A 109344-nucleotide genomic window follows, 5' to 3' on the forward strand; every position below is an offset into this window, starting at 1 on the left:
TTGAGGGAAACAAGTCCTTCCTCTCTTTTGTTCATTCCTGGGCTGCCCTGTTGACATACCCCTCCCGTGCGGTAACAGTAATCATACGGTCTCATTCCTGATCTCCCCCAGCTACACTTATGTGGTCACTGCAGCAAGGTTTGCACTTGTCCCAGGCTGCTCCACTTGTCACCGAGAATAACACGAGATGGAAGAGAGAGGGTAGGAAACTTTTTTCTATGGAGAGCTGCATTCTCCTTTAAGCCTGCTTGTTCTCTGGTGTAATCGACTGTCTCTTCATCTTAAGGAGAGTAAGAAAACCAAACTGTGTGACCTAAATTCAGCACTGGGACAAAATCAAGATTTGGGAAATACAGTGACACTACTGAAGAAAAGAAAAAAAATCCATGAGAACTAACTTCTTCCTGCATTTAGGTAATTCAGACTTTGATAAAACCTTCAAAATATGATTTGTAGTGCTAGAAAAATGAACTTTAAGTAGAAAGTTTTCCTCACCTTTTTACTCCATTCTCAATTGCAGAATGTTATGTCTGAAATTGTGTGAATATTTAAACTCTGAAACTCGAAGTATGCAAAATTACTGTAGAGGTCCACATTTAAAGACAAAATTCAGAGATACATATTTTCTGTCAAAGATAAATCTGACAAGGATAATAAAAACTGTTTTATTAAATAAGTATAATATAAATCTTTAAAATCATTACACTCGCTTATATCGATACATGTTATGTCACTTCCAATGTATTTCAGTACCTTGGTGCTATGAACTGGTACCCCGAAAAGGAAAAATACAGCAGCTTCCCATAGAGGTTACAGACATCAGCAGTGGGTAACACAGCTTGAACCCTAAGGACTACGGTGAGAAATTCAGAGGAAAGCCTCGGATAAACAATGACAGCAATTTCCCCTAACAGAGGTCAGAAAGAGCACTGCAATTTCTTCACAATATAGACAGGTAATTCTAGCTGGTGGCTTTGCTCAAGAGAACTTTGCTTGAAATTGGATGTTTTATGCAGGAATAACAGCTCTTTGCTGACATTACTGCAAATGTAAATATCAAAGGCAAAAATCTATTTTTCAGTGGGTCCCTTGGACCACATACTGGTATCTCCATTTCCCTTCAGGACTCGATGGTTTGCCATGAAACAAAAACAGAAACAGCTTTTGCATAATTAATGAAACACGGGGTCTGAAAATAGTCTTTTTTCTTCCCTTTCCTGCCTACCCCTATTAAAAAAAGCAAACAAAATCCTCACAATAGAGCCTGAAGGTTAAAGGGCCCTCACGAACAGCTACCAGCCAGCTGGTTGAAGAACAGTATGAAGAAAAATGTACCACCCCTAACACCCAGAACCCTCTTTGAATGGCAAGATCTACACAATAAGGAACAAACAGCAAAAGATAACAGAAAGGAGAAAAAAAATCAAGGAACCCAAGTGGTCAGAGAAGGGAGGACAGTACCAGCATGTACCCATCCAAGGTATACTATGTTTTTAGCTATTTACACTGTGACCACCAACAGAGGTATGTAAGTTGCCTTGAAATGGCTTTGGCTGGTTTTATTAAATTAAAAAAAAAACACCACCAAAATACCAAGTGTCTTGTAAAGTGCTTCCATGTGTTTTATCTTTTTACATACATTTTCAACGAGCGAAATGCTGCCAATATTCTTTAGCTAAAATATTTCCCCTTCCACTAAAATATGCACATACTTACAGAAGAAAGGAATGAAAACTGAAGAACCCAGGATTGCTGAAAACTACTTTGCAAGCAAAGGCCCCAGCCACTTCAGCGAGATCTGCAGATTGAGGAGTCCTACATATGCATGTATTTTAAATTCTTTTTCTGCTGGAAGCTCAGGATTTTCCACAATATTCTCCCTTACACTTTTGGACACAGTTACAGGCTCTTAAGTACAGGGAAAAGGGCCTATAAGCAGAGCAGAAGGGGTTGCCATCTGTTCCTGCCTGATCTTTTGGAAGATGTGAAGAGAAGTCAGTGCAGCTTTGTACAAAGACTAGTGTTCACATGTTTTCCTCCTGTGCTTCTCTAGTTCCTTTCCGCCTGTGCTTCTTCAGTTCTTTCCTACAACACAAAGTAAATCACCACGGGGGGGGGGGGGGGTTGCTTTAGCACCTTCCAGATGGACAATGAATTTATCAGAAGATGCGAAGCCAACACATTCTTCACCTAAAAACGCTGAGAAAACTAGCAAGGTGCTCACTTTGACATCTGGTTTACACCTTTGCACATGAGAAGCACGAGCATGTCTTTCGTGCAGCTGAAAGCCAGGCTGAGCATAAGGCAGCCGTGCTCTGGGTCTTCAGGCTTTGAAAGGTCTTCAACCTCCATCCCACTGCCGTCACACGGAGAGAAGCAGGGGGAAGAGAAATCTAGCAGACAAAGGCTGCTGATCGCATACGTGCTTCCTCCTCAGCCGCTGACCCCCAAGAGCCTGAAGCACCCACTACCATTTTTCGGTATTTCACCTCAGAGTGTAGCAGCCTGCGTCAGGCAGGGTGATGGCGGACGCCCCCTCCTGCCGCCCTGCGCACAGCCGGCCCGTCGTGCCCCCCGCACGGCCAGCGCCCCGTGAACCACCCGCCCCACGCAACGTGGCGGCCCGGCCATTCGTACGGCACACCACGGAGAAACACTTTCGTGTCTGTCACAGAAGGCGAGGAAGATTTTCGAGTTACCGATTAAGTCAGGTTTCACTGAAAATTTCAGGGTGTCCAGCACACCCTCGTTGCCCGTCCCCACGGCGAGAGGCCCGGCCACCCCGCGCACTCGCTCGGGGGCGAGCCTCCCTTCAGCCGACGTTGCCCCTTCACGGATTTCGGGACCTGTCGGCGCCCCGGGCGACCCCCCGCCGCCGACCCGGCCTCCCCCCCCCCCCCACAGGGCCGGCACGGCCTCACGGCCCCTCGCCCGCGCTCCCCCTCCCTCACGCCCTGCCCCGGCGGCTCCCACGGCCCCCGGGACAGGGCCGCGCCGGGCCCCATCCTGGGCTACGCGGCGGCGGGGACGGCGACGGCGACCGCTCCTTCCTCTTCTTCTTCCTCTTTTTCTTCCGCCTCCGCCCAGCAGCGGCCAGCCCGGCCTGGCAGGTATTGAGGGGGCGGGGGCGGGCGGCGGCGCTGGCCAGCGGGTTGCCGCGGCGCGGCGGGAGCGGAAGGCGGCGCACCCCCCCCCGCACGGCGCATGGTCGCGGCGGCAGCGCGCTCGCCGGCCTCCCCCCTGGCTGCCGCGCGCTGTGGTCTCGCCCGCCCCCGCTGCCATGTTGGATCGTGCGGCCGCCGGAGCCGGGCCGGAGTTGGAAGTTTAGCGCCTCTCGGAGGGGCGGGCGCGATCGGTCGCCGGCGCGGAGCGGCACCGGCGCGGCTGTTCCCCTCCGCCGGCCGAGGCCCCGCCGCCCCTCTCCGCCTCCCTCCTTCCCCGGCCCCGAGAGGGAGGCTCCGCGATGCGGCTGCTGTGAGGCCGCGGCGGCAGCAGCAGCGGAGGAGGAGGAGGAGGAGGAGGAGGGGGCCGCGGGCGCCAACGGTCGCAGGGCGGCGAGGGCAGCGCCGGGCCGGCCCCGGCCATGAGCGGCAACCCGCAGCAGCAGCCCCCGCAGCCGCGGCGGGTCACCAATGTGGGCTCCCTGCTGCTCACCCCGCAGGAGAACGAGAGCCTCTTCAGCTTCCTCGGCAAGAAATGCGTGGTGAGTCCCGGCCCGCGGCGGCGGGGAGGGAGGGGGCGGCCCGCGGCGCTCCCGGGCCGGGGACCCCGAGCCCGTCCCCAGCCCGGTCGCGGAGGACCGGGGGCCGGGGCGGGCAGGGGGCGTGTGAGGACAGGCCGGCCGGGGCGCCGGGAAGTTGAGGGCTGCGGAAGTTTCAGCCGGCTCGGCTCGGCCCGGCCCGGCCCGCTCCGCTGCCCCGTCCCGGCGCCCGGGAGGGGGGCGGCCCCCGCAGGCCTCGCTCCCTGCCCGCCTCGCCCGCAGCACCCCGGGCGGTGGGAGCGGAGCGGGGGGTGCCGGGGGCAGTGAATGGCGACGGCCGCGGCCCGCAAAGCGGGTGGCGGAGCCCCTCGCCCGGCCCGGCCTCGCTCCCTCCGCCGGGCCGGCTCCGGCTGGAGCCGAGCGCGCCGGGGCGGCTCCGAGACCGCCTCGAGGGCCGGCATGGGCTCCGTCCGTCCGCCGTACCCTGCTCTTCGGCGCTGAGTTGCCGGGGGCGGCCGGCGGGGCTCACCCCTGCCCCGCAGCTGACCCGTGCTCTGCAGGGGCAGCTGGCCAGCAAGGGAGCAGCCGTGGGACTCGGTGGCAAAAGTTCAGTTGCTCGACGAGGCTGGGGAGAGCCCCAGGTGCACCTGCGTTACAACAAAGCAGTGTTGACGAAGTTGTGGGAAGGCTCCTATCAGTTCTAGGCCTGCCTTGGATTTAGTCTGTACTTTTTCCTAGCCTAAACAACAGGTTCGTGCGTTCAAATGCGGCAGAAGTACCGCATCTTTTCCTGTTTGTATCTATCTATAAGGCAACGTAGTGGTTGAAGGAAGCTGTAGTAAATGCATTGCAAATATATCAGTAAGTTCTTTGATTCCGGAACACCTTCTTGCATGTTAATATAAAACTGTATTAAAACTATACTTATGTGTATTAAAGAACTACTTGAAGGCTCAAAAGGTTAACCACTTCCTTTAGAAAAGAACTGGCTTTATGAAAAATCATATTGGGGGGGGAGGGGGGGGGGGAGAAAAATTACTTCTTTTTAAAAAATGATTACTATTTGGAAGCCACTGAAAATTATGTCACCTAGCTATCTTATGATGCTGTGTTCCAGTGCCTAGTTTACTAATGTTAGGTGCTGTGCATCTTGCTGTAACGCTAAGAAGGGTATTTCATTAACTTAATATTGTGATTTAAAGCAGGATATCTGTGCACTCATAATGGTTCCACATAACTCTTTGGACTTTGAAATAGTATTGTTGATCAAACTTACTGTTGCAAGAAAAGAATAAGATGCAGTACCTGAACAGGAAGCAGATGATATTTACACTGGGGTGGGTTAAATAAGATGCTGTCACAGTGACTAAGTTAAATGGGTCAGAAGGTGTGACCATAAAGCATGTCATTTCAAAAGTAATAGATTTATTAAAAACACCTTCAATTAACTGAACTACTTTCAGGAGCACATTTCATATGTTTAGCTACTTTGTAAAAAAAAAAAACAAAAACAAAAAAACCTTTTCTCTAAATTTAAAAAACAGTGCATGAATTTGTGTGTGTAAGTTGATTTTCAGTTTGTTTTTCTACAACTTGGATTTTCTTGTCAAGTGAACACGCTTTTTGTTTTTGTTACGCTCAGCTGTAACACTCACCTACTCAAGTTCTCAACTTTTCCTCATAAATAGCGTGTTGAAAGCAGACTTTGGAGGTAAATATCCTCACAGTATCTGGGTGTCATGCAATTTATGACAGGTTGGTAGCTTCATAGACGTGACTTGCTTTGTGTTTTTCCTGAAACTCCACGTTCTTGTGATTTACACTGAATTTTGGGTGACTTTCCCATTGAGGTTCTTCTAATTGTGGGTCATTTTCTTTCCCTTTTCCCCCAGCCCTATATGCTCTCTAGGTTAAGCAAAGGCTAATCTTACTGTAATTGAGGGTCTCTGCTCAATCTTGAGGACTTGGGTGTTGAAGCTCTAGAGGTATTTGACCAGGCTTTTTTTGCTTACTGTGTGTGGCATGAACCAACAATGGTGACAATTCAGAAACTTAATTCATGAACAGATTGAACATCTCTGTCCCTGGGAGGGCAGTGTCTATCAGAGAAGTGGAATGGGCACCTGGAGATGGTAATAGCCTCGGCTGTCTAACTTGAGTCCACGGTGTCTATCTGTCAGAGCCTGATAGTACTCTTGATGCTCTTGACCTTATAGCCTGACTCAGTGTTGGCATGCTATGCTGATAAATGCCTTTTTGCTGTCATGTATGTGATATTTGATCTCTTAATATCCATGTTTGAATTATTAATTAGTGAAACTTCAGACTGTAGGTGCTGCTTTTTAAGAAAGGAAAATCTTGTGAGTTTTGTAGGATGCTACAAGCTTGCTTTCCCATCAGCTGAACTGTCTGTGCTACCTGGCTGCCACAGGTGGTGTTTCTGTCAGTGTGGTGCATGGATATGCTACTGGATGTGATGTGCATCTGCCACGTTGACATAATTTTAGGCTATGTTTGACTTGACCTTGTGTTTAGATCACTAGTGAAATGAATGCCAGAGGAACAGTTGAGACATTAAGCTATGATCCTAGACACTCTTTTTGTAGTAATAACTTATAGTGCTCTTATTGAGGGCATAGTGCTGGTATCAGTCCTGAGGGGCTTAGTTAAGAAAGCATGTGGCGCTCTGGACCTGATTTATTTCAACAATCTTTCCTTTGACTCTGTTTTTGACTGATAACAAGGCAGTTACTTTGAAATAACACTGAGGATTCAACTACTCGATTTTTGTTCTATGGAAGAGCAAAGGAATTTATCAAGTAGCTTAATTTTGATTGAGTACTCACAACCTATGAACTCCAATACTGACGTAATTTCAATGGCATCTGAAGTAATGATGACTGGTAAACACAAAAATTACCTGGGAGTAGGGGAAGTGGTGAAGACCCATCACTGTGTGCGTGTTGCTGAGGCTGATATAATTTTCTGGACTACTACTGGCACTTTGGGAATCTCACTGATTAGTAGGCAAATGTACATACAGAAGGTTACTGATTCTTTTGCTCCCTTTTTTTTCCCTGCTTGCTGAGCTGTAAAATGCTTATCTGAATCTATAAGCAATTAAAATACCTTTGTCCATGACAGATCAGTTTTTCAGAACCAAGCCACTGGCTTATAGTCAAAGCTGCAGCTATAGTTAGTTTGGCTGAAATATGATCCAAATGTAGAACTACTTGCAGTAGGTATCCAGCGTAAGGTGGTAGGTCTTTAGGATTTTCATTGTAGCTTAGGTGTGTAACTAATTTCATTCAGGTACATGACGTTTGTTATCTAGGTTCGGTGTAAAATTTACTAGCTGCAGAAATTTTTCAGTAACTATTTTTTATCATAATGTAGAAATAAAAGTCTATGTAAACTTATGCTAAGGTGAGCTATGAGATGGTACAAATACTTTTGTGCATATTAATGAAATATTTTTGTGGTTATGCCGAACTTGGAAGTTTTTGCTTAAGTCTGCTTGGTTATAAATCAGTCACTTCAGTTTTAGCCTAAGGAATAAGAATGCTTTTTTTAAGGAAAAGCAAATGCTGGCTGTCCCATTAATAATTTTTAATAAATAAGGTACTCTTATAATTTGCACAATTAATATTGGTCAGTAATGTCACTGATGAAAAACTAGTTTATTCTGTAGAAATAATTTTATATGTGTGGGAGGCCTTAGGAAATAAAACATGAGAAGTGTGTACTTGATAACATTAGAAGTGGGTAATGGAGTATGGATATTTTGTACTGCCTGGAAGTGGGACTCGGCACTTGGATAACGCGTAACGAGTAAGGCTCGGACTAGGTTGTTATTTGTAAGATCTTGCCATGGTTGATATGGTAAACAGAAACTGGTAAAGAATGCTAGAAGAAAAGTGAACTAAGAAAACTGTATTGGCTGCTTTTAAAGTCCATGAGACCAGAATAACATTGTATGTCAGAGCCAAAGAAAAAATTACAGTAATAGTTGAGATAAAACAAAATAAAAACCTGAGTGGCAGTTACAACTCTTAATTGATAAGAATTAAAGGTATTACCAAGAAAGGACTTGTAAGATTACTTGTGCATATGAAAACAGCATGAACTAAGAGTTGAAGGTGGACTACAGGTCTGAGTAATGGCCAACTTCATGTGGTTTAGAAGTGTTTGGACTCTTCAGTTTGAGTTTATGCTGCAGGCTGTACATCCAAAAAAGGTTGAGATTCTAGTTTGAAAAGCAGTTATCTCTTCAACAGATAGGAAGAACTGAGTCATCAGTTCAATGGTGGTTATCTCATCTTTGCATGTGTTTTTAAGTGAGATGCAGAGGGAGAAGACAAAGTGTAAAGGATAGGGTCTTGTAGAACAGAAGAATATTGAGTGTTATGCCTAGATTTCTTTTGAGGTCTGTCCTGGTCTATCAAAAGACATATAACAACTTCAGATGCCTCACTAGTATCCACTGGAGTCACTTCCCTAAACTGGTCAGCAATGATCTTCCCTTCTAGAGGGAATTACATTGGGTTTTGACTTCTGAACCAAACCTGTGCCTGCAAAACTGATTTTTACAGGAATGGATCAGATCAGACTCTTCAGAGCAAGTGACTTAGCTATCATCTTCAAACTGCCTCAATATATCTACAGTAGGGTTATTTATCATAAAAGTGTTTCTCATGTTTGTTTTCCTCACAGCTTCCTATTAAGCTAAGGTAGTGAACTATGCTGTAAACAGATTATTCACCCGTGGATGAGAAATGTTTTGACGCCCCATGTGAACACTCTACAAGGCATTGCATCTCATAGCTGTATGGATTTGAGACAAAGCATCAATTGATGAAGTGTGGAATTCGGTTCAGGAGTAAGAGACAGAAATTTAGGTGTTAAAATCCCATCATTGTCAGAAGACATCACTGGTTGTTACCAAAATCTGCTATTCAACTTGCCTGAAGATAGAAACTTAAAATTATCAGCTGAATTTCTGTCTCTGCTTCAGTGACTGTAGTGGTTACGTTTCTCCTGACCATGCTTGTAGCTCATGGGCTAGGCACATAAATTTGTGTCTTGACATGCAAAGTGAGTTGTGCTACGAATTTCAGTCACTGTATGTCTGTGTTACGAAGTGTTATGTGTTGCTAAACAGAAGATGGTCTAGTTATGTAGTCCTGGAACAAGTACCTCAATCTATTAAGGCTTCAGTGCTCTTACATTATCTTCTGAGTTACTTTGTGGATCTTTTATCTGTTTTAGAGGTAGTCAAGTCCCAAATATCTCTTAGCATCTCTGTGGTTAATCAGCTGGCCAGGTATACCACTCATGCTCTTGATAATGTGCTCTGGAATCCTATAGGGTACAGACGCAACAGGATGAAAACAATTTGTAGTCACAAGCTGTTGTGTTGTAACTTACCAGGTCTTCACAGCTAAGAATCAGGTGGAGGAATTTAGAAGAGCACAAAGTTTTAATGTAGGATTCAGGTGAACAGTCAAGTTTTGACTACAAGATTTCCACCAAGATGTCCAGATACCACTTGTTTAGAACAGCTAAGAAGGAGGTGGTTTCTTGTTAGAAGATAAAGATTGAGTTTACTATTTCATGCAAATATGTAAATGGAAAGACTCTACTTTATTCTTCCTTTAATGGACAATTGATGTGATTTCTCTCTATTATCTGATCATAAATATTGATTTGAATCTGTTATCACTGGAATGTTTCCTCTGTGAATATTTCTTCTGGGGTTCTCAAGGGTTTAGTATAAGCCTAATTTGTAGCAAGTAGAGTGTATAAGATCCATCACATACCATGCAATTTCAGGGTAAAAAGGTGATAATGGAGAATGTTCTAACTTTAGATATCCAATCTCTTCTTTCAGAGGAGTTTTGGTACTTTTGCCTGAAAAAACTTCCTTGTCTTTTCTATAGAGTTTCTTATGACCCTTATTGCTCTACTGTTGGTGTCTCTAGTAGTGCTAGAATTAAGAACTCATTTACTGCTGTCATTGGCGGGTGGTGGCTGCAGGTGCCAGCAACAGCAGCAATTGCCACTGGCAGCTCCTGGCTCAGTGCTGGAACGGGTGAAGCATTGAAGTGGTTTGTATACGATGAGTGTGTGTCATCTAGGAACTTTGCAGTAGTTCATTAACCAACATGACAAAAGGTTTGATTCTTTCATTGATCTTTTATAGGCAGAGCTGTCTGCGCTAGAGATGGGGTTTGGTGAGCTTTTAAGTGCTCGGTTTGTCAGAGAAAGTTTGCTGTTCACTTAAAGCGATGTGGTAAGATTTATGGTGTCCTCTCTTCCAGTGAGTGTGTTTCATAGGCTTGTCTCTTGAGGAATCTTTGTAGTACAGAAATGAAACTTAGTATAGTGCAGGAGACTTAACAGTTTCATGACCTAATACCTCGATAATAAAATATAGAAAGTAAACAAAAATGTGTTATGGGCACTAGACAGAGTTGCATATTGGTAGGTTAGAGTACAATTTCCTCACAAAAGGTTGGCATTACGTGTTACTTGGGCACAGAGGGATTTTTTTTGATTGGCCAGTTTGTTTTACCTGTGACAGTAAAACATACAAAGTGGCTTTAGTGGAACTAGAAGTATATCTTCATGGGTGGTTTTAAACAGCCTGCTCTACTGGGACATGACTCGGATGCTGTACAAGGCAGTTTTGTTTCTCAAGGTATTTGCTTGGGTACACTGCCACACTAACTTCTGTGGCTTCCAGACATGTTGTTTATGCCTGGATAACCAATAAAATGGGCACAGCAGGTGTGCAGTTACCTTCAGGGACCGTTGCAGTTAAATTTGAAGATCCTGAAGTGTGCTGTGATCTCCACGTGACAGGAGCAGTGAACTAGAAGGGCCAAATGGAAGAAGAAGAGATGTAATGCAAACAATCATAGGGACACTTTCCAAGAAAGTTGCTTGCTTGCTTAATTCTTGAAATTCAGTAGTGTATTTTCAGCTACCCATGAGTTAAAGGTAGACAATTTTCCTGACATCAGTTCGTGCTTATGCAGTGCATGACACTTTAGGCATCTCAAATTAGAATGTGTGTGTTAAGAATATATGATTCTGGAAGAAGTTCATTAAATTAATTACTCAGTTCCTGTAGACTTAATGCTCAGTGGAGATCATTGCTGGCAAGGTAACTGTTGCTGCAGAGCTCCACAACATACTGGCAGATTTGCAGATTGCAGCTCACCTTAGGCACTTGCTTTCATACATGCATCCCCACCTTGATGAGACTGTTTTCCCTGTACTGTTTATTTGGCTTTCCTTAAAATCTTCATTCTAAAGCAGCTTTTTTTCTTTGAAGTTTTCTGAGAAACAGTGTTAATGCATTTTCCAGTTCTCCAGTGTGTCTAGGTTAAAGCTGCAAGATCACATTAAGGCTTGCTAATGAAGGTTGTGTTCCCATTTCTGTAAGATGGTTTCACACACCATTTTCCCCTTCAGAACTTCATGTAATTCAGAATTTCCCTGCATTCATCTCATTTCCCTTTAAAGTGAATGTGTTATTTTGCCTTTACCTCCCTTAGTTAATTAGCCACTATGCAGGATCAGAGTGGTATAGTTATATGGGAAGATACCTGTGGTCGCAAAGCATATTTTTGTATGTGAGGGTACTGTGCCTGCAATTCGAGAAACACTGACCTAATGAAAGAAAATGTGGCTTTCTCCTCTTTGAAAAGCTAAGAAAACTGTATTTAATTATTTGAACTTTTAATTATGGAAAGGTAATTCTAAGTTTGCAAACATTTTTAAAAAATGCATTTACTTCGGGCGTTATTGATAATGGTTTTGACAAAAGTTAGCCAGCACTTGGTGAGATTATTTTTACAAGAAAGGTTAAAATATGGGTTTCTAAATAACATTCTCTTGAGTATTAAGTAACAAGGCCTAGTACTTGTTTTGCTCTCTAGGCTGAAGAACAAGAATATTTGAATATGGGAATTTGGCACTAAATTGTAAATGTTTTCTCCCTCCTCAAGGTGACAGCCTGGAGATTTATCAGTATGTGATTTGTGGATAAGAAGAGAAATTAGTATTGATTTGTTGTATTAATATCGTTCTTGGTTAGGTATAAAGAAAAGAGGTGTTTTACAACCTTCTTAGTACATTTTATAACAGCAGCAGTAATTCATTGACTTAAAAAGAATCTTAGTTTCTATGTAGAAAACAAAGCTTTAAGATTTTTATACAGCAGATTACTGTAAAGTTGGTAATGATATTTTAGGAATCAATTTAACCACTATTTCTTTTGTAAGCCGCATCCTGCTGATTTGCTTTAAAGTCCTGCACAGTGATCTCTGTCCTCTGAATCTTCTGTCTCAGCTTTCATCAGGGTCTCCTTGCACTTTCTTGTCACACATGCTCTTTTTTTTTTTAACAAGTTTTCTGGCCTACTGTCCCAGCAAAAGGGTTTCCTCCCCTTATTTCTTCTTTCCCCCCTTGTACCTCAAGTGCTTCCAGGATCGTCTTTTTCCCTTCAGCCCCTGCATCCATAATCTGCACAAAGATCTCCATGTAGAAATGTCTCCTCCTCACCATTCTTCCCACTCCCCCCCCCCCAGATCCAGAAGTGCTTTGTTCTTGCTGATGAACTTTGTGTCTCATCAGATATGTAGTCCTACCAATACCCAGTGCTGGGATAGACATGGCTTGTATTCTTCTAACTCAGCAGAGCATTGCAAGAGGAAAGATGGGAGGAGAGGAGACAGTCTCTATGCCAGCCAGCTGCTTGCTGCTGCATACATAGAGTGCACTTCAGCTTGAGATACAGCCATTGGACATTTCTTTCCTATTTCATCTTTACTGGTCTGAAATCATTGTTAATGTTGCTATAGAAAAGAGAACTTTTGGTGGATAAGAGATGGGGAAGCAAAAAACAGAGTATGATATTCCCCAGGCTTCTTGCACAGCTCCACCCTCTACTGCTGCTTCTCCAGGGAGGACCAGACTCTCCAGTTTGTAAGCTGCTATATTAAGAAACTGTATACTGGAAGATACAGCTTCAGCAACTCTACAGGCTCAGATTTGAAACCACAGAATTGCTTAGTCCTGCTTTGAGTGAACTGTAAGTTATTTCCTGCTCCTCTAACCATGTGACAGCTTGCTCTGAGCACAGCTAAGATGTGGTCATTCTTTGTAAGTAGATATTTTTTTCCTTTACTCCCCCTCAGTCAGCCAAAGCAAATAGAAACATCACTTGGCTTATGACACTAAATATACACAAAGGCATCCAAATAGGCTCCTCTCTGTAAAACTGTGCTTGATTTTTGTGGTTAACTGAAAGGAGGAAGAAACTATGAACATCCTGTAGTGGTATGTGTTCTGTGCAATACCACAGGCAAAAGCTTCCCCTTGCGTTTGCAAAGAAGGAAGCAGTAGTTTCTAATGAATAAAATGCAGGGCCGTTTTTTCTTTATTTGCCTTTAGTCTGTAGTTAAGAGTTTCTTAGGTATGAAATTCATTTTATAACTGGGTGTGCAGAATTCTTAGCGTTTTTTATTTTTAGTAACCTGGCAATTAACAGTTTCAAAAAAATACAGGTTTGGGGGTTAATTTTGTGCAATTTTATATCAACCAGTATTTTTTAGCCATACAATAGTTGTTGTTATTTTGACCTTTCTTAAACAATGTTGGCCTCTTTAAGTGTTATACTGCACTGTAAGCACTGTTCTCAGTTTGTGTAGCTGGAACTTTACATTCAAAACTATATGAGGTTTTAAAGTGTCATTGCAACAGAAAATGCTGGTTGGACTTGATCTCTAGAACTTGGTAGTGATTCAACAAACCACTTATCTATTTAAAAAAATAATTTATTTTAGTTTTGTCTTTGAGAGATTTATCCATATCATAGTCAGGTGCCAATATTTATATACTTGAGAGACTGTTACTGTGTCTATATGTCTGCACAGAGCATGCCCTTCCTTGCCCTAGTTAAAGTGTGTACAAGATACAGCACACCTAGTTGCATTATGGTTTTGTGTGATAGGATGAATGGAGATGGACTCCGTGCTAAATGTTTCTCTAGGAGATGTAGATCTTACCTATTCCATGACATGGTTTTTACTTCATCTTTTTATGTTGTTTAGAAGGTCTCTCTTTCAGTCCTTCAGTTCTTCATTGAGACTTTTCCTTAACAGTTTCTTTGAACATTTCTGGCTTTTGCTGCCTGTAAACAACAAATCCTGTCTGTTCCTCTGCCCTCTGTTCATGTTGTTTAGATGAGGGTTGCTTATTGAACAAGTGTTCCTGCTGCTGCTCCAAGCTTCAAACTGTGTAACCAAGGGGTCTATCTCTCACACTGGCCATACCTGTCTGGACCATACCTGTGTCCCCAATAAACAGAACCGAAAGGCTCAAAATACGAGATACCCACCCAGGGTATATTGAGGCTTAGTGGCAGAAGGATGCACCTGGTCCTTTCTCTCACCTCTGGTCTGTCAGCCAGCTGTGCTAACATATTAATGCTAACAAACTTAAGTAGGGCAGTAGCATTAACTCAGGCACTGTTCTGTGACTGTCTATGGTGTTTAATTTGTTGGCACACTTCCTGGCACAGGTTTGGGTAATGCTAGCTAGTACTCGCCCAAATTAATGAGCATGGTTTTGGGAATAGAATGGTGTAAACACAGTTCCTAATAGACAGTATGAGTAGGGCCATCCTTACCCAATTTGTGTTGAGAGGAGAGAGAGTTCCTCTGTGCGTATGTGCATTCTTCTGTACCACTTGCCATCAGATCCAGAAAGTGCCCCTGGTCATAGTTACTAATACTTATGCAACCAGTGAAAGCTACCAGGAGACAAAAGCAACTGTAGTGCTGGGGATGGGGAGACAGAAGTGAGCTGTCTGTTGTAGCATTGTCAGTAGCATGTACATCACAGAGTAAGGGTCAACTCTGCTGCTGTTCTCGTAACTGTCCTTTTTGACATCAAGCCAGAGTCAAACCTGGTTTTCCTCCCAACAACAAAATACAATCTTGTCTCTCTGCTTCCAAAAGCTAGAAGTTGCTTTTGGAAGCCTGAGAAAATGTAGGTGAGTAGAAGTTTCCAGCAGACGAAAGTGTGCCTGTGCATGTAACAACCTACTACAGTGGACAAATTATCAAGTGCATCTGACATATTGTGAATGCAAGCTCATAAGGTTCCTGATCCTCTTCAATTTCAGGAGGAAAAATATTTTGCCTTCTGGTAAGGAGATCCGGCTACCTTGTAGCCATGCTTCTATAGACTGCATTAGGTACAGCAGGGGTGACCTTAAGGACTGCTGCATTTCACTTACTGTACCTCTTGATTACAGAGCACTGGCCTACCAAGAAAATGAATTCCTGTCTAGAGCTTTCTTTTCTGATGAGTAGTTTGTAAGTAATTTAAGAAAATTTCTGTGCATCTTCAGAGACTCCAGGGATGTGCTGATGTCTCTTGGAATCCTCCCTGCAGCTGCATTTTGGAGTGTTTTAGCAGTTTTCTGTCGGTTCACATGCAACAATTTGTTTCCCACTTGAGCTCCAGAGACAGTTCTAGGGTATGAAGTAGCGTAATTAATGATAGCTTGATCATCACATACTCTGTCTGTTCTGGTGTCTCACCTTAATCATTGGTTCTGTCTGGGATGTAAAGGTGTGAGCTCAGGAGCCTTTTCAGTTCTGTCTTCTACATCCACTAGATCTGTTAGATAGTGTTTAGGTGCCTCAGTTTTGTGGACACTTATCTGAAGAGTTTTGTTTGGTTGGTTTTGCTTGGGTTGGGGGGGGGTGTTTTGGGGGGTTTTGTGATTTTTGTTGGTTTTTTTCTTTTCTTCCCTCTAGTGTCCTGTGATCTCCTCTTCCCCCTCAAGCCACGTTTTTTTTCCAATGTCTGCTGTTATAAGTCAGCACTGGCAGGAACTGGACCTGTGGTGATGCTTGATGCTGTACAAGCAGTTCTCCCACAGCAGGTAGCCTTTGCTTCAGAGCAGAAGGGAGATAACAATCCATCATGGATTTAGAAGCTTTTAGTCTGAGTACTTTTAGTCTTAATTTCAGGATAGTGACTTGCATGTCAATTCTGGCTGCAATAGTTGTTCTAGTGATGAAATGACGCAGTGCCAATATCTGTATCACTGAAAATAACTTCTCCAAGGTCGTCGCATACAGACAATATCACTATGATGCAAGTCTGAATTAGCAAAGTGTGTTACATACTTGGCTTATTCCAAATAAACAAACCAGCTGTAAATAAGGATGTCTGCCATGCATCATGAAGGCTCTTTTTTCACTTCAGATGCTTTGGGCACTTTGTTGAAGTGCAGCATGGTGCCCTGGTTTGTGAAAGTAACCTGGTCCTGAAGTGAGGTGACGTAACATGTCACTTTGACTCTGGGATTCTTCAGAGGACTGTAGGGTTTGTTGCAGAGCTGAAGCTTTTACATGGGGATTGACAGATTTAGAGATCTTAGTTCCACATCAGCTAATATAAAACTCTCAAGTTCTGTATCATATTGCATATCATGTGGTGAATGGCAGAGGCCTTCTTTTGAAGTATGCACTTCTGAAAAACAAATGTTTTATGGGACACTTTTATTGGTGAAGTTGGCTAGCCTTTCAATTTACTCTGTAAATCTGCTTCATCTTCTGTAAATAGTCCATGTACTCAGGAGCGGATTCTGGGCTGCCAAGAAATCAAGATTTTTCTCCCCCATTCTCAAGGTCTAGGTGTGTTACTGGCACACCCCCATCACCATCTTCCTGGAAGATCATCATCAGTGTTTGTACCACAGTGTCGAAGTTTCTGGCAAACAATTTCATTCCTAAATCTTTTGAGGACCCAGTTTTACAGACTTTAATCTGATGTTCATAAAATTTACCATGCTGAACATCTAGCAACCTTTTACTGCATTGCTATTACGTAGGTCCCACTCCTGTGATAATTTCTTCCAGGAGACTGGAAAAGATACCCTATTTCTGTAGTCATATAAAGTCTTTTGAGTAGGGTGTCATTTTTTTGAACTCTTGTCTTAATCAGGTAATCAGCTTATTTTCTCTACACTGTATACTCCTGGGACTGATACTGTCTTTCATATACTCAACATTAAGAGCTTTCTGTTTCTATGCTAACAGATTGAGGCTGTTCAGGTGCTTGGAGCAATTTATGTAGTTAGTTGATCACAAAGGAAGGGAATACCCATATAAAAACTGGAAACCCAGTGTCTGCTTTGGCAAGGAGTACCTTCTTTCAGTCATCGGGGTTTAAGTTGTGCCAGTGCCTTTATGGAGGAATATCTCTTTTCCAAAGGTGTTGCACATCTGAAAAAATTAAATCAGTATGCCATTAATAACCTTTTTATTTTCTGTTTAATGGTTACAGCCACTATTAATGAACATTTTTATTCTGTTAGTGTGGTATAACAATATACCTGCTGTCTTTATACTGTCATAAAAGCACTGCAACTTGTCACTGCGTAAGTGGAGGTTTTCAGAAAAGTGACAAACACTTGACCTAACACTAAGGCTGTTGCCAGTTCTCCTAAGCAGCAAGAACCAGTGACATTGAGCATGTTAGCCTCACTGTCAGCTCCAGAACAGACTCAGGGACTTGCAGAATAGTAGTTCAGAAACTGAAGCATGTAACGCTTCAAATCTAATGCTTGATTAGGGTAATGACACTGGCTGATTGGACTGCCAGTGCAATACAGATTTATTGTTTTCAGTATTTCATTTTCACTGGGATCAAAAGCAAAGCTATCTTAAGATCTTTTTCACTATTATTTTGGCTCAACTAGCTGTATTTCATTCATTCAGACAATACTCACCAAAAAGAGTAAAGGTCAGTTACAGACCTAATCTTTCTTCTAAATGTTCTTTGAAATAGATATTTTCTGGTCCTAAGACTTTTTAAAATATCTTAAACTACTGTGTTCATGTTAAAATTATATTGTGGATTCTAAACTCTTGTATTGATCTAATAAATACTGATTTTCTTTATTGTAAGCTTTGTTTCCTACGCAAGACCTGGTGTTACTTCAGTACTGTTGTAAGTAGAGTGAAATAATTTTTATATTATGTGTAAATTCAGGCTGTTATATACTATTAACTTTTCATGTAGCATATTTGTTATTGCTGCTGAATAATGTTCACAAGTTATGAAAAGGAACACAGCAGTACTGGAGAGCTGATTATCTTCATTTTTTTTGTGGGGATACTTTTGTTCTGACCTATCCAAACATATGAATATTTAAGAATGCGAACATCACTGTCTCTGTTCCTCAATTCTGCCTGTGGTTGCTCATTAGAACTTCTATGTGTAGTACCAGCTCTGCACTTAAGGAAAAAATAAGTATTGTGTGATTTAAACTGGTGACTGGACATAGACACCAAAGGGTTGAGTACAGAGGAAAAATACTTCCCACTGCCCTCTTTCTATGTTTTTGTTGTATAAATAAACACTTTATCATTAACGGTGAGTATATTCTTTACAGTTTTTGCTGTTCTGGTTATGTCCAGCAGAGCGGGCAACCTCATGATAAGTAACATTCTGGCATGTTAGGGAGATACAGAGGAAGAATTTTGACTTCAGGGAAGGAGTTTTCTCATTCAGCAGGCCTCTGCATTTATTTTCAAGTAGTGGGTATTAAGTTCAGAAACTAAATTGTCAACTCTGTTGTTAATGTCTGAGTTTCAAAAGTGTTCTTCATCTGAACTTCTTTAAGTCCTAACTTGGCAGAGGTCAGTTGTATCCATTTCTTTTTGCACCTTGAAAATTGAGTATTGCAAACTCAACAATTCCTTTCCTTAAGGTGTTTTTTTATCAATAAGCTACACTCAAATATTACTTTTGTACTATTCATTTAGATAATCCACGGGGAGGGTGTAACAGAAACACAAATTGTACAGGGGAGTTTTTCTTATGTGGTAGAAATTGAGGGTTTGTAATACCTGGCCTGAGAATTTAAACACAAATCTTGAGGTGCAGAGCCCATGCTACAGGATATTGTTCAGAGCGAGCTCTTAATGCAGTTTCTAAGAGGCATAAGTAGTAACGCCAAAAGCTAAACTAAAATATCTCTAGCATTTTTTATTATGTAGCCTTAATCCTTTGTAAAAGAACGTAGATGTATGGGGTGATGATTCTATGTCAGAACTAGGATAGAGTTCCTAGTTTTCAAAACTACTTTTGTCAGGTGATTATCTAGTTCCTCTGGTACTGCCAATGTCAGATTTTTATTTTTTTTTTTTCCCCTTCCTCTTTTGGTGCACGGTCTTGTGATTTTCTCAATCCTTATGTACTAAGATTTCAGGGGGTTTTGTTGCTCAGGGGTCAGGGTTATCGTGGAAGAGGCCACTGAGAAATGCCAGGTAGGTGGGAAATTACTTTTGTTTCATAAAAATAATTTTCCTTTTGCCATTAAGTTTTGAGTCATGTGCCTTGTGCTCTTTATTCTTCCATCTTAAGAATCAAGTGTTAAATATGTAAAAAGTAAGTGTGATAATGAAGTGTGATAAACTTACAAAAGCATTAGTAAGTTTCTTACAAAAAATTTACAGCTGTCATTTGTGTAAAATGGGAATAGGTGATTTACCTGAAGCCCGAGATTTGCACAGAATGAGCCATGTAAAACCACCATTCTGTGACACTGCTTCCAATACTAAAATTTGTTTACACATGGGTGAATGAATCTAAGTGGCTTTTGGCCTCCACAGTGCACTGGCAGATGCAGTGCTTTGGACCTACAAAGAAGCAGCCTAGCTGTAATATATGTTGCTTTACTCGAGGGGGCATCCCTCATGGTGAAAGAATCTCTCCATTTCCTTATGTAAAACAGTAAAGGGTGACCAGGCTATCGGTTATTAATTAGTGTTCATGCATTGGGGAGAAAACTAACACCAGTGAAGGGGAAATTAAGCTGTCTTAACCTTTGCTATTAGCAGAGAATATAATGTAGACACCCCACCCCTCCACCCCCAAAAATAATGGATTTCTGTCTGTGGCAGCATAATAATTTTTTTTTCTTTTCCCTTCATCAGTAGTTCTCGAGGCACTTTACAGAGGTAGAGGTCTCTATCTCCACGTTACAGATGAGGAAACTGAGGCATGGGGGAGAAATAAATGCAAACAGCGTGCAACAGGCTGTTGTCAGAACTAAATGAAAAATAGCAGTCTCCCAAACATTCAGCTGATGCTTTCACTGTTAGGTACCTCTTCTACTGCGAAAGATCTTTTAGCGTTGTACCCCTGCAATGATCTTTGAATATGGCCAGGGATCATATAACTACTACATCTTCATGATAATTTTTTCCCATAGCATATCTACTTTTTAAGACTTATAACTGGGAATAACTTTATTCATAGCAGACTCAGTTGTTGGTATTAAAAAAATAATCTTATGTACAATTATGAGTTTCCTTATATCTGAATTGAATTATCCTAACTGTTCTGTTCAAACATGAACTGCTGAAGGAGGAATTAAAACATGTTGAGTTGTGGCACAGCGAAAGTGTGAGGGGGCGTTGCATCTCTAAGTACCTTTATGTAAGTGGATTGAGTCTGCTTTACGGGACAGGACAGAAGTTGTACACACAATTGCGAGACCAGTTGCTGGCTATTATTCAAAGAGGTTTTTCTTTTAAGAGCCTTTTCTCAAATTTGTTAATATTTTGAAGGGGGTTCTTTGTTTTATGTTGGCATGAAGTTAATGTTTTCTTATAAAAGAGTATTTGTTTTCTTTTAAAACAATTTAAGCTGTTTTATTTCAGTGTTCTCTAAGTATCTGAAGTCAAAATTCCTTATTATTTTCTGTCCTCAAGTGTAAAGATGATATGAAAAGTTCACCTAAACCTCACCTTTGCAAAGCAAATACTCATTTTTTTTATTTTTATTTTTTTAAATCTGGACCTGGGAGTACCAGTAGATGCTAAATAGCATTTTCAGGGGCTTGTTAATGAGTGTTCCAGAGCTGGGATAATTCAGGAATTCCTGAGGCTTATGCTTCACATCCTTTCTTTAATCAATTTAACTATTGTTCTGAAGACTTTTACTTGTGAATGTCATGACACATATACCATGAAATGGGCCTAGAAACAACTACGGTGGGTCTAACTCTTAAAAAAACCAACCAAACAAACAAAACCCCCACCACCCCCAACCCAAAACCAAACAAATCTGGTTTGGTTTTTATGGATGATAAGGGTCTGAATTCTAATACACTTTCTCAAAGCACTCTCATATGTTCAAAGTGGGTGTGAGGATCTGCTTGTTAATAACCTGCATTAAATATGGAACTAGGGTGTAGAATCTGGAAAAAAGTTATTGCGTAGAAAATGGAATGGTTGGTGAAGGCTGAAGAAAGAGGACCTTAGTGCATGGAGGCAATGGGTGGCTGGTAGAAGAGAAGAGAATGTTGAGTCAAAGGAGCTGGTTTGCCTTAGAGCTGAGTAGGCGGTGGAACAGGACAAAACAGTCGAGCTCCAATTCTGTCCCATGGGTTGTGTGAAACTCATGATTCTTACCTTGAATCTGTATGGCTTGAAACGCCAATCTGCAACTTCTGTGTATAGCCATGAAAGCTAGCTTTGAGAACCAGTTAATCTACATACCTTTACAGTGCTCTATTTGTGTAAGGATCATCCTAGTCTTGGGAGTCTCGATTAATTTAAAATGGCTCAAAATCGAAAGGTAGACTTTAACATTTCATCCAAAAATTCCCTGAGCTTAGAAAAGGAACAGTCCTGTATGCCTTGATTCTGAGTGTCTTGGGAGGCTGGGAGTGGAACTGCAAGACAAAATGTCTGTCTTCTGCAGTGAGAATTTTTGCTCCATGGCGGTAGGAAAGCGACGAAGTTGTGGACGGCCTGTGCGCAGCACGCTTCCTGTTGCTCTGGAAGTAACTAAACGTGTAACTTTAACAACAGAACACAAATAACCACATTTCATCATGTGTCTGCTGCTTTCTGGCCAGCCAAGATTTCAGCAGCGTTAAGCAGTGAGAGACACGCAGCTGAGTAAGCTACTAATGATGCTGCGCAGGTAAACAGGAAGTGACAGTGTTCAGCTTGCTCATCACTGAAAACCCCAGGTTGTGTATGTCATCTGGTAAATGATCTGCTGAGCTGAGATAGCTTGGAATGTTATAATCTGGAGTGTGCTTGTGGTTATGTCGTATCTCTGAAAAGCTGAAGTCTTGCGTGTGTTGTCTGAACTGAGGTTATAGGATTTAAAAATATCTTGATTCTGTGCATGATAAAAGCAGGTCTCTCTTAATTAATCATGTGCCGTTTGATTTGGTTTTATATGCTGTGCTGTTCACCCACATCTTAATTGTTGGTCTCCTGTGATCCACAGTTGAGCAACAAGTGTTTGAAAAGGAGTTGGCCAGCCTTAGCTGAACTGGGCAGGTTCTGGGAGGTACTGGAAACATACATGAACTTGTATCTGAAGACACTCAGAAAAATGTGAGCTGTCTGTAACTGACTGAGGATTAGGAGTGAGGGATCGCTTTGCTAGACGACTGCAGACGTAAGTCTGGACAAGCACTTTTTATAGTTTAGATTTGTTAAACAGCAGTCCCTTGTTTCATCCCTTTTTTGTTGTAACATCACTTAGCGATCACTGGTACCTTCTCCACATCTGTAAAAGATCTTCAGTAAGGGTATTGCAGTTGACTTGTGTGCTGATCAGAACAACGCAGGGAATCTGTTCTTAGGTGTTAATGTTTTTTTTTTTTGTTTGTTTGTTTTATAAATTGGATTTGGTCTCCTGATCTATTAAATGTTTTGGGCTGTGTTGTGTGGAACTGTCTTTAAACTTGGGTTAAGATCCTCATGTTTCAGAAGTGATAGGAAATACCTGAAGTGGCTTTTTGCTATTTCGAGAGAAACTTCTCTTCCTTCTCCCTTCAAATAAGAAAAAGGCAGCATCTCTTATGCAGGGCTTTATTTTTAACATAGCCTAACTTTGTGTATAGGTGGGAAAAAATACTAATTTATTAGCCTCTGTGTATAGTGCATTTTTAAATTCGTGGGCTATGATGGGAAATTAAGAAATGAAAAGCAAGCTTTAAGCTTAAAATTGAACACTGTTGGTGATTGTAGCAAATGATTTCACAAGTGGTAGAACGAGTGAGGCCTCAGTGTCTTCAGCTGAGTAATTTTTCAACTTGCACCAAATAAAGCTTTTCTCTTGTGATTGGGTATTTACAAAAGGCTCTCTTATGTCAGTTCTGTCAGATACTGTGAAATCTTGCTTTAGTTTTCCTGTCTGTGGAGCAATCAGTCTGTCTTCTGAAAATAATGTCCTGTAAATTGCATTAAACTTAGAAGATTGTTTCCAGCTGCTTAACTTGTTGAAATCTGCCATCAAACTTTGGAACTTTTTTATTTCTTTCTATGGGAAACCAGTTTAAAATCCTGTCTGTAGCATCTGAAGGTAACTTTTTTTGCAATACACAACTGTCTTTAAAGATAAGATTATTAGTAATTTGTTAAATATATCTTTAACAGCTATAATAGCTTTAAAGATTGAAGTAATCACGGTTTACCCAAATTGCAGATAAAGAAATATCTAAATCCCCAGTGGATGGACACTGTCACGTCAGACTCATCTGTGAAGATTCTGGAAGCAACCTGGTGCGAAGACATAAGTTATAAGCTAGTTTGAGAGTTGCAAAATCTAATTCACTAAAATCTAATTTTGTAGTCAAAATATCATGGAGTCCTTGTGTCGTGGTTTAACTCCAGCCAGCAACTAAGTACCACACAGCTGCTCACTCACTTCCCCCATCCAGTGGGATGGGGGAGGAAATCGGGGAAAAAAGGTAAAACTTCTGGGTTGAGATAAGAACGGTTTAATAGAGCAGAAAAGAAGAAACTATAATGATAATGATAACACTAATAAAATGACAACAGTAGTAATAAAAGGATTGGAATGTACAAATGATGCGCAGGGCAATAGCTCACCACCCGCCGACCGACACCCCGCCAGTCCCCGAGCAGCGATTCCCTGCACCCCCCCACTTCCCAGTTCCTAAACTAGATGGGACGTCCCATGGTATGGAATACACCGTTGGCCAGTTTGGGTCAGGTGCCTTGGTTGTGTCCTGTGCCAACTTCTTGTGCCCTGGCTGGCCATGAGAAGCTGAAAAATCCTTGACTTTAGTCTAAACACTACTGAGCAACAACTGAAAACATCAGTGTTATCAACATTCTTCGCATGCTGAACTCAAAACATAGCACTGTACCAGCTACTAGGAAGACAGTTAGCTCTATCCCAGCTGAAACCAGGACACCTTGAAAAGTAATTATCTACAGAAAAGTGTGTGTGTGTACTACTAAGATAGTGTCATCACACTCTTTTTGTACAAGATGTGGTAACCTTAAATAGCCTGATCCACTGTTCTTAAGGGGAAAAAAGCTAAAAAGACAGTCGGATGCATCTATTTTACTTACTCTTCTGTTGTCTGGGGCTATAATTCCTGTGGTCCTTCAGGTGAAGGTCTCAGCAGGAAGCAACAGCAGTCTGCCTTTAGTGTCACTAGTTTTTTCTCTCTCCTTGTGCTGTTCCTTCCTATCTCAATCCCTTCCTGTCTGAAACTGCAAAAGTAAGTAATTACAAGTTGACACTTGTGAATACTTATTGAGACGTTTAAAATTTGGTGAAAGTGTTTATTTGTGTTTGTATTTCTTGCTGTTATGCCTCAGTTGCACCTAAACCATCATACTAGACATGCTTAAGAGGGTTGGATTACCTACTGTCTGGGGCTAATAAATATTGTAGGATTCTGAACCTAATTAAACTCAAGTTTTCTAAGTTTCTGTGAAAGTGCTAGGAAATACTTTTGTCTACTCTAGCAAATGCCTTTGCTACTTAGAATGTGGAAATTGTTAGGGAAGCATACTTGCGTGTTGTTTATGTGGCCTAATTATTTAGGGATCATCTGAATAGTGGTAGGCTTATTCAGTTCATTTAAAAGCACTGTTGGAGGAGATTGCAGTGCATGCCTTCTGTAGGATTGCATGGTGATGAGAACATTCACCCTGGAAGTGGGTTATCAGCCCTTCCTAGCAGGAAGGGAACACACTGTTCCCACATGGCAGGAGACATCCTCAATGCCAAGAAAATAGCTACATTTTCTCTTAAAACAGGACTGCTGTGCAGAGGGGAAATGAAATGGCCAGAAAGAGTGAGCAGAGCTTGGTTGTGTAGGCACTGAAGGCCTTCCCTTGAGAAGGGGAAGAGGTTCCAGTGCCTGGTCCCTGCAGCAGGTTTTGTTTATGTTTCTGTATTAAGAGTGAAGAGATAAAATGCACAGCTGTGTTGAGCAGTGCAGAAACATTTTTGGAAGCTCCATATATTTGACGCTGAAGATAAGGTAATTGCAGAACAAGAGGAAGGTATTATCACTGTCTAACTCCAATTTTGTTTGCTTTGAATAACATGAATTTATTAAAGTATTGACATTTAAACATGTAATTGCTTAAACGTAACCTTATTTTTGAGGTTGGTTTCAAGAAATATTTCTGCTTGATTGGTCAGTGCTACATTTTGGGTTTTTTTCCAAAGGGTACTTGTAATCTAGAGAAAGAAATTTCAACTGTGTTCTGTCTAATTGCCTAATTTTCTGTGGATTAGTCTTGATTTCTTATAGAGTTGGCTACCCTGCATTCTCACTTCTGCTTCTTGTCTTTCTTATTCATGAGTCTTAATGAGTTTCCATATCTTCTTCCATGACTCAGATAATGTTAGGCTATTAGAGATTGCCTTGGTACTGAAGCTTCCTGTCCTTCTTGTGGTCAGGTTTAGAGTTACACCTCACTAAGTGTTTTCCACAGTGAAGTGGTACCTGATGTTAGCATGTCTCTGTTCCTGAACCCTGCTGTCTGAGGAAAACTTACTTCCTCAGCACTCTTTTAATGTCAATAAATAGCAACAGCCCTTTATTCTTGGACAGTCGCCCTAAAAGCAAACTGCGGTCTATCGTCCTGGTCTTATATCAAAGAAGAAATGACTGACCTAGGAGCACCCAGCATCACCTGGTCAGGCTTCAGTGTGTTGTCTTAGCCATAATAAGGATTTCCACCACAGTAGGTCTTAAAAAATGCCTTCCACAGATACCTTCTAGCCAGCTGTAGTATTGATCAGGACAACTTTTTCAGATACCTCCTTTAAGGAAAAGATAATAGAAATATTGATTTCTATTTTTTACAGTGTTTGGATTGCACACAACTATTCACCATAGCTTTTTTCATGGAAATCTTAAAATAGCTAATTGTGTTCACTGTGACTTTCAGGCTGAAGGTCTTCAGGCTGACTTTGTGAAGAAGCTACAGACAATGATTATATCAGCATGTTTTTTTCCCAAGAGGTTACTCTGCTTGGAAACAACTGCTACTACTTGCACTCTTACATTACAGAGCAAGGTCTCCCCCCTCAACCCCCCAGTTTTATTTGTAAGATACTTCCAGGGACTGGGAAGGATAACTAAGAAAAGCAAGCCTGTCACGTGCATTTAAATTACGTACATATGCAGGGTTCTGCACCTTTATTGGAAAAAACATAACTCTTAAAATTGGAAAAAGATTGAAAGTTGCTGCTAGTGTGTCTTCAACAGTACCATCAACATGTAACACATAACAATACTGAACCCTTAGAAGAATAAATTAAACTTAGTTGCATTTTTACAAGCACTAAAATGGGAGTGATTAACCACTGGAGCAGGTTCCCCAGAGGTGATTTTGCAGCCTTTAAAGTTAACTGGGCAGGACCTTGAGCAGCTTGAACTCTAGGCTTTTAATTACCCTTGCTGTGAGCAGGAGGTTGGACTGGAAGACTTACAGAGGTCACATCCAACCAAAGTCATTTTATGAGTCTTTGATCTTTGCACCACAAGCAGTTGTCAGCTGTACGTGAACACTACAAAACCCATCCCAATGGGTCTTGAAATGCTTTCTGTTCTGGTGTATACAGAGGTGGCTGAACATCCTCTTACAGCCTTAATCTTGCTGCTGCTCTTTGTTGTGACTTTCGGCTCACTCTGTTTTAATGTCTGTAGTTCTCTAATTTCTCAGCTTTTCAAAATCTATGTCAACCATAAGCAATCTAGTGTGATGGCTCTTGTAATGAGATGTGCCACTGTCTGTTGGCTTGCTTTACTGTTTTTGAGAAACACTGAGTTACAGCAAGTCATTAACTTGACAGGCTACTGCAGCACATGTTCACATCAGAAGCTGATCAATGTACACAGCTACCTGCTGCCCAGTTGGAAATTATCAGTGGCTGCTGTGATCACATTCTACGAATGTGCGATGACTAGTTGTGGGCTACCTTTTGCAGGCAGTAGGTGTTTTCATGAGCCTTTTGTTGGTACCACATATCCTGCAGTGCTTGTGTCCGAGGGCGAGACCAGCTCTGCCAGTGAGGCAGCCAGCATACAGCTGACAACACCAGACTTAAACTGCTTCACAGCTCATCAGTGTGAGGGGTGTGACAAGTCCCTGGAGTCAATGGCATGTCCTCCAGCTGGAGGTTGACTGTGGAAAAAATAAAGGGGGCTGGGGGGGGGGCTTGATTCTCATCTCCATGGCCCATCAGTTTTGGTGGGCTACATTATTTCTTTCCCCTATGTACCTTTTCCATACATAAAAAGGACAATGTCCTTGCCAAAACTGTTTAGCAAAGCAGTTGTGCCAACTTAAAAATCCTTCTCCTGAAAATACAGCAATAACTTTCAGTATTAAGTAACAAATCAACTTACTGTAACTCAGAAAAAAATGCACTAATTACGTTGAGTATTTAATGGCAATCCTGTTCAATTCTGTCTGTAACTTCAGTGGCGTGACCTCTTGTGAAGAAATATTTACATATGGTTTTAAAGAACCCATACTTTTAAGTGCAATGTTTTCTTAAAGAATGCTGTGAGAAACTGAGCTGGGTATATTAACTGTCTTCAAAGTAGACAAAGTGAATGCTCATTCAGAAAATGCAGTAGAATACTCAAATTGACATTTGCGTAAATGTTCTCAGATGCTGCAATTCTGCAATTAAAGTTCAATTTTTTTTTAGTTGAATTTATGTGGCTAGGATTCATAATGAATAGTAGTAGATGAAGTTTATGGTTCATATATTTTCTCAAGTTTTAAATTTTGCTGATAAGTTTGTAAGTTTCCAAAAGCTGTGGATGATTAAATATTTTTGCCACCTGTCTTCCAGAAGCTGAATAGCATAAAGCATGGCACCACTGCTCTGCATGATGAAAATTAACAGTGACTGAAGTAAAAGGAGTTGGATTTTTATTGTCCATCTCCCCCCAAAAATACACCTTATATTTTTTCCTGTATTGTGCTTTTAGTAAAAAAAAATGATAGTGGTGTAACAGTGGAATTTGTAGCTATATGTTCTAACACGTGAAAGCCTCGTTGCAGTTTGTCAACACTAGGAATTTGCACAATGCTAATGAATAAGTTAAAATTTAATTGAACTCTAAGCATGGTAGGCCTCAAAACAACACCTACTTTAGATTCAGTGAAATTGTTCTCTAACTTGTAAATTAAGCTTTACTCATAGGGTATCCAAGTGTACATTACATCTATAATAATTATGCAGAATGAGGACACGCTCGTGTAATATTCTTCTGTCTACTTACGGGGTAGGTGTTGGTTCAAGGTTTTATATGCAATCATCGAGTTACAACAGTTACTGGTTTACCCAGATAATGCAGTTGGTGCTTTTGCTGCTAGATATGATAGGAGGCAATGCATAGGGAGCCCTTTCTTGACACAGAACACTGTCTTCTGTGCCTTGAATTTAAGTTGCATAATTCCTGCCAAGACCAGCCATTTCTGTGGGTAGTCTTGTTGGGGGGAGGTTAGTGGAGCTGGACTTGGTTTGGAGGGTTGAGAAGTTTTCTTGCACAGGCAGTGGCATAGTTGCTGTGGTTATGTGTGATGCCTTCATTATTTATGACTGTAGCATGACCCACCTGTGCTTCTCATTGTTGTCTTGTGTCTACAATTATTATCAGATTAACAATGAGATGATATTGGAGAAATGAGAGAAAAGGCTGTTAGCAGAAGTGTTGAACAAAACATGGCCATCTGTGCCCCAAATTAAGTCTTTGCCTGTTGCAACATAAAGAGAAAAATGGCATCTCCTATACCTGCAACTTAATGTCAGCTAACTGTTTCATTCTGGTAATATGGCTAATACAAGGGTCCCTTTTTACTCATCAGACAAATCCAGTTATGATTAAATTATTCATATTACTCCTTAGGTTATAGGGAAAGAAGTTTTACTCTACACTTAGGTGTCGAGCAATTGAGGAGGCAACTGCAAAGGTTTCTTTTCATCAATCAGTCATGCTTTTTCTGTAGGTTACCAGAAAGATTAGTAGTCAATCTGACAACTTGCAAAGAGGTGGTTGCAGAGAGGAACAGAATTATATCTTGACTGGCAAAAGTTACATCACAGTTCTTGGGCAAAGGTTATAAAGCTTCTCCAAGGAGTAGCTGTCAGTCTGGCTATATTACTTTTACTCTAATTTAACAAAATCAGAAGGTTTTTTGATTAAAAAAAAAAATTCCCCTGAAACTTAGGTTACTCTTTTGGTTATTTTAAAGCAGTTGACAAGTGTGACATGGGTGATATTGATACTTAGTAGATAACTTTACAATGCAACAAGACATGCCTGCATTCTTAGATGTCAACTGTTTTGGCAAGTAGTCAGTGTTGATGAAGGCAAAGTAAAGCTTGTAGAGTGGGTGGGGAAAACCTAATATGGAGCCAATTGCTCAGACTAGATATGATCCCTCCAGACAGGGCTTGGAACTGTAACAGATAGATGAAAACATCTGCTTAATGTTCCATAGTGAAAAGGGAAATAAAACTCTTTGGCTTACAGGGAAAGAAACAGAGAACAAAACAGAAAACAGTATTATTGTGACCTGTGTTCCAAAGGCTAACAAACTCTCTTCATACAGCATAAGTCTCATCCCCAATCAAAGAAGGATGTAGTAGGACTAGGTAAGATCCATGTGAGAGTGACAAGGCTAAAGCGTATAACAATATTTTTGTTTCTTGGTACAAGAATGACTTAAAACTAGTATCACTTCCTAAACAGCAGAGAACTTACAGGACAAAGAAGTGTGATGAATATCTATAAAAGCATGTGCAGCATGGAGAGGCAACTATGAAACCATTAACACCATCTCCTAGTGTGAGGACAGGAGGAACAGTCAACTGAAACTGGCAGGTGGCAAACTTTTAGATAGAAGTAGCTAACTATTCACACAGTGCATAAGTGAACTGTGAAATACAGTCCTGCCCAGTGTTGTAATGCCCAGAAGTTCACAAGGGTCTGAAGAGTGATTAGATAAATTCACAAAGGAAAAAACCCACATGTGCTGTAAAAAAACGTATGGTGGCTCAGGGGAGCTTTGAGCTCCAACCTGCCAGTTGCTGGCGGTTATACTCCCATAGTGTAATGGAGTACTCCTGTATTCTTACCTAGGCATCTGGTGCTGTTGGAGAGTAGATCCTGGGCTAGATAGCCTCTGGTTTGTCCCATTATGGAGCCTTTAAACTTTATGTGCTTATGACTTGGCTGCTAAATATTCCTTAAAGGCTCCAATTTTCATTCCCTCATAGGACTCTTAAGGTAGGACACTTACATACTACAAAATATGCTGAGGAACGTTGCCAGTGACTGAAACAATGTGGTGTGGAATAATCATCATCTCTTATTAAAATCTCTTAATTTGAGAACGGGACAATTTCAAGCTGCCAACTGGGAACAAGCCTAGCTCATGTGAATTCTCAAACCATGCCCAAGAATTTTAGGAGTTTGTTAGTTGGCATAGGCTAAAATCATGCCAGAGACCATTTGAACAATTAAGCAATGTGGACAGTTGCATTCCAGTACCCGGGAGTGTTTCCAGGCACTGTGTAATTTACAGTTTTAGCCTGAGTATTGTATTTCTGTGCAGTTTGAAGTGCTGAACAGGAAGAAATTTAGTTGCACGGTAGGGCTTCTCTGTGTGACCACCATAGTTACTGGTCTGCCTCTTACAGGCAAAGTCTCATTGCTGATTTTTATGAGCAAGAACAAAAAGTTCAATTGGGTTCTTAAGCTGTCTAAATCTTGCATAGAAGTGAAAATCTAAAGTGTAGGAGTGATTTGGGGTCATTTGAATTTTACTGTGTTACCACCAGGGAAATTATCAAAGTCGCTGCCTAGAACAAGGAACAAAATTAAGAGATGCTTTGATAAAAGATGAAATGTAAATTTGTGATTTTTACCTTAAAAGTAATAGCTACCTTTTCTTTTTAGACGATGTCTTCAGCAGTTGTTCAAATATATGCAGCAGATCGCAATGCTATGTGGTCAAAGAAATGCTGTGGTGTAGCTTGCCTTGTAAAGGACAATCCGCAGAGGTCATACTTTATCAGAATATTTGACATTAAGGTAAGCATGTTTTTTTTCTTTTTCAGACTCTTTAAGCTTGGCTATGTTCATTCTCCATTTTTAATTGAATGAACGTAGTTTGTTGTAGATACAAACCCATAGAAATTCTCAAGTAAATGGTTGTGCTTTAAGTGGTGCAATTACAGCGCTTATTAATAAGCAAGTGCAACTTTCTCAGATATACTAAATTTAAATTATTTCATAGATGTCTGCTTTTGTGGATGAAAAAAATATCATACAATTTTCTTACAGCTCACAGAAGCTGTCTTCCACAGATCTGTGTAGTCAAACTAGTGAAAGTTAGTATACTGTCACTGATACGGATAGCTGTCAAAATTGTAGTGGATGTCATTACTTTGGATTGTATTAACAAAATAGATGCTGTCTTCTGTATGGGTGGAAACAATCTTTTTGATTAGTGTGTTGATGCATGTGAAAACTGCAGGACAAAGAAGTTGTTTGGGTTTTTTTTTCCCCTCCATAACATATATATATATTCATACTGAAGATCTTTGTCTAAGATAGATGATATAATATTTCATTCAAGACAGGGAACTAAGAAATGATGTGTCCAAGATGTGTTTTCATAACAAAAATGATACTGAGAAGCGCAAGTCCTACTGACTTTGCTGAGGCTTTGGAAAGCTTCCCATTATCTCTGCAGTCAGGAACAGCTCATTATCTGTCAGTGTTCAGTGCTTGAAGTCTCTCAGATTTGTTCAGGATTGCCAGCTGGCACTTGCATTTGACTTTGTGATTTGGTCCCTTGACTATTAGACTTAGAGAGAAACCTGTTCCTTGGGTGCTGAACTGTAATGCCATTTAAATATATAAAACTTCTTAAAAAGGTGAGATTTTTGTTCCCTTTAAGTTAACTGTTTTCAAGTCAAACCTGAGATAATAACAGGAGACTGGAAGTCTCCTTTATTGCTATTGCTGTTATCACTGTATTCCTATCACTGGTCACTATTACTGCTCCTAGTATCACTATTGCAGGATTGTAGAACTTGAAGGATGTTTTTTGAAAACATCCAGGAACTTGAACAGAACGCAGTGACCTGATGGAATAGTCTTCCACAGCTCTTCTGTGAGTTCCAATATATTTTGATTTTGATTGAGCTCATTTGTTGGGTTAATAGCAAGGTAGATGCTTAACACCATGTAGCCTCTGATTCTTAATAGGTTCTACTGTGAAAGAATTTAAACTCTGCAATTTGTCTCAGTTTTTCAAAATATTTTTTTTTTCTTCTTTCTTCTTTTCAGGATGGGAAATTATTGTGGGAGCAGGAGCTGTACAATAACTTTGTATATAATAGTCCTAGAGGATATTTTCATACCTTTGCTGGAGATGTGAGTCTCAACATCTTTGAATACCAATTTTAAAATGCCTTTTATTTGAACAGTAGCTTCTTTCAATATAACTGAGGTTTTTATTTAATTCAGTAAATTATTTATAAAAGTACAATATTATCTGTTTTCCTTGAAGCTTTTTAAGCTTATTTATAAAAGGGGTTTTTGTATTTCAACTAGAAGACTTGATCAATAGGACAGAAGCATAAAATGCAGTTCTTTTTCAAGTCCCTTTAATGAAATTACGTTTTGGCTTGCAGATAATGTTTGTCAAGTATCATATATTCTTAAAGCACAGATTTTCCTCTCCCCCATTTGATTTCAAGCTACAAGATTTTGCTCGAATTTGTTGGCCATGTTCCCTAGAAACTTGAATAGTAGACAGATATTCCTAAGATAGAATGTTTCACTAAGACTTGGTTCTAAATTTGCAGTGATGATTTTTTCTGATTATACCTTCAGAAGGTGTGAGAAGACATTTAAGAAAGCCTTTGAAACATTTTCTTAGTCATGGGTGGGGGAATATTAATGTTTTTCAGACATGTCAAGTTGGTCTTAATTTTGCTAATGAAGAAGAAGCTAAACTATTCCGCAAAACAGTAACAGATTTACTTGGACGACGGCAGAGAAAATCTGGTAAATATTCAAATTAATCTTAAATTCAGGCTTGTTTATATTGTTTCGGGGGGAGCAGGAAGCTACTTCTATGTCTGAAAGCTACTGGAGGCACTACTGCCATATTTATACTTAGAAGTAATTGTGTTATTAAAGAGTGCTTCTCTTTTGTATTGTGCAAAAATAATATTTTTCTGAAATAACTTAACATGGTGCTCCTTGCTGTAAGTTTCCTTGTAAGCTGAGACTACAAGGTTGTGCTGCTTGAAAATATAGATCAGGAGGAAGCAAAAATGGTAAGCTGTCAGTGGGAAAACTAGAAATCTTTCTGTAAGCTGTTTTCACATTTGACTAAACCCTCTTTTAGCTCTGGGCTGTTTATAACTGATTTGTTTAAATTCAGCCCAAGTGGGTTGTAACAAAGATTTTACCATCTGGTATGTTCAGTAGTTCATGTGAATGAATTTTTGGCATTGATCCAGCATTTAGTAGAGAAATATCTTTTATTCAAAACTAGTGAAGACATAATGTGCCTATACTGTCCTTAGCAGCACAGGACAGTCTGAAGCACAGCATGCTTTTTGCTAGCTGCAAGATGTCTTAGGAACATGGTCAGTGTTTTAAAGGGAGCTCAGGCTTCCTACAGATTTTGTCTTGGTCCTTTTCCAGGGAGCCCATAAACAACTTGCTTGTCTGACAGCCATATGTCTATGAAGAATAAAGTGACATAAAACACAGGCTGGGAACACATGGATGTGCTCAGGCTTGCTGTAAGCCATAGTGCAGACTTGTGTCCAAGCTGCAGGATGCATTATTGTAGTCCGTTCTGGAATTGAATTGCACTAGTAATGCAGTGTAGACTAATGTAAAGGGAGGAAGCCCTCATCTTGGAGTGCCATCCCTGCAAGTGTTCTTGGCAACCTACATAATCTATATGTATTCACTTGGATTTCATTCAGGTATGGTGACTCAGGTGCAGAGCATTTGTTCAAGAACCTTAAATGCCTTCTTTTAAGATTCCCTCTGCTCAGAATTAGAGTACGTTCATAGGGCTTCATGAGAAGAAATGAGGTCATTAAGAAGTGGCATTAATAATATTTCTCATACTTGTGTAGAAGTAATCTTGCATCAGCTTGCATAGCTTGAATGTTATCAGACATACATTGCAGTTGGATTTGATGATCTTAGAGGTCTTTTCCAACCTAAATGATTCTATCTCCTGTTCTGAAGTTTCACTCTACTATGTGTCTAAAACACAGTGCTACAGTGCACAGATATGATTTAGGAGGAAATATGTTTGCATAATTGGCCATAGTAAACTTTAACTGAACCACTGTTTTCAAACAAACCTCCTGTTCACAGGACAGAGCTTCACCTCTGTCCTTTCATATAGAGTTTTTCTTCACAGGACCATGTAAGTTTTTTCTTGTTTACTCTTTGAGCTAGTATCTTGGTTTGGGTGCTCAAACTCATGTTGTAGGATGAGCTTACATCATACATTGGCTTTTTACAAACAACTCCCCCTCCCCAAACACTTACAACTTGAAGACTACTTCAATTAAAAAAAAAAAACCACCACCAAACAAAACAAGCCCAAAAAACTCCTAAGCTTTTTTAAGAGCTGCAAAACAAGAATTGAAAACAATCCTGAGATTCCTTAGTCAAGCCACTAGATGGAGTTCTGTATGTCATTGATGCAACTGTATCTAAATGTGTTTCAAAAATAACAGGCTTTGCACTTGCCCAGGTCAAAGCTGACTTACTTATATATATAAAAATAAATATATTAAAAATGCTTATATAAAACATATTAATTTATACATAGATTTATATATAAATTATATAATATACAAAAGTTGTTTATATACAAATTGTGTGTGTGTACTCTAATGCATCTTCTCAAACACAGAGGTAGTAGTCTGGCAGTTTTGATGCTTTTCTGGTTTAATGTGTTTTTTACTCCCATGCTTTCCAAAATGTTTCATTTCATAGCAGTGCCACCTGACATGCTTTCAACTGAAATGAGTACTCTATGGGATCACTTAGCAGCCTATTATACCATTCAGGGCTTGCTAGGAGACTTTTCCAGGAGTCTTATGGAAAGCTTATGTTGTTGGAAGGTAGCAAGAACAGCAGTTCTGGCTCACAAAACTATGTCTTGGTGCCGAGACTAGTACGCAAAACATTGTCTCACATGTGCAAGAAGAGGAAACAGCATTCTGCTCTTCCTCACTTGGCATGAAATGCACTCCATTACACAGACCACTCCTGAGTAAGTGCATCTGGAATTCCAGAGAGGTGAAAGTTTGGCTCCAAATAGAGAATCTACAAAAGCTTGCAAATGTACAAAATATCTAACAAAGAAGAGAATGAGGGAGAAAGGTAGAGAAAGAATTATCGATGTGTTGTCTAAATCTTTTTAATATCAGGCTGGTTTTCATCTAGCTAAATTCTGATTATTTTTTTTTTTCTTAAGTCAATTAAGCCCTTAAACTTAGGTTAGGAACAAATTACTATAATTAGTTATTTTCTCTGGACTTATTTAAATAATCTCTCCATTTACTTCTTAAATGGATCCCAAATAATTCCCCTGTGAAGCAGGGTGAAAACTGTTTCTCCTCTCAGTGCTCGTCAGTGTAGTACATTCTCACTTGGGGTGTTCTTGCATGTAGGTACCATTAGTTTTTATTATCTTACCTCAGAAATGTTAATGCGTGTACACACACGAGTGTCCTCTCCACATGCTGAGCACTCAGCTATAAAAGGGCAGCAGAGCCGTGTAGAACAGAGCCTTGTTCTTAACTGCCTTTCTGAAGTAGGAGGCTTCTTGACCAATTTTTATTGGACAGCTTGTAGCTCATGGGTGGGAGCTCTGTTAGTCCTCTCTGAAGCTGTCTTTTGCCTCCACAAGCTTTTGGCTCCTCATGCCGTTCCTAACACACTTCATAAGCTTCAAGCTGGATACTTAATATGGAGAGCATTCTTTTTTTTTTTTTTTTGCATCTTTGGTCACAGCTTTTGTTTTTGCTGCCTGGGAGACAAGGGCATCTCTGAAGTGCTCAGCTTGCATTGGATTCAAGTCTCAGCAGAGATCATTCTTGTTTCCAGGAATACTTATTGAAGGGAGCTGTGTTTCTTGGACACAGGCAGCTGGTGAAGTTGATCTCTTTTGGATCTTTGGGCATCTTGCATCTTCAAAAAAGGAGAAATATGTCACTCTCCAGTCAGGTCATCTGCACTTCAGAACAGGAGTTCATATTTCCTAGTCAGCAGTGGGAACCACAGAAGAACAGCTAGTGTCTTTGGACCGCAAATTAATCTTTTATTTACCCAGCAAAAATTATAGGAAGTGTTTAAAATGTCTTGCTTTGTGTTCCACTATCTTATCTCTTGAACTGTTTCTTCTAATGAAAATTTTAATGGATTCCCATGATTTGGCACAAGGCCACTTCACACTTCCTGTGAATACCTCCTGCTTTTGCCGGCTTCCCATCCTGTGCCAAATGACTTGCTATCAGTCCTGCACTCTCCTTTGCTGTCTCTGAGTTGTTGGATAAAACTTAATTATGTTCCAAAAGTTGAGTTTGGTGTCTTGGTTTGGGCGGGGGGGGGGGGGGGGGGGGGGAGGTGTGTGTTGGTTTTTTTCTTTCTTTTTCAGTACAACATGAGTGGTTTCTTAAACTGAATATTCTAGGAAGAGAAAGCACAGTATTTGGGGAAAAAGGCCCCCCCCCCCCCTCCCCTCCTCAGATCTGATACCTTTCGCTGAGGCACCCTTGCAGAGGTTCTCCACCTCTGTGCCTAAAACTAACCTGCTGTGAGCTAAGAGGCAACTGTCTGTCTTTAGAAGGCTTGCTCAGCAAAGGTTGATCCTTAAGGGGTTTTGGTCACCTTCCTCTGAAGGTTTGATGACCTTGACAGCTTCTTTATTCCTACCTGAAGATCAGCTGACTAATATGAGGCTGACTTGCCTTGCACACTTAGGATTGTAGATTTTTTTAAAATATTGCTAGGACAAGGTTAACACCATCTGTGGAGGTACCTTCTCTCTTCCCCTTATGTCTGTGTCTGGAGAAAATGTAATAGGTTAGCAGTTTTTCTGGGACTTGCTGAAAAGTGAAATGTCTGTTACAGATTTTTAATACAAAAGTCTTGGGAGCCCCTGTTAGATTTCAGATACTCCAGATCTGAAAGGGAGGGATGTTTTTAGGTGCGGTGAGATGACAGACTGCTTGCCCATATGGGTACTGCTAAATCCAAAATTCTTAAGTGTGTGTGTAGGTATACAAATAGTGTAGCTGTGTACTGGGGGTTTTGAAGGACGATTGCAGGGGAGGTAAATGTTATTTGTGGTGGGTAGGAATTAATAGTAAGTGAGGGAAACCACCTTTAAAGGAGAATTTACTATTATAGGCTGAGAGTACTGAGGTCTGAAATGTTTACAACTACATTTTAAATCATGAAACCAAATTCTTCATGTTTTGTGAAACAGTTTAGCTTTGTGAATAGAATATGAGATTACTACTAAGGAGATTCTGGTTCTTTCCATATTGTTCATTTACCTGTTGGATAACATAGATGAAGTGTCTTGCCCCTGTGTCCTATTTTCTTTGTATAAAACCAAAAATAATTATTACACATTTTGGGTTCTGTGAGAGAACAATACTGTATAAAAGTGCTACTTATATTTCAGATAAAAATGAAAGAACAGCCTCATTCAATGGAAACCAGAAAGCATAATGTGTCAAAAATCTTTCTGTACCAAAACAGCTGCTTTTTGAATATTTCACCTTACTTTGGAGTCAAAATGTCTGAAACCAACTCAGTAGCTATTTCTTTATGCTCCTACTTGGTTTGCTCACTTGAAATCAGTGCTTATTATCCAAGATTGGGGTGTTATTGTTCTGTCATGCTTTGTTTCAACTGCACAACAAGTAGGCTTCAAGGATATTAATAAATTCTTAAGTTTGGTTCAAGGTCATTGAAAGCTTCACTAGAAACTAAAATTTAGAATGAATTTTTCCTGTGATACCTATGAATAAATAGCTCTTTTTCTTTTTCAACAGAAAAAAGACGAGACCCACCAAATGGTAAGCTCTTTGCATGAATCACTGCCTTTTATTTTCTCCTACTGCTGTCATTTACTGTGTATGTATACCTTTTGTTTTGGACTTATTCAGGCTAGTCATGTGGTGGCAAAAGCAGTAAACTCTTATTCTGGAGGTTGGTATACTTATTTTGTTTCTGTTCTTTGGTATTTGTTTAGTTGTAGCCTGAATGATATGTGGCTTAGCTGGCATTTATAAAGAATGTTTTTGGAGGAGCATGTTTTGTTGCAAATAGGACAGAGGCCCTTCAGCTTAAACTGAGAAGAAAACTTTGTACCTTGCATTTGCTGCTTGATCTTCAGAATATGCATATATAGATAGGATCACTATACAGAACCTTGCTGAAATTAAAAGTTAGCCTATTTGTCTACAGGCAGGCATAATGATGACTGATTTCCTAAAACATCCATAAAGTATCTGGCTAACTTTGTAATGTAGCCTTTTGGTCATATGTTTGTCAATATTAAACTTATGTTTGCATGAAGAAGGATTATTTGAATCAGTTTGCCCCTCGGAAATACATCTCACTGCCATGAAGATCCATGTTCTTCAGGAGATCATCTCATTAAATTGGTGGAAGGAGTCAAAACTGTTTCCATTTGATCCAAAAACTTTTTGCCATCTGTTCTAAAAGCAAGTGAAAAATGCACATCAAAGAATATGAAGTTTTGACTCTGTAGTTCTGAATTCACACAAGTTAAAAAGTGATTTCTCCTGTGATATTTCTGTTGGTAATCCAGATCATAGGTCGTATCACTGTGTGTGTTAGTTTGCTGCTTGAGCAAGTGTATAGGCAACTGATCATCTGAGGTCCCCTTATGGCCTGAGGAGGTAGTCTTAAATTTGTACTGAACAAGACATCCAAGTGTCTCGGTAGCTTACCAAAATAAATAATCCTTAAGTAATCCTGAATTATGGGAATTACTGATGTCTTTTATATCCAAATAAAGCCTCTCTCGTGTGGCATACTTCTCAAGTAATTACTCTTCCTTTTTCATAAATGTTAAGTTTTGAGGAAGTTCAAGCAATCAGCAGTTTAGGCCAGGCATTTTGAGTATTGATTCCTTCAACTGGGACTGGGTTGTTTAGTTTTCAGTCATAGTAATACCATCCATGATGATGTTACCAGCTTTTCTGAGCTTTCAGAAGATTTTAACTGTTCTGCCTCTTGAGTGACATTTGCTTCTGCTCACCTAAGCATTGCATCCCTAATGTCTGCAGAGTAGTTGGGAATTAAAAGTGGTGACTGTGTAGTGCCACCTACCACAAAAAAATTTAGCCTTTGTCTCTACTGTAAATGTTACCAACAGTAACACAAACAATTTGTTTGTCTAGTTCACTATCTGTGATTGGAATAAGATTTAAGAGAACTATGCTAAAACTTCTGTGCTTAAAATACTCTCATAATTAATCCTCTAATACCTCAGGCAACAACATTTTTTTGAGAAAAATACCACATACTAAACTTGTGTTCATTGATCCTATGCCTTTATGTTGAATATTCTGTGGAATACATAGCTTTGCCCAATGTTTTAGGTTTATAATCACTAGTCAAAGCTCTGAGCATCTCTGCTTTTTTAGTAAACTGTTTCACTGGAAGTCCATGTATTCTTTCGCGACCTGTCTGTCTACCTTTTCTGATTCTGTCAAATTCTGTAAAGTCTGGCTTCTCTGCTGGCAAAAAGTTAGGTGTGTTCGTGCCTTCTGGAGTCACAGGTGAGACATACTCAGGGCATGGGTTGTAGCCTCTGCATTTCAGCATTTGGAACTCAGACCAGAGCAGATACATACTATCAGCAGGTAACTGGGAAACAACTGTTGTAATATCAGCTGGTTTTTGTTTTACTCTCCATATGCAGTGAAAGTCTATTGGGGAAAAAAAGGAACACCTGTTTTTTTGTACTGAGTATCAATGCATAATTACCTTTAAAATTGAAAAACAAGAACAGTCACACTTCTGTACTCACATGATCCATGTTTGAAATACTGTGGGGAATTTTGTTTTAGTGGGGCTTGTTTGTCTGGATTTTCTGCATATATTGAAGCTGCATGGAAAAAGCATTCTGTCTTTTCATATGACGTTTTCAATGGTACAGATTAAAGATTTTTTTTTTTGTAGAATTGCAGGATTAAAATCAAATTGGCATTAACAGTTATGTAAAATGTATTAGTCTGTAATTTCCTGGGATTTATGTTCTACTCATTGGTAATAGCTAGGTCTCTTTATGCAAATAAAGAAGAGTTATTGTAGTTGAACTGACCTCTTGGTGAAGTTCTGGATGAAACAAGGATTTGTCAGAGAATTAGGTTTTGAGGAAATCTTTAAGAACCATGTGGCAGAATTTTGTTTCAGCTGTTAACTAGTACAGTTTGCATTTATTGTAGCACTGTCTGTAGTCTGGGACAGATGCCTAGAGAGGTTCTAAATAGAACACAGAGAATTTCATAGAATTAACATTTCAAAATGTTCTGTACTACATTTTCTGGAGCCCCTTCTGGAGATGTCGCAGATCTTGATAACGGTGGATGCTTAAGGCCACTGTACTGTCAGGTGCTTCCTAATGATGAGCTCTATATGCCTCTGTCATCTTCATTTATTGAGCTGTCTACACCTGATGGGGAAGGTGCATGTCTTATGATGGGGAAAATTTTACTGGATATAAATATGGCAGTTCTAGAAGAGTACAATTCTTTCCAAGGTTCTTTTATTCCTCGTGGACATCTAAGGTCTAAACCTGACGGTAAGAAAAATTTTCATCTTTTAAGAGTTTACTGTGATCTCTTGTATGAATATTATTAGTATGAAGGAATCAGGCTATCAATCCTCAATTTGAGCTCAGCTGAATAAAACTTCAATTTGCAAATGGCTGCTGCTTTACATGGCTAAAACCATGTATAGTTAGTTCAGGATTTTACATTCAAAAAGGTGCATTTTCAAGGACTGGTAGGAATTGTGAAAAGAATATCATGATCTTCTAGCATTGCAAAGATACGTGTTTCTTTTTGAACATCAGTACAGCTGTTGAAACTACAAATATCAATATAATAGGTGAAAATACAGACAATATAATCGAGAAAATATAATAGATTATTAAAGTGAAAGTGAACTCCTACAGTGGTTTTGGTTTTGTATCTAATAAAATTAAGACTGTAATTTTCAATTCATCCTGAAGATTTTACTTAACTCCACTTGTTATGTTTTGGGTTGATAATATTTGATGATTAGTAAATTTAATGCTAACTTTAAGTGGAACTGTAACAATGCAAGTTGTTTTGCATAGTTGTATGTGGCCAGTTCGTGCTTTGGTATTCTCAAAGGACAGTTGTCTAGGTCACAATATCTCTAGATCAAAGCATTTCTGCTTAGCAGAAAACACTTTAGAAACTCCTCTTCCTGCAGCTTCAATGTAATTTTAAATCTTGTGATTTAAGACTATTACAGGAACATAGGAGTTGTCATATGTTTTTAGATAAGTTTTGTCTAGCCCAGTGTCGTGTTTCTGTTCTTGTTTCTTGTTCTGGCCAGTACTAGGTGCTTCCCACTGAGGTGCTAAACTAAGGATGTCAGCTGTGTTATCCATTGTATTGTCTGCTTCTCCTTTCTGATTTGGACTTTGGACTGTGAAATCTAAGGCTTGTTCTTTCAGAATGCTTAGAGAGCTTTGAATTATCCATACAAAATGCAGTTATAAAAAATAGTGTCAAGATAAGGTTCAGATTTATCAAAGTCTAATTAGACTTTTTATCATCTGCCCAGTAAGGCTGTATGCATGAGTCTTATTTTAATTGATAACTTCTGAAGTTCTTGTTATGTTCAGGTTCTGTGTGCAGTGGCAGAAAACATTCCCACTTGGGCCTTATTAAGTAAAGGTTCCCTCTCCTTTAAGATCTGTTTACTGTGCTGCAAAGGTAATGGTGTCCTGGGTGTTACTGTTTATGACACTCACTTCTTTGATCTTGTCTAGGATTGTAGCTATGCTGTACTTTAATGTGCCTCATTCCATGTGTTCTGTGCACATGAAAACTCTTTAGTTTACAAAGGCTTTCTCTGCCAAATTTTCAAAAAAACAAATTCTAGTTTAGAAAATTTTTCTGCCATTGCTCTGCTCTAGCAACTTTTTTTTTTTTTCCTTCCTTTGGCAAATAACTTAGTCTATGTGTCTGATATCCAGAACCCAGCTGGATGCATGTGGCATGTAGACCTATGGCTACAGTGCAAGTATTTTACCACTCAAAAGTTTGTGGGTTAAATATGGCTATGTTGAAACACAAAAGTAGAAATCCTGTACCTTACCTTCACAGGCCCAAATCTACCAATGGCAACTGTTGATATCAAAAACCCAGAAATTACAACAAACAGATTTTATACTCCACAAGTCAATAATATTTCATATACCAAAGAAAAGAAGAAAGGAAAAACTAAAAAGAGAAGATTGACAAAGGCAGATATTGGAACGCCATCTAATTTCCAGTAAGGACTTTTTTTAATCTGGATTTGGGTTTTGGTGGGTGGGGGTTTTTTATTGGTTTGGGGGGCGGGGTTTGTGTCAATTATACTTGCACATGCTCAAGACTTGAATGTGTGACTGTTGTGTGTAACCTGAACTACGGTGAATGCTAGCTGGAATGCTGCAGGGTTTAAAAGCAAGTTAGCTTATACACAGGTGAGGAGTTTACTGCAGCTGTAAACAAAAAGTAACTTGCTATCCTAAAATAGCTTAGAAAACAATTTAGTTGCATAGAGATGCCTTATTGAAGCAGTCAGCTCAGTGCAGACTCATATTCAACCTCAATGGTCAACTCTTAACACTATTATTCTCACAGCTGTGCCTGCTTAGCAGTGCTTTGTCATGCAGAATACACATGTGGGTCCTGATTTGTCATAATAGCAGAAATGACATAGCCATATTTTTATCTCTGGCTTTCTGTTTACAAACTTACTTATTCTGATATGTCTGCTAGTACCCATATCTTGTGATGAAAGTACAGTGTGCATGTATACACCTCTTAGGAATGGGTTAGGTTTTTTCTAATACTGTTTCTTAAGTATCTTCAATCTCTTAGGATAGTTATGGTGTATCATTTTAAGCTTCACTTTCATGAAACTTGGGTTTGGTCACTTTACTGAATTAACTATTGTTTTCCTGAACTATAATTTGGTATTTGGGTAGATTTAGCTTGGATGTAACGAAGAAGTTCTTCACTGTGAGGGTGGTGAGGCACTGGCACAGGCTGCCCAGAGAGGCTGTGGATGTCCCCCCATCCCTGGAAGTGTCCAAGACCAGGGTGGATGGGGCTTTGAGCAACCTGGTCTAGTGGAAGGTGTCCCTGCCTGTGGCAGGGGGGTTGGAACTAGATGATCTTTAAGGTCCCTTCCAACCCAAACCATTCTATGATTCTATGATTTTAATCTTCTGCCTTTAAAAAAAAGTGTACTTCATTTGCTAAAGCAACAGGAATTTAAAGAGCTTGAATTAGTTACAGGAAATGTTAATTTCTATGAAGTATTAGAAAATCAGTGTGAGGTTTACATGCCAAGTGAATGTCTTGTTCTTTTGAACCATTGTTTTGCATCACTTCCACTGATGTACTTTCCCAGAATAAAACTCCATAAAAGTAATACTGGTATTACCAGTTAAAGTAATGCTACTGCACAGTGTTTTGAAGGAGTGCTCTGTAGAATGGGATAGCGAACAGAGAGTAAAAGGAGAGATGGGCTAAAATGCTTCCTTAGCCAGACTGCGTAGACAAATCAGACATCAACCATGTTCTTTCTCATCTGAGTATCAGCGAAGTGCTGCATCTGTTGGTATCACTTAAACTGTAAAATGCAGAAAAGAAGGAAGAGTGAAACTAAGAAAAATGAAATGTGATTGGTAGCTGGTCACTGTTGAAGCTCTACTGATGCAGATTTCGGCATGCACTGACAGAATTGCAAATAATGATATGCATTAATGTGTCTTACCTCTGATCTGAATTTGTGGAAAGGGTTGTGCAGCAGGATAGATATAAAATGAATTTGAAGCTTTGCTTATAATGTCTATCTACCAGGTTCTGACCTAGAAAAGCTGAGAATAAGATGATTAAATACTTAATGAAGTTCAAACAGAAGATACATTCTAGTGTCATTAAATGTAACATTAAATTGTAAGTGGTGAACCTTTGCAAAAGAAGATGGAAAGTCTATTTTGTTCTGCTTAAGGTCTAGTTAAGTTTCCTGTAGAGTGTGGCCATGTGTCATCTTACTACGTAAGATACTTTAACTGCTGTTTTTGTACAAACATAAGAGAACTGGTGTTTGCTATTGTTAGGCAAATATGCCAGTAGGATAACTTTTATATAACTTGAGCTGTGATACTGCTGAAGACCAACATTGATCTGGCATAAACAAACAGTAACAAAGTTGCAATCAGTAGATAAAACTTTTTAAATGCCTTCTGTTAGACAGATGTGGACTTCCAGTGTTCTGAGCAAAACAAAAATCAAACTCTACTTAACATTAGTATAACTTACTGCTGTATACATTCCTTTAAGTAATGTGAGAGTTGCAGTTACCTGGTAATTATGCATTTTCATTGAAAAGCCCTCTGAAAACAAGTATGTTAGTGTGTACAAGTAACTTACCTTACTCTGAGGGATGAAAAATAAATGAGAAATAATGCTAACACTACTCCATATAAACTTTAATATCAATTAAGTGCACTAAGCTCTGAGTTGTATGCTCACAACCTTTTAAAAGAACATCCTGAGTTGCACAGATATGCAGAAATGTGGGTAAGATTGTATTGGCTGGTAAATTTCTATCAATTTACATATGCCAGTTAGTACATTACAATCGGATATGAGACTATGTATTAGGAAATGCATGTCTAATTTATGTGAAGCAAGCTGTAGCTTAACATCCAGAATTCTGTAATCAATAAATCATTCCATATTTTGGTAGTGAAAGGCATTTAAATATTTAGGCAAAACAGGGGCATTTCCTTTTTTGCCTTTTCTGTAGCATAATGTCATTTTAAACCAGATCTTTTACTTTTCTTCTTGCCCCTCAAACTAAGTAGTTGACTAATCATAGTTACACCAAAACCAAAATTGATCATTGAGCTTCAGTATTCTCGTTAAGAAAACTTGTGCTGTTGGTGGTACTGACAGACCCAAGCAAGAATACAAGGTCTATTGCACTAGGCACTGTATAAGGACAATGAAACATTCCTTGTAATTTGACAAGCTTATGCTAAACTGTGTCAACTGTGTCAGATACTAATATCTCACCTGACATTTTTAAAACCCTGAGTTGGACTTCCTGAAGACTCTGAGTTTTTAGAACTGGCCATTGGCAAAAAGAAATCCAAAACGTGGAGTGCGTGTAAGTTTATGGTTCTGTCTTCTACAGCCGACAGCAGTTGGATGAAGTAGTTTGGAGGGGCACAAACTCTTCTGCCTTTTCAGCTGATTATAGTATTACATAAAATAATACTTTAGTAGCCACGTGAAATGGCTACTAGAAGCTTAGGAAGTTGGCAACTGAAAACAGCCCTGACTTTTCTTTGAAGAAGTGAATGGGAGAAGCGTGATGAGAGAACAAACAGTGATGAGGGGGAGGAGGAGATCTTCCAGCTACATGATGCTGAAGACTTTGGCAGTAGCTTGAAGTCTAGTTACTATATAAAGGCTAAACTCCTTCCTTGATCTCTGTGCAGTCTTTCCATCACCATCCCTGTGCACCACAGGGTGGCTTGGAGCCTTTATGTTTTGCCACAGACCATAACCTAAGGGGGGAAATTGCTTCCCCTCTTGGTCTTTCTGACGCAAGACAAAAAGTGGGAGTAAAGAAAGTTTTACTATTCTGTTCTTAAGTGGGGCGCTGAGGAGTAAGAATTGCTTAGTATCTTAATGAGAGTGGAGGTAGAAGCTGGTAGTAATCTCCAGTTATCTTGGTGTCCTGTCACTTTAGTTAACAAGGTCCTTTTTATGCTGATTAAATGGACTTTTTTGCTTTTTTAGACACATTGGACATGTTGGTTGGGATCCAAACACAGGTTTTGATGTAAGTAATTTAATAAGTTATTTAAGACACTGAATGGTTAAAAGCTTTTGAGGCTTTTTCATGTAAGTTATGAAGATTGGCATTAAATAAAAAGTTCACTGTACATTAAAATAGTTATAAATTGTGATTTTTATAATATGATGCAAACATAGATGTTGGATTGGAAAGGGAATAGGAGGGATCCGGGATTGAGGGGAAAAGATGCAAAACTTTGTACTTACCTCTCCTGAAATAGTCCTTTCTGACTGAAAAGTCAACCCAGAGACACGTACTTGGCTTTGCTATTCCTTTTACCTACATGGTTTGTGGTTTTTTTCCAATACAAATGATATTTTTAAAAATTCTTCTGTTTCAAGCTACTTAAAACTAATGTGTCTGACTTGCAGGTGAACAACTTAGACCCAGAACTGAAAAACCTGTTTGATATGTGTGGAATTTCAGAAGCTCAACTAAAAGACAAAGAAACTTCAAAGGTCATATATGATTTCATTGAAAAAACAGGAGGTGTGGAAGCTGTTAAAAATGAACTGCGCAGACAAGGTGGGATTCGTTTTATTTCCATGTAAAAATTCGCAGGGCATTTTTTTGCCTTAAGGATTAGAGTAGAAGCTGTTGATGATGAACGATTTTTGATTCTCTTCTCTGAACTTCATGTCACTGCAGTTGCACTGGATTTCATAATGTTTCTGTACACCATGCACTATGTAAAAATGTTCATGCATGACCCATGAGAGAACTTGTTCCCTAAAAGAATAAGGTTCTTACCTATGTCAGTTAAGTACTTTCCAGTAACACTTAGTCTGACTGCAAAGTAATGCAGTATGTTTGGTACAGGTTTTTCAGACTGTGTATGTTGCTTATTTATTTATAATCTCAATCTTACAGATAATTAAGATCTTAGAAGCCATATTGCTGTTGTCAGTTATGGTAGTAGTATATGGCTGGCTGACGGGTGTACGTATGGTGCCCATTTACCCTGGCAGCACTGTGTTAATGAGCCTTGCAGCAGCTAGAGACCTGCATATCTTACATAAAGTTTTTAAGGTGGGTTTTTTCTATTTTTAAAGTAAAAAGTGCTAGTTTTGAGCAGGCTTCTGCTGCAAGAAAATTCTCAAATAAGCTATTTCCTGCCTAACATGTAAATGTGATCTCAGCTGATGCATTATCTAGTGGAACATAAGTCAGTCTGAAAATTACACTGCCAATGTCAAACTTTAAAAAATTTGCCTAGAACACTTCTCAAGAGAAACAGGATATAAATGCCATTGAAATTACAGCAGTTTGAAACTAACGAATAAATTGTTCGAGTGACTGAAGAGATACACATTTAGGGTACAATGACTTGTTACATTTATTTCTTAGGTCCCCCGCGGTGGAGCGGTATGTATTTGAGCTGGCATCTAAGCATATGCTTCAAAATATTCATGCTGCTGTGTGATTTCTTTCCTAGACAAGAAACCTTAGTCCACATTTGTTTGACTGCAATACTAAAAATTATAGTCAAACTTCTTAGTTAAATTGCAAACAAAATTTCAGTTATGATTTTTTTTTCTCAGTAAGAAATCTGTCAGTTTCGTTATATAAGCTTAACTCTGTTTAAATGTTTATGGAGTTGTTGATCCCAGACTGCTGACCATAAAATTGGATTGAGAAGACTTGCATTGGAGTCTTATGACTAGTTTAAAATACTTTAAAAATGTCTATTTTTCTATTACGTATGTGTTAACTTCACGTTACGGCCACTTGCATGTATGCAATTGAAAGAAAAGCTGCCTCATCTTTAACATGCATGATAATAATCTACCTCTGTGCTTTTTGATAGAGGTAGATAAAATATTCCAGTGGGTTTATCCGCAATTATGTTACTTGATGTGTAGGCTTTACTGCTGTTTGAAGTGTTCTTTCTCAACTGAAATACATTTTTCTGTGTTTATTGCAAGAATTTCTGTGCTTACATATTCACCCTGCTAGAATGCTGACTAGAGAGTTGCAGACACATCGTTCTGTGTCAGTCGGACAGAAGTTACTTTGCTGTTTTTCCTGCCCTTTCCCTAGTTTTGGTACTGTTGGGTTTTGGGGTTTGGTTTTTTTTTTGGTTTGTTTTTTTTTTTTTTTTTAGTGACAATGCCATCAATAGAAGATTTAAAAAACTTTTTTTGTTGTTAGTGATGTACAGAATAATGTGCATTTATAAAAAACTAAATTGTTTTCTTGTTTTTGCTTGTACCATCTGTTTCGGGGAGAAGGGAGAGAGGATGAAGTAATGGTGCTCCCTCCTTGCTCCTCCTCCTGCCTCATTTCACTTCAATTGAGTTGCTGGCTGGGGTTAAACCATGACACCTTATAAAAACTCCTGAACTCTGTTTCCACAGATTGGATGTGGCTTATCTCTCTAGATATGATGCAGATAAACCTCTTTCCCACAAGAAAACTTAAACCTTGTGTTCAGAATGCACAGACACTACAGAGTCTGGACCATGACCATGTTGTGTATCTTTCTAGTAATACACAAAAACTGTCTGTAGTGCTTTCTGAGTAAGTTACATTTGAAAATACTGGCCTCCAATGGCCGAAAAGAAAACTACAGTCATATCAGCCAAAAAGCGGTGGGATTTTTTTAGATGAGGAGTGTTGGCAGTATATCTCTTGGAAAATACATGAAGTTTGAGAGGAGATTCTCCCCATGTTGTTCTTTTGAAGGGATGGAAAAAACCCAGCAGTTTGTGGAAATTAAGAATGTAACACGCAATTTTAGGAGGGGTATGTTTCTCTAAGATGAGCAGGGAAGGAGGCACTGAGGCACTAGTGTCCTGCTTCCTCAAAATCTCTTTTTTAGGGATATGCCTTCTGTATTCTAGTGCAGACAGCCTGCTTTCTCAGTACGTAACAGGAAGGACATAATCAAAGAGGTAAAGAAATATCTTCTTGTGTGCAATACCTTTTTTGTTATCAAAGCATATGAAATCAAATATGAATTTTCTTAGCTGTATCATGGCACCTGGATCGTTAAGTAGTTACGTGCAACAACCATGCAACCTAAAGTACCATAAGCCATTAGATGCTTAATGGAAGCGGAAATGAAACGGTGCTATTTAAAATGCCATTAGCAGAGCAAGTACATTTTAAGGCCACTTCATATAGAAATAATCCTGTGTTGAGGTAGCCCTGAAGTTGTTTCCTTTCTACAGTCCCAGCCATAAAGATACTGTTGGAACTGATTCTTAGTAAAAGGGATTAAGAGTCACTTTATGTTGCATCATAATGTATTAGTAGGGTTTTTTTTGTTACTAGAAGATGTTACTTCAAAAATATTTGCCTCTGTAATTCCCTAAATAATGGATAGTTTATAAAGTGGAAATTCTGTGCTTCACTTTAAGTGTATTTTCTAAAACCTCTTTCTCTTGCTTTCTGCCCTAGCTCAACAAAATTTTAGCGGATTCTTTTGAAATTTTTTTCTGTATTTTGTCATGAGAAATTGAAACACTGACTTAAAATACACTCAGATTATGAAGAAAATTACTACCATAGGACCAAACCAAAATTAATGACCAAGGTTGTTTTGCAACTTCAGTAGTCTTTTTATGTACCGCACCTGCTTCTTGCAGTGTTGATTCTTTTACAAAATACACCACAGACGTAGGGGCTATATTTGACTTGGTTTGCATTCCTATAAGCGTAGCTTACATTCAGCTGTCGTCAGCTTCATCCAGAATTGGTAGAGTTTGCACAGGCACAGAGATCCTTGCAAAAGGCAAGGCGAAGCCTTTTTCCTCTTTCTGCTAGTCTCTGAAAGGCTTACGGGTATTGAGTAGCAAGTAATTGTAAATTGGTTTGTTTCATTTCAGCTCCACCTCCGCCCCCGCCGTGCAGAGGAGGACCCCCACCACCGCCACCACCACCTCCCCATAGCACTGGCCCTCCTCCCCCCCCGGCCAGGGGCCGAGGGGCACCACCACCACCTCCTTCCAGAGCTCCCACGGCGGCACCTCCACCTCCACCGCCATCTCGACCTGGTGCAGCAGTGCCCCCGCCTCCTCCCAACAGGATGTATCCTCCGCCGCCACCAGTGCATTCCTCATCCGCACCCTCCGGCCCTCCTCCTCCGCCACCACCACCCACAAGTGGGTCATCTGTTCCTCCACCACCTCCTCCTCCTCCACCCCCTCCTGGTCCGCCTCCACCACCAGGCCTTCCTTCAGAGGCTGATCACCAGCTTCCAGTTCCTGCAGGAAACAAAGCAGCACTCTTGGATCAAATCAGAGAAGGGGCTCAGTTAAAGAAAGTAGAACAGAACAGTCGACCAGTGTCCTGCTCAGGAAGAGATGCACTGTTAGACCAGATACGACAGGGTATACAGCTGAAATCTGTGAGTAAAAGCTGCTTCTCGCCTGTGTTCCCTAGGGACCTGCAGATGGCTGCAGTGCTGCAGTGTGAACGGTACACTGTGGCTCTGGTTTGAGCTGAATCATAACTTTTAGGGTTTTTGAATTGATGCTTTAAACAGTAGTACTGAGAAAATGCTTAGAACACATATTTGCTGTAGATGAGTATTGGTGCATGAAGTTATCCTTCTTTCAAGCTCGCTGCTCACTTTTCAGTAAAGCTTTAAGCATAAATGCTACAATGATGATGATATCACAATACTGTGGCTGTAAAGAATGTTTGCAAGAACTATGAAAGATTGATGGTCTCCTGAATACTTCAGTAAAATCATCTAAACAACTGCAGGGGATGAGTTCAGCAGTAATGGCAGTGGAAGGCAAACACTAGATTTTTTTTTTCTTCTTCTTTCTTTCGGTCTGTCTGTCTTCTCCCCCCTGCCCATCTTAAAATGGACCTGTGGTCTGCAGATGTTGAGGCTTGTAAGGAGGTGGCTGCCTGAGTCTGGAAAAGTGCCACCCATGGGGTATGCCTCTGCTGTTCCTGCTGCAGCTCAGGCTATCAGGCTATTACTATTACTATTTTTTCTTGATGTCACTGAATATCTTCAAAATAATTCTGCCTGTAGGTCTTTTTTTTTTTTTTTTTCTTTTTTGGGGGGGGTGGGACGGGACTCTTCTGCACTTGAGGCTTCTGATGTAAAAAGTGTGAGGGCATGTTAATATTTATTTGCCATTACAGGGATGCAGTATCAAAGTCTATTACTTTCAGCAGGGATTATCAATCCAAAGAAAGCAGACCTGGTTAACAAGCCCAAACAAGAAAAAATATTTTGTGGTATATACCAACAGTAAAATAAATAATGATTCTGCAGCCACACAGGTCATGCTTGTACAACCATATTAAGAAGCTTTCCTTTAGCTGAGCATTCACTTCATGATAGTCAGAGCTGAAATATTTAATATTGAGTATGGACTAACTACAGTTGTATCATATGGCAAAAGAGGAAAGGTTGACTTCTGTATAAATAACTTAGCCTGAGCTGAAGAAACAAACTGCAGTTTCACTCTTCCTTCTGGCTGAAAATAAACTCATTAATCTTATAAGAAAGTTTGTCTTGAATTTTATCGGTTCTGTTTTGCTAATTGCATCTTTCTACTGTATCCTTTTTTCCAAGGTATCTGATGGTCAGGAGAGTGCACCACCTACACCTGCACCCACCTCAGGAATTGTGGGTGCATTAATGGAAGTTATGCAGAAAAGGAGCAAAGCCATTCATTCTTCAGGTGAGTCTGATAGAATTTTTGCGAGCTCACGGTGTCAGGTTTTGAAAAGTTAACGCTTCTATTTGACATAAAGTATTGTTGGGAAATAGCATGGATTTCAGCATATAGTCCAATACAGAATGCTCTAGGCAGACCCTTAGTGATGGGTTGAATGGTTACTTCCTGCTCCTTTGAATTACTGGTGTAGTTTGCAGTAATACTGAATTAAAAATTACTAATAAGGATTTTTTTTTAACTGAATTATTTTTATCCACTAGAAGTCTGATGAAATAAGTTGTCAAAATGTTTTGGAAGGCAGGTTTTTAATGCTTCCTGTTTCTCGAAGCCAAAGCACTTGGAAAAGATTCATGCTCTTAAAACTGTGGCTTCCATTGTGCTTTGGGTGCCACCTGCTGGATAATAATCAGATAACTAGCGTTACTTGACTAGTCCCACACTAGTACTGAATCGACTTTTCACACTTCAGTGCTTGGAAGAAATAAGGCTGCAAGAGGATTTGCATTTCTCAAATACCAGCTTGTAATAAATGCAGTTCAGTAACTGCAGTGCAGCTGTTTGGTTACATCTCTTCTGTTTAGGCTCTGATGTATTTTTCTTCCAGAGCTTACCTTGATACTAAAACCACGGTTGCAGTCTGCAGACCATTTGACTAAGTACAATATAGTTTGTTGATTTGCTGCCCTATGTAGTAATCTCCAATTTTGGTACTTACATAAATTAAATACTGGAAGGGTACTACATACAGCATTTTCCTAGGGAAGGTGTCAGTGGTTTAACCCCAGCCAGCAACTAAGCACCACACAGCTCTCTCTCACTCCCCCCCCCCCCCCCCCCGCCCCAGTGGGATGGGGGAGAGAATTGGGGGGGCGGGGCAGGGGAGTAAAACTTGTGGGTTGAGATAAGAACAGTTTAATAGAGAAGAAGAAACTAATAATGATAACAAAAATAATAAAATGACAATAATAATAGTAAAAGGATTGGAATATACAAGTGATGCACAGTGCAGTTGCTCACCACCTGCTGGCTGATGCCCAGTTAGTTCCTGAGCAGCAGTTCCCCCCAGCCCCACTCCCCCCAGTTTATATACTGGGCATGACATCATATGGTATGGAAATACCCCTTTGGCCAGTTTGGGTCAGCTGCCCTGCCTGTGTTCCCTCCCAACTTCTTGCACCCCTCCAGCCTTCTTGCTGGCTGGGCATGAGAAGCTGAAAAATCCTTGAGTTTAGTCTAAACATTACTTAACAACAACTGAAAACATCAGTGTGTCATCAATATTCTTCTCATACCGAGCCCAAAAGAAAGCACTATACCAGCTACTAGGAAGACAATTAACTCTATCCCAGCTAAAACCAGGACAGAAGAAAATGCTCTTGCCTAACAAATAAGTAGTTTAATTTTAACAGGCTACAATTTTTTAAATTATGTTGCCTATAAAAATAGTGGAAGGCTGAATAAAGTTAACAACCAACATTGCTGTTGAAGTTGGTGTGCATTACACAGCTTAGAATATTCCATTAACCACAATGGTCTTTAGCTCAAAGGTTTTTTTATCTGCTTGTACAGTAAACAGCTATCCCATTATGTAATAAACCTGGGGAAGAAGTTCTTGCGTTTCAGAAATTAATCTGTCCTTGAAGCTTAAAACCCAATATGGAACAAGCTGGCCACTCTCACATTTTCTAAGAAAGAGTAGTAAGTTTTAAATGAGAAATTCTGATTCTTTTTCTCATAGCAGAAAACAAGATACATTTTTTTCCTACCTGGGGAAAGGAATGAGAAAGAAAACAAGTTAGACTCAACTTTCAGCCAGTACCTATCTAAACTGAATGTCATGTCTAGAAATCTTAAAATAGAGTATTACCAAATGTACTGTTGTGACCTCCTTGAACTGATTGTTCTGTTCTCAGAAAGTTGTGGGAGAAATCAATACCACTTTTTCCATGTTAATTCAGTGCATGCAAGTGACTTGCTTTTTTTGTCTTAAACAGATGAAGATGAGGATGAAGATGATGAAGAAGACTTTGAGGATGATGACGAATGGGATGATTGATCATATATTATTATATATATATATTTTTTAAGGTGAATGATATACTAAACACTACTTTCTGTCTATGGATTCTGTAAAATTATCATGTAAATGTTCTACCAATTTGCTGTATATTTTTGTTGCCTTTTGCTTTTTTATTAATCTGTGCAATACCTCATTTAATCTGTAAAGGTTTGTCATAATCCTCTACAAAGCTACTCCCTGTTAATGTGTGCAAGTTTACACCTGGATGATCATGTACATGTGAATACTTTCCATTCCATCAATAAGGGAGTTTAAATGTAATATGTGAGACTGACAAAAACCTTAATGTAATTTAGTTATAATGCAAGAAGGAAAACACTATTTTCATACCCTACTTTTTCTGTATCTAAATTTCTTATTAAAACCTAGTATAGCACTATGTTCTTTAAGTGATGCAGCTCTTAGTTTATTTAGCCCCCTTCATTTCAAATGCAATGCTACATGAATGTTGAGGCTGGTTTATACTATTGCATGGTTTCAAATACATCACAACATTGCAGTTCAAATCTTAGCAGTATGCTTTACATAAAACAAAATCACTACAGAAATGCACAACTAGTTGTGAAGATTACCTTGCCCTAACTGTAGCAATACTGACTGCTATTGAACAGCAGTGGTAATTAATCCTTCAATTAGGGAACTCTATCTGAAGCTGAACAGGGTGGCTTTACATTGTAATAGTGGTAAAAGCATCTTTGATACAGACAAGTTCAGTCTTTTTGGGTTTGTTTTTTTTTTTCCTTCCCAGCTCTTACTTTCAGAATGAAGAAGTGTAAATTACTGGGGGCTATACTGGAGGCTGGCAATTGCTACAGTTTGATTTATTTTTAAAATCAATTTTATGTGGTTTTCAGGCTGAAGGGCTGCGTTTAATGCTTGCTTCAATAATGTTTAATTACTTTTTTAAATTTGTAGGACATTGGTGTATTAATAAAGTAAACATAAGTGGTATTACTTTGCAGTCTTTGCGTTATGGTACACAACAAATGCTAAAACACCAATCCTACATCCATAAAGTTGAAAAGCCATTAACTCAGAATATACACTTTGAATAAGTACTGAACTTTATGGCAATATTCTGTCTTCGTATGTTGGCTTTAAGACCAAGGGTTGTGATGAAGATCAAGAACCCGATTCACAAGAGTAGTATTTGAGTAAGTGGACGGAAAATGGGTTTCTCATTTCACAGCTTGCACATTTATATAAGTTGTACTTTGTAGTGCAGTAAACATTGGCATATCTGCCTATTACAAAATACTAATCTATGCTATGTGGGTATTTAATATCTGCAGCATTAATTACTGTACTTACTGTAACTTTCAGGTAGAAAATCTTTTTAAAAACCACATTATCTGACACGGAATGTTTAGTTAAGTCAGTCATATTTGGAGCATAGTTAATGCATAGTGTCCTGGGTCTCTGACTGTAGTCAAGCTATCAAACTAAATTTAAGTTATCGGAATTGTATTGACTGAAACCCAGTGTTGACCTGATCTTGACAGGCTGGACCTGCATGATACGGCTTGGATTTCTAACCCAGTTATAACTTAGTCTTTAGCGAATTAATTTAGTCATACGAGAAGAAAGGAAAGTTGCTGAAAAGTAGTGGGAGAGGTAAGGTTGTAGTTAAATTATTCAGAGGATGCTAACTTCCTTCTAAGGGTAATTTAAGCACATAACTTGAGGAAAAAAATTTCCAAGTGGTCTCACTTTCTTGCGGTAACTTTTGCATTGCCCTCTGCTGCTAGAAACACTTCCTACTAGCTTTGCTGCTGTAATGGCTTGAGCATTGGATCAAGTGCAAGTGCAGCCTGGGGTAGCTAATGGCAGTGGAGTTAAGAACTTGTGTATAAGGAAAATATTTGTATGGCTTTCATATAACTTCTGGCACTGCTCCCTTATTTTTTATTGCATATAGGGCATTTTAAGATTAAGCAACGAGGCCTAGTGGTTTTCCTAACATGCTACTTACTAGATATGTTTAGCTGTTATGTTCCCAGAATTGGAATTTCTGTAATATAGTTAACTATTAAGCATCACAGTTCATTAATCAAACTTCTATTCCACGTTTTGGGAGCTCTGAAGTTACCTGATTGAATAAAACTTTGATTTGTAGATACTGGCCAAAGAAAGCTTCTGGGTTTTCTATTTCTTTTTCTTCATGGAAAAAGTACACTCACATTCTGTGGTGTCCAGGTTAATATTTACTTTAAAGTAGTGTTTGTACATGATAAATTTCAGGCATAAAGACTGCAATGGCAGTTAAGTTAGTCATAACTGCATGCTTCAGCACTCCGCCACTTGCACTATGAGCAGAAGATAGCATTTCATGATACTGGTGCATTGTTGCTAAACATTGTAATGAAGGCCTCTCTTATATATTCTGGTTAAATGACTGTCCAGATAGCCTTAGCAATTAACAAACTAGCATGAGGCTTTTGTATCTCAACACTCTATGTGCATAGACAATATCAGCTAGCCACTTGTACGTATGAAATCCGTAAGAACTTCTCAATCATTCAGTTTTCCATTTATCGAACTGAAATTTTTAGTATGTGAATTTTTGAAATGTACAGTGAATAGGATGTTGCACTGGTGGCAATTCATCATGGAGCATAATAAAATTAATTTGACCCAACTAGTGTAAAACTGTGTGGTTTTTAAGTGCTAATTGTGGCACAGCTTTTAAAATAGATCTGCATATTGATTACACACTTTAAAAGTAACTTCGGTCACCTAGCCAAGTTCACAAAGCAGTAAATAGCCACTGTCAAATCGCAGTAGTTTTCATGTCTCTGGAAAGTTGGATTGTGCTAGCGAATAAACACAATGAGTAAGAATGTGACACCCTCTCCTCCTGGCAGATCTCGCGGCAGCTCAGCAGCCTCCCTGGAAACAGCTAGTGCCGCAGGCAAGTGCAATAATCCAGCAACAGTTCAAGGTCAAACAAACATGGCTTCATTAATAAACACTCTAGAAGGAGTACTAAATAGTTAACTCTTGTCGATGAATGCTCTGACTTAGGAGGGTTTTACAGATGCGTATCTTTGTCTGGCATGTTGTAATGTTTGAGCTTGGGACACTTCAGCAGTCTGCTCTCCTCCACTAAAGCAGCTGAAGAGTCCAGCATTTCAAATTTTTATCTGGGGTACACGTTCTCTTGAAGTTCAGTACTTCTCCGCTTTTTAGGCCTTAAGTGCAAGGGAGAGTTGGAATTGTTACTTACAGGGTGTGCTGAGGTATAGAATTATTTCCTCTCCGCTTACTGAACAGAAGCTTAAAACATGCTTTTGAAAGGAGGCTTTTCTTTCCATTTTTTTATATGACAATGGTTACTTTCCCGGTGTAAGATGTATGTGAAGGGGGAGAAAGGAGGAAAGATCCTTTTGTTTTTGTTTAAGACTGTTACCAATCCATTGCAACAGCCTTTATCTAATCATTAGAGGAATTCCTGGTCTAATTAAAGTCCCTGAAGCTTAAGTACAGTGATAAGCAGCTTTATTTATAGAAAAGTGAAAATGGTTTAGGGAAGCTTAGGAGATTCTAAACCTCTGTCTCTCAGAGGACCGGTGTTAACCTCTAGCCCTGCAGTAAGGGCTCCTGTTGCTATGTATTTGTTTACTGCCTGGGGTTTTCTTGTGAGTGAGAAGAAGGAAGGGGTAGGGTAGCACGAACTGGAACGTGAGCTGTGGAGGTTTAATGTCCACGTTTAAGCCTGACACTTCTCTCTAAGGTAGTGTTTGAAAGTTTGGGGATATTTATACAGTTGTGGAAGAGACTTTTTTAATCACCAAACTGGTATGGCATGTCTGCTGGTTTGTGCTTGAAAAAATAAACCATTAGTTGTTTGAAATGAAAGATTTGAAATTAATGTAGATACACATTGAGAAGTAGAATTGTTGCATCTATATCGAAATAGAAATAATGAGTTGTTTTCTGACAAATTTTGTCAGGCTGAGGTTTGCAATATTTGTCGAGGAACCTGCTAAAATGAGCTAGAATAGTAATTTACCAGGTATTCAAATTTTTCTCTAATGTAGTTTTGGGTAATACCTGCAGGACTTACCCATCTATAACCAGCTTAATACACATCTGAAATTGTGAAGCTTGATATTTTATATTTATCGTGGTTTTTATCTGTTAGTACTGACAAACATACTTAAAGGCCTTTTGCTAATGCGCTAAAGAGTTTTTGGAGTCTTTTTGGAGTGAAATTCTTGAGCCATTACTTCATGTGTGTGTTTTTTCCCTCCCTGAAGCTTAATCATCTTTTCTGAGTTTTGTTACTCAAGCAGCATGAATTTTAAATTTGTTACTTGAGGATTAGATGAGGGGTTGTAAGGTTTTCTGAAGAAAAAACTTCAGAGAAGTTTTAAAAAAACAGAACAAGTTCAAAACCAGCCATAACCTGTGTTATATTTTTGTACATACCAGCTGGGGGACACAATACGATCTGGAGTTTAAAGCTTAAGAAATATGATCATGCTTGTATCGTATATCAGACACAAAGTATTTGCTTAAATGCCATCAGCAGGCACGCAAAATCAGGAATCGGCTCTTCTGGATGTTGATGCCAAAAACCAGGCAACTGCCAGAGCATTTGAGCTGGATTTGGAGCCCTTTGTTAGTAGATACAGCTTTCCCAGATGCTCAGGATACAAGTTACACAGACTGTCAAGAAACCTGCATCCTTTTTTTTTTTTTTTCTTTTTTTGTTTTACTAGACAGAATTTTTATGGTTACCATAGTCTTTTGGACCAAAACAGTGCTTATTTCATCATCAAGGGAAGAAATGTTCCTCAGCGTGTAGTCCTTTGTCAGGGTTATGCCTGTTCAACTGTCAGCAGAGAACCTGTCTTTATTTTTAACTTCAGAATGAAATGGAAAAGTGGCCTAGACCCAGTTAATAAACACGTTTTTTGTGGTTAGTCTCCTGAGGGTAATGTCTGTAAGCGTGAAAGGCAAATGGCTAAGGCAGAAATCTGCTAGGTAGTAGCATTCTTTTTCGAAATCCTACATCAAGAATTGTTTTCACCACTAGTAGCTTTAGTACCTAATCCTTAGAGACTATATTACTAAAACTTGCTGCTGTCCCCAAGACAGGCAAGAGGACGAGTAGTTCTGGGGAGACCAAGCGAGCCTCTCTGCTGCCGGTCGTGTTAAACAGCACTCAGGCCTGCGTTCTGTGGTTTTGATCGTGCTAGTAGTGGGTTATCCAGTACAAAACCAAATAGCAAGCTCTTTGTATCAAAGTTGGTGCCGAGAGCACATGACAGGGAAGATACAGACCGTGATGTTGCTGTTGGGTTTGGTTTTGAAATGGGGATGCCTTTGGTTAGTTCTCAGCATCCCATCCAGCTCCTGTCTAGGTGTGCTGCCCTTTTCATTTGTGAGTCACTATGATCCCTGGATGAAAAGCGGAGCAGGATGGTACCTGGACCTTTTCGTTTCTTCTATAATTTGCCAAACAGAAATAATACATCTTTAAAAGTATTTCTAGATGAGTTTTCTAAAACTCCTGTCTGAATGGCATACTGTGGTTTGGAGAGGAAAATGCTGATTTTCTTGGCAGGAGGTCTCCCTGCAGACTCTCTGCTCTTAGAAAAGTATTTGAATATGGCACATTACATTGCTAATCTTCTCCTCAGCCAGGCAACCCATCACATGTGGGTTACTCCTTGTGGAGAAAATACTTCTTAAAAACTTACTGTGTATTCCATATGAATTACTCTAATTCTAATGCAAGCTATCAGATAAAATGCAGAATTCTTATCGGCCTGGGAAAAAAAGGAAAGTACCAACAAAATTTAAGATCTCAGCCAGCAAGATGCCTGGGAAGGCAGCTCAGCCCTACTAGGTTTTTTTAGTGGCCAAAATGGAGATAAATACATAGCAAGAGTGTTCAGAGACCCTATAAAAACATTTTAAAAAATCTGATTGTAAGTCTGTGGAAGGATCAATAGAGTCCAGTAAAGCAAGATGAAGAAAAACTGTGTGAAATCATTCTTTAATGTTTAAAGGATCCCTTTTGTGCTGTCACATCCTCCATGCTGGCCTTACAGGAGCTGGGATACTCTTCTGACTCCTGCTAAACTGATGTCCGACCCAGATAACTGAAGTGTCTCTTTCTCACAGATACATTATCACATCTCAGCCCTTGGTACTCTTGGCCATTCTGGTCTTCGCTACCAATTCATTATTCCTGGACAGCTCTCCAAACTCATCATGAAACACAGTTAGCACAATTGCCTATTGCTGAAGAATACTCGGAGATACTAAATGACCAGTAGAGAAAGCTTTGTGCTGATTGCTCTGACGAGCAACGTGAGATGGGTTGCTGGTCAAAGGATAGCTGTAATCCAAGACGCATTCTTCAAGGAGTCAACGCCACAAAGATCACTGCTGGCATAGAAAACAAAAAAATACTGGAATCTTTCATTGCCGCTGGGCATGTTGCCTGGTTCATTGTGCGAGCTGACTCTCTACACTGTGGGCCTCAGGAGATCACGTGGACCTTGGGCAGTGACCGGTCAGGATGATCATCATTGACCAACCAGGCTACCTTCAGCTATGCTGCAGTGGAGGAGATTTGGTAAGACTGTGTATTCTGCCATGTAGAAATGAATTGTCACGCTCTTACCTGTAGATGTAATGTATCTCTGTTTCTTGAAAGGCTGTAGCTGCAACCCCGATTGAAATCGAATGCTATGGTAGTTGAAGTTGTTAGTTGTGTTCCTTGTGTTTTCACTGACAGAACAGCCTTTTTGTTGGTCCTGTAATCCTCCAGGAGTGTGATACAGTATGAGATCATTACAGATCTTTGTGGTTCCTGACTTGCCAATAAAACTAGATTACATGCTTCCTTATGTCCGTCCCCAAGCCATTTTCAGCACTAAGCCTTGTACCTTTGGCCCATTCTTCAGATGTTCCCTCTCTGCTTAAATGGAACTAGCGCATTCTGGAAGACAGTAAAAAAGTCAATCTATCTGAATATTTGCCGTCTAGTCCATTCTTGGCCGTAAAACTCATTCAGCTTGTTAGCAGGAGGACAGTGCCCTGGATGGTGCTGCTGCCGTGTGTGGCCGAAGCACCTTGTCTAACCTCTGTCTCTTGGTGCTCTTGGAGGTGACTCCAAAGAGTGGTGGCCATCAGGGAGGACTGTCTGCGTGGGGTAGCTCAGCAGTGTGTACAGAAACCTGCAGTGAACATGATGGGAGTCGTCCCCATGCAGCAGGCCCCTTGGCTCAGCGTTCAAGAGATTTAGCTGTATTCTCTCTCAGAAGTAGATGATGTGTTACTGAAAAATCGGGCTGGGATGCATCCCAAAGTAGGCTTCTACATTTGTCCAACTCGGTCACTCTTCAGACTCTGTTTATCTCCATGGGCTGTAAATAGAGCGTAGACACCCATTGATCAGGTAGGCATCCATACTTCAGACACTTAGATGTAGGTATCTTGCCTGATTCCAGACCTCACCCCAGCTTGCCCTGTGCCTCAGTTGCCCATCTGTGTAATGGTGGCAACAGTGTCTCAAGTGACGCATATAATTACATATAGACCATGGTACTTCAGTCCAGACATGTGACACTTAAAATATTTTCAAATGCCCTTTTACTTGTTAAAATTTAGTTATCTCCATTCTCAGAACAAAAACATTAAATAAGACTTCTTTCTTTCTACTAGGCCTGTTTTTTTGAATCAGTAGCCATTTTTAAGTTCTCAGAAAACAAAACCCACCTGAATCGTGTCTGTAAACCAGAGTTAATCTAACAGTTCAGTTATCTGTGCATGCAAATAGTGGCTCATACTCTAGCGTTGTCTTAAACTGCTTTTGAATTTAATATCTCCTGTGTGATCAGAACACTGGAAAGAAAGCCGCAGCATGCAGTTCTCCTCGGATTGGTTTTAAGAAACTAAAAAAGTTTTAATAAACTGTGGAAAAACTTGAGTTTGGGGACTTAAAGTTATAAAGCAGTTGCTAATCCCGTGGTTTGCAAGTGAAATGCGCTCGGCACATTTGCAGCACACCCTCTCCCAGCAGCTCCTGTCGGGAGCATTGCGCTGTGATTGACGGTCTCAGAAGCTTAACTGATCCTGAACAGGGAGTCCTTGCCAGGGCGAGCCACCCGAGCCCCGGTGCCGATTGGCAAGCAAACCTGCCCAAGATTATTGCAGGCAGCGTTTGTACGAGCGGCAGCCGCTATGTACGGCCCGATCGTATGGCCGCTCGGCTCTGCCTATTTCACGTGTCGGACTTCCTTGCTGATTGGCTATGAACGGTCATGCGTTTCTCCCTAAAGATGTAAAGAACATTAGTTTCAAGCGTGCAAGCTGTTATAAAATCCCAGGAATCGGTGCCTGTTCTGAATCCCTGCAGGTCTGCAAGACGGAAGGGTGCAGCAGTGCTGCTGCCACTTTCAGAAAGCTCAGGGGCCTCGTAAGATTTTAAGTACAGGAGACATTCTGTTTATTGCTTGGATTTACTGCAGCTCCGTGTGCGCTGGCTCCTGCCGGTTTCGTCTTACTGCCTCGTCTCTCTCTATCGTCTTGGTTTGAAAGGGGCCATCCTGTTTCCGTCAGGGTGCACGTTAAAGCTCTGACTTTGTTTGAGGAAAGGCAGCCAATAGCTTTGAAGTGTGTGATAGTATTTTTGCTGTGGAATGACAGTCACACTCTATATCCCCCAGCCTTTCTGATCATCACAGGACATTCAGAGAAATTGTGACTGGATGTGGCTGAAATCAGATTGATTTACTTTCCTCTATTAAATTTCTTTTTTGCTATTTGCACTCGATAAATACTACAGCCGCAGGGTAAAAATGTGTCAGTTATTTCAGCTGTACAATGTGATCCATGCTTACTTAAAACTGTTGGACTTGCCATATATTTTAAGATGCCAACTAGGATTTTATTAATCTTTCTGCATAATTTTCGGTGAACAGCTGCACCGTCAACTTGGAGAGGTCTTCCAAGAAACACAAGGGCAAATGTAGCTCTTTAAATCTGACCTCCTGTTTTATTACTATGAAGACAGTTGGGTTCTAATTTAGCAGCATCTATTTTGCAGTATTAAAGAAAGAAAAAAGAAAAAAAAATATTGTATTTTGTGTTGCAAATTTGACTGAAACTGGCAAAATGTTTCAGCCCAATGCAACTTCTTAAGTTCTTGCTAAACAGAAGCTCATAAACGTACTAACCCCGAAGGTTTTTCATTCAGATTAAATATTGGTTATTCTCTGCATGAGTGTGCCAGCATTTTGTTCAGGACCTCTAAGTATTTTCCTAACACTAGCCAGAGAGGACTGCAAGACGTTCTGTAAAGGGTTCAGGAGACAGAATGTTACTGCTCAAATTGCAAATGGGGAAGGCTCATTTCACCAAGGCTTTTGCAGAATTTTGTGATAAAGGTACGTGCTCTACCCATTGCTCCTTGTTTCCAGCAGCATTGCGTTTTACCCAGTCATGAAATCTTTTCACCAAGCCGTATTTAGAACTACTACACTGGAGTGAAGTCATAGTGTGGTATGGACTCAATCAGTCAAACTGTTGGGATGTTCTGGAAATAGATGGGATGGGAGCTCGGCAACAGCAAACGCAGCGGTACGGCAGTACTTAACTAGCAGTAAGTAGTCTCAGTCTCAGAGAGCAACGTGTGTTTAATTGGTGTGATACTTCAACCACAGGTTTGCTAAGGAATACAGCTATTAGTTTGTAGAGTGAGTCCCTTTAGGGTTACTTTTTATAATGTTCACCGAACAGCTCTCATGTACCATAGCTGCCTGCTGGGGACACGTGGTCTAGGATTGTCTGCATTTCATCGCTGTTTCCTCTTAAATGTATGCTATCTCAGAGAAGAATATAGCTGATGTACAAAACATAAGGTTACATTGGAGATGGGAGCATCTGAAGCAATCCGCACAGTATGTACAATCAAAGCCCCCAGACTTCTCTCCCTGGGGCACATGGGCATTTGGCAGAATTCACAGAGCAGAAACAAAGACTGGAATTACAGGCTTGAGAAGGGATTTGTTAGGCAATCTGAGGCAGTGCCCCATTACACAGAAAGACATCAGTCTGTACAAGAATATATCAAGAGATCCACAAGTTCATGTTACAGTTTTGGCAATTATTGCAAGCTGGCAAAACATTTGGCCTTCGTAACGGGGCAATTGTTTGTCTGTCCGGAGGCTGGAGCTGCAGAAAGAAAGGACATACCCCTACGTTACTGGAGAAGGCATTTAAAATAAAAATTAGGCTGATTCTGCATGCTGCATTATATTTATCAAATTCTTCTGATAGAGAATTTTTTAATACCAGAACAAACTTACTTTCTCCTCTGAGTTGCATTTACATATTTTGTATGTGGTGCAGGTGATTATGTAGCTGCTTTCCAATTAAATTTGTAAAAGAGAATTTTAGAATACAGAAAAGCAGCAAATCTATATTAAAATGCTTTGTGGATTTTTCCTTCAAGGAAGTTAATGCTGAAAAACACTTATTTAGATTCATAGTAGAAGTTTCAGTTTTATCTTTCTTTATCCACCAGAGAAACCTCTCATTTATGTTCACGTTTCCAACCACCAGGAAAGGACCCTCTACCTGAAACACATTCAGGGATTTAAAAGCCTGTGTGATGTCTGCTAGGAAGTAGGTTCTTCATCAGTAGTGTGACATAAGATGAAAGATGTCTTATTCTTTGTTCTGGTTCAGAGCCAGCGGGAAGGAAAAGCAGCTTGATGGAGCTTTGATTCAGACTATCTTCATGGTTTAGGCTTGGCTTTTCCTTACCTCATGTACTTACATCTCCCATGACCCGAGCAATGCCAGATGAAGATTAAAGGGGAAAGAAAAGGTTGCAGGGTCTCTTTTGACATGACAGTGTGGAGCCCAGCACAGAGGTGTGTGAGGAAAGGACTGACACTGATGAGAGCACCCTGAGCCCAAGCTGATAACACTTGGATCACACTGAATGTGTCTCTGAGAGAGTTATTAAACAGACAAATGTCCCAAGGCACACATGGAAAAAAGAAAGCCTCTTCTACGCAAAACACTGAATTGAATGATTGGAAGGAGAAAATAGAAGTGGTGGGGCATGCTTCCTCCATAATTTTGAAACTGGTAATTGGGGGAATGGGAAGAGACATGCAAAGGAAAAGAAAAACTGACCATAGTTAAACCTTTCTTGGTGCCGTGCAGCATGGAGGCCAAGCTGGTGAGGCTGCCCTTCGGAAAAGGAGTCTGATCGCTGGCAGCCAGTGCCCGCCTCCATCTCGCAGCAAGGTGATCCCTCACATACTGCTTGCTGGAAAAGCAAAGAAAGGGATACAGCATCCTTAGTGCCTCATATATTTTTTATGCAGCCTTCCCCCATGTACTGCAATGGGAGTTCTGCTCACAAGCAGCCGGGCCGAGACCATACAGGAAATTCTGCCGCTGGTTAGCTCAGCGTTCGTATTTTAAAGCATTAGAGAATATCTGGTGTAAGAGGCAGGAAATCAGGGTAGAGCTACAGCTTCAGCAGTGTTTCCAGACTAAATCCCTAATTTCACTTGAAAGCTGACTGTAATAAATTATGCAACTCCCAGTCTGCCTTCAGGTCATTCCCTGCCATTTTCAACTAAATCAGATATGCTGCTTTTAAAGTATGATGTTCTGTGTCAGGAACAACATACCCAAGTCCATTACCTGCTTTTGAGCACTAGCAATGGCCCTGGAGACCTCTCATGACCTCAGGGCAGCAGGCGGCATCTCTTTCTGACAGAAAGACTGGAACAAGGTGGACACATTTGAATCTTCTTTCTCCTTTGCATGTTGATCACTGCAGCTCTCTCCGCCTCAACAAGAGGCCTGAATGGCCCCGCAGAGGTCTTCCATCCCATGGTTTGTTGAAGAACTGACGGTTTCACCATTTGCCCCAGGAAGAACTGAACCCTTCAGACTTCTTCATGAAAAACAAATGAGAGAGAGACACCTGGAATCTGCCCAAGAGATGCATTAACCTTGAATTTCAAATAAGGAAATATCCTATAAACAAAGCAAATTGAAATTCTCTTGAGACCACTGCTCCATTTGGAGAGGGGGTAAAAATTTATCAGCTCAGAAGGAGGCCGATTTGGCAACAAGGTGTTTAAACATTCATTGAAATACTACAGATTGAAGTTCACATCTTTGTTTTGAGCAGTCTCAGGTATGGGAGTCCCACCACAGCAGCAGCAGCACTCAAGACCTGGAGGGTCAGGCTGGTTCTCTCACTCTGATCAGAAATTCCACCCTGGAAGTGAGGAATTGGCCCACCCTTGATGAAAGAACTGCCTCTGCACCTATGACTCCATTCCCACTCTATCCCAGGTGGCACTACTAGCGTCAACACAATGATGAGACAGTACCAGAAAACTGGCGGGCAAAGCGAGCGATGGGAGAGCAATCCTGGGTCATGAAGATCCTCAAATGTGATAACGACCCCATATTCCCAGTTACTCACCACCATGTCTCTTCTGGTGGGGAATATAGCTGAGGAGCTGCGGAGCAGCCCACTGCAGGGGGAATAGTTGACTTTCAGAATTAAACATGCTCTTGGTGGGATGACAGCTAGCTAACCGTGCAATGAGCTATGGGCTCTATTAGCTCTGGAATGGATGACCGTCAGAGGACCCAGTACCCTTATCATTGAACAGGTCTGGTCACCCTGCATTTAATTAAGTGGTAGAATGAGATACAGCATTTTGTACTATTAACATGCCATAGAGTCACAGATGAGGCCACGCATTGCCGCTCTGAGGTAGCCAAACGACAACTATCCAGTGTGAATGGTCCTCCGTGTCCGGTGTGGATGGTACAAAAGGTAATGGGCTTACTTTCCACCTGAGAAGATGACGAAGCACTAAGGAAGACTTTCCAACGGATGGTTGTTTAGGGAGACTAGGAGCTCCATTTACTACGTATTTGTAAGGACTGGTTTAATTATATTTGATCTTGTCTGGAGCAAAGGCCACTCTGGAAGCGCTTTCTAGAACTAATATTTATGCTCTACAGAGATAGGAAGCTGACACAACCTGCTCAATGCCCTTGAGGTGTGCCGTGTCTCATAGCATGGAGCTGGCAGAGTGGGATTAGAGCTCGGGATTGTCTGACACCCAGCTGTGAGCTCAGTTCTCCATGTGACCTGTGGGATTCATCTCAGTGGGAATTTGAGAGCAGGAGCCAGCGGCACGGTGGGGTGATGCAGGCTGCTCAGCTGTGCCGGGCTATCAACATCCGCGGTTCTGTTGTCACAAAGAGCTTAGGGTATGGATCCAGAACAATTTCGGCCAAGCTAAATCCATGCTGCCTGACGCTGTCCTCCCTCTGTTCCTGGCCAGAGGTTGCCCCCACCTCCCCTGCACCAGCGACACAGCACTGAACCGGTGGTGAGAGGTCTGGGGAACCAAACCAGCAGAGCAGTCTTCCTTCTTGTTTGGTTTGGTTTGGTTTCTTTTTCTTTTCTTTTGTTTTTGTTTTTGGCCAGGTTAGCTTTTTGTTGGTTTACCTCCCCGAACTGACTGATTGCAGGTTTGGTGCGAGAGAGGGGGCAGCAACGCACAGACAGGCAGGCATGAAGGGGGCAACAAGGACCGCAGCAGTGCTGATCCGGAGCTGCAAGATTCTCCTGGAGTCGCTCTGACTGGTGTTGCACCTAAAATCCAGCAGTCAGGGTGTTTGAAGTGATTGGATCTCACTTAGACTGTTTTGGATCACTTTAAACTGAAAAGTTTGGCTCGTGACTGGCTAGAAAAAAGATAAGCTTGTCATGGGATGTGGTAGGGAAGCCTAGAGACCCCACTGAAGATGAATGGGAGCAGACCAAAAGTCATGTAACAGGGGCTAGTGAGGCACCCAAACCTGCGCAATAACCCTGGATGAAAAGCAAGAATATTTGCCCAATCTGAGTGCTGCCTGTACAGTCAGACACCTTCTGGAATGGAGTTGGTGCCTGTCTCGCCAGCTCGCTATACAGGCAGAGTTTGCCTCTACCTGCCCACCCTACACCGTCGAGACTAACCTGCCATGGTCAGGGCAGACTTGGTGAAGAGGAAAATGAAGAGCTGGAGTTCGATGGAAGTGTCCAAGAGCACACGAAACATAAGCACTGTTGGCTTCTAACTTGGTTGTGAAACACAGCAACGTGTGCATGTATCGCTAATTTAAAGAGCAGTAAGCTGACACCGAGCGAAAGGAGTGACCCCACTCTGTGTACACATAAACACTTCCTTCAGGTGCCTGTGAAATTCACTGCTTTAACTGCAGCTCATTGACAGCCCTCAAGAACAGTCACGAGTATGTTAATTAAAAAATTAAGCTATGGCTCCAACTGTTTCTCAGAAAAAGCCCTGGAAAGAAAAGCCCAGGAAATATTTAGCCCTTTATGGGTGGATTGACCCAATGCTCTCGGCAGAAAGGCATAGTGGGGTGCAGAAGGGACAAATTTTCTGCCTATGGAATTGAAACTTCAGGTATCTTCCGTGCAAGAAAAATAGTCTGACAGATAGATAGAGGTTATACTTGGTTAGTCCGGTGAAATTGTCTCCTAGGCCTTTCCTGGGAAACAGCCCCAATTTATCCTCCACAGGGTACATAAGCATTTCTGACTGTCCTTTCAGTTCCTTATATGTTTGCTTCGTAGGTGACTAAATGACAGAAATGGCACGTCTTCCTTTTGATGGCATTACTGCACAGCTGACTCCACCTTGGGATTCCTGTCCTCGTGGCTTGCTTCATCTGCATTTACAAAATTTCCTGCACTGGGTCATGGGCTGTGCTTCTCTTGACGCTTAGAAATACACTGACACTCTACCTATTCACTTATATTCAGACAGTCAAAACATTCCTGTTAGCTAAAATAAAAATAAAAATAAAAAATAAAAATAAAAATAAAGCATCTAATAGCTCTTGATCTCTGAGGATCTTGGAGCACACTTGAGTCTACGTGAACATAGTGTTCCAGTATTGTGAGGCAGACCAGTACTGATATCTCCAAGGCAAAGTAGAGGCACAAGAAATTAAGCAACATACCCCAGAGTACACAAGTAGCAGAAGCACAGCCCAGGACGTAACCCTCAGTCTTGGCTCTGGGGTACGTGTTCTGGCTCTTACCAGAAACTCATTGAGAATTTTTACTGTGACAAAATTTTAAGGAAAGAGAAGCAACTTTCCCTGTATTAGACTTACATAAAAAATAATTCATTTTTTGCCATTAAAAAGACTTTATAAAATCCATATTCATTTGAAGCTGAGAAAAGTTACAGATAGAAATAAATACACCTGGCAGGCAGGCTGTTGCCCTGCTTTCAACAAGGGCAGAATTTTTCTGTATCTCCATTTTTTCTTTTGGACTGATCCATCCTTTTCACGCAGAACAGTTACATCTGAGTCTGATAACGCACCAGCTACCCCACAGCCAGTTGGTGATAGTTGCCCTATTTTTTTCACCACCTTCATGGTGGGAGCTGCCCCGCTGCAGCTAACCCTTACCAGTAGCCCACTTACATTGTCCGGATTCATCCCTTCGGTTTGCCTACCCGAGCTGCGATGGCACGCCTCGCCCGTGATCCTCCTCCTTCGTGGCTCTGGGTCTTGGCAGCGTGGGGTGAGGCTGAGGACTGGGAAGCCCAAGTGCCAGCTGAAAGGTGGGATGTTGAGATGTCTCCCCTCAGACGATGAAGGTCTTTTCCGGGTAGCAGCTATTAAACACGAGTCCTCTGTATTTTCAAAAGCAAGAGAATTGTCTGATAAAATAGCATGAGCAAAATACTGCAAAAATCAGAGTCCAGTTCAGGAACTTCATTTACAAGTGCCTAACTTGAAACCCTGTTAGTGGGCTGACGTTTTGCATGTCTGAAGAGAAAAATATCTCACGCTGCTTATATAAAAGCAGCCCCTCCAAATCACCAGGTGCTTCTAAAGAGCACCTTCTCAGTAATATGGGCACACAAATTAATTTCTGTCAGACCAAGACCTTGTATGTACTGGGCTTATCAATATGTGAACCAAATTCTGCTCCCTCTTTTAAGTATTTAGTTCCTGTTGGCATCAAGTGTAGACGGTATTAATCCGGCACCTAGTAGAAGACTTTGGCTTCCATGCGACAGTCTGTTTCTAAAGTTACATCTGACTTGCATGGATTTGAAAATAAAGCATCCTGCTACAAATTGTAGGAAATTTTTACAACTTTCAGTATTATTCTGGCTTGCAGATCCTGTGGAGTTATCACATCTAAGAGGATTAAAATAACAATGGCAGGAGCTTCTCTGTTATCAGTTTCAGGCTTCTGCTGCTGAAAGCACCATACCATCCTCTCCTTTTCATAAGCTTCTTGCATTCTTTTAACAGTAAGTTGGTGAATTTGCCCATTCCTTTTTAATGGGAATGCTGTTCCAAGACTCTTTTTGTTCTAAGAGTTAGGAAATGACTTATAATTTCTGATACAAATACAGTCATGCACAGTTTATGTCCTTTATTTTTTTTCTACTTCTAACAGTGTCCTGTAGCTCCTTCCCCTTTGCAGTATTTATAGACGTGAGCTGAAATCCTTTTGAGCCTTTGTTTGGCTAGACTGATCCCACCACCTGTTCTCATCTCTCTCATAGGACAGCCTCTCCAGTTCCCCAATTATCCTAGCCATTTTCTGCCCCTCTTTCGATTCAAATCAGTTTTTCCTGGCGGTTAGTTACCAGAACTGTGCAGATGCCGTTTCACTTGGGCCTGCACCCAGGAATAGTTCTCGGAGCTACCTGTCCCCTTACATCCAGGGACTGCAGGTAACCCCCTCACTTTAAGGTGTCATTCTCTAAACAACCTACAGACACATCCTCTCTATTTTGGCTGTGAAGCTGCTCTGCCTTAATCATTACTTCCATATATCTGACGAACTTCTGAGGGATCTGTGTGAGTGGTGGTGTGGAAGCGTTGACTACTCACACCTTCTCTTCTGTGCTGGGAGGGTTGCACCTGTGTTGTGCTGGCATGTGGGCAAGGGAGAGACCTTGGCCATAACTTCGTGCTCCCCTCCGCCTCGCAGCCTCCCAGTTCCCAGGACATCCGTCCTCCCACCACGCCATGCTGGGACTGTGCTGCACCAGCTCCTCCGGCTTCCCGGCTGCGCGCAGCGCAGGCTCAGCCCCCAGAAATGGATGTGGCTTCTCCTGGAAGGAGCCTTCTTGGCCACCTGCCCTCTTCAGTGGGAAGGGAGCACCTCTGCAGGGCTGTCAGACCAGCACCTCTACCCCCAGCTAAACCCCCCAGTTGCAGAGCAACATGGGTCACTGGCCGGAACGTCTAACAGGGGACTCGGGGGGAGGCAGGAAACTTCCAGAAGACATGGAAATAAAATCTCTTGGACTTCTATGAGCTCCTTTTCTTTCTGTAGTTTCAGACACTTCCCTAGGTGACAAGGCACAAACTAAAGGGCCGGATACTGGAGTTACGGGTAGCAGTCAAGCTCTTGATATTTCTGGAGCTTTGGTAGGCCAGTTTTTTCGCACCGTGTTACACGGCACGGATGCTCACGTGGACACGCGTTATGGGGAAGGGCCAAAGCATGAAGCTGCAGTGGAGGCAGTGCCTCCTTGTCGGACTACCCGGAGCACGGGGCTTCGCAGGCTGGCACAGCCTCCCACCACCACGCAAGGCTGCAGCCCTTGCCCGGTGCAGCCGGCTGGCAGATCGCCGCTGCAGCGGCACTGCAGCAGCACACGGGGCTGTGGTGGTAGCTGCGGGGCGGTGGGAGGACCCCGTGTCAGTCTCAACCACAGTGTGATGCTTGTGTGGTCTGCGCAGTACCCAGCCCTGCCCTCCCACCCCCACCCCAAGTTTGGGGGAACACTCACAGGAGAGATTTGGCTCAGCGTAAATAGGGGAGGTAGTTCGGGGTTTTTTTCTTCTTCGGGAAGCTACAGTATTTCTGCTCCTCAATGGGCTGGTTATTTCTGCAACTCAGGAGAAGACAACGTTCTAAGGATATATCGTGTGTTCCTAAAGACATTATAAACTGTTGTCCTTTCCTGTCCCTTAACCTCTTCAGTGACAGCAAGCACTTGGTTATCCTTTGCAGCTCTTTTATTGCTGACCAATTCATTTTGACAGATTTTGTTGTGTTTGTTTCTCTGTCTGGTCTTTGAGAGAACGTGGATGGCCACCCACTGCAGGGAGCCCTGTGAGTCCAAACAAGGAGCATACCTGCATCCCGGGGCTCCCTTCTCCAGACACCACGTCCAGCTCTGATGGGGGCATAGCACTGGATGTGCAGGAGCTGACCTGGGGGCCACCTTCCTGACAGATCAAACAAGAGGCAGTCAGGCCTTCAAAGGAGATGATTTGCTTCCCTGCGCCTCAAGGGAAGGGTACGGAAAGTGAACCGAGCTCACAGGCAGGACCTGGGATCCGGGGGAAATGCACAGTTGCGGGATGTTTCTTCCCCAGGCAGGAACACAGCTTGGCACCTCCTGGCTACTGCTAAACCGCCTTCCAGTCTGGGAAGGTGGCACAGTACCTCCCAGAGGGGTTTTGTATGCTTGTCACATGGCGCTCGCTTGCCTATTTGAAAGGAAAACAAATTGCTCCCTGGAAGCATCCACGAGGGAGCTCAGCACCGTTGGCAGCAGGGCTGACCCCCACTTGAGGAGGGAAAGGGGCTGCCTTTCCCTTCAGCGGGGCACCAAAACCTCAACAACGTGTTTTGGGGGGCTGTGCCTCGCAACTCTGCAAATAGGAGACATGCCTTGAAATGCCTCCAAGTGAAACTGCTGTGAAATTTATGTAGGCAGAAGGTAATTACCCAGATTAGACTTTGGCTAAGGCACAGGACTGACACTTCATGAGGGACTGTACCACAGGAGCTTAAATAACCACACGTAGCCGCCACTTCCGTGACTTTGCATTTTAGCTGAAATACTAATCTCCATCGTCAGAGCAGGCCTCGCACCAGAGAGGACTGATGAACGACTTGTCTGCAACTGCAGTCAGCAGCACTGGCTGAGCCTTCATAAGGGCTGTGCCCATCACCCTCCCCTTCTGCAAAAGAGCAACTCCAACAGCTCTTACTGACCTGAAAGTTGAATTTTACCTCCCTTTTTTCCTTTTTCTAGGTTTTCTTCTTCTGCATTCTTCTTTTATCTTCTCTCATTTGCCACTTTTCAGTATTCTTTTTCTTCTAGATCATCTTTTTCTGTATCAGGTTTTACCTCCCATACAGATAGTTTCCCCAGTTCTCACTCTCCCTCTTTCCTTAAAGGTTTGGGGTTTTTAAACATTTTCTTGTCTTCCTCCAAATTCTCTCCATTGTGCTTTCTCTGGCTTCCCTCCCTATCTTTCATTCTCCCTTGCAACTGCTTAGCTGCTTGTAGCGTTTGATCAAACATTTTGCTGTTTCTCATCTTTCACAAAGCTGCTGGGGACAAGGTCTGGGGTTGTAGGTCTCCTCCTGTGGTCTGCATTCCAGCATTGCTTCCATCCTCAGAAAATCCTAAGCTCCAGCTTCCATTTTATCATAGGAGACTAACCATAGGTTGATTTTTGTGCTGTGGGAGCCTATGCAATTATAAAGGCAGGTAAAAACTAGTTGTACATACCATATTTCCTGTGATATTGGGTCTAGAAATACTGATGAGTTGTTGTGATCCTGAGGCAAGAGGAAAAATGTTGGAAATTGTTCCAGTTAGTTATAAATTGCTTTTGGTATGTTCTAGTCAATAAATACAAAAGCAAAAAGGTTATCTTCACTATTTTCTTGCTGTAACATTTCTGACAATTCACTAATGGATCCCCTCTCCATTGTGCCTCATTTCCCTCCAGTAATTTCTTCCTCTTTCTGGGGAAATCTCTCTTATTCATATTTCTAGATACAAGCTTACCTATATTTTTTCAGTACCACTGCAATGTTGGGTAACCTTAAGTAATTACCTCGTTGTGGTTTTATGTAAAAGAAATAGTAATTCTGTTATTTATTGCTGAAAAGAGCAAACTAATTAATATACAGTAGTACTTCTAAACATGTATCTCCTCGCCTTTCAACATTTTGGCCACTGCTCAGTTTTCTTCATGTTAGTGCTACCGTCACACTAGCTGAAGCACCCAGAACTATAACTAACCTGACAGAGGGAGATGTCTCGTACTACATGAAGTAGGGCTATTCATGCCATCGCCTGTGATGTGATACCTCCAGCCATGCATCTCCAAATGATATTGGCTCTGCTTCCACCATATCATATTGACAGTTCACACCCCACTTGTTGTTCAGCTGATATCATAGGAAGGTCTTTTTCCACCTGAATGCTAGACTGCTTTTCATGTTTCTCTGTCTGACTGAATGTCTGCACTGGGGTTAGTTCTGCCTAGATACAGCAGTATGCACTTGTACTGAATGCATCTCAGTTGAATAATTCTGCTGCATCCTTAAAATATCTACATTAATTTTTAATCTTTAAGTCAACATGAACTGCATCTCTATTCATCACCCACTTCCCCTGTTAGATCAAAGTTTAGGACCTGGCACGCAACACCAGTGATGTGACACAGCCCGCAGCTTAATTTTAATTGTAGATAGCCTTACGAACCTTTTTTTCCCATGTCAGTATGAAAGTGCACTAACGTATGGGCTCAGGTACTATCCTCCAAGCAGGCTTGATGGGTGCAGCTGAGAAAGAGCTCAGGTTCTTTCCCAGGAGACTTCCCTAATGCTCATGAACTTGACGCAAACATCTGGTAGGTTTTTACTCACAGAAACCCAGGACTATGTGTCTTCTTGAAAGCTTCAAACCACATTTATTGTAAATTCATGGAAAAAAAAAAAAAAAAAAAAGAAAAAAGAAGAAACCACAGGATGGTAAACTATTACATCTCAGTGTGAAGAACTTGTCCAGTGATGTGCAATCAGATATTGAAAAGAGTATCTAAATAAGCAGCAATTTCTCAATAGAAATCTCATTAAATAAAAAAGAAAATTATTTCCATATTTACAGATTACAAGGCAAATGTATCCTTAAAGCATTGTTTCGTATTTAGCGGGTTTATTTCTTTGAAATAAAAGAGAAATAGTTTGAATCTAAGAGTGTACTTTGGAAGCAGCTTGCTAGACAGTCTGTGTTACCATCAGTGAACGGACAAGTAGCCTCCCCTGACCACTGCAGTGCTCTGCTTCTTCTGTTGTCCAGGCTTTCACCGAAGGGCTTCTGGTACCTCCACCTATGAAAGGGGGGTGGGGAGGGGAGGGTGTTCATTACATTTGCTGTACAGTCTGAATGGCAAAATTCCTACCAGAGACACACTCCCAAGAGCCCTGTGCTACACAGCAGCTCCGGTAACAAGCCTGAACCTGGGAAAGTACACCACTTTCTGTCAAAATCAGTTGAATAGAAATCAGTGTGCTGAGAAAAGCCCAATCAGAGAAAAGCCTCCTCCCAAATGTTTTCTTATGCCCACATTTCTAGGAATTTTTTAAAAATTAAATATATTTGCACTAAAATTGATTGAGCTTGTGCAATATCTGAGCCACAATCAGTTACTGAAATATGATCTCTTACTTACCCGCCTTAATTGCTTTATACTGCTTGCCCGAATTGCTTCCATAAGGTTGTCATGGAGAGACCTTTGTGGGGTGGAGGGACGGGTGGAGGGTCGTGAACCCTCCTCTGATTTTCTGTCCGAGACTGATTTTAGAGAATCTTTAATTTCTTTCAATATGCTGTTCTCCTGTTTTTTGCTTTTTTTGCCTTTTTTCTTTTTCTGTCCATTCTGTAAGGCTTTTTTTGAGCTTTCTTGCTGTTTGATGACTTCAGCTATATTCCTGGTTGGTGCCTTCTTCTCTGGAATAACTGGGGGAGGAGGAGGAGGAGGAGGAGGAGGAGGGGGAGGGGGAGGGGGAGGTGGAGGCGCAGGAGCTGGAGGCTGAGTTTTCACTGGCGGTGCCTTCTTAGGGAGCTTTGGAGAGGACCAAGGTGAGCTCTTAGGTGACACATAAGGTGAGGACCGAGGTGTCCCTTTCTGCAAGACTTTGGTCTTTGGACTGATGGCTCCATCACAACCAGACTCTTGTTGCCGCTGCTCCTGCATACGCTTTTGCCTTTGTTTATCCATATTTCTTGTCAGGATACTTGTCATGCTCATTCTTGGGCCAGCAAGGTCAAAGTGGTATCCAAGCTTGACCAGAGTGGTGTTCTCTTTCAACAGTTTAACTATGTCCATTTCCACCTGGCTGCCCATGATGTGCCGTTGGTTGTGGAACCGCAGTTCTGTTAGAACCTTGTTGTTCTGCAAAGCTCTCATAATGGCCAGCACTCCTTTGCCTGTGATAAAATTTGACTCAATGTTCAGACTAGTTATATGCTGATTTACCTTTAACATACCAGCAATAGCTATTGCAACATTGTCATCAGCGTGCGTGTTAGCCAAGCTGAATGACTTAACCACTGTGTTGTCCCTCAGGGCTTGAGAAAATTGTATAAGCATCTGTGAAGTGATGTTTTCAATGTTGTTCAGATTGACCTCTGTGGTCTCAGGGTCATTGCTCCTAACTTTTTCCAAAGCATCCTCAATAACTGTTGGATTTCCACAAGGGTGGATGGCACTGCTTTTTAAGCTCAGATTGTCGGTGTCTTTTTCATCATGGCCATTGAGTAAGTTTTCATTGTCCTTTGCACTGTTACACTTTTTGTGCCTGATGTGGTCAGAACTCCTGCCATCCTCAGGTCTTTCACCAGCTGCAGCATTTAGCTTTTCCTCATCCTCCTCATCAGTCTCATCTTCATCTTCCTCCTCATCTTCTTCTTCTCCTTCATCATCTTCTTCAGTATATGCCTCTTCAGACACTTCGCTATTGCTTTCTGTGAAATACTCTTCTTGAATGTCTTCTGAATTGTCATCTCCTTGCTCAGAATCCTGAACAGGAATGTAGGTGTGGGTGTTATACATGATTGCAGTAATGTAGCTACTGCCTTTTGGCACAAAAACAATTATCTTGAAACTATATATGTTAATGTTGAAAGCTAAAAATAAATCCCCAGAAATAGAGACAGGAGAACAGAAAATGTTTCTGTATCTAACACCTTTTTAACATTATTTCTTTCACATTCTTTAGGAGACAAATGCTTAGCATAAATTGGAACAGTTTTACTGACGTCAGTGATTCCTGCCAAGAGAAAATTTGATAAAAGATATTGCAACATGGACATACTTCATGTTTTCTAAGTGTTGGCATGTCCACAAGGGGATATTATTTGGATCCTTGCCAGAAGAAACACAAGACAGCAATTTCAGAATGGACATGATCTATGAGCAACAAGTTTCTTCGTTTCATAATGATTAGACATCTGTGTCAATGCTCAGACTCCCTTGCATATGTTAGTACATCTAAAAAAGCTAAAGACTGCCATGATTTAGAATACAAATAGTGTCTGCATGTGTAAACATGCATATTGATATGCAAAATAATACAGAATTACAGGAGTCATGTCAAAAAGACTCTGGATGCACTATATGGGCTATACACACTTAGAAGCTATTGGTGAAGAAAAGATTCAGACACATTCCCACAGGTAATGAGTAATCGTATGTCAATAATCCCCTAATTTCTTCATGTTTGGCAAGAGCTAAGACTGTGCTTACTGACAGCTGTCACAGGTCCGCTGCTATACTGTAACTCATTATAACTCATTGCCTACAGAGTAAACTTGTTTTTCTAAAACCCAAGGTTATTTTAATGTATTTGATGGGCACCAAGAAGGCACATTTGGAACCACTCTTCAAAGCTCTGCCTGGTGCCCTTAGCAGTTACAGTGGCAGAAGACAATTCTCCGCACAGGAGCAGCAAAAGGTCTGCAACCCAGGAAAGTCTCACTTTTCACCTGGAGGACTCCAGAAGCACAGTAGTGTTGTATGAGCCATGACTGAACCCACACGCTATGACCAACCTTAAAGCTCTTGCCCAAAAAGATTTCCCACGTTCTGTTTTTTCTACTGAACAAGCCATAGTGTATGTCTTTTTATTTACATTTGTAAATGTTTATAAAATTTTGATGAAATGTAATTGTTCTGTATTCACTACTTTAGCAATGTTCATATTTTAATACTAAAGGGTATTTTACAAAGTAAGTAGACTCTGCGGAAACACAGTGATTCTGTTTTGTGCTTCTGGAAAACAAGTGTTACTAACATGACAGCCTATTTTTAGAAAACCTGTGCAGTTTTAGGTTTGCTTAATTATCTGGCTCTAAAAATGCAGGGAAAGGTTAAAATAATAGTTATGGCAGATTGCATGGTACTGTTTCACAATCTTAAACAGATTTCTGTGTTGGGACACACACAAAACAGACGGTAATTGTAGTGTTTGCGGAAGCTTGACTAATGAAACAGGACATCGAGCTGTTCCAGCCTGTCGTTCCTGAGCATTCAGCACGTGGAGGGCTTGCAGGGTCCTGTGGATCATGTGCGGTAAGGCCCTTACACTGAGGGATGCTGTGCTACATATAGAAACAGGGCTGTGTTTAAGCCAAGTTTATTATGGGACTAAGATTTAAATCTGTAGCTTCGATACATATATGCAGACTTAAAAACTGAAAACACCAGGTATCCAGGAACACGTCTTCATGGCTATGCTTTTATCTATTCAGGAATACATACTACAGCCTTCAACGCAGCTGCACATGAGCAGAAGTTGGTGCCTCTAAATGGACTGCTAATATGCTTGATGAAACTAGATTAATAAAAAAAATACTTGGTGGGTTTTTTTTTAGTGGCATTTCTGGGGTCAAAGAGGGAATGTAGTTTCCTGTCACATACATCATTTGGTGTCATAACAATCTGCATGATAATTTTGAAATCGAGTACTCTTCTCTTTGCAGTTCCGTAGAGGCATGCTCTGTTATTGTGGCAGCATTTCAGTAGAGGACTGCTGCAGGCAGCCTGCAGGGCTTCATCTCACTTCGTAGTAGTAACTTGATGAAAAGTTAGGACTAAGATAGTCAATGTAGAGAGGTAAATATCTCTGGATGGCAAGGCATTCACCCTAAAAGGCTATCTGCAGGATGTTTGCCTTCTAGAGGGGCTGATCTCTCACCACTAACTATAGAAGGAGCACAAATAACCATCTTAGATGAAGTGTCTAACTTTAAGACAGTTGAGGGCAAGAAGAAAATTGCTTTCAAGAAACTCAGAAGGAGCTTTCTTACTGCCTTCAGTGAAGAGAGCCTTTGTGCTCTCTGCGTCAGTGTGTCAACATTTTCATATTTATGGAATGCATTTAGGAAGTTTCTTCTCAGATCAAAAATTACAGAGGCTTTTGCTAGCACTTTGAGGTTTAGGCAGTACCCATTCTTAATGCTGTATAGACATGGAAAAAGAAAAAAACCCCTGCCGTTATATAAGACACCAAACTAGACCTGTTCCGGAGGTTTTTTGGAACTGTCCAGGTTTTAAGTTCCAGGCTCAGCTGGAAATAAACATTAATCTTGCCATTGCCTCCCTAGGACTTGACAAACAGGGAGTGAAGTCAACATCTGCAAGCTGATACTAATGGTCTGATGACAGCTAGTGGTCTGTGCACTTGCCTGCAAATTCATTACACTACCATTCATGAGCAGGAGAAAACACTTATGTGTAAAGAAATTCTGAATATTATTATTGCAGGCTAATTTAATTCAGGTGATTTTTCTCTGGGAGAATATTTTATCTAATGTACAAATTGCAATTATTTCCTTGGAAACGAACCAAACTCCTGAATCAAGGCTGTTAGAAGTTCTGAGTCCAGTTTTTCTGTCTTTGCTTTTGTTGTATTATTTTCTACTTAAACATGGGAAAATGTGTCCTTATAAACAGAGTGAGAACTCAGTATAAAGCAGTTCTTAAAAATCAAAAAGCTATTCACATCCCCAAGTCCCCACTTTGCTTTGAAATTACATGGAGCTAATATGAAAACAGAAGTTGCTTTTTGATAGAGCTCAGTCTCACAAATTGTTTTAGCAACGGTGCACGGGATGCCAACATGGACTTTAGCTTAGACTGAGAGCGCTCATTGCCTGCTAGGACTGAGCCCTTCACTCCTGCCCAGCTGTACTGTTCCTTTGCAGTTCAGGGACTGGCTTTTATTAGTAGTATTTATATTTGGGGGGATGAATTGCCTAACAAGCACTATTGGATGTTTTTGGGGGAATACAGATAAATGGTTTGGCTGATGGCTCTACCCCAGGCCACTTTTTAAATTACTTACAGCTACCCTCTGACCACAGTTGCCAGAAGACTCCTGAGCCGTGCCAAGGATCCTCAGCAGGAACAAAGCAACATAAGCTGCTGACTGCAATGCAGCTTCCTTCCAGCGAGCATGAAGCCTGGCGGCTGCTTACTCGACTTCTGACATAACATGCATTCAGAATTATCTTTCCTGACGTGCTTGTCGGCAACCAATACCGATTTTTTTTTAAAGGAAAAGTCAAATTTTAGCTTTTAAACAAAATCAAACGTTATCCCAAAGTCCACATCACTACCTAGCAATAATTTCTAACATGCCCTTTAAAATTTATTCCTATTTTAATCACTAACGATAGTTTTTATGGGATTTTCTTCTGTTCTCAACTAAGCTTTTAAGGTAACCCTGGAGAGAGAGCAAAACCTCCCCCAGCTAACATGCAGCACTTTAGCAGACACAAAAGTATGGCTAAAGATGTTCTTAAAAATGCTACAAGTGACTGAAAGAAAATGAAAACAGTGAGCCAGATTATGCCAGGGAAGAACAAGCCAAAAATATTTCTAGGAAACAGCGAATGCCTCAGCGTCTTACCTTGTCGCACGCACCCAATCTCTCTTTTTCTAAGAGCTTCCTGGTCTCCCTCTCCCAATAGGCCATCAGCGCTTCCCGGCTGAAAGTCCCCGTCGGTGTTTTCTCCGTCAGGCTCTTCTGCCGTTGTCCCACCGGGAGATTACGGTCGGGCTCTATGTCCTCCAGCTCCCGCTCCAGCTCCTTCAGCTCCTCTTCCGTGAGAGAAGCAAGGAGCTCATCTTCATCAATGTCTTCATATTTACTGAGCTCTCTTCTGTAGCCAAAGGTAGACATGGTCCCGCTTGGTTAGGCTGGTACAAACCTGAAGTGACTAGGCATTCAAGAAGGCTGAAGCAAGCAAGCTGTCTCTCGTTTGGTCAGCAACTGTTTCCCTGCGTAGCGGAGGCACCCTTTTAAGAGTAATCATCGGGGGCTTACGACAATGCACGAAGGGATGAAAGCATGCTCCGTTTTAAGCATCAGACGTCAGCTAGACATCTGAACAGCAAGAATGTCCCAACACTACTGTTTGCAGGTCCCTTAAAGAGGGGGATTATTGACACACTGGCCATGGCCATATTTAGAGCAGGCGGCTAGCGGGAGAATACCAGCCTTGCAGACGGGGGGGGCGGCAGCAAATAAAACCCCGGGCGCATTTACACCGACTTTGTGTCCAAACTGCAGTAGAGAAAGAACAATGAAAATCCATTTAATCCTGAGCTGCTACAGAGGCTGGAAATAAAACACCCTCGCTGTTGTTCACCGGACTTCCTCTCGTTTTCACGGTTTTCAAGCGGAACCACGCTGTTATCCCACCAAGGTGTTTGCAGGAGGTTGGGATCGGTGGGAAGGCAGCCCGAGGGCAGGAGGTCAGCATGCCGGCACCTGCAATGTCACGCCTTGCCTGTAACAAATCACACAACTGGATTATTTATTAATTGCACACACACACACACACCCCCTTTTTTTTTCTGAGGGTGATCGGAGGGAGAATCAGCTTGACGTGTCCATTTGCATCTCCTGTGAGACTTTTTGTTCACACGGAGAATTGTGCTCTGCTGGGGGGGGGGGGGGGTGAGAAGAAACCCCCCGAGCTTTAGGGGAAACCAGCCCTGGGTGGGCAGCGGGGCTCTGTCTTCATCACTTCTGACAGCCCCTAGCAAATGAAGGCCTCTAGTGGCAGTTTTACTTAATGCCTACTGCTTGCCGTAGCTGACCGATGTGCAGCTGGAGAGTGCTCTTCAAGTCTTAATTTTAAATGTATACCTACATTACCATGTCTGCTAATAAATGATATATTATTCTGACATTATTTTCATAGACAGGTATCTTCCAACATAAGCAACTACAGAATGAAAGGTTAAACTTCATACTGTTTTTTTATTTCTCTATTAGCAGTGAATGATGGTGACTAGCAACTTTTTCTGAAATGTGCAGGCCAGCAATATCTGTTGTGAGTAAGAGAGAAGGAGAGGAAGTGAGAAAGAGAAAAGGTTGGGTTTGGTACAGGGAAGTAGGAGCATATCTATAACAACATATATCAACCTTATTAAATGACAACACATGGTGGGTTTACTTTTAGGTAGTCAAGTCAGTATTTAATGGAAATGTAAGTGAATATAATTTGAAGTATTGTTCTTGTCCAACATAATCTCTTTTTTGTTAGTATGGATTGGACACCTGAACTGATGTATGATGTTTAGCCAAATTGCTCATTTAGTTTTATTATTATGCATATTGCCTTACTGGCAATGGGGAGAGGAGATTGAGCATGATTTTCATATACAGAGTTGATAAAGAAATTATATTTTTCCTTTGATCATTTTTCTATATGAATTTCATGCAGTTTAGCTTGCTCAAGAAGTGAGATGAAAGCTTACAAACTTTGTCTTCCCTAACACACAAAATACATTAATAAGGCAGACTAAAGAATATTATGCATCTTCAAATAAAATAAATATTTGCAGGTCATTTACGTTGACAAAATCTTTGCATAAAATAAAAAGGAGGAAGGTGCAAACCAGTTTGGCTTATGGAGCTAAGAGTGTTACCTTCATGGTATAAGATACTGTCATGGGTCACCTGTGTCTAGACAAGTCAGTGGGTCAGTAGAAGTTCTGTTCACCTTTTCAGCTGCATTTGCAGAAATGATGCTTAGGCCAAATTCTGTAAAATGTGAAATAGCAGGGAAAAATAATAAGCACCTTTTTTCTTTTAACTTTGCATTGTGAATGCTGATGTTGACATTAATTAAATGTATATAACAGAACTCCAAGCAATTTTATTTCTTCAGTATGTCTAGGACAACAGTTCACTTTGTTATCATTGGAGTTAGCCAGAGAAGCAGCGCAACAAAATTATCTTTCTTGGGTGAATTTTTGCAGACAACACTTTGTTGCAAACATTTTTAGATGGAGTTGGTTAGAAAACTCGCACTGGACAGGTTTTCTGTTGGAAAATGCTGATTGAAACTGAAATGCTTTTAGAAATGTGCTATATTTTATTAGTACAATGCTGACTTGTACAACACTGATATGTACAATATCAAAAGCTAAAACATGCTGTTAAAAATGAAATCTAATCAAATATACTCTTCCCCAGAAAATTCTGAGCTTTCTGCTTTTTCTTTTTTCCTCAGTTACAGCAAAATTTGTAAGTCTCTGAATTTTCCTGGGCTGAGAGTACATAGTACAAGGTAAAAACACACAGATACCTGAATTGTCTATTTAAAGTTTTCTATGTATAATTCAATTTTTCCAAACTCAAAGGAACTTCAAAAACCAGCATACATTACTCACTTGTAAAATAATATTCCAAAGGAACATTTAGTCCAGTCCTTGGCAGCAGCATGAATATTACCTTCAATGCTACTCTTTGCTGAGGCATGATACAACACTGGGCCAGTGGTGATGTTTTTCTATATATAAAATGTCGGTGATGTTTTTCTATATATAAAATATCTGTGATGTTCATTCCAGCCATGAGATAAGATAATTTAAAGATGTTACTAAAGATGGACAAGGTATTTTATTGTAAATGTCTCCCCTGAAGCAGGGGGGAAATTGACACCGCTAGGTGAGCTTATGAGAGGTTTGGGTCCTTTCTTAATCTGGTACATGTCACTCATGGTAATTTAGGACCCATTCTTTATACAGAGATGGCCAAGGGTGAAGACCCATGAACACTCTCTAGAACAATTTTAATAAAAGTAATAAGGCTGTAGCACATGGCAAATTACACACAAAAGAAAGGATGCTAAAAATGTAAAGCTAAGTACTCACAGGTCAGAAAGTGCAGAGATAGTATTTGTCTTTGCCTGTTGATGAACACTGAAACATGGTCCTTAATTCCATAATTCTGTAATCATATACTTTGATCCTTGACCCATGAGTCCCCAGAACCTTTACTTATGTTCAGTGTACAGGAGAGATCATGCACATATTTATTAAATAGCTTTTCAGCATTTTGTTTCACACCTGTTCTTCAGCATATCAAGACTACCAATGGCCTTATTTCTCCAGCGGCCGTTTCAGGAGACGTGAAGGTGTTACCGCCTTTGTGAGAAGGAAAAATAAAGGTATAGCGACTTTAACATTGAAAGTACCCACTAATTTGGAGTTTAGGATTCCCTCTTTGGGGGTATTTGGCATTATGCAGCACTTAAGGTGGTCAGGGCTCAGTTCCTGTGGGCACCAGCCACTGCTGAAGCTGCCTGCCGCTTCGACAGTTCAGATCACAGGTTAACACTCAAAAGATTTAATTATGATTGAATTGACTTGTCCACCTTCTGAGAGGAACTCTGCTGCAAAGACAGGAGTGATTGTGTTTTCCTGTTATTAGCATCCCTGCCTGAAGCTTTTTGTTCTTGTTCCACAGTCCCATTTCTCAGGCATTATATATGTTTGGATTTCTGCAAAAAACAAGCAAAAATAGCGGTCTGAGCATCCTGTTATACATCCCAGGCTATGTGCTCGATCACACAATTATAAACAGTTTAGGAAGAAACCTTGTGCTAGTGAGGTGGCACAGTGAACTTCCTTCCATCACAGAAGGCAGGAGAGCAGAGCATGAGCCATATGTAGTATGTGAGGGCAGGTTTATGCCAGCTGCATTGACAGCTGTTTAGGATGGATCCTCCAAGGTGCTTTGCCACCTCCTAACAGAAAGCCCAAACTCACCTCTGTAACACCCTGCTGAAATCCTGTATGCAGGGAATAAACCATTTCACGTACAGGTCATGAAAACTCCTCACTCAATCAAATGAATTATTAAAAGGTCTGTTCCCTTCAGGACCTCGGCTAAGCTGAGAGAAGAGAAGAACTGGGAGCGCCCATTTAACAGGAGCAGGATTCACTCTGCCGTTGCAGATACTTGGCACCCAGGTTCCCAGAGTCAAGCAGGATGGAGCCCACTCAGCAGCAGCTTGATTGCAGACAGGACTTTCAGTTTTTTCTAGCCCAGGTGATCTGTTTTCTTGGTTTTAAAAGAAGAACCACTTCTAAATATTTTTTCTTTTTTTCCTTCCCTTTCCAAGCAATTACCTATTTCAAGCAGCAGCCTAGGAAACCGTTCTGCTTCTCACATTTCCACCCTTGGGGCACGCAGGCCCAAAGGCTGAAAGGACGTGAGCAACACCGGCGGGGTGGTACTCGCCCCCAGCAGGGCAAAGCCCACAGTTTTAAATTTTACTTCCACTTGGGCAAGTGCAGGGAAAACAACAGGCAAGCGAAGAGGGCTGCGCAACCTTGTCCTCAGGCGCGGGACATGGCCGGCCGCAGGCCGGTGGCTATTTCCGTCATGGCTCCTGAGGACAGCCTGTCAGACAGATGCGTTGGCTCGTACCGAGCCGCAGTCCCACGCTGCAGGAACGGGTCCAATTGCCATAGAGCACGTTAAAAACAATGCACCACAGCACGCCTGGGCTTTCCCCATCTCTCCTGCCGCCCTTCTGCCTGCGGCGCTCGCTCCCGCCTCCCCCCGCTGCTTTTGCAGGCCTCGTTCCTCAGCCAGCTCCTTCCCTCCTGCTGTCCCCGCACGCGGCCCCCCAGGCGCCAGCCCCGGAGCTCTCCCACCTTCCCCCTTCGCGCCTCCTCGCCGCTGCCCTGCCGCCGCCATCCCCGGCCCCGCAGGCCGCCCCTGGCCTGCCCTCCCTGCACAGCCCCTGGCTGTCCTCGGCCGCCTCTTGGCGGACCTCTGCTTCCCTCCCCTTCCCGCACATCCCCGGCCTGCCCCGTGCTCCTCGCTGCCTGCCTCCCCGCTCCCGCCTAGGTCAGCTGAGAGACAGATATACAGAGAGATATATATATATATATACACACACACGTGTGCGCGTCTCTCTCAGTTTCTGTGCGCTGCTTGTACAGGCCCAGAGTTCAAACGGGCCCGGAGAATCAAAGGTCCAGCAACCTGGCACCTAAACAGGACCGCGAGGCAGATGGATGGGACAAGCTGTGGCTCTTTCCCCTGGGGGACTAGCGTAACTTGCGAAAATTGTGGACATCGCGCTGTTCCTGAAAAGGATGTGTCATCACCTACATTTAACAGTGGTATCAGCAGAGCAAACGGGATAAAGCATGCGCTGAAGGCATTTGAAGGAACAATTTTTCAGCTGCTTTTCTCTATGCCAGATGATTCTGTTGTCCAGTCCATCTCTCCTGGTGATGCTGTAAACAGGGAGTCACACGGGAGAAAAAGATCTTTCCCTTCATCCATGCTGGGGAAACAAAAAGCAGGGTAAGTTTAGAGGTGACCCTGATCCAAAACCAGTCTTTGCCTGGGAGTCGGACTCAGCATCCTAACTCAAAGATGGATTTTTCCTGCTGATCCCCTGCAGCACACCCCAGGCTACCGGGAGGGCAGATTCCAGGTCCAGATCGTAGCTTAACAACTCGGACCCATCACAAACAGTGATCAGCTTTCACTCAGAAACATGTGCATATGGGCTGCCTTATTGCTCAGATTAGTTGCGAAAACAGCGTTCCCAACAGCTGCTGGGCACATAACCAGAAGTCTATACACAACACCATGTATCAACAAGCCATGGGGCAACCACTCATCTGATGCATTTGGATGGCAGGGGTCTTTGGGTTGCCTTGCTTATCAAGAAGACAGAAGAATCATGGCGAGTGAAGAAGTGAATGGGATCTGACAGTACTGCTGATGGGAAGAGCTAAAGATGCATCTTGGAAGGGGAGTCAAGAGGCTGACCTGGCTGCAGGGAAGCACTGGGGGAAATAATTCATCTGGGTGCAAATAAGAACACTTCTGGACTGCCAAATTCCTCAACCTTTGATTAAAAGAAGGAAAACTCACCGCCCACATTGCACAGGCACCCGGTGTCCTTCGTCCACGGATCCTGAAAGTCTGTTTGATTACAGAGAGAGGCATGCAGCTGAGTGCCAAGGGTGCAGCAGACTCAGGGTTTATTGCCCCTTTTGCCTACCTGAATCACACTAAAATAGGGAAGGCGAGAGGGACAAACAAGTTTTACTGAATAAACATCATTCCCGTTCCCAGTTTTCTTTCCTTCCTACACAGCCAATACTTTTTAATCATCTTGTGTCAGTACCATGTCATGTTCTGTAATAACAGCGCGAGATGAACCTGCTTATCTTTGACAGCACAAACTATTCCTGTCAGGGTTTTGCTCAAAGCAAGTGCTCCTCCACGTCTCTGCATACTGGCCATTTCCTCAGTGCCAGTTTCTGCCACACCGAAAGATAAACTGCTTTGTACGCAATGATGATCTTAATGCTCCTGCTTTCATATAGCTGCTCTTATCCCTCAGGAAGAATCTCAGTGTGCTTTACAAACATTGCCAACAGATTTACAAACTATATATAGAAATAATTTCACTCGCTACTGATGTACAGACATAGGGTGACCACAGCAGCTGTTTGGAATTACATGGTGATATTGCTCAACAGGTTTGGACAGGAAGTAGAGGCCACTGTATTGCAAAGAAAGTAGCAGAGGAACTGCTGCATGCACAAAAAAAAATGTGGGGTTTGGAATTGCAGTTTGAACGGGATGCCGTTTAAGCATCTGCAGTTAGCCTATTCTTTCCCAAAAAAGCATGATAAAATAGGTAACATCTGCCATTCTAAGCATTACATTATTTGTGGTGGTATTGGCAAATATAACATATTTGTATGTCCAGGTTGGATAGTTATTAAATTATAAGTGATTTACATTAAGAGTGCATGGATTTAATCTTTTGTTAATGCCTTAGTCCCAGACAGTTCTCCCATGTAGCTTAGCCAAACCTACAGTTTGTCATTCAGATAAAAAAATTTCTCTATTTCTTTATACACAGAGAGCAACACAGGTACTTCTATATTTAGCATTTCCTTGGGTTTTGTCACTTTTTTTTAAACAGTTTGTTTTTATTAAGCTTTTTTTTAAAAGGAGATCCCAGCAATATAAACAAGTGATGTAATTCAAGGGAATTAAATACAAACAGCAGTACTAACTAAGCAAATTTATTGTCTTTATTTATGTCTATTTTTTAAATAGTCCATATTAATGATAATGGGAGTTTTGGGCACTATATCTACCATGCACAGAATATGCAGACAAAAGGCAATGGTTTTGTGTGATCAAATGTAGAGATTTCTACTGAAATTGTAAATTTTGGAAATTAAATGCAAATACCTTGTACGTGTCACCAGAGCTAGACTGTTATATCAGTCTTATGACTACTAACAATTTACTAATACATTTTTAACAGCTTCTCAGGAGAACCACAAAACACAGGTTCCTCAGAGAGTATTTCTCCTGATCTAAGTACCTCTTTTGCTGGTACGAGTGACACTTACAGGAGCATTTCAGAGAGAAAATGCTTCCCATTGCAATATATACCTTTAAATATTTATACAGTAATTTGGTGCACTTACCCACGTGCTTCTTTCTTATTTATCCAGCATTTGTCCTGGTAAAGAATCAGGATGGATTTCTCTGAAGATTGCTCCATGCATTTGGAGACAGACAGTGTGTTTTTGAATGAAGGTCATTATCTGTAGGGTGCAGAAGAGGACTCTGAAGGATAGGCACCTTGGGGGGCAAGGTGCCATTTTTAGTTACTGCAGCCTAAACAAACAACTTCCAGTAGAAAGGTCAGGAAAACAAGAAGGCTGAATAGGGCCATTAAGGCTGAAAATCATTTCAGTTGGAATTACTTTTCTTGATACCATTTTCCTGAGCAGAGGTCTATCAGTTCTAAGGCTCACATGAAAGAAAAAGCAGGGGGAAGGCTTTAAAAGGACTGATTTGGCAGGTAGACCAGAGCTGTGGCAGAGTACACCAGGGAGGCAAAGCTGGTTACACAGAAGGCACAGAGGTGAGGGCAAAAGAATGTTGATTAGGTGCATATTAAAGGGAGTGATGGAAAATCAAGAGATGAGAGCTGTTCTACAGAGATAAGCAATCATGAATTTATGCTACTTTTCTCCATGCACATCATAGCTAAACAGCTGGATATTGTAGAAGCTTTTTTCTGCCGCAAGGAAGGCTCAGAAAAAATCCCTTTGCCCTACCCCAGGGTAGACACAAAAGAGCCCGTGGCTTTGTGACTGTGTTTTTCCATGCATGACTCCTGTGCTATCAGCAACAGCCTGAGAAAGGGCAGCGCAGGCACAAAGAGCCTGAGCCAGAACAGTAACTGCTGTGAAACACTAAAATTGACTCCCCTTGATACCCAGAACAAGGATCTGCTGTGCCAGCTCCCAAAATTAGATGTTAGCCAGTGCATGGAAGTTTTATGGAAGGCACACAACTTTACAGTCCCTACAGGGAATAGCTGGTCATATACAGAACTCATGGCTATGGTTTGGTCCTTCATCGAGCTATGAAAACACTTACAGCTACAAAGTCTGTCTCGCTGGTGCTGCAAAGGCTGACGTAACCGCTGTTGAATGTCTGGCTCCTTGGAGAGCTCATCAGTCTGGTGCAGCTGCTTGTGTCAGATTTTATGAGAAACAGAGACCAAATGATACCTCTGCTTTCAAACATTGTCCCCAAACCAATAGGAGTCCCTACCCCAGAGCACGCCTGACTCAATGCCAGGGCATTTAATTACTTCTAGCCAACGTCGTCCATGGGGTGGACATGCCATGGAATTGGATTGCGGTGGAACACCCCATGAGGCACACCCAAATAGCAGAGAAAATTAAACCCCAGTGTTGCAAGGGTTCAGTCAAAGTCCAAGCAGGGAAAAAGGGACTAGTTTTTTCCTACCATTTTCTTCTTCCATCTGGGGCTGCTGCCTTTGCCTCTTTTCACACAACCACCAGTCCTGGACCAGTTACATTTCCTGCTCCCACCACCACATACTCAACTCCATAAAAGTAGTATCCAATGGTCTGGCTGCAAAACATGGGAGTCAAAAGACTTGTGTTCAATTCCTAACTGTGCCATAAGCATAACATGGTGTAAACAGCTCCCTTTCCATGTCTATCTTGCCTTATATTCCATTTAAACCAAAGTCTTGCCCCTCCTGCCTCCATTCAGTTCACAGATGACTTGAAAGCATTAAAGATGCTTTCTCATAATGTTGTATTTCCTTTGGCATCCAGTGGGGGGGGGGGGGGAAGTCTTCAATAAATAAACAACTTCAATGTTGAAGGACAGAAAAGCTTTAAAACAGCACTAGGCCACCTTCTATAACAGGCTACCAAACAACAAAAAAAGCCCAGATGTGTTGTTTAAAAGATAAACACAGGAATATTATGTCTTTTTAGCTTACCTAATGATATTCTAAGGACTAGTTCATGATATTTTAAACACTTGGGGCAGTGCTCTGTCCGAGAGCTGCATGCTTTGATGCCGCAGGCAATGTAACTATTGCCTGAGGCGTGTATAAAGTCCTAAATATAAACCTTGGCCCATGAACTAAAATTACTAATGGAATTTGGCTCTAGCCACAGAAAGGGTTTAAAATCTCCTGTCTAAAGCTCTATTTGATCATGTTTCCTTCGCTGGTTGCAGTATACTGTATCAGACACGTGACTACCCAGATTCTTGTGTTGTGGTCACTGTATTCATTTAAATTACCACTATTTAAGACATACTATTATTAAGCCTATATTTCTGTTTAGGAATTCCCACACAGAAATATCAGCTTATAGGTTATGCAGCATGCATGCATTTAGCCTGGTATGTCCAGGATGTGTTGGTCGGTGGAGACTTGACTGTGGACATCTGCATTGGGTTCGCTGGGCGCTCTGTGCTCAGGCCATGCCTGGAGGCACCAGTCACCCAGGGCATCCTCCTGTCAGGGGCCTGGCCCAGATGCCAGATACCTAGAAATTCTTCGCAAGTGACCAAATTCTTCTTTTTCATCCTGGTCAAAATTTCTGGCAAAAAAGACCAGAGGACATGTCTTGGAAAGCCAGGTGAATAGTAGCCCCAGTGAGAGAAGAAGCAGTAAATTAAGCCTTCTGTTCAACCCTCTACATGTCCCAGACCAGTCATTTTCACTCCTATTCGCTCCTGTAAATCTGTTGCGAGGAAGGACAGAACCACATAGGACTGATATAGCTGCCTTTGGAAGTGAAATTTACATCCCTGACTGAGGTTTTAGTAAGTTAAATATGACAATGATGTCCAGCAAATAAGGAGAATTTCTGAAGAACAGGGAGAGCCAGTGTAGGGAGCAGGGCAGAAGGATGCTTGAGCTGACCTTTGGTTTATGCGAGTGCATGTATGTGTGTGACAACCAGCATCTCTCTTTAATTACATGTTTAGCTAAACTCTGACTATGCACTATGTAATCCTGACATCCATCAACTGAAATCTTTTCTGAATTTCGGGGGTTTGGACTCTTTTTTGTCTTTTTTTTCCCCCAAGATGGAAGGGATGGTAGAATAGCAAAGGGAGTAAGTGCAATCCACTTTTAATAGAGTAATTTAAAGAATATTTGATCAGATGTGTTTTTCTCTAGACATGCAGAAGCATACTGCCAAGTGCATCACAGCATGACTGAGGGCGTTGTTAAGTCTGGTCAAGAAGTGATCTGTCAAATCTCTGTAGGAAACATAATTAAAGTTATGACATTGCAACATGTCTCAACCAAGGGGATATGCTGCTCAATTTCCTGGTTTGTTCATCCATCAAAATCTACTCTTTCTTTATAGCAGCCTACTTAAAGTCCCTCAAACTTTGCCAAGCATTAAAACATGCAGTACTGGCACACACACAAGTCGTACCTGGGAGCAAACACTTTGGAAAAACAGCTAAAAAGAATCTTTGAAGTGTTTGGACAATTTTATAATAGGACCATGATTTTCAAAGTACAAAATGTGCTACATTTCAGGCCAATTACATGACAGACATCTGGATTTAGTGGTTTAATTTTCTTTGACAAGCTAAGTTAGACATTTATTTTCTTTTAGAGATAAAGTAACGCTACAAACTGAGAGCAGCAATTGTATTGATCATCTTCATTGGGAAGTCCATCAGGAAAATTCTTCTTCTATTCTTTATTAATCTGTATTCCCATTTAAAGTGTATACTGTTCTACATTATTATTATAGTGTCCTTATTCTGATTTTAGCCTATATTTAGATAGTACAATGTGTTAAAACATGAGCTTTAATGTACTAGTTTGAAGAAAAATTTGTTCCCATAAAAGAGCTATCAACAACAAATATCAGAATGTTGTGAATGCATATAAAGCACCAAGCAGCTCTTTAGCTAGTAGAAAATAGTGAGGACATGAGTCAAACTACAGACAGTATGCAGGTATTTTTAAAAACTATTCTAAACATATCGCTTTTCCATACAGATCATATTCTTTATATAGGATATAGTTCTTGAGAACTGGTGGAAGTGGAAACTTCGTCATGGATGACAGTTTCTGGAGTCTCCTTAACCCCAAGAGTTTACGTATTTTCAGACGACACAGATGTTTCAAAGGGCGAGGATTATCTAAACATAATAGTGAGAGAGAAATGGTAGAAAAATCAATGCCATTATTAATGACTGTAAGCCAGTCCACAATCCCCAAACTTGCTCTAATAAAATTAATAATAAAATCTATTACCTTGGGGCATTATTATTTTGCCACTTCTGAATAAAATACCATTCTTTTAACTTCAAAATTGTGATGATACATGCTGCTGCCATTAGTCAAACTTCTTTCATCTGATATCTGCCTTTTTTTGTCTTACTTTTGGAAATATGCACGCTGTACTCTGTCCCAAGGCACCCATCTGAACACCTACATGAGGACCTTATTTAGCGTAATCAATGGCAATTGATGAATGGTCTCTCCTTACCCTAGGTGCATATCTTAAAAATTGTATGTTGAGGCCAGCTGTGGCACCTTCCATTTCTGCTGTATCAGTAAGGCACCAGGACCAGACCTTACCATGCTTGGGCCTGCTCAGTCTTCTAATCAAATACTTCTTATCAGAATTTACATCAGTCAAAGAGCTCAGCTTAATTTAGTCTTCCTGAACATAACAAAACCTTTCAAGGTACTTGAAATATCAGTAGTTAAGACTACCAAATTATTCTGATGTTCCTGTGACACTAACAAAAAGGACTTCCTCTGCATTCAAGGTAAAATACCAAAGCAAAATTAAATACAGGGTACCAGTTTTAAAAATAAATATTTTGCTCTTTAGCAGGTGATGTTAAATCAAATTCTATTTAAAATGAAAAAAAAAAATAAAATCAAATAAAATTAATTTATGCAAAGAGAACATTCAACGCATTCCCCAACAGATTTTTTTAAGTTAAGGTGGGTGAAACCTATTGCTGATGCCACCAATGGGGGAAAGTCCAGGCTAATGTGTAGAACTTCAGAAGTGAAGCATACATAAGAAATATTATTCAATTATGGTATTAGTAATTGCAACTCTAGATGTGTATCATGTAAATCGGAGTTAGGAAATGATGATACACAGACTGTGATGTTACATGCATTGTCATCACCTACCACCTTGAACATAGTGGGACCTAAAACATGCTCTTATGATGATCCTTGAACGATTAATAGACTTGAGAGATCAAGGGAGCAAAAAGAAGGATGGAAGTGTAAGCAATATTCCCCAATAAAAAAAAGCTGTGCCCCATAGCTGTGCAATGACTAGTGTCACATGGGTTAATAAGGAGTTCGAGAAGTACCTCAGTGGTCTTGCTTAACTAAAAGGGTTTCCCACACAACAGTGACATTCCTTATGAGATCAATTCTCACCAGGTGCACGTTTGCCATATTCCAGTCCGATTAACTAATTTATGACCAGTGGCAAGAAGTAAATATCTGTCTTGATCTGAGGACTGGATGACAGGCACAACCTGGTTCTTAGCTAGTACACATTTAGCTAGACTGCTAAAACACTTCGGATGAATGTGACCTGACATAAGCAATTAAAGTCTCCTACAATAAATCATAACATTATTAATTGGAAGTTAGATATTTACCCAATATCTGACGTATCTCTGTCCATTCTTTCTGTGTTTCTAAGACAAATTTAATTTTTGTGCATAGAGGAACATAATCCATGTAATCTATTAAAACACGAACCACTTTTCCTGCTAAATGTTTCAACCAAGGAACAGCAATAAAGTCACAGAACTGAAAGGGAAAACACATCATGTCATATTTTCAAAATCTGTGCAGAGGAATGCCAAAATAACACATTTTAAAGCAATTACACAAGATAATTTAAAGTATTAATTGATGCCTAGGTAGGTTACTTTAAAAGCCATTTTCTTCCATGCTTAACCTTTGCAATCCCTTAATTCATCTGGACAGGCCTGAAGGCCAATAATTGTTATAACATTGCTATATTTTGCAGCACTGTTTTGTTCAACAGCGATATCTCTTTGGAAACACATGTACTCCGTTGGTTAGGACACGAACAGGAATTCCAGAATCCTGCCTCATGATTTCCTAAAACTTCCTTCCGAAATCTCTAATATACGAACCCTGATCTAAAACCAATCTATGTACATAATTTTCTCTATCCCAGAGCAGAAAATGAAAAATGGCTGTTTTATTTTTAGGGTGTTTTAAAGAAGGATTTCGCCCGTATGTTAATCTTAATTCTGCACAATAATTTGGAATGTTTAAACCTAACTAATGAAAAGAGCACAGTGAAGAGAAGGAAGGAAGGTATGTATTTACTGGATTATCCTTTATTACAGAAGAAGTCCACCCAGGGAGAATCTCTTCTTCTGGAGTTGACCACACAAAAGAATTTCCAAAGATATCTTGATGCATACAGTCAAAACACATCTCCACATTATATCCGTGGTTGAGCAACAGCCTCAGCATCACCTCATCATTCAAAGCATACTGAATGGCGCTGGGGAAATGCGTATCATTAACCAACATAAAGTAGCAATTGACATTTGCTCCATAAGATAGGAGCAGCCTTACAATTTCATGGTTGCCAGCTCTCACTGCCACAAGAAGACAGTTTAAAGGATCCTTGTTTGGATTTGCCCCTGCTTTGAGCAGTATTTCAGTGCAAAGAATGTCATTGTTAGAAACAGCAAAATAAAGTGCGGTTTTCCTTTCATCATCGTAACTATGTGAAATGTGTTCAGCCAAGAGAGTGTTGACATCAAAACCATTTTCAATGAGAAGCTCTACGCACTGCGAGTTCTGGCCATCTGCTGCTGAGTGAACAGGGCTTAACCCACTTTTCTGGATTGCGGTTTGGGATGTGACCGGAATGAGATACTTCAGGGCCCTAAGAAACAGTGAATAAAACTAGTTAGGCATCGCTTTCCTGCAGGAAGAAAATTACCCTTATCCAGCTATATGCTAAATCACCAGCTAGACTCTTTACACAAGAAGATCCAAACACAGAAACACCAGTTTTGAGCACTGTCAATAGGACCTTATGTTTAAGCTGTTTCAGTGGTTTTCACTTAGTTCTAAGGAGTATGTTTTGCATTTTGCTTTGTTTATACTAAAAAACACTTAAAAGTTAATTCAAACTAATACAACATAGACATTTCTGAAATATAAATGATCTATACATTTGCAAGTTTACCACAGTCGTCTTCAATGTGACCACGTGCCACATTGTATCTTAAAGAAAATGTAAAGTCCAAGCTCATACTCACAGGTAATGTCCCTCATAAGCTGCTTTGTGTATGGGAAGCAGTCCTGCCTTATTAGGCACATTGCCACTTCCTCCGTATTCCAAGAGAAGGGCTATGCAGTCTGGATTACCTCCTCCAGCTGCTTCAAACAGTATCGATGCACCATCATCTGCTAAGGCCTGGACATCTCCACCTTGATGGAGGATACAGAGTTTACAATTATATCCAAAGTGATTTGCAGATCACCAGAAAAACGAGCCCAGAGTACTTGCCTCTTAATTTTCAGATGTATTTAAGTTAAAACTTTACTAAAACAAGCAATATTTCTTGTGGCAAATTTAAAACTCAAAGGCAAAAGTTGTACAGATACAAGTTCAAATGGTCACCTGAATGGGGTCTGCTTTGACCATACGTGTTGTAACTGAGGCTTTTCAAAATTCTGGCATATTTAAAAAATGCTTAATTTCATTAATTAATATCAATATAATTCTTTACAAGGAAGAAAAGAAAGAAGGAAAGGAGGAAGGGAAGGGAAGGGAGGGAGGGAGGGAAGGGAAAGAGGGAGGGAAGAGAAATAAAGAAGGGCAAGAAGGGCATGTATAGCAGTAAGTCCCTCCTTGACTGAAATAGACTGGTATCAACTCTGCCACTCCTCTCACATGCATTATGGAAACATGTAAGCATCACTCCAGTCTAGCAGGAACACTCATATATGCTTCCTTTCCTTCCAAGAAACCAAATCTTCTCATTCATCACTACTCTTTCTTTCCTTTTCCATGATGACCCTAAACCACCTCAGCAACCAGGCAAGATGCATGCCAGTGCAGAGGTGTATTTCCCTTTTACCTGACCACAAACCTTTATGAATAAGATGCTCCAGCACATCACAGTGACCATATTCAGCAGCAACGCCTAATGGTGTCACTCCATATCCATCCTTAAGGTTCACATTTCCACCATTCTTCAGAAGAAGAGCAACAATGTCTTTGCGTCCCTGTTTTGCAGCTTCATGCATTGCTGACCAACGTTTTACGCATGGCTGGTGGATACTACAGTTGTGTTTAATCAGAGTGGATACCATTTCAAAAGAGCCCCTTCTTATAGCTTGAAGATATTTTAAAAAGGAAGAAAATACTACAATTACATTTTCAGGTATGTCATCTTGAAACTTAAAGACTTCTAATAAGTTTAGAAAAGCTTTTCCTTGTGTAGCGATATGAGGAAATTGAAAAGATTTCCAGTCCTAGAAATTTGGGAATCCAATTTACTGGTAAACAAATGGTAATGTCAGCTGCTTGGGAAATCAAGGTAAACTGACACAAGCTGGAAAATATGCCAGTTTGGAGCATGGAGGGCAAAAGCAGCACTACTTCGATTCTGAGGAAGCAGAAGCAGGTGTATCACAAGGAAAAGCAACAATAAAATATAGTCCTTACTTCTAAAGTTGGGGCAAACATTACAGTGTCCCCAGAAAATTCCACTTGTGACCTTTGTCACCTGGTAACTCTAATCCTAGCGTGTACTCAGTGGCTGCTGTCAGCCAAAGTACAGTTGACATCCATCATACTTAAAGGCTACGTTCTGCCCTTTTGAGGTTCCAGGTTTGAAATTTTCATGGATAACTACACCTGCAAATTATTTATATATAAAATAATGATCCTGAGTAAGCGTCTAATTTTATTTCTGAACTACCTTTTTGGAATAGATCTCTCCAATGACTGATGGGGCAGCTGAGGGAGATCAGCGGCATAGGGTTTGCAAATTTAAATTTTGTGAATGTCCCGTTACACAGGTAAGAAGGTTTTTAAGAGGCAACAGTCTCCGTAATTATCCACAATTGCTTTGAAGCAGAGTATTACCAAATGTACACGGAAGCAGAAATCATCCCACTAGATAGATACTTCTTCAGCATTTACCTTTGTACTGAAGAGTCCATTAATCCAGAGCTTTAAAATTAAAAGGAGTAACTAAATCGTGAGCATCACCTAGTAAGTGTTAAGCACCTGCTCCTCCAGTTCACTGAGACTAAGATTGGAATGTATGATGCACAACAATATCTACATCCACGTTTTCAGCGCTAAGTGACAAAAAAACATAAAAAGCATCACATAGACAATACATAGCTGACAAATCTCATTTTCAGGAGTTTGTATAGATAAATATTTAGGAAAATAAATTGTCATTGTAAGGAGGAAAGACCCTTTTCATAAGCTCTAGTTAACTTCTTGCAGGATTCATTAAAAGCAAAGGCTGAAAATAGCTTAAAAGTTTCACAGACTTACAATTATTGCAAAGAGCTGAAATAATGCAAAGCAAGACATTGCAAAGGAACACTCTAGAAATGCCTCAGGGCCTTAAAATGTTAATACAGTAATCACATCTAATGAAAGTTAACAAAAATTCAGAGAACTGAATGTTCTAATACTGATAATTGTATTATATATTGTATTTTATTATATTGTATTAACTTCACAGATCGATTCTCTTCAGGAGAACAGCAGTTCAGAAAGAATATTCAGACAGAATTCAACAGAAATTTGAAGTTAATATAGCTAAATTACTCATGTATAGTAAAGCTCATTTAAGTCTACCAATGGCATAAAATCTTCCAAAAAAAATCATCTTTCTTTAGATTGGGTATTACTTAGAAATGCAGTTGAAGCTTATTTTCAGTGCAAGAGGGGAGGGAAATGAGATGGGAGATTCTGAAACTGAAAATGCCTGCCTACTCCTGAAGAAACCATCTGATAAAACCAAAAATCTCCAATAACCTCCAGACCTCCAGAAAAAGCACATTCAAGTTAAAGCAACAGCTTATTCTTGTACCATACTTGTGGCTTAAGGTTGTCAAATAGGCCCAGGTTCATAAAGGTCTTATAGCACCTGAAGATACAGAGAAGATACCTTGAACAAAAAAATAGGTTCCATTTTCTTAGTAGCAGCTCAGCAATCACCTAAAGCATAAGAAGCACCTTTAAGATCAGCTCAGTGATCACCTAAAGCATCATGAATGTTGAACTGAATGTTGGGTACATTTCACCAAGTGCTGGGCATTTAGTTTCATCTAAAAAGATGACCAGCGTCTAATCCACACAAGCCAACAGGAGTACTTGGGTGAGTACTTAGTGGAGGGGAAGCGCTGCCATTCACTTTGCTTAAACCCGGGGAGAGGAGGCAATTACCAATAAGAAGTGGAGTTTCTCCTTTGTCATTTGTGGTATTGGGCCAAACACCCTTTTCCAGTAATGTTCTTACATTTTCTACAAAGCCGGCTTTTGCTGCCAAAGTTAATGGTGTTTCTCCATCGCAAGTTTTGTATTCCCACATTGTTTTATAAGATGCTAGAGGTAAGAAAGTGAGAAAAAACAAAATTAAAGCACAAGGCTGTTAACACATACACATAGCCTTAAATGCTAAGTCTTCAGGAAAATTACTTGTAATTATGTTTAACTCGACCTAACTAGCACTGTCAACCACACTGAATACTGAACAGTAACTCTTGCTCCATCTGTAGGTTTCTGAATGAAACATTTAAAACTGTCCAAGTTCTTTGCTGGTGTAAACTGATGCAACTTTCCCAAAAAGAAAATTTGCCTGAATATTTAAACAACATAAGCCAGACGCTCCATGGAGAACTTGATCATACTTTTTTTAGTAAACAGTTCTAGCCTGTTGTTGTGGATGGCTGTTTATTGCTCTATGTTTCTTTGCTGCTCCCTTTATCTTGTGGGATATTTTTACCTTACTCACCATCTAAAATGATTTCAAGTATTTGCTGAATTGGCTGAGCTGCAGCCTCATGTAGTGGAAACCATCCTCTTTCATCAGCTTCATCCAAAGCATATTTCTGTTTCACAAGTTCTTGGAGCCCAAACACTTGACCTTAAAAAAATCCAACAGATAAATAAGATGCACTTGGAAAAATAATATAAGGGAAGTCCAGTTTTGCTATTTTATTTTAGGGTTTTTACCTTGCTTTATGGATGTTACAATTTTCCTGTTTTCCTCACTAGGTGGTACAAAACTATCCAAAAAAGAGCAGAAAATAGTAAATATATAAAAAAAAAAGTAGATGCATTATATTATTTATTCAATACTTTCCATTAGTTTCTCATCTGAGCCAACTTTCCTTTGAATACATCAATGACAATCTTGATGAACTTTGTGATTTCCTAAGTTACACCTGTACTATGGACCTTCAGAGTATCCAATGTTCTTGAGTTAGGTGCAATTTCTGCTGCAGGCTGACCTTATACATCTCCTAATTTAGTAAAGAATTCTGATGTGGACTAAAAAGCTGTATTTGCCCCACACTACAGAAATGAGCCCTTCAGATTCAGAAACCTTAGACAGCGAATGAGAATGTGATGGTGTCAGAATGTCAATATTCGATAATGAAGGAGAGTTTGATGATATTCATGGTACCGTTTTCCCTGAAAAAGAGTTGTAATGTCTTTACCAATATCATTTAAACATCCATAAGATGGAATTTAAATGCTGGTGCCTGCTAGTTCATTGAGATAGTTTGGTGATAAAAGTGTATTAAAAAATAGATGAGATTTAATAAAAAAGAAAAGCAGCCAAATAACAAGAGTACCCAGTGGCTCTGCTGAGAGTCTTCAGTGAAAAGGGAGATTCTAGTCCTACAACAGGAGCCCCGTGAGGACCCAAACCTTCATAAGATCCCACAGGAAATAAGGAAAGGTTAACTAACAGTCTCCCAAGACTTAGAGTTCTACATCTTTCCATTTCAGACAGGGCAATCTACAAAATGTATTTCCAGGGTTATTGCCGAAGAACTTCTATTAAGAAAAAGTTCAGCTTTGTTTGAGACATACACATTTCAGTAAGACAGTAAATGGCCTGAAAAGCTAAGGGAAGTATTAGTTTAGCCAAGTGAATCTCATCTCCCTAAGCTCTCATCACCCCACTGTAGCTCAGCAGAGGTCTACGTTTCCTACTCACAGGAACCACTCTTAACCATAACATTAATGTCACATACGAACCCTCGCTGGAACACACCTATGGGTTTTCTGTTGTTGTTCTGGTTTGGATTTTTCTTGTACGTGTATGTATCCGAGTGCACAGGGGAAGACTGGGACATTGTTACAATTTCAGGGCAGTCGGATTACTAACAAATCCAAATTTATTGTCTCTAAAGTTTGAGGGTTTAGAAACATTTGAGAAAAACAAAATCAACATTTCTATTTTGTTTAATCTTTTCAAGCATTGCTTCAAACAGTGCTTCACTGAGAAAGAGGCATAATACCCAAACTAAGAACTGTTTTAAGCATGATATAAGGCACTAAATATCAATGTCTCAAAACACTGTTAAAATATGGCATCTCTTAACACATCTGGAATTGACAGTACCTGTCATTATAGGTGGAAGACACTGGTGGTTTGGCCCCATTTGATTCTTGAATGCTAAGCTGTATGGCATACTCAGTGAGCAGATCTTCAACTAAATCTTCTCTTTCATCCATCATTTTTATCATGAGCTATAATGATGAGCTATTTTGAAATACACACAAAAATATACTGCTGAGGATCATATCTTGCTTAAGGTATTTTTTACAATAAAATCAGGTGTTTCCATACATTTCCTTTAATTTAATATTGTTTTGGTGAGTTTACTCCTATTCAAAAATGATAAAATTCCTGTTTAAAAATGGATAGAAAACAACCCTGGAAATATTTAGTACGAGACACGCCATTTAGGAAGTCTTTTAATTGTTCACATACTACATTTGTCATCTACAGACAAATACTGGACAATTTGTGAGCCATAAAAGAAACTTTTCCTCTTTATAAAGCTGTGGTCATCAAGTCAGTGAATATTCTATTTCCACACAAGCATGAATAATGAACAGTAAACAAAGTTATCACCTCATGAATGATTCCTATCAAACACAGGTATTCACAAGGAATTCATGAACATTAAGCACAAACACATACACATTTAAAAATTATAGACACAAAAAAGAGAAACACTGAAATTGTTTGAGAATTACTTACAGAAAGGGCCTGCATTTTGGAATGAAACACATGACCAGTTCTAAGGGTGATCACACATTGTGCTTATTCAGGATTTACACAAACATCACATCATTTCAGAGAAGCTCTGAACTAACTTGACTCTCTAGCATGGGGAAAGACCATTTTTTCCTGCTTCCTTCACCTGGCGTGGTACTGGAAGCAGATACAAGAGGGATCCATGAGCCAGTGCCGTTTGGACACAGGATTTTAGCATTCAAAAGCCCACAGCATGTGACTACAGTTTAGGTGGTGACATGTCATCCCGTTCTGAATTCAGAAGAATTTTACTATCTTTCAACACTTAAAGGGGGGCTTATAAGAAACGTGGGGACAGACTTTTTAGCAGGACCCGTAGCAATAGGACAAGGGGTAAAGGTTTTAAACAAAAAAGAGCGTAGATTCAGACTAGATATAAGGAAGAAATTTTTTACGATAAGGGTGAAACATGGGCACAGGTTGCCCAGAGAGGTGGTAGATGTCCCATCCCTGGAAACATTCAAGGCCAGGTTGGATGGGGCTCTGAACAACCTGATCTAGTTGAAGATGTCCCTGCTCTTTGCAGGGGACTTGGACTAGATGACCTTTAAATGTCCCTTCCAACCCAAACTATTCTATGATTCTATGAAAAGTTTTCAGCTGTAAACCTCTATTCACCTCTCCTTTCCTGGAGCTGGATGGGGATGTTTTCTCAAATAAGAAAAAAATAAGGGATTTGAGAGAGATGATACCAAATGCAAACCCCACTTTACGTTAATATAATAATGTACAAGATTTTTGGACTTCACAGAGAGGTTGTTTTACAACAAAACATCACAATGTTCTTGTGTCATTAATTATTGCTTCTAAAGATCATTAATATATTTAACTCCCCCCCCAACAAACAACCACAAACACTTGCAAATCTTGCTTTATTTTTACATTGCCAAAGCACGGTCTATCAAAGCAGACTAAGGACTTCGGAGTCTCTGCACTAATTCTGCAGTCATGAAGTTTAATGGACATTCACAGGAGTTCAGTACACAAGCCCGGCTGATGGTCAAGCCATGCCAGCTATTATATTCAAGGTGTGAGATTAGTTGGAAGGCTCAACGGATTAGTAACAGAGGATCTCAAACCTTTTAACTATAGTCATCAGCTTAAATTCAGTCTGCTCATATCACCAACTTTAACTGTGGCTTACGTTCACTATGCTTTTTGCCAGTGACATCACATCAGCCAAACACCTTGCTAGTAAATTGTAATTGGAAGATCAGGAATGTTGCTCTTTACAACATCTTGCTGTAGGTTCTTGAAGTGTAAAATGTAGTAGGTATATATAGTAAAAGATATATAAAGAACAAATACTTAATATATGCCTATCTGTATCTACCTAGGTTTTTACAAGTGCGCTTTGGGTTTTGCCAAAGTTTGTTTGATTCAGTCTTGGCGACTTAACACATTTGTCCTGTAATCAGACTGGGGACACCAGATGTTGAATTATTTTTTTAAAAAGTTTTAGACTATTACTCCCACAGCTCACAGCGTACTGTATCTACCACACAGAATGCTTATCATCGTCAAAGTGTTGCACAAATATTAAACAATTATACTGAGCATCTGTTGTATGTTTCTCACAGAACGATTGTTGTGGGTGTTGTGGTTTAACCCCAGGCAGCAGCTAAGCACCACGCAGACGCTCACTCACTCCCCCCAACCCAGTGGGGTGGGGGAGAGACTCACAAGGAAAAAGGTAAAACTCATGGGCTGAGATAAGAACAGTTTAATAGAACAGAAAGGAAGAAACTAATAATGACAATAATAACAATAACAAAACGACAATACTAATAAAATAATTGGAATATACAAAACAAGTGATGCACAATGCAATTGCTCACCACTCACAGACTGATGCCCAGTTAGTTCCCGAGCAGCAATCCACCCCCCCAGGCCAACTCCCCCCCCCAGTTTATATACTGGGCATGACATCACATGGTATGGAACACCCCTTTGGCCAGTTGGGGTCAGCTGCCCTGGCTGTGTCCCCTCCCAACTTCTTCTGCCCCTCCAGCCTTCTTGCTGGCTGGGCATGAGAAGCTGAAAAATCCTTGACTTAGTAGAAACACTGCTTAGCAACAACTGAAAACATCAGTGTGTTATCAACATTCTTCCAGCTACAAGAAAGAAAATTAACTCTATCCCAGATGAAAACAGGACAGTAGGATGTCCTAGTCATTTTGCAATAAAGAGGGAATGTTGTAGAAATTTGGAGGCCATTTTCTGAAAATGATCTGCAAGGGAAGGTGCTAACCAGATTTAGTGTTAGACTAATTTCTGCGTTATTCCCATAAATAATAAGTCAATTGAAGTACTGCAGCCAATACTATAATCCCATCCACAAATACTTTACTACTCAGTATGTTATGATAAAGCTTGCAAACCAAAATTAAATCAGTAAGGGCTTAGAGTCAGATTGACTCAGAAGCTGAAGGTCTCTTGGATTCAGATTCCCACATAATGCAGTTTTCCACCTCTTTCAATATGTACTGGAACGATGTCCCAGGTTTTTAACTGCAAGAACAGACAATCTGAAGGAAAGTGGAAAAAATCTCCACTTCAGTTCCATTTCCTTTGAAGGAAAAATATACAACTTTGGTCTCAACTGCCACCTCTGACTGCAAAAAAACCTTCCACATATAAAAAACCACTCATGGACACATTTTCTTTTGGGACTTAGAAGAACAGACCTTTATGTTGTTCATAAGAGACAACGCTTTTCTGAAGGGTTCTCTGTTCCTTCCGAGTCTCCAACCAACAGTCCAAAATAAATTTTCACACATAAGTTAGACTGATGAACTGGTCACCACAATGCAGACACACATATCAAAATCTTTCACATACTACCTAATGTTAAATCTGCTGCACATCGTATTAATGCTTAGAAGTTCTCAAAGTTATGTTCTGGCATACTGAAGTTTAGGTAGAACTTCTCATGCAAAAAAGATTTCTGACATCCTGTTGGACAGTATGGACAAGATGAACTTCTCTGTAATTCTAAAAACCAATGATAACAATGTTCTGAAACTCTTATGATCAAAACAAGCTTATGAAAACTATCAAGTTTGTTGCAGCAAAAAGAAATTAATAAGAAATTGTTCTGTTATTTTTTTAAATATAGTTTGCTTTATGCAGAAAGGAAAGTATCCCATGTCAAACTTTCCAGGTGTAATACAAAATATAGCAACTTCAAAAACCTCCAAATAACAAAGCAGCTGACCATCTGTTTTTTCTAAATGCTGCCACAAGTTTCTTACTAACCACAATATAAGGTTTTCATCATCAGTAAGGCCATGAAACTGACCCTCTCTTCCTCATCTCTTGTTGGCAATGCACTTTGTTGACAGGCAGGAGAATTCTGAGTCGAGGTTCTTTTGTGTGTTTATCTTCATGTTTTCACAAACACTTTTCTAATTCTGATGGCACCTTAAAGCTTCCATCGTTTAACCCACAAATATACACTGTTCTGAAGACTGACAAGCCTTTTAGACAACAAAGATAAAATCTCTTTTGTATTAGCAGTTTTAGAAGCGTATCTCAATAAACATATCTACAACCTCTTCCTGGCATCAGCTAAACGGAAAGTTCATTTTAGAATAAATTTACATTTCACTGGCAGCTGGGAGGTGCTCCTAATGGGACTAAGCAGTCAATTTACATAAGATAAGTTATTAAGGAAAAATGTGTAACATTCATAATCTCATTTCCTCCACAAGAGCTTAAAGGCAAACAGAAACTACCTTCCCTTTCTTCAAATCTTTTGTTCTGAAAACCCTCCATTTGAAGACTTCATGCCATTGCTGAAATTTTTGAAGCATCTTTTTAATGATTCATGATCACCCTATCAGATCCACATGGATGGACCTTCATGCCCTGCAAGCCCTACTGAAGTTGCTGTCCTTAGGGGAATTGAGACTGAAAATTATTATATTACAGCCCATCATATTCTATTTACCCTGGAGCCTGACCCAAAAAGACTCCTGAAGACTTACACAGGTCTTAGATTAGGCCCTCACATTGCAAACTCTCTGAAAAAAAGGCTGTTTTGGTATATCGCAGTATCTTTATGAAGGTGTTCACATATGATTTAGTCCTGTGAAGTGATCAATACCTTTAATGTCACTGATTCCAAGAAGAGCTAAAAGCACAGAGCATCTTGCAGGATAGTGATTTAGTAAGAAAATCCTTTTATTTTCAGAAAAAAAAAATATTGCCTTTCTACCTCCCCTTTATCTCCAGAAGATTAGAGGAAGAAATCAGTTTACAAGTCATCATAGAAACTTGTTTCTTTCCTCTGGTCATATAACTTTCATACCCATTTGGTCAACTATCTATCTCCTGCTTTGTTGTATTCCCCAGAACTGATTATGCCACAGGCAAGACAGAGTTCTGTTTGAACACAGACTTAACCAGAAGGGTCTCAGATGAGCAGTGTTTCAGAATTGTTGTGTGTACTGTTTTCAAATTACCTTACCCCCCCCCCATCCCCCCCGCCCAAATTAATAATGTATTATAAAATGAGAAAGTTAGTAAGGTAGCAAGTGACTGTGACATGGTAAAGTAAGTATAAGGCAAACAGCTCACCACAGCACAAGTGCTGGACACATTGCCAGGGGTCTATACGTGCTTTGAGAGCCTGATTTGCTATATCACTGCTGGTAATACGCTGTACTGAGGTGACAAGGTCTGACTGAAGTGTGGATCACAGTGGAATTATAACAGCATGGCTGGTACACTGAGCAGCAGCAGAGACATCCCTGCTACATTACGTGATGTGGCAATGAAAAGGCTAAAAAGCTCAACAGCAAAATCTCCTTCCATTTACCTATGGAAGTTTCACAATTACCAGACCCAGGCACTAGATCACTAGAAACAATTGCAAATGCTTACTCTAAACAATATCTACTTTTTCTATTACCAAGAATATTTGCCTTAAACAACATTTTGAGTAGTCTAGTATTTTTGTCTATTTATGCCTGAAAAACTAGGTATTAATTCTTGCTGTTTTCCTTAAAAAAGAAAGTTTTGCTCTTAAGTTACCATTTTTTCATTGAAAAAAATCTGAACTACTTGTTAATCACAGAAGTTGCATGTTTCCTTGGAAAGAAGTTTTATCAAGCGTTCATCACTTTTAAACACATAGGTATAAAGTTAAAGTTATGTGACTGTTAATGTTATTCTAATTTCTTATCCTTAAAATAAACCAGACAATCCTAGCTTTGCTCTCTATAAATAGAAGGCCCTTAGGCATGCAAAGAGGTTATTCATAGCAATAAAATAATTAATAGCAGTCTAAATTTGGACTCAATCTATTAAATATTACAGTTTTAAACCATTTCTCTGTTAGTCTAATTGGCGAGCATACCATATATTCTCACCTTTCCAACCCATTATCTTGCCACTGTTACTCTGGGGCCTGCATTTTGAACAGCCAGGAATGGTGCCCTGCAAGCTGATGTGTCCTGTGATACTTCTAAAATTAAATATGCAGTTGCTAGATAAATTAAGGTCTGACCTTGTACAACTGTAACACAAGCAGACTCGACCCACAGGAAAGTATTACACATGACTTCTCTAAAATCTTGTCAAATGTAACACGAGGTTTGGATGGTATAATAAGATTATCTGTGCCCTCATTGGTTCAACAACTCTCATTAAGAAAATAAATTATTTGCTAATTTAGTCTCAAGGGCTACATTAACAAAATCTGGTAACATATTTACATAAATTAAAACAAATCTGAGAACGTTTAGCCTTTAACTAGTTGTAGATCCCGCCATATTACATCACCAAACACTAATCTCTCTCTCTCAGGCTGATACGATGCAAAGCTTTATACAGTCAATGACAGCCAATTATAGTACTTACTTGACTAGATTTAATAACTTGAAATTGGACAAAGAAGCAGGAGACACAGCACTACAGAGAGCAGTGATGCAAAAGCAGAATAACCCAAGAGTAACATCAAGAATAGCAGTACCCAGCAAGTTAAAACACAGGCATAGGATGAGGAAGAAGCTGGGTACATAGCACTGATGCAATACCTCTGCATTGTTTTAGTTTTAACCAATTAGTTACTATCTTTACCCCAAATTAACAGACAATAAGGGAACAAAACAAACTGAAACAAACTTCCAACTTTAATTGTTCTGATAAAATGAAATTGTACACTGTGAACTCTTCTACACCCCATGATTCACTTGCATTTATAGAACCGTAAAACTGTAACCTTAACTAAGGCACTACATGCATCTCATGTTTGGACACAAGATCAAGAAAATCATTTAATGATGATAAATAATATTCACTGCAACTTCTTTTGCCAGCGTGACCTAAGTAAGTGTGGCGAGCCTCCAAAAAAAACAGTACAACAGAAGCAGACAGGACAGTGCCGAGACTCTGCTCTACTGTTAGCTTAGAGATGATAAAAACAGAAATATATTCTTGTACAATAAAAAAAGTATCTAAAATATGTATTTATAATCTATGTAAAGAAAACAAATGTTTAAATTGCTTACCTTGAGTTCTTTCATTTCCTTTACATAACCAGGACACCATAAGAACTAGTACATATCCACATTACAAGGATCGCTTTTCAGATATTTTTAATAATATTTTGCATTGCTACGTAAACAGTGTCTGATTCTGCTCTTATGCTGTTACTAGGCATAAATCCATCAGTCAATTATGTTCCATATATGTAAAGCCAGAATAAATAAGACTCTTGTCCAGATATCAAATCATACTGCAATTTGCAAGACTTCACAGCGAGATAAATCCATTGGTGAGACAAAAAAGGGAAGAGAAGTCACAGCTATAGCAAGGCCTTCTTAGAGTTCCTACACACCGTATATTAACACACAGGATAATACTCCTAAGACTCCCCAGATAATAGACTGTGAAATGCTGTGTGGGTGGTTTGGGGTTCTTTTTTTGGTTTGTTTTCAAAACCAGGTAATTACTGAATGTACTCTAATTCTCATGTCTTGGAGTTGTTATATTTTAGAATAAATTATGTATTGAAAAAGTTTGGCAATTTGGGGAACCTCCTACTGTATCACTTCTGGATTGATTTCATGAACTGTCTCATCAACATGGCTTACTATTTTTTACTCTTTGTACTAGGACATGGCAAGGACACCTACATGCTTGGGCTGTCTAAACAGAGAGTTAGAACTACTGTTTGAATGACGCTAACTGAGCTAATTTGTCTAAAGAAGATCACCAGGCACAGAACAATTCGTGCTGTGGTTGGTTAGTGTAATCAGGAGATAGATCATCTGGTTGGACCATCACAGAGAAGGAAAAATGCAGGGACGAGCCAGTAAAAAAGGCAGAAATTTTAAAAGAATGTCATTTTGATAGGAAAGAGATATTCTCAGTGCCCTGGAAAGAACCCCAGGTCTCTCTGATGCA

At 40.5% G+C, this 109344-nt stretch overlaps 3 protein-coding genes across 4 annotated transcripts; 1 reads left to right on the top strand and 2 right to left on the bottom strand.

The window, feature by feature from the left end:
• Positions 1–3272: 3272 nt before the first annotated feature.
• On the top strand, positions 3273–56658 carry WASL (WASP like actin nucleation promoting factor). 2 transcript variants are annotated; one of them, XM_049813617.1, is made up of 11 exons: positions 3273–3703; positions 31023–31157; positions 32421–32507; positions 33047–33143; positions 38189–38212; positions 42533–42701; positions 46235–46277; positions 46664–46817; positions 50123–50643; positions 51835–51943; positions 53935–56658. In XM_049813617.1, exons 1-11 carry the CDS (start codon positions 3584–3586, stop codon positions 53994–53996), a joined length of 1521 nt encoding a protein of 506 aa, XP_049669574.1. In that variant the 5' UTR covers positions 3273–3583; the 3' UTR covers positions 53997–56658. The 2 variants fall into 2 exon arrangements, with proteins under 2 accessions (XP_049669574.1, XP_049669576.1); XM_049813619.1 differs by lacking the exons at positions 3273–3703; positions 31023–31157; positions 32421–32507; positions 33047–33143; positions 38189–38212 and adding an exon at positions 40471–40971.
• Positions 56659–74894: 18236 nt separating this feature from the next.
• LMOD2 (leiomodin 2) lies at positions 74895–81159 on the bottom strand. Its single transcript, XM_049813614.1, has 3 exons — positions 80818–81159; positions 75576–76925; positions 74895–75233 (listed from the first exon to the last, which is right to left on the bottom strand). Exons 1-3 carry the CDS (start codon positions 81088–81090, stop codon positions 75207–75209), a joined length of 1650 nt encoding a protein of 549 aa, XP_049669571.1. The 5' UTR covers positions 81091–81159; the 3' UTR covers positions 74895–75206.
• Positions 81160–92512: 11353 nt separating this feature from the next.
• On the bottom strand, positions 92513–101378 carry ASB15 (ankyrin repeat and SOCS box containing 15). The gene is made up of 9 exons (XM_049813622.1): positions 101230–101378; positions 99828–99880; positions 99607–99738; positions 99039–99197; positions 96715–96960; positions 95878–96049; positions 94928–95498; positions 94222–94375; positions 92513–92721 (listed from the first exon to the last, which is right to left on the bottom strand). Exons 1-9 carry the CDS (start codon positions 101352–101354, stop codon positions 92549–92551), a joined length of 1785 nt encoding a protein of 594 aa, XP_049669579.1. The 5' UTR covers positions 101355–101378; the 3' UTR covers positions 92513–92548.
• Between the last annotated feature and the right edge of the window lie 7966 nt (positions 101379–109344).

This window comes from Accipiter gentilis, chromosome 11 (assembly GCF_929443795.1).
Source record: "Accipiter gentilis chromosome 11, bAccGen1.1, whole genome shotgun sequence".
NCBI classification, from domain to species: domain Eukaryota; kingdom Metazoa; phylum Chordata; class Aves; order Accipitriformes; family Accipitridae; genus Astur; species Astur gentilis.

Coding starts and splice junctions, on each gene's coding strand:
- WASL (XM_049813617.1), top strand. CDS start 3,584: ATGAGCGGCAACCCGCAGCAGCAGCCCCCGCAGCCGCGGCGGGTCACC. Junction 3,704..31,022: donor TCCTCGGCAAGAAATGCGTG/GTGAGTCCCGGC, acceptor TTTTCTTTTTAG/ACGATGTCTTCAGCAGTTGT. Junction 46,278..46,663: donor ATCCAAACACAGGTTTTGAT/GTAAGTAATTTA, acceptor TCTGACTTGCAG/GTGAACAACTTAGACCCAGA.
- LMOD2 (XM_049813614.1), bottom strand. CDS start 81,090: ATGTCTACCTTTGGCTACAGAAGAGAGCTCAGTAAATATGAAGACATT. Junction 76,926..80,817: donor GATTGGGTGCGTGCGACAAG/GTAAGACGCTGA, acceptor ATTCCTGTTCAG/GATTCTGAGCAAGGAGATGA. Junction 75,234..75,575: donor GTATAAAGCAATTAAGGCGG/GTAAGTAAGAGA, acceptor CCCCTTTCATAG/GTGGAGGTACCAGAAGCCCT.
- ASB15 (XM_049813622.1), bottom strand. CDS start 101,354: ATGATAAAAATGATGGATGAAAGAGAAGATTTAGTTGAAGATCTGCTC. Junction 99,198..99,606: donor ACTTGAAATCATTTTAGATG/GTGAGTAAGGTA, acceptor TCTTACCTCTAG/CATCTTATAAAACAATGTGG. Junction 94,376..94,927: donor CTGTAATAAAGGATAATCCA/GTAAATACATAC, acceptor TTTCCCTTTCAG/TTCTGTGACTTTATTGCTGT.